Source organism: Lutjanus erythropterus, chromosome 17, assembly GCF_056507025.1.
Source record: "Lutjanus erythropterus isolate fLutEry1 chromosome 17, fLutEry1.hap2, whole genome shotgun sequence".
Taxonomy (NCBI): domain Eukaryota; kingdom Metazoa; phylum Chordata; class Actinopteri; order Lutjaniformes; family Lutjanidae; genus Lutjanus; species Lutjanus erythropterus.
The window spans coordinates 5783566-5927744 of NC_139333.1; the positions used below are offsets into that span (position 1 = coordinate 5783566).

The 144179-nt window shown below is 39.4% G+C and overlaps 2 protein-coding genes across 5 annotated transcripts; both read left to right on the forward strand.

Moving 5' to 3' along the window:
• Positions 1–518: 518 nt before the first annotated feature.
• On the forward strand, positions 519–64379 carry abcc3 (ATP-binding cassette, sub-family C (CFTR/MRP), member 3). 4 transcript variants are annotated; one of them, XM_084740694.1, is made up of 31 exons: positions 519–801; positions 20504–20680; positions 22377–22502; positions 25046–25183; positions 30083–30208; positions 30499–30560; positions 31630–31761; positions 36054–36302; positions 38688–38865; positions 39007–39168; positions 39328–39420; positions 41026–41229; positions 43316–43462; positions 43574–43661; positions 43996–44065; positions 44160–44286; positions 45414–45590; positions 45850–46017; positions 46855–47038; positions 47143–47251; positions 48023–48179; positions 48432–48639; positions 49347–49657; positions 54658–54857; positions 57115–57241; positions 60311–60412; positions 60882–61028; positions 61202–61360; positions 62276–62442; positions 62538–62732; positions 63603–64379. In XM_084740694.1, the coding sequence occupies exons 1-31, from the start codon at positions 766–768 to the stop codon at positions 63712–63714; spliced, it is 4638 nt and encodes a 1545-aa protein (XP_084596820.1). In that variant the 5' UTR covers positions 519–765; the 3' UTR covers positions 63715–64379. The 4 variants fall into 4 exon arrangements, with proteins under 4 accessions (XP_084596820.1, XP_084596819.1, XP_084596822.1 ...); XM_084740693.1 differs by lacking the exon at positions 49347–49657 and adding an exon at positions 50951–51264; XM_084740696.1 differs by having other exon boundaries at positions 43999–44065.
• Positions 64380–73996: 9617 nt separating this feature from the next.
• Positions 73997–78058, forward strand: wfikkn2b (WAP, follistatin/kazal, immunoglobulin, kunitz and netrin domain containing 2b). Its single transcript, XM_084740869.1, has 2 exons — positions 73997–74636; positions 75701–78058. Exons 1-2 carry the CDS (start codon positions 74451–74453, stop codon positions 77249–77251), a joined length of 1737 nt encoding a protein of 578 aa, XP_084596995.1. The 5' UTR covers positions 73997–74450; the 3' UTR covers positions 77252–78058.
• The last annotated feature ends 66121 nt before the right edge of the window (positions 78059–144179 follow it).

The following is a 144179-nucleotide window of genomic DNA, read 5'->3' on the forward strand; positions in this document are numbered from 1 at the left end:
CAGCTTAAACCTTGAATGGGCATTGAAGTTAATTCAAGCCAGGCTTTTTCTCTGAAGCTCAGGTTTATTTATCAGGCTTGATGGAATACCGCTCTGGTCAACCTAAACCAAAACAGTTTAGACGGACAAATAGCACGAATACATGGGAAACTTTTTTGATTTTGGGGTGAACTGTCCCTTTAACCCTAACCCTCTCCTCCTGCCTGCTCTTGACTCTTACCTAAGTTGAGTGGGAGTGAGGCCCACCAAAGTCTCACCTATGGCCTAATTCACCTGATAAACGTAACTTTTCTCACTGACAACATGACTCAGCAACAAACATGACTTCGTGTTGTTGAGTCATGTTGTGTTTGTGTGTACGCGTGCGTGTGTGTGCGTGCGTGTACATGTTACAGAGACATCGAGAGTGAGAGAGAGAGAGAGAGAGAGAGCGAAGGGGCGGGGCTTAGCACGCGGACGCCCCGCCTTGCCATCACGACAGCCTCCCATAGAAATAATCCTCCGCCAGCTCCGCTTGACTTTTCTTTCTGGTTTCTCAGCAGAGCGGAAGAAGCGCCGGTCGGTCCACGCAGTCAGGGAGGGGGAACACAGAGACCTGAGGCGCCCCCGGAAAACACTATACCTGTCTGTGTGGCATGTGACTGTCAGCGAGCATCTTGTTTTTTTTTTTTTTTTGAAACAACAAGAAACAGGAAAGCTGGTCGGCAAGAAGAGGGCTCGACCTGCAGAGGGGATAAAGAGCTCCGGTCTCCCGCCGCGACGGAGATGGAAAGGCTGTGCGGACCAGAGCTTCCCTTCTGGGTGAGTACGTCTGCGTCACCCGGTGTGAGCCCCGGCGGTTTGTCATGACTGCCGCCGTGTGTGTCACAAGATACATTCGCTCTGTGTGTACTTCGAGTACTACCTGACATGCTTGAACAATGTCATGACATTAGCTGCTTTTGTTTTCTTTCCGGGCAACCATTCAGAAGTACAGCACCGGCCGTGGCTAACTAACTATAAATAACCCACTTAATAGCATTTACCGTGTTAACAAGCTGCCAATTAATGCCATGTTGAATTACGTGCTCTAGTTCGCTGAATAGAGAAGTCGGACACTTCTTTACTCGAGGAAGGAGACTCCTGTAATAAACTGTCAAACATATCTTCATATTCATGGTGTTGTAGTATTTATGGTCGCTTACGCTTCGACATGATAAGGTCCGTAAACTTATCTCACAGTCAGTATACAGTAGCTGGGTCCCTACAGCAATATTGAGGAGAAATCATAGTAGAGATAACAATACCAGAGTAGGAAGTACCTAATGGATAGCCTATTAAAGACACACTATAGTCCCACTGGGAGTATTTCTGTATGGTGATAAAATCATACAGGAGCGAAAGTCACTTTGTCTCACCTTGCCATTAAGAGATTGTGACATTAATATCACTAGTTTGCAACACGGATACCATCATAATAAGCGTAAGAACCATGAATATTAAAGAAGATGGGAAATAACAGTAGAGCTGCAACGACTAATTATCATTGATTAATTGATTTGAGTATTTTTTTTTTTAAAGAAAAAAGTCAAACCTCTCTGCTTCGAGTTATTTAAATGTTGAATAATTTTCGGTTTCTTTAGTCCACTATGACAGTAAACTGAATATTTCTTGGTTGTGAATAAAACAAGACATTTGAGCACATCATCTGAGGCATTGGGAAACGCTGATTGACATTTTTCACCATATTCTGACATTTTAAAACAAGCAGCTATAATCGAGAACATAATTGGCCAGTTAATGGACTGTGAAAATAATCGTTAGTTGCAATTAATTGTTGAGTCATTTTTTAAGAAAAAAAAAGTCAAAATTCTCTGATTTCAGCTTCTTAAATGCGAATATTTTTTGGTTTGTTTACTCCTCTCTGACAGTAAACTGAATAATTTGGGTTGTGATAGGGCACATTAGGGCACATTAATCACAATTGTATTACAATCACAGTATGGCCATGTGCAATATCCAAATCACAGAACCAGAACCAAGCACAGTTTTTTGATGAAGTAAAAAAGGAGGGGGAAAACAGCAGTACAATGAAGTACTGCGGTGCTGCAGGTATTAACCTGGCCTAAAAAAATCTTTTGGTTTGGTTTGTACAGACCTCAATAAAAATCACACCGTCAGTATTGTATTAGTTTTTTTCTTTTTTCAGTGAACATGAAAATTTTAATGCAAAACTGACCATTTCCACTAATCATATCACATGTCACAATTTCAGTCAAAATAATGGTAATCTGATTTCTTATCAAATCGTGCAGCCCTAGTTGTGAGCAAAACAAGACATTTGAGGATGTCATCTTCAGCTTTGGGAAACACTGACTGACATTTTTTTTGTAATTTTACAAGCAAACAACTATTAATCATTAGTCGAGAAAATAATTGACCAATTAACGGACTATGAAAATAATGGTCAGTTGCACCCCTATACTGTAATATGATAAGGGCACTTCAGTTGTAGCACAGACACACAGTAAATCCCAGTGGCAAGCTTTCTATTTATTACGCCATTTACGTCTCTACAGAGTCCCACAGCAACACTCACTGCACCTGGTAGACTACCTGGATGATGCCACTGAGTTTGAATTCACTGTTCAGCCTCAGTGTCCTTTTTTTGCTTTGGAAATACTAATGTGGGTTTAATCTTGCAGTGGACCTTTTCCACGGCAGCCACGCTGATCTGAAACAGCAGGGTAAACTCAGGTGTTGCCAGTGATACTTATTAAGGTCTTGTTCCATTTAGTTTACAGATCCTCTCTAGTTTGACCTGAATGGAACATAACCTTAATTAGTATCATTGGTGGCACCGGTGTTTGTCTTCTCGTCTCAGTCAAAATGGGTGCTTTGAAAACGCTCTGTTATACAAACTGTTGTTGAGCTGCTCTGTATTCCTACAGCCACAAACCACAATATGAACTCCTACAGTTCACATACATTGATTTCTTTTACCCTGAACATACCAATTTTGAGAACACAATTGCTGCAAGGTCATCAATAATTCTTTGAATTTCACATTTGTGCCATGTGACTATGGGGAGGTCTGTTTATAGAGCTGTTGCTGTGGTAAATCTGTTCTTCACACAAGTGGTGGGTGATATATAGAAAGTATGTAATGTGTAAATGTTGTGGTTGGGGTGTGAAATGTCACTAAGTGGACATTTTAATGCACAGTTTCTGTGTGCCTCTTATTTTTTTGTGCTGCAAGTCAGCTTCATTATTGTAGCACCAAGTCATAACAGAAGTTATCTCAGGGCACGTTCCATTTACCTTTATAATATTATACCACACTCTTTATAATCTTACTTAACTCTTTATAATTTTCTGTATATTTGTGTTTCTTTGTATTTGTGTGCCATTTGCATCAATATTCAGCGTGTTTAATATACATTAATATCCTGATGTATAAAGACAAGGAGCACACTCAGTCATCAAGTCTGCACTTGTATGTATGCCATATGTCTGGAGCTGCTTCACAGTAAGAGCCTTCCTGGTACTTGCCCTATTGCTTTTGACAGTTTCTTGGAGGGTTGGAAAGCTCATCCCAGACGTTTGCAAATTTTCGGAAATGGGGAGATGTGTTTCTGGCTGCTTAGCTCTGCTTTGGGCTCCACAAACTCTGGCTTTTCAGTGTCTAAATGCACCACTATGTAGACCAGGTAGCTATCAACTTCGCCTCTTACCTGTTAGGTCTTGGGCAGGTAGTAGCCTATACTTTCCAGCTGTCTGCTGCATCTGGAAATGAGCATTAGAGCAGTGATCTTGAGGATGCTGAAACACTCTGTAGAGTGGAGATGAACTGCATAGTTGGATGACAATTTTATGTGGGACACTACTATAAGTGTTCCATGTGTCACTGTAGTCCGTTTTTAAACTCTCTCACCCTTCCTACAACAGACAATTTATTTCGTTAGGGGAGATGGCAGGTCAACAGTATATGACACATACAAGTGGTAACATCATCTGAGACACTAATTTGAGATGCAGCTCACACACACTCAAGCTCACATTTTTCTGTTCATTAGAGTGTAGAACATCATGATTATCATGTCGTATAAGCTGTTGCAGCCATTTTTTGATCAGTACCATTTATTACACAGAATTTGTTCAACATTTAATAATTTTTGACCACTTGAGAATGAATGAAATTGTCAGAAATCCCTCCAAAATACCATAATACGATATCAAGGGCCTGAGGAACCACATAGAAAAAAAAAACATGCTGTGATTTGGAATCAGAAATGTTTGACATTTGGAGTTTGGGGTGATTGGATGGTGAGCACTTCAGTTCTGTGGATTGCTCAGAGACCCCCCCTTATTGTCTACAGACACTGGAAAGCCACACATCCTCTGAATGGCCTGGGTTTGTAGTTTGTGCTTGTGAAGTTTCATGAGGCTGTGGCTACCCTAGAGGTCACTATAGGTCATTTTATATAGCCAAGTCAAGTTATAAAAAATTGTCTTACTGCAGTGAGATGGCTACTGTGTTCACTAACATCTTTACAGATGAATACAATAGATCCTTTTCATAGCAGCCATTTTCACCTAAAATAGCACGATAAACACAGGTGATACCTTAATTAGTGTCACTGGTTACACCTGTGTTTACCCTGATATTTCATACCAGTGTGGTTGCGTGAGAAAGGTCTGTTGGGCTAATTGAATCCACAGAGGACTCAGCTTTCCAGTCATAGCTACATTATGTAATTGCAATGCTGTTCAGGGACCCCAGTGTGCAGAAATATTTAAATAGAATAGGCGAAAATAACACATTTTTACTGCATGCAAAAAACTGTATGGTTTTTGCCCAAAACGGAATAGGATTAGCCTAAAGTGGGCATGTCTGTAAAGAGCTGACTGTTGGGGAGGGTCCAACAATGATTGCCCGATGGCCTGGGCCAGTGAAATGTTATGTGGGGCAATTAAATATAATCAGCCAGTTACCAGATGGGGTCATTGCTCAAAAAAGTTCAAATAATAATAATAATTTAAGTAAATTTCCAGACATTGCTTTACAAGCAACGTTGCACTCCTTGTGCAAATGTGAGTAGAGCCGGCTTGTTTACTTCATAGATGAAATGGCAATCAATCCTGATACGACTCAGGAGCTGAAACGCAAAAGAACATTCAATGCATCCTGGAGAAGAACATACGATCTGGTTGTGAATGATGACTCAGTGTATACAGATGCACCGTTGAGTTTGTTATAAGCATCCAACAAAGTCTGATAAATCAAGAACATTTTTTTTTAAAGAGAGGCATAAGTGCCAGAAACAGTCACTTGAAATCTGAAATCCTACCAGTGGAGCCATTATACACACACACACACACACACACACACACACACACACACACACACACACACACACACACACAGAAACCCAAACTCAAGAGCTTTGAGGCGCTCTTGTTTCAAAAAGTTTTAAGTCCATGTACCTGATTTTCCTCTGGCCGGATATTACAGTAAGGGCTGGCCTGTGAGCGAGGTTATCTGAGCTGACCTAAACTAGTGTCTGCTGTTTACGTCCACTTCAAACAAAGTGGAGGCAGTTGTAATCCCCCAGCACTCAACTGTGTGTGTGTGTGTGTGTGTGTGTGTGTGTGTGTGTGTGTGTGTGTGTGTGTGTGTGTGAGAGGGCATAGGGTGAGTCAGGTTAAAAGCTAAGGCTTCAGCCAAGGACTTTATTTGCAGTGTCATTGTTTGTAAAAGGCGTTCTACACCTTTTATCTCTAGCTGATAGCTCAATCAATCTTAATGCTAGTAAAATCAGCACTCAAGGCATTGTTCGTAGATTTATTAACACGCTTACTAGTGATAGCCTGAGATTTTAACAAAAAGGAGGTGTGAAAGTCCTGCTTCTCTGCTAGCATGGTCATATGATGGTTGCCTTAAATGAAAGGTTTTCACTTTAGTACTTGACCTTCACAAGATCAAGGAAAATGATGTCTGATTCAGATTAATACAAGATTTGCCTAGAGCTAGACAAGAACTTGAAACGCACCGAAAAGTCCTTGAATTTGAATTTGCATCAGTGTGGTGAAGTCTGTTCATGTTGCTTTAAATCAGTGTTTCCCATGTTAGGGTTGTGTGATGAAGAGAAAACACGCAGGATGTAAATATTATGGTGGTGGGGAACAGTTTGTAAATGTTTGTAAAGTATGAGATAGTAAAAAGGAAACTGATTCCTTTGAAGCAAAATAAAAATTTATTCCAACTTAATTTTAAACCTTATGTAATGGCAGATAAGGGTGGCCACTTAAAGTTGTTTTTATTAGTCTATTGATAAAGCTGCCATTTTATTTATAGTGAAAAAAATATCAAGTTTACTGTCTGTCTGTTTGTTGCTGAATAATTTATAGCTGCAACAGTTTGTACTTGATTATTTGATTAGGCAAGTTGTTCAAAAGAAAATTCATTGCCAACTACTGTGACTGATTCACTGTTTCAGTCATTTTTTCAAGCAAAAATGTCAAACATTTGCTGGTTAAAGCTTCTAAAAATGTAATGATCTGTCATCATTGATTAATCTGTTTATTAACCAAACAGTTAATCGATTAATTTATTTATTGTTTGGTCCACAAGATGTCAAAAAATAGTAAAAAATATCAATCCATGTTTCTCAAAGCCCTCGATTACGTCCTAATATGTCTTGCTTTGTCCACTACCTAAAGATATTCATTTTACTGTCATAGAGGAGTAAAAAAACAGAAAATATTAACATTTTTTAAGCTGAAATGAGAGAATTTCTTAAAGAAGTGCTCAAACCAATTAATTGATTATTGATTTAGTTCCAGATTAATTTAATAATCAATTACGCAAATCTTTGCAGCTCTAATCTGCTGCTTTTCTTTGTTATTTATGATACTAACTAAATAGTATTTGGGTTTTGGAAAAAAAAGAAGCAACTTGAAGATGTCACTTTGGGTTCTTAGAAATTGGGATGAGCAGTTTTCACAATTTTCTGACTTTTTTTTTTAGACTAAATGATCAATACTGTCATTTTACTAGTCTATTAATCAACTAATGATTTCAAGATGTTAACACTTTACACAATATTTTGCATAATAAATGCACTATATCACTTTATCTGTTTTGATGTTCCAATAATAAGCAACTTTGTTGTACTTTACTTCCTCGTGGTTCTTTTTGCATCATGTTGTGAAAATCCAGACTACAGTTGTCATGCTGCCCTTTCATCAAGTGTTGATAGTAAATATGTGTATTAATGTGAAATGGTATGATGTTAAAAGTTAAAATATCATATGCACTGGCAGTGCATATGCATTTGCTGTGCAGTGTGAGTTAATGTCTCTCATTAGAGCCACAACTGTAAACTGTATCACGGATACATGCAAATTTTACAGTATGTACCATGTAGCTGGATGCTTTGGCTGGAAAGTGATTTGCATGTTACGCACTCTTTGTTCCCTGTTGGACTGTCCGTTCATGAAGGTCCAAACTATAAAGCTTTAAAGTTAATTCTGGACTTTCCTAACTGAATTTGTGAAAACACTCACCACAACTTTAATTTTTAACCAGTCATCAATCATCCACTGGCAAAAACTGCTGAAAATAACCATTATCATGTTTTATGGATAAATTTTTGATGAATGACAAATGCATTGGGTTCCCAGTGACTGCTTCCCAATAAAACCCAACCCATGTTTTGCCAGTTGAATGCTTTAGTGTGAAGCTGCAGAATTAGGATATTCCATTTGCATTAGCAGTAATGTAATACAGGGAATAGCGTTGCAAATTGTAAGCACTTTCCTTAATCAATCATTGGTAACATTAATGATCACATAACTGATTAATTATAATTAAATGAAAATAAAAATGTTGTCTGACAGCATTACACAGCCTATGAAGCGTATAAAATGCAAAGGTCAACATATTACACATATAATTTGAATATCAAATAACATGTGGAGCATGCTCATAAAAATAGTCTGTCATATTTCAGATCTTGATAGTAGATTAATGAAATTTTACTTGATTGATTAAATTCTCACTCAATGACTCAATAATTTCTCTTAATTTCTCCAGTAAACAGCAAGGCTGATATCAGTGCAGTAAATGGTGCTGGATTACATGCAATTTAGGCAATTTGAAACCCAGTGCAGGAATGGCGGACTCCGCCACCACCATTGATAATAGGGTTGTACCTTATTTTCAGTTTTGGTAACCAAAAGCTGATGCCTGGTTTTCGGCCTGGCAACCACTTTTAAGAGTTATTGTTGAGACTTGAAATAGCCATGATAATTTTGGTCACTATAATCGTGATATGAAATTTTCACACTGTTTCATCTCTACTAGTATGTAGTAATTGTTATGCTGTCGTTACACTGATGTGAACGCTGCCTGGAACAAACACACACACTCACATGAAGAAACAAACTGTACTGACTGTGTGTTCTCCAGTAACAACATTTATGGAGGGTGTGTAAAGATGGCATATCAGAAGCAGACAGAATGTATGACATGTAGTACACATTTTAACTGGCTGATCGAAAGCCTGTTCATCAGCAGCATTATATACCAACAATCCAGCCTGTCAGCAGCAGATTGGATTACAGTGCGTTAAAAGCACAGCCAGACAAGAGGAGCAGAGTCTGCCTTGAATGCATCATGTTGTCACAAACTGTAGACACTATAAGGTGTTGCATACTGCCAGTCTGTAATCGTTTGTGGAGATTTAAGTGAACGGAAACTGAAAAAGTAGAAGTTGTTGTGATTGAAGAAGTCAGAGTCATAATGACGGGGGAAAGTTCAGTGCCTCCCAGTACTAACATTTGTTAACTTTCCACACCGTCAACAATCTGATTATAGGAAAACAGTAATAATGCTGATAATGACTGGATAATATAGTGTTTTTTTTTGCTTCTTTTGGCTTAATAATATGTCTCTTTTTTGGCCTCAATTTTTTTCAATCAAACTGTTAGCTCATGTTAGTTCACAGCAAGTGTGTGCCAATCTTCATGCTCTGCCAAAAATGTTATTTAGGTTATTTTGTAAAATACCACTACTTGTCATATTTAAAAAGCAAACTATGATTTTTTTTAATTAATAAAGGCAAAGAATACAGATACACAACAACACAGTCACATGAAAACATAAAAGAGAAAATGTAAATGAAAATAAAATCAATTGGAATGAATATTTTTGCTGCCTTTGCATGTCATTTGCCAGCCCCTTATAGCTAAAAAGGACTAACACACTGACCAGCTGCTAACGCTAGACAGCTGTCAGAAATTAAAAGTATATCAAATTAATATCTTAATCATTTTAATCAGGATGTTTGGACATTCAGAGCTGAGCAGCAACACATTCTGCCAGTCTGAAGCTATAAAGTGGGCTAATATTACGTTAGCTCAACAGTGTTGACATCGGATATGTTTAGCTATAATTGTCAATGGTGACTGAAACAGCAGTTTGTCAGTATTAAGTGGAAAAATGCAGTGGTAAAAACTGTTTTCTGAAAGTTGTATTATGTAATGATTAGATCATGTAGTTTGAATAACAGTAAAATGGGTTTCTACATAAAAAAAAAAACTTTGAAGTTGACTTGAAAACAAATTGAGTTATATGTATTCTATAATATGTATAATATCAAGTCCAGTATTCATTATTGCTGATTATGCCCCATGAAAGGAGCAGTAGTGACCCTCTGGAAAAGTACTAATCAGTATTTTTGGGTGTGACTTTACAAGAAAGTAGTCAAATCACAGCTTAAGATCATCATAAAAGTAGCTCTGTGTTGTGTCATAATTATATAATTGTTATCCTACAATGTCAGAGGACAGTGTCACATTAAAATTCTAAAATTGAATAATAATTTGAACAGGAGAAAAAATTAACTAGACGATGCTGATGATCTGCTCACAAACATTTTTACCCACCCAGTTAAATAGAAAGTATCCCAGTTGGGTGGAAAACTACCAGTAACAATTGCCCCCCTCCCTCCTAGCCATTACTGGCTCAAACACTGCACCATGGTAACATTTTATATTTTCACAGAAAATCCCCGCGTGTCATCCTGAACAGAAAGTCTGCCAACCCAGCAAAAAATCAGGAATTGAGAGTTGTGAAACCGTCTTGTCTACGTCTTAAAATGAGAAGGATTCTTACAGCCCTGTGACAAAATGCTACTAAAAAACTACTATAAGCACTATATTAGAGCTGCAGCTATTAATTGATTAATCAAGTATTTAATGAATTGCCAAATATTTTAACAATCGATTAATTGGTTTGAGAATTTTTTGAAAATATGTAACAGTAAACTGAGTTGACTATCTTTGCTTTGTTGACAAAAAGACATTTGAGGACGTCATCTTGGGCTTTGGGAAAGACTGATCAACATATTTCAACATTTTATAGGCAAACAACTATTAATTGATTAATCAAGAAAATAATCGCCTGATTTATTGACTGAAAATAATCGTTAGTTGCAGCTCTAAACTACATGGTGCCAAAGTGTCAATATGCCAGCTTGCTGTTTGGATATAATGTATAAATTTGTAGAGTAAGTCAAATTCCTTTCCTTGATGCTGTCCATATCCAACAGGAGGCAGGTCTGTGATTTATTATCCTTATTGTCTGCACAGTCCCAGTCACTTCCTCTGTGTTCTGTAACAGTTTTATTGGTTTTCATCTCCACATGAGACAGCAAATTCCCTCTAAATCATAACCTTTTGGACTCCTATGAATAGGATTGTCTATCCTTTAATCCCAATTGAAGGCATCTGGTGTCCAGTAAACTATGAAGAGCATAGATCCATGAATACCATTTTTAATGTTTCCCATGTCAGAGTGTGAGCGAACATGCCCAGCAGCAATTCCTGTCCTCCTGCAGTCTTTACTGTCGTCGGCCTTCCATTCATACCAGTCGACAGCTTCTCAGTGTTAACACAGAACAGATGGACAGCCTGCTGCAATTTATTTTCTCAAACCTCTAAATATACTAGAAAACATAAGAGAGATCTGTCACCCCCTGCCCTACTTCAGACGTGTGTCGATTGACTGTAACTGATTCATCATCACTGCCATGTTGAGGATTTTGATAACAGCAGCTGGGTAGCTTAGTTCAAATAAATAGTGATCCTTGCTCTGTCTAAAGGCAACAAAATCTAACTACCAGCACATCTAAAGCTCATCAACGAACATGTTATATGCTGTTTATTTTATTCTGCACAAAAAACAAAGTAAAAACTGGCAACCAGCCTAGTTGTGTCTTGCTTTTAGGCTAAGCTAAGCTAACCAGCTACGGGTAATTGAGATTCATAGGGCTGTACGATTTTGAAAAAATGCCTAAAATGATATTGCAGTATTAGAGGAAATGATAATTTTTACATCATTATTTTTATTTTGAGTGAAAAGCATGTTAAGATTATTATTGTGTGATTTCATTTATTTATTTATTTATTTTCAGGAATTTGTACCAAATGAAGATTTTTTTTAGTCTTTAGAATTTGATTTGTAGGACAGGACATCTCTGCCTCATGACATTCAATAATTTAAAAGTTTTTGACACACACAGCCATATTGCAGTTTCAATAAAATTTCAATTAATTGTGCAGCCCTATTTTGTACAGACATGAGACACTTGAAATGACAAGTGGAAACAGGGTGTAAGTGTTTGTTGTTGTGCTCCATTTGGTCTCAATTACTGGCTTCTTGTAAGAAAAACTGCAAAACAAGCTGACAGACACAGAGCCCCAACATGCTGTATTATCACCTTCTAAAGCTGTTATAGCTAACATGTTGCAGACAAACTGCCTTCTCATACATCCAGCAGACGCAATTCACCATTAACATCTAATTAAAGTTGCGTTTCTGATCACAGACCATAATACGTGTGTGTCAAAAACAACACAAAGGGCTGCCTCTATTGGGCATGTTGTTACATGTACTAAATCACTACGCAGGGGTTTATAAAAATTGCACAGGATTTTTTTTTTTAAACTTTATCACATCTGCGATAAATTTATTCTCTATTTACGTGGGTTGCAAGCAAATATTAGACTCACACCACAGACCTTTTTCACAGCAGCCATACTGATATGAAATAGTAAACCAGTGATACTGATGAAGGGTCTGTTCCATTCAGGTCCAGAGGCAGGGTGCTGCTGTTGTGCTTGTTGGCTCACTTGAAAGCCTCTGCAACACTAAATGGAACAGGACATATTTAGTAGGGATGGAATGATGCCAAAACTCAAGGTGTGATAATACCATGATAAAAATGATATATTAATGATATTGATAAACAAACACCACTTGAAAAAATGTCCTTTATTAAACAATAAATCTGATGTGTACAGTAGTTTTTGTTTGTATAAGGTTTGTTTACTCTTTTAAATGAGCTAAAACAGGTTTAAAAGAGCTGCAGAGTGGGGTGATAGTTTTCTGTGGGATTGTCATTAGCAGCTTCCTCTTTCACATTACACATTAATTTGCCATTTGATTCAGTAGTACTTTCACATCGTTATTGAGTAGAGGGAAACAAACACTTGAGAAGTACTACTGCATATGAGAGAAAAAGCTGTAGGCTTTAAAGTTTGTTGTGGCTGTGTGAAGTCTGATAAATAACCTCAAGTGATGTCACTTGAGTCATTATCAATTGAAAACTGCAGCTCAGAAAATGAACAAGTTTACATGAGCAGCTACGAGCATAACACACCTGAATCTCCAAACAAACTGATGGCGGCCGAGTTGCATTGTGGGTAATGATGGCACTGTGGAAGACGAATGTGTGGATTAAAAAGACGGCATCTCTTTTTTTAACTATCAATTTGAGCATTTTTAAAAAGCTGTCCTCTGTGAGTCTTGACAGTGTTATAAGAGCACAAAACTAAATCAGTGGAGGCCTCTTTATGCAGCTTTAAGTGATATTCATATTTTACATTGTTTCACTTTTCAATTTAAAGGTCCAGTGTGTAAGATTTATGTGGATCTATTGGCAAAATATGGCAGAAATGGAACATAATATTCATAAGTATGTTTTAATTAGAGTATAATCACCTGAAAATAAAAATTGTTGTCTTGCCATTACCTTGGAAAGAGTCTCTTCTACAGAGGCTGCTGTGTTTTTACAATACCCAAGACTAAAGAAACCAAACACCGGCTCTAGATTTGTCCTTTTAGTTTTGTTCCCAATGAAGGCTCTCCTCTATGCTTGGAAGGGGAGAGTGAGACAAGATGTTTTTAATCTGCAAACACACTGCAAATTGTCACTAAATCCTACGCACTGGTTCTTTTGTCTGTCTCAGTATAGAATCAGAATCGTTCAAATTAAGTTTTGTCAGTATGTTTTAAATTGCTTTTGACCTGGCGCCAGCTTGCTGTCAATGGCTTTTCCACTAATGTTGTCTCAGTCAATTATTGTCCATAATACCCACTTATAGTATAGCTCTACATCATTCTGTGACATGATTTCCATAGAAAAGGCTCACGGCAGACGAATCACTGCAAGCAATGTGGCAAGGTTATATTGTGGAGCTTGAATACAAGACACATTTGAGTACAACATGGAATTCTTATTCTTAGGGTGGAGAATGAGCATTCACGTCTTTTGTCGAACAGACAAACAGGAGCAGGAAATGAAATGAAGTTGAGCACAGTGTACGGCGTCTAGAAAGGTCTGGCCACGCAAGGTTAGATTAAAGTGTATGTGACACCATGTATAAACAATTTGGAAAGTGTGTCAGAGCTGTCCACACTGATTTTAGTCTGAGTTAAACTGTAATTTGATGGATGACTTGGAGGAAAGTGAGGGGCTATTACATCCCTGCCCTTTGTCTTCAGGGAGGAGCTGTTTTTCGTTAAGCTTAGCTTCTGCAGAGAAATTCAACAAAACTTTCCCTGTATGGTATTGCAGTGGGTGTTTGTCATCTTCCTCCTGCAGCAGGATGCCTATTTCTTGTCTTCTTGTGAAACAAGTTTGTACTTGCATGTGACTAAACAAATCTAAACTTTTTTATCGTAGGGGTTGTTTATCTGCCTGTGTGATTTTTTTTTTTTCATTGGAAACCATCATTTGAAATCTCGAATTACACAGCAAACTATTTCAGTCTTTAAGGAGAAGTCGATTGCTTAACGTCAAAGAGAAGTGATTTTTTTTTGTTAGTATTGCTAATAAATTTGTCACAATATCAAGATTTCTCTTGACAGTTCAGCTTCAATAGAGAGAAGAGACAAGAAAGATGGGAGGAAGAGAGAGAGAAGACATGGTCTCTGGTCTCTGCTGATTTGTAGACAGGGAACAGGGTAAATGGTTGGTCAGTATTGCTGGAGCAGGTTTTTAGATTTTCCAGACACACAGTCTTTTTTTGCATTTTTTTGAGCAGCTCTTTCCCTTGCTAATGGAGTCCTACATAAACGCAACATGTCTGTTTTGATTATTTCATATAAGAGAATTCTGTTTGTGCTCCTCTTAGCGGTTTGAAGAGGGTGGGGCTCATAGAAAAAGCTGATGTCACCTACTTAAACGCACTAATCAAAGTTTACCGATGGTTGACTCAAAGTGTGATGATAGTTGTGTTGTTGTAGGGGTGGGAATCTCTTGGCACCGCACGATTCGATTCAGTTCCGATTCAGACTAAAATAAACTTTTATTTTATTCCCTTCAACTACATAGAGACCAAAATGCTTCCATATGCTAACTTTCAAGCCAGGGGTTGCCCGCTGATTGTATGCATCGGCTGTTGCTCACAATCATCCTCATCAAAACCCAAGAAGTTATCTAGTTTAGAAGAGATATATGATTCATATGTTTATGTCTGTTACATCTCACCATCGAATTGGTTCATCTGTAAGGCAGCACAGCCTGGCCTTGCAGAAATGTTGTAACAAGAACCTCAAGTTGAATTGAGTGATTCATAGGATAAAAATGGGTGAAGGGTAAAGGTAAAGGTTCACGTAGCATTTTTGTGTGATTGATTGTGTAGAACAACAACTGAGGACAAAGTGCTGTAGTGCTTCTCTACTCTTCACTTTACCCTCACTTCACCTGGTTCACTGTCTCTGTTCTGCCGTCTGCTCTGTGTGTGTGTCAGAGCTGACACCCACCCTCAGTCAAACAGGCGGAGGAGAGGACAGACAAGCTAGCGTGGCCATAAATAACAGCAGGACGTGGAAGTGACCTCTCAGCATATTTTTTTTTCTTTTTCATTTGTTCCTTATCTGTCTCGGTTTTGAGTTCCTGTTCTGTAGGCTAATCTTTATCTGCGCAACTGTGCAGAATTACCAGCAGGATGAAGAGACGTGAAAAAAGGTGCACAGCATTTAAATTTAAACATCATGAACAAAGCTTCAAACTTGGGCTACAACTAACAATTATTTTCATTGTCGGTTAATCAGTCGATTTTTTTTAAATTAATTACTTAATTGATAGTTGTTTGTTTTAAAATGTCAGAAAATGGTGAAAAATGTCAATCAATGACTCCCAAAGCCTAAGATGACGTCCTCAAATGTCTTATTTTACCCACAACTGAAAGATATTCAGTTTACTGTCATAGAGGAGTAAAGAAACCAGAAAATTTTCACATTTACAAAGCTGGAGTCAGAGAATTTTTACTTTTTTCCCCTAAAGTATTGCTCAAACCGGTTACTTGATTATCAAAGTAGTGGGTAATTAATTTAATAATTGATTAAACATTGCAGCTCTACTTAAGACTATTCAGTGCAGTTCTAAATCTGACAATTATTATTGCATGTTACCTGATTAGATCTGAATCCGGTCTCTGCACACACTGATTCTGTTCATGCTTATCAAGCATTTGTTATTTTAACAAACTGTTGTGTTTATGAAGTCAGCTGTTCACATTAGAGCCCCATGGCTGTGAAACCATCCTGTGATAATAACAAGCTGCTATGCAACCGTCCCACCGAGTGATGAGACCCACAAGGGAGGAAGATGGCAGACCTGTAGGTTCACTGCTTCATCTTATAGTCGATCTGTTTCAGACTCCCTGTTGTTTCACTGCAAGGCTGAGTGAAGTAATCTGGCTATTCCAGTCTCTGCTGGCTGCCTGTTATCACAAAGCGCCTCACCCTTTTCATCTCACCTTTTGTTGAAGTTTCAGGTTTCAAGTGTTGTGATAACTACCGTGAAAGCTTGTGAAATGGAATAAAGGCCAGACATTCTGCATTTAGTAAGGACTGCAGTGTGTTTAGAGGAGCTTTTCTCTTCTCTTTCACGCTGATTAACTGTTAAAGTCTGTTTTGTTGTGACATGTTGTTGTGAAATCTCATTTAAAGGCTTCTTCGACAGACTCACGGTCACCTCTGGACTGTTAAGGCTTATAAAATGATTTTGTTTGAGTTAAATATATTCCATTATCAGTTTGCGTGTCAATTAATATTTTTCAAGGCTCCACAAGCTCTGATAAATATTCCATTTCAGATTGTATCAGTAAGCACTGGCCTAAACCTTTTTACATCACAGCTTTGATAAGGAGTTAAGGAGCAGGGAGTTTATGCAATAACCACATTCTTCCATAGCAACCACACTTTACACATCATAGCCTTTATCGTCTCTTCATCCATGAAAAATATTTATTCACTTCCCTTTCAGAAGAACAGAAGTCTAAATATCAACAGAGAATTATCTTTTATGCTCACATTGATGTTCCATTTGAAAGGTGAACCACCATAGGAGAAAGTAATTAAACCACATCTTATGTACATTTGGTGCCTTTTGTCGCCATGATAAGAATTAATGTGATGTTTGTGAGCAAAGAAAAACCCCTTGTATGTTATGGTCAGTCATTAAACATGGTATTTGCTCACTGCCTTTTTACCCAGTGTGCAGTGCAGATATCTGAATGCTTTTGATTTTGACATTTGCTTTTCACCGCTGTGCTTCATGCTGATTGAGATTCGGACCTGCGTTACGAAAGTGAGCCAAAGTTATGTGTCGCTGGCATGAGAAAGGTGAAATGTTGGAATGGAGGACATTTAAGTTGTTGTGCTCGGCACATATTTGCAATGCAAACACTGCAGAAGTAATTACTTCTAAAAAAAAAAAATAATAATAATGTAGCGGAGGTAAAAGCCAATAATTACAATGGATCATGACTATGTTGTTTTTAGCTCCAGTGTTATGTCTCAGTTTTGTTATTGCTTTGATGGCTTTTCCTTACGTACTGTGGGCATCATTTTAAGAATAGTTTGACATTTTGAGAAAAATACTTTTTCATTGTAGTGCAGAGTATTGCTACAGCTCATATCTGCCTGAGTTTTTGTTTGTTTCTTTTGTTTTAATTTTTGGGGGTATTTTGTAGGGCTGCCCCTGGCTAAAGATTATCCTAGTCAGCTAGTAGTTGTAAGTTCAAGCCATTAGTTAACTAGTCTTTGCATATTTATGATATTAATTTTATTATTTAAAGCTACTGCAAGGAATCTACAAGGAACTTTCATATTTGTTTTTATATCAGAGGCCCCTAAATAAAAACTCTGCTTCTTTTTACTTGGCCACCATACCACTCTCTGTAACTTTTGTTAGGAAAATATAAAAGAGACTCTGACCCCGTGGCAGACAAGAATAATTAATAGCCAATCTTCTGGCTGATGGCTTTGTTGTTTGTCATTCAGTTGTCTTTTTCTATTATCACAAGCCTGGAGTGTCTTTGCCTCCAAATGAACCAGTGTGTTTGGGCCTGATCTAAAGTGCCAACTTGTCGTTGCACGTTTATGATACTAATTTTTATTAGTTAAATATATATTTTTGGGTCACGAGACAAGCGGCCTGTTACTTGCTAACGGCTTAAGTGTTAATGATTCTTAACCACAAACAAGAAGTCTGAACGTTTTGTTAATTTATAACAATTTTAATAGAAGATAGCCTTGTTATTCAAAACACAGGAATAAATAACTTAACAAAAATAAATATTCACCAACTTAATAACATAATGAATGATGAATACTTACAAATTAACTGTCTGAGTCATAAACATGCCCCCAACTGCTCCATGCCACATTTCTCCCACCTTGTTAGCAGTAGTGCATCGGGTGTGAGTGAGAGTTAGTGATTGAGTGTCTCTTTTTCCATTCATACTTCTCCATTACTTTGAAATGGCATCATTGCTTCATTTAGATGCAAAGACACTCCAAGCTTGCTAAAATGGAAAAAGACAAGTGAATGACAGTGTGTTTAGGTCTGATCTAAAGTGTTCAATTTTCTGTTTAGTTATTATGGGGGGAAAAAGTGGTGGATTACAAAATAACAGTCAGAAGCTTTTTTTTCTCATGGTGTGTTAAACTTTTGCTGTCAAGAAGAGTAATGAAACCACCGGGGATCATGAGCCAAAATCTCCAGAACTTCTGAGGTAGAGAGACATTTTACAGCTGCCCTACACACACACACACACACACACACACACACACACACACACACTCACACACAGGCCAGCACGAGCAATTACCTATGACCTCCTTACTACCACAACACTTTCACACACATTTAGCCGCACATACATGCTTCAGCAGATGGGTGTGGTGATGTATTGAGAGTGGCTGGAGGCTGACAGCTGTGTTTATCTTGGTTCTATCTGTGGGTGGGCCTTCAACTGTGTTTGTCCAGGGGAACATGATAAGCGTTGTGTCAGGGCTGCATCTCACTATGATTCATGTTTACATTACCTTTCTTCTCCGGATGTCCAACGGATCGCTCGCTTATTGTTCCCCAGGAGCAGAACAAATGAATCATAATGTGTTCATACAACGTGGTGGAACCGTTTAACCTTGACATATATCACATGGAGCCTGTTTGAACAACTGATCAATCGTTTGAGTAAGAAAAAGAAGTCACAATTCTTTGATTTCAGCTTCTTATTTATCAGTTTCTTTACTCCTCTCTGACAGTAAATTGAATATTTTTGGGTTGTGGACAAAACAAGACGTCATCTTAGGCTCTGGAAAACACTGACTGACATTTTTCAACATTTTCTGACATTTTTAAACAATTAATTTATCTTATTAATTGAGAAAATAATCAAAGGAGTGTGGAAGCAAGTTTGGAGAAACAGCAGGAGCATCGGTGTAGGAAGCTAAACGATGTACTGCTGTGGACAGGAACAGCAGCAAAACCTATTTTAGCCACCTAATAATCGTCTTTTCTGACAGGAAAAGCCTAATATCGTTCCCTCCAAAGCAAGCAGACTCCTTTGGCAAAAACAGATTTTTACCTCACAGAACACAGGAGTTGCTGGTCTACTACTGACTCAATCAGTTAGTTTGTTTTTGTTTTTGTGCGACTTCGGTGAATCTGATCTAACCCACTCTGAGCCAACAGAGCCTGAGCCAACTGGACAGTGGGAAACTGAAGATAACAATTTGACAATTTGACATTTTAACTCACATTAGATAAGAGTTGCTGGACTACCACTGCCTCAATCCATAGTGAGTAATGGTAATTCGGATCTGAAGTTACCTTTAAAACACCAGTCTCCTAATAACACTTACAAACTGATCAAGGCAGTGGTAGACCAGCAAATCCCTTGTTCTGTGAGTTAAAATGACTGATTTTGCTTATGGAGTTTTGGTTTCAGAGCGAGCGATATTTGGCTTATATTATGGTGATTAACCGTTGGAAAAGGCTGTCAAACAGCAAGGTAAAATGGTGAAAATAGTTCAAATGAAGCGTACACTTAAACTGATTAAATACATGTTGCTGCTGACCCTGTTCACAGCAGTACGTTGTGTTGCTTCCTACACTGGTACACCTGGTGCCATCTACTGTAGGTAATACACTGACTATGGATAAGTACTTCATATAACTCTACTTCAAAAAATCCACTCTATCCCTTTAACCTGCTATGGAAGATTTACCTGCAATAAATCTTGCGTCTTCACTTTTTAGGACATGAAGACACAAGCTTCACTTTGCTACTGTGTGGGCCTCTGAAGCTCACACGGTAGCATGGCGAAGCCTGTGTCTTCATGCCCTAAAAAGTGAAAGGGAATTTGACATTTGTGTGTGCATGTCTGGTATTTTGGTCCAAACACTACTGCTGCGGCCTTTGAATCTGATTTATAAAAATACACTCACATATTTTACAGTGAGAGGAATGTTGTCAGGCTGCTGTGGCTCTGACCTTTTACTTACCTCTCAGAGGTTGCTTATAAAGCTGATAATTTAAGGTTATTGTGTTCGAGCATGTAGGCTGTCAGCCAAGTTTCAAAAATGTGAAGAACTGGATTTTACATCATCTTTCCCCACCCCCGACCCTAGAGACGTACAAATATTCTCAAAATGTTTACAGATTTCAGTTCAAGGAAAACATCTGTCTGTATGTTTGCGTGGGTGGTGGAGGTGTGGTGATGCATGTGTGCACTGTTTACAGTGTGTGTCAGAGTCTTGTCTTCTGCTGGTCAGTGGGAGGGTTGTGATAGTAGTGTTTGGCCTTATTTGATGAGAGATGCAGGACTGCAGGCTAAAGTTCTATTCTGCTCTGCATTTGCTGTGTGTCTCTGCAGGTAGCCAATCAGACGCTCCACACAGACCGGCCCGACCTACCAGAGTGTTTCCAGCTCTCTGTCCTGTCATGGCTGCCGTGCATCTACCTATGGGCCGTCTGCCCCATCTACCTCTTCTATCTCAAGAGGAACAACAAAGGCTACATCATGATGTCCATCGTCAACAGATTCAAGACGGTGAGAGAGGCCTTCGCTGTTCTATATTTTATCACAGTGTCCTCCAAAGAAAGGTCACACTGAAGAATCTGGTCCACTTCTCTTGGTTAATCAGTTCTTCATTGTAATGGAAATGGGTAGTTACACTTTAAAAGTGAACTGAAATTAAGATTCTGCTCACGTTATGTGGGAGGAAATAATAATGCTGATTCCAAAGAAGATCAAAAACAGAGTCTAGGCCTCTGGTTTGGCAGCTGACAGACATTTGAGGGCTTGAGTCATCTCAAGGCACTTTTCATGTGGAAGACCGTTTTCTTCATAAACCCAAGTGTTCCCACTAAGAGGAAGCACTAAAGAAACTGCGAGGAAAAACCTCAGGTGGATTCTGACTCAGTAGCAGTTTAAGACATTTGTCTCTTTAAAATATTTAACAACATGCTGTTATGTTTGTTTTTCAACTGGAAAGTGTAAGCCAAAATGCTAGGCTAATTAACTTTCACTTAACATAGATATATTAAGGACAAGTGAAAATCGTTGGCACAGTCTTGACAGGCTTCCTCCCACTTCTGTTTCTGCCGTCTGCTGCTACGAAACTGTATTGACAAACTATCGCTAGCTACCTCACTAACATAATGAACAGTCAGGGACAGGGTTATTAGAGTTAATATTTAGATAATTAATATTTTAATTTAGTTAATATTTAAAAGCTAAAATGATTTGGTTGTTGTCGATTAACTTTCCAGTTATGTATTTTTCACCACAGTCTGCTGAGCTGTGATGCGTACTCTGCTACATGCGCGGTAGAAGCTGCCCACATTTTCTCATCAGACCTTCGAGACGGCCTTTAAAGTTTGCTGCTTTGTGTTGCAGATGTTCCTTTTTGTTTGTGTTTGTAATGTGTACGTTCAGAACGTTGTGGTTTATGGTAACTGTCGTTTTTGAGTTTTGTTACGTCAGGAGTGAGGCAGCTGTTACATTTCATGAGCTCAGCTGTAATTCATACAAGTGTTTCTGGATTCCTGGCTCCTGGGTTGACATTCGCTAAAGGGTTGCCGTCAATGGGAGGTGTTTTTCGCCTCTTTTTAACTCGCCAGAATGTCTCATAATGATAAATGCCTGTTCAATTGATTAGCATCAATCAAACTGGCTTTAAGTCTGTGTGAAGGAAAAAGGGAGTCTTTCCTTTAAACATGTCAGAAAATAGTTGCTGATAGCATGTGAAAAGACTGAGAACTATTTAATACTGAATTGTGGAGTTAGACTGTTCAGGATTTTTTGGGTGGACCTGAAACATGGCTCGGTGATGATCAATCAAGACGTAATTAACTAACGTACAAAGTCACAGAGTGATGTCAAGCATTCAGATCTCAGATGAAGCAGCTCGGTATCATCCTCCCAGCTTGTTAACTGCCTGCGTGGTGCTTGGAGTTAAAGTGACTAACTGAGGGCCGTATCACCACAGGAACATGAACAAAACTTCTGCTTACACGAAGGATAGGCTACGTTTACTTACTTAGCAAAAAAAAAAAAGTATTTTAATGAAAATGTTATTCCTACACTGAACAATGGCTGTAGAACTGGCCAAAAACACTCCCCCTCCCTCAAATGTTTCGATGGGTTACCTGCCAGTTAACCGTATCTTTTACTTCCCTGTTTTTACAGTATTTAATATCTGTTTTTTCACCGTTGCTCCTTTCTCTCTTCTGTCTGCTTTCAGGTGTTTGGCTTGTTTTTATGGATTGTGTGTTGGACAGATCTCTTCTACACATTCCACGAGCTGCGGCAGGGTCACACTCAGCCGCCCATCTACTTTGTCACCCCGCTGGTCCTGGGCATGACTATGGTGAGGAAATGTCCATCTAAAAGCAGCTGCACAAGAATTCAACTCCTGGGATTAAGATTATTTGTGATTGTTTAGGGACAACATGTTCAACATTTCATACCTTGTAAAAATCATTTTTGAATTTATCATGGCTTGGAGGCAACATTGGTACAGAGACAAACAATTTTACATAAACAAATACAGGCGAGATGCTATCAGAGCACAGTCTGATAAGAGAGAGGCTCACTGAGGCTGCATGGTAGTTTAATTTCTGTCAAGAAACTGAGTAAAGGGAAACTAATGTAGAAGCCATTTTAACAAGAATATATCATACTGAAGCCACTACTGGTGTAAATTAGCTGTTTAGCTAACCCTAGCACATTTATTTATATAAAGTAAAATAACAAATGGAAAGCTATGCAGCTGAGGGAGCTGAGGGTGAATTGGGTGCAGCCTGTAGTAGAATCATCTAGGGCTACAACTAATGATTATTTTGAAAATTTTATTATTTTCTCAATGAATTGATTAATAGATGTAAAATAAGAAAATGTTAAAAAATGTCAGTGTTGGAATTTATTTTTTTTTTTTCATATTTAAGAGGCTGAAATCAGAGACTAAGGGCTTTTTTCCCTTAAAAAAATAGTCAAACCAATTAATTGACTATCAAAAAAGTTGGTGATTAACTTTTAATGATAACTATTAATCACACTAGGGCTGCAGCTAATAGCTATTTTATTTGATTTAAAGCCATTTATTTCTCAATAGCATGTCAGAAAATAGTAGAAAATATGCCCATCAGTACATCAGTTCTGAGAGGTCAAGGTGACTGAAATATCTTGACAAATATTGGATGATTTGCCGTAACATTTTGTTTATGATGCCCAGAGGAGTAATCAAAATGACTTATTTTGTCAGACAACTATGGTTGCTGTTGAAATTTAGCACATCGTCTGACTGTTCATCTAGTGCCACCATCAGGTCAAAATTTTACTTTGGTTGGTGACGAAATACCTGCAATGAAGTTGAAGTTTGCAGCCATAGACAATAGAATAACTAGTGGGCAGAGCCATCATGATGCCACCCATTGGTTTGTGGACTACTGTTTTGAAGCCTCAAGTTTGGCATTATGGCTCAGAAGGAAATAATGGCGGTCTGCTGGATGGCAATTTCATGTTACAGCTAAACAGCACAGTAATATATTTCTGAAAGCATTTTAAGCGAGAAATGTAGTAACAGAATCTTGATGCATATTTGATCAGCACTGCCTAGTTTGACAGTTTGATCTGGGTTTCGTGAACTCTGTGTCTTCCACTGTACGGATTCACTGAGAATGACTTGTCAATCACATGGTAGCTCCACCCTGAAGCATACCCTACTGTATCATCTATTTTACTCTAAATGGAACATCGTGCTGTATAGAAGAAGATTTAAAACTAGTGATTGAGACCATAAAGTTATTACAAAACTGTTCTAGGTAATAAATCTAGTCCGAAGTAGAGTAATTTTCCTCGTAAGACTCCATACAGTTGGACTGCATTGGCTTCACTTATTAGACCTGGAAGGTCCATCCACTTATTCTGCTGTCTGTGATTGAAACCAACCAAATACCACTCACCTCACCCTCCCCTTTCAAGTGTGTAGGATATGGTGGACACACAAATTGTTTCTATAGATAGTGTTTGGTTTGTCACATTCATTTGTCTGTCACATTCTAAGATAATTGAAACACAAGTATTCTTATTTCCGTTTGATTAAACAGTAATGAAAACATACTGATGAATTTTCTATTCCATTTCTGTCATATTCAGCCAAGAAATCCCCCTAAATCTTACATGCTGGACCTTTAAAGCACTGCTGTGCCTGCCTAAGCAAGCCGCAGCTTCTTATGGTGTGTCCCAAATCCATGCTAATTCCATACAGTATGTACTGCATACTAGTCGTCATAGTTTACTGTCTGATTTAGCAGTTAGTATACAAAAAAAATCCACATGCTTTGTCAGTTTACTTTGGAATGTCACCCCCATTTTACTTTACAAAGAGATCTTCTGTGATTTCTTTTTCTGTGATTTTTCTGGTGCCGCCTCACCAGCACCCACATGTGTCAATATGAGTGTCTCCTCCATTTCCTCTGTACATTGGATTATGGAGTGTCCATTAACAGCACATAAAAAACAAGTGTAATTTGAAGGCATTTTGTCTGGTGTGTGTCACTATTTCAGTTTGGACACACTACTCAAAAACTGCATTAGCTAGCATCATAGCAGTACCTAAAATCTAGGCTAAAATCATTCAGAGCAGCATGTTTGATGTCCATTGTTCCCCTGAGGGCCACATTGGGTTACAAAAAAGCCAGAAAACTACTGCTAAACCCGTCTAACCCAGCATTTTATATCAACAGTCAGCATGAAAGACTGACCCAGTCAGACTGTGGTTCACCTCACATGCCCTCTGTGATTCTGTCTTGGCTAATCTAACTCAGTCTTGCCCTCCACCACCCTCCCTCCCCACCCCCCATTCCTTTTTCCTCTCTCCATGTAATATCCCCACTTCCTCCTCTCTCTCAGCTGTTGGCCACGTTTCTGATCCAGTTTGAGAGGTTACGTGGGGTTCAGTCCTCAGGGGTCCTCTTCATCTTCTGGTTCCTGTCTGTGCTGTGTGCCATCGTGCCTTTCCGCTCCAAGATCCTGCAGGCCTCCAGCCAGGTGAGAACATCATACATTTTTTTTATCGTCTGGTGCTCTTTCGTCTCCTGCTCAACATTTCCCTCGGATATCCCTAATTTTCTTGCCTCAACTTGTACTTCACGCTATCTTTGCTCTTGTTTTTCTTTCCCATTTTCTTCGCTCCTTTGCCTCTTATCCTCCTCTTGACGTTTGAGAATACTTCATCAGTCAGCTCTGCCTCCACTCCCACCCCCCTCTTGTTGTCTCAGGAGTTGGTTTAGAGCTTACAGTGAGTGGATGTTTTGAAGGGGTCAATCCAGGGCGCCACTAAAGCGGAGAGGGAATAGTAGGCCTGTTGTTCTAGCACACTTATCTCACGTCTAGTGCTGCACAACTCACTAACGGAGGTGCTGCAAACAGCAAAGAAAGCCTGCAGGCAGCAAGATAAGAATATGCATTATAATGTAAGAGATGGAGACAATGTAGAAAATGTAAAATATGTATCAGAAGTAGCCCTATAGCACAAATTGATGTTAAATACCACTGACGCAGGTGACAACTTGGCTAGGTGCTCAGAATTCTGGCCTCCTGGACAGGACTCTAATCTACTGGAATTACAAGGCTCCTAAATAAGTCCCCTTCTTTTTGGAGCAAAGTGATTAGTGACCTCTTAAACATTTCTACTACAAAGGCTGGGAAGTGTTGTTTTCATGCAAACAAGGTTACCTTAAAACTGCTATAATCAAGTCTTTATGTTAACACTGGATCGCATCACTATTTGTATGTGAATGGGGTTACTTATGGGGCTTTTCCACTGACACTTTTTGCCATGATTTTCATTTCCATTACCACTTTTAATGTGCCAAGTTGTACAGAGTCCTGTCCAAACTGCACTTTCTCTGGAGTAGGGCCAAAGCGTCCCCGATCTGTCCAGCGGCTTTTGGTGACGTGTCGTCAACTGTGGTCAACCTGTGACCGCCTGTGGAATCTTTGTGGTTTGAAGTTTCTCTCCTGCGTCGCTGTTTCTACTTTCAGATACCTGCTTTATTTTACTGTTTCATGTTCACTTTGAGTCATACAGGAGTTGATTAAGTCACTGCTGATGAAAACGCAACATTTCCTGATTTTGCTGTTTACTTTTACTTTTATGTTTATCCACCATTTTACAACTGCTTGACTCCAGCTAAGCTCATCTCTAGTTAAAAAGACACTTTCAAGTGGGTAGCCATTTTGTCATGTAAAATACTTGCCGTGCTGTGCTGATGAGCTGAGTCAAAGCAGGTAAAGCCAAGCCAGCATATATGTTTGGAAAAGGCTAATTATAGTGATGAAGCAACAGAGAATTGAATACAAAGTGTTTTAGCATCTTTTATCATTTTCCAGGTGACAGCTTTACTGTTTTGTTTCACTCTCTGATGCTAATGTTGTTCTGTGTCTGCTGAATGTGTAAGTAGGCAACAATTAGCTAAAAAATTTGCTTGTGAATAGCCGTTTTAACGTATGAACTCCAAAGAAAATCCTGAAAATCAGGTCAGGATATTGTCAGAATTTGCCCTTTCACATTACGTCACGTGTTTGAAATATTTTGTATGGTTTAGGTGAGGGGTGGTGCTTGTAGAGCGTGCAGGTGTAGGAAGAGAAGTCAACTGTAATTATGACTTATCGGAGCATTTATATCAGAGATTTTAGATGCAGTCCGATAAAATCCGATACTCGTTTTTTGGCTGATATCTGACCGATATCCGATATCAATATCGGATCGGGACACCACTAATTTTAACTGGCTGCACCCTTTTACATTGTAAAAGGGTTTGTCCTGTAAAACATGAGGTTGAAAAATACTACTAATGTAGGCTGATATTGATTGGCATCTATATGAAAATGAAAACGATCAATGAAAGAGGGGAAAGTGATACACAGGCAAGCAGAAAAAAAGCATGAAACAGCTGCACACCGTGAAACATCAGAACACACTCACTTGCTCCCTCTGGACAATGAGCTGCACATGTGGCTCACCCGGACTTTGGACCAGGAATCTGGCAAGGTTAAAGGGAAACTTCTGCCCTTTTCTTGTGGACATCCAGTCAGTGCTGATGGCAAATGTAGTTATAGTAATAACAGCAATAAATTTGTCAGTGTTACTATACTGACTGAGAAAACTGAATTTTCCTGCTCACGGATCCATGTCCATGTTGCCGTAATATCATAGCCTCCTTGGAGTTGGACACTAGAAATCCAAGCTGAAATTGCCTGTAGTTCTTCCTTACATCATCGTGACATCATTGGATTCAGGAAGAACAACAGATTTTGCAACAAAATAACTAAGTTTTCTATCAGTATAGCACACACAGAGGAATTTATTCCTTCATTTGACTACATTTACCATCAACCTTGACTGGACATCCACATAAAAAGTGGTTAATTCTCCCTTTAAGTCTGGAGCAACCGATGCGGGCATTTGTGTTCACACATAAAACTCACATTGCTGTTTTGATCTCTGCTTTATATAGCACTTGCTTGTCTCTATTATATTGTTAGTGGCTGTGCTAACATGCATGTAATGATTGGATTATGGTCAATAATCAAAGTATTGTATTGAAGTCTGTTATGTTCTATCCGATTAACGTATTTACATAGGTCCATAATCATGTTTCTACAGTATGTGTGAAGGATAATCTGATTTATGGCTAAAGCCCCTCAGAGGGTTCTTTTGGACCTTTCCTTCGTGGCGCTAATGTGGTTCGCCTTTGTCGTGGTTTTTATGGTGGCCTTAATGTAGAGGAGCATGTAAAAAAGTGGCAAATAAATCTCCATTTGACATGAAAAATGTTCTATATGTACAACGCTGTGAGGCTAAAATACCACATATTTGTTCATCAAATCCATGTGCGGGTGGAACTGGTGGAACAGACTACGCCTATCGAGCCTGCAGGTGTATGTCAATGAATGCAAAAGGTGTGTCTAAATGGTGCCACAGGTAAGTCACTGTTGAATTACAGTTTCTCTGTGACACATGACTGATAGCGTTTGGTATTTTTCCTCAAAGCTTTTAGCTCTTGAGCATACCTCAAACCAAAACGCACCTTCAAGAATTCACATATAAAAGTCTTATTGATTAGTTTTTGTGGCAGCTTTGTTAATTAAAGGAAGGCTGACCCCAGACAGTCATGCAGGCGGCAGACAGGCGTGTAGACAGAGCCTCAGCCAGGCAGGCAGACAGTCAGTCAGAGTGTAAGGGAGGAAGGCCGGCGGTCAACCAAGCAGCCATGTGTGGAGGTCAGCCAGGGTACTGCAGACCTGTGCTGCTGTAATCACGTTGATCCAGAAAATTAGCCCATGCACAAATATGATGTTTGGGTGCAGAGGAAGGAAGAAATGTGTGTGACTTCCCAGTGTGTGTGTGTGTTGTTGTTGTTGGATGAAATGAATGGATGGAAGTTGACTTTTAGCAGATTTGCGTGCATGAAAACATCTAAACTATTATGAATGTGCAGAATAAGCTGATATAGTTTGATTAAGGTGTTTACACAGTAAGCTCATTTCCCCAATAAACCTGAATTGATAGAACAACATGGATCAAGCTCTGTTCCTTGTTGCTTGTGCTTTTAGTCACTGGTGCAGCGCTTTGCCATGAAATTTAGGTAAAATTTAGTGCAGAAATTCAGGTTTGCCACAGTTGATAATACAGCATTGCAGTATTATGTTTTGTGATATTGTATCTGTTCTCATGATATTGTAATGCATGTGAAGACTTGTGGCAGTGGTTCTTTTGTGTTCTGTCCAAACACTAAATAGCAGTGTTGTTGTATGTTTTCATTGTTCCATTTCGGATCACAGATTCTTGCTAAAACACAGCCTTACTATCATGATACTGACCATATTTAACATTACCTGTTCAACATCAGCATTGACATTGTATGAGCATGTTAGCATGCTGATGTTATTTCTTTTTCGGTCTTAATATCTTTTTTTAGGCAGTCCTAGCTGCATGGATGTAGAGAGGGCAATGTTGGTCTTTGGGCCGATCCACCACTTTAGTCCAGACTGTGTGTAAAGATGGCCAACATGATTTTTGCTAAAATACAAATTTTTCTCCCTCAGAAGAGAGATCACGATTCTCTCACACAATTTTTATGTTTTCAAAGAAAATATTTATTGCACTTTTAGGTGCTTAAGTAAAAAAAATGTTCAAGTGTTGTTGAAATATGTCAACAACTGTTGGATGTAATGGCTCGAAAGTCTGGACCACCATGGTTCTCCAAGAGGGGACCAAAAATTTTAGACTATATGCCTGCAAAACTAAGAACATTCCCGCCAACCTCAGCTGTACTTTGTGTTTTTGTGTATGCAAATGTTAGCATGCTAATCTAAGATGATGAACATAGTTAACATTGCCTTTTAAATATCAGCTGTTAATGTTTTGTTGTTGGCATACAGAGTGTTGAATTTGGCACAGTGCACTGCTATGACACAACCTCAGGGCTCAAAATGAACTATTTTGTCCACCTGCCAAATGGCTAGTAGTGATTGTTTAAATTGTACCAGCCACCTAATAGATTACCATTGTTTTTTTTGGCTGGTGAGTGAAGCAAATCCACCAGTCACTTGCATATTTTACCAGCATTTGGCTGGTGGCTGGTGCTAACCTTGGACCCTGCTCTACACTCTTAGAATACTACAATTCCTGCTATTTTTTTCAGTCTTAATGTTGTTTTTTGTTCTGTTGATGTCATGATCTTCCCTCCACTTAAAAAGAATGCCATTCAGACATGAGTATCATTTAAAAAGAATACATTTCAGCACTGGGCTTTGGGGAAAACTGTTATAAAGTTAATGACGAATTTGCCTGTATATAAAACACACTGCTTAGCTGTGGATGCTTGCAGCTGTTTGTCTGAACTCACCTCTTTGTTTGTGTGTCCTTGTTTGACATTTCAGAGTGAAGTGAGCGACAAGCTGCGATTCACCACGTTCTACTTCTACTTCGGCCTGGTGGTCTGTGAGCTCATCCTCTGCTGCTTCAATGAGAAACCTCCTCTATTCTCCAACGTTGTCACAGACCCTGTGAGTCACACATCCTGCTGCAGTGTAGTGCACAATCCATGAAGCATGTGTGTGTGTGTGTGTGTGTGTTGTATGCTACATATCTTATATTCCTGCTGACATTGTATGTTCACTGTTCTGAGCGGTTGGAAGTCTGAGTGTGTGCTCTGTGCTGGTTAAAGCAAGTCACACACTCATTCACACACACGCACACACAGAACACGGTTGTTAGTGGCTGCTCACACGAGTATCCTTATCCTTGTTTAACCTCTCTGGCCTATTTTTCTGCACATTTTTCAATTTCGTCTCAGAATCCCTGCCCTGAAAGCACAGCAGGTTTTCTCTCCACCCTGACGTTTTGGTGGTTCACGAGGTGGGTTCACTCTGCTCTCTGCCACTGCACCCAACATCCATAAAAACACACTCTTTGTTGTGTGTGTGTGGTGATTAGAGCCGCAGTGATTAGTTGATTAATTGATCAGTTGATCGAAAGGTGCCAGCCTTCTTAAAAGTGAGGATTTGCAATTTGAAGATGTCGCTTTGGCCTCTGGGAAAATGTGATGAGCATTTTTCACATGTTTTGACATTCTATAGACTAAAAGATTAATTCTCATAAGCAGATTTATTGATAATGAAAATAATTGCAGCCCTAATGGTGATTTTCTTTCATAGTAAATGCAAAGTAATTACAGTTCTTTTGTGCATGGATCTTCTGTTCAGTATTAAATTCCTAAAAAAAAAAAAAAAAACATGCAACAATTAATCGGTTAATGAATTATTAATTTATCATTAAATTAATCACCACCGGTTCTGATCATTGATTAATTGGTTCGAGTAATTTTTAAAGAAAAAAAACGTCAAATACTCTGACTACAGCTTCTTCAATGTGAATATTTTCTGGCTTATTTATGCTTTGATGGCAGTAAAGTTTGACAGTTTGGGGCTTTCCACAGTATTTGTGAGTATAAATCACATTATTGTTTTCCCTACTGATGGGATGATTAAGTTTTCCAACACCAACATACAGAATAATCGTGGAATTCAGCCTTGATAATTACTGTAAACATGTGAGATCGTGTTTGAGTTGATGGTAACCTCTGTCTCACATGAGATGCTCTGTTATTTTCCATTCTGGCAACAAACAGGGCATTGCTCTTTTTCTAATGGAAGAGAGCGTCTTCTTTTTGTTTTCTTCTGTAAGCCAATCTCCCCTTGTGCTGGAAAATACATTGAAGCAATTTCCGGTGAAATCCGATCCACTAGTACATAATGACAATTGGCAAATACAGGAAACTCAATTAAGTGTCTTTGTGGAGACCATTTTTACTGAGTTGTCTCTGACTTTAGTTTCTAATGTCTCATTTGTTTTCAGTAATTACACTTGTTAGTGTTGAATTGCTTAATGTACCAGATTGAATTAAGCTGCCATTTCTCTCTCTCAGTATGGCCATTAAAGGCTACAAAATGCCCCTGGAGGCCAAAGACCTGTGGTCTCTGAACAAGCGGGACAGCTCCAAGGTGATGGTGCCCAAACTCCTCAAAGAGTGGGAGAAGGAGCAGAACAAAGCCAAGAGGTAGGTCTGTAAAAGACGAGGCAGGAGGAACGGATGACATTTCTGAAATATAAAACACAAACTGAATGTTTGTCCAGTATGTTTGTATCTCTTATATGATAACTGTAGTTTGTGTCACAGTGTATTAAAACAGACGTTGACATACAAAGACAGCAGGTTATCAGGAGTGATCAGGTTAAAGCAGGAAACTGGAGACCTGCTGTAACCTGGATACTGTAAAATGCACAGCTGGTATATAATCAGATTTATCTGATAGCAAATTTTGGAACCATGGCTTATTGTGTAAGGGTTTATTGCTGACATATGATGCTGAAGCTTCACAAAGTTTTCATTTTGTTTTGTTTTTCCTGGTTGGAGCTTCTGTACTAAAGCACTGCTGTGAGTCGGTCTGTAGAAAGATATTAGTTCTTATTTATTTCAGTTTGAGTTGTAGTCTGATTTTGAATTAAATTATCTTTGATAAGGAATATTTTTTGAGCGGCCTATAGGTTAAGTTGCATACAAACACACAGAGTGCTAAATATGGAGGTGGATAATGCTGATTATTGACCTGTTGTGCATTTTGAACAAAGCTACCCTGCTAATGGCTTCACTAGCTCACAGTCTGAGGTAAAAAAATGAGCTTTGTGTGGGTACATTTGCTCCAGAAAGACAACAAAATGAAGTGTAAATTGTGTGATGCTGCTCTTCACTTTAGTAGCAGTGTTAACACTATGGTGTACCACATTAGAACAAGCACCCGGGCTCGTTGGCACCTCAACATCAAGAGCTACCCTGACTAAATACGTTGAAAAACACTTTGAAAAAAAGAAGGATGAGCTAAAAGTCAAGCTAGCCAGGGCAGACAAGCCAGCTCTGAACACCGACAGCTCTCACAAACGAAAGCTACATCACAATTAAACACTATCTAATCTAGATGCTCACATTCTCAGTCACTTACTTATGACTGTAGCCTTTAGCCATGAGAAGATGTCGTCAGGTGGTGTCCAGCTTTCCTCAGGTAACTACCTGTCGCTTCATCAGTGCTGACAGGAAGATGCAGTCTGCTGTGCTCCTCAAGCAGAGCTGTCCAGCACATGTCAGACAGACTCTTATTTTTCATATTTTTAGGCTTTTTTTTTTGTTTTTTTTCCTCAAAAATTACCTGATCAGTTGGGTGTCATTGGGCTCAAAATTAGCACCAGCCACCAGCTAAATGTTGGTGAAATAGGCAGGTGACTGGAAGATTTCCTTCACCCACCAGCAAACAATGGTAATTTATTAAGTGGCTGGAAAAATCTAAACATTTACTAACCAGTTGGCAGGTGGACAAGCCAAATTAACCAAAACTGACTTTCCTATCTTGAATACAGTTAACAGTAATGATGTTTCGTTTCATCTTTCTCTTTTCTCACTCCTGCCACAGCTCACTGGATCCTACTGAAGATGCAAAACTTTAAAAACGGGTCATAATTATATAGTTTAATTGTCCCAGAGGGGCTCATTATCTTTGTAAAAGCCCTTCACTGTAGTTTTTAGCAAATCTCGCCCAAACAGGAAATACTGCATTTGCTGGTGACTACTTTCAGGCGCGGAGTAATATACATTTGGTGCTTTAGCAAGCATTTATGGTAGCAGAACAGTGTATTAGAGTTTGGTGATATGTTAAAATTTTCCTACTGGCTGCCATCAGTGCATCCAGCAGTTTCCAATATACTCCACAGTGTGTGTGTTCATGGTAGTGAAGGAACATGTCATCCAGTGCAGCAGTGTGGCTCACTGATGAGTTTTTAATAGTTTTTGGAAAACAATGCAGCTCCATGGCATAGAGGAATAAAATATATCATGCTCTAATACACACACATACACTTTAATACTGTTACACAGTACTGCTAGTACAGTAGGATGAGTTCGTTGTTGGCAAAAATCTGGTTTCTAAAGTAGAATTCAAGCTGTGTTAATCGTGTTTCTCCTTAAAATCATGTTTAGATATCTGGTTAATGGAGAAAGTGGACACTAATCAGGTTACTTGAGTGCATGTAAAGTTACTGAATGAGACTACAGATTTGTGGTCTCAAATAAGCAACTGTAAGCTAATTCTAAAGTCCAAATCTTGTCATAGTCAGCTGCCCCACCTTCTACTTCCTTGTCAGAACGGAGAGGGGAGAGGATGTTGTCTTAACAAGCAGGGCTCTGTGTGTGTGCTGACTTATGTTCACCCCTTGTTGCACAAGAGTAACCATGAGCGTTTTTGTAACGTTTGCAGCAGGATAGCTACCTGTTTGCAGACACAAAAGAGAATCTACAGTATAATGAATTGCTTTCTTTTGTGACATTGTTGTTCTCATGTGTTCTGCATGTTTGTGGAGTAACTTTATGTTTTTTACTGTTGGAGCCTTAAAGGATTAAATCCATCTCCCACTGCTCTGTATAATATGCTGCAATATTGCATTCCACTGTTCAAGTGTGTTCAGCTACATCCTAGAGAAAAGAGTTTACTTACCTTGGTCACTAAGAACACAAGTGCAGTAGTGAAAAGGAAATTTCAGGCACAAACACACTCGACAAGCCTGGTGAACTCTGACCTCCCGGCTGCTTCCTCTCTGTGCCGCAGTTTCCCCATCAGAGTTTCATTGTACTTACTCACTGAGAACGACACGTAAAATGATATGGCAAAGCTTGTTTAGGCCTTTTCACTTGTGCTCTGGAAACCTGTTTGGTGTTAAGCTGAATTCCATCACAGTGGTCCTGTTGAACTGTACTTGCCAATTAGTTCACTGCTGGAATCCGACTCCTGCACTTTAAGCTGGTATTAGAATAGATTTTGTGTAGTTTGCAAACATTCCTTTCACTGAAAACTTGGAGCATGAACATTCTTCTGAACAGATTTAACAAATGCAGCCACACCCACAATCAGTCAGGTCTAACATAATCTGTAGATATCTGCATATGAATGCAGAATCTGTGGACAGAGGACAAGACTTTGGTGTTGGACGTGCTCTTTTTTGTTTGTAGTCTGATTGTTGTCCAAGTTTACCATCACATTTGAGCAAGCTGTGGTTGCATTCAGGTAAACAGTGTGTGTAGACAGCAAAAAAAACATTGGCCTAAATGCAGTTTTGGAGCATAATATTTTAGTTTTTATTAGCTTTTTTAAAATGAATCTGCATTCATATGCATCTGAAGTTGCTAATCGGTCTGTAAACAATGGTGGCGCCCAGAAGAGGAAGTCTTGGTCCTGATACATGTTATCAAGTTATCTGGATATCCGCTGGGCATACCAGAAGCCACAAAACATTGGCTGTTTAGCCCAGAGGTTAAATCGTCATCAGATAATAGCCGATGGGTTCTGCAGTGTTTGTATTACTATTTCCTCATGCAGTGGTTTACATTTTGCCAAAGGGGTTCATAACTGATGAAGTATAAAAAGTATGTGCTATAATGTGGAGCTAAAAAAGATTATAGCCCTTTACCACCAACATGGCACATTGTGGTTCATTCACCTCATTTTGAACCGGTTGGAGCATTTCGACCAAAAGAGAACTGGTTTGGAATCCGAAAAGCTGGTTCCCTGCTGGAACTAAAAAATAGCGGCTTTTCCTTGCCAACCAAAGTAGCCATGCGCATTGTGTTAATCACACTCCTTGATTATAATGGTTCCACTCCAAACTGTATAAATGGATGAATCAAGGAAAACAGATAACTAGTTGCAGCTCTAGTGTAAACCGTGACAGATCATTAAAAGTTTTGAGTTAGCTGTTGAGCTGTTCCTCTCCTTTCAGTCAGATGAATTAAATAGATTAGCTGTCTTAACTGACTGCCTATCTGCTGCTGATTTTTTGGGTGAATATGTTTGGTAGAATTACTCAGCACAACATGCTAGCAAAGTGTTGTGTATTTACACATCCAGCAGTTATGTAGCGAAATTAATATTCATTTGAAGTCATATTTTCAGTCTCCTGGTACAGTGTTCTGTCTGATTTTAGCTTTGTTTAGGTCTGCACCATGTCCAGCAAATATTTGTCTTTTTAGCCGCTGGCCATAAGCTAGTTGCTAAATTCGCCTGCCTGCTGTTTTGTGTTGGGCAGGCTGAATACAGTTGATTTTTTTTTTTTATTGAAAACAGCTGCTAATAGTTTTGTAGGAAATTAATAGTGATTTTTCAAATCAAGATAGGATTTTTTCCTGCCCAGAAATATTTTTAAAAAATGGTTGGTTGTCTTACTTACTTACAATGAGAGTTCACTTTACTCATGTGATTCCCTCTGTCTCTTTTCTGTCCCAAACAACCTCCCACATTTCTACTTCTCCAGTGAACAGAATCTGTCCAGTCAGGCTGTGTACTCCAAGCCCCCGCCGTCAACCACCAACCACATCGTAGGAGGAGGAGATGAAAGCAGCCCAGAAGAGGTAGAAGTGCTGCTGTCCAATCAGAAAGCTGCTCCTCACCAGCCGTCTTTCCTGCGAGCCCTCATCAGAGCCTTTGGACCCTACTTTCTGATTGGCTCGGGCTTCAAGCTCATGCAGGACGTCATCACCTTCGTTAACCCTCAGCTCCTCAGGTAAGAGGAAAGGCCACATGTTGCTACTGCCTGCTTTCTGTGCTACGCCGTATTTGCAAGTCTCCAACACCAACAAACTACTATTGTTCCAGTGTTCTAAAATACTATTTTATTTTTGCATATTGTGTTTTGGTTTTTGCATGCAGGCTTTCTTTATCCAAGTATAGTAGCTGTCTTTATTTAAAATGAATACTGTCCTTGTTGAGGATGCAAAGTCACTATGTAAATACAGAATGTTTCCTTTAATATTCTAGTAAAATGTAGTGGTAGCAGATGATCTTTGAAAGCCTTATCTCCATGTATAGATAAGGCATCAGAAATGTCTGACCACATAGTTTTCCTGTATGTATTTTGTTACGTTGATATCTGTTGTGTTACTGGTGCCGAAGGGAAAATGGATGAATTTAGCATAAATGTAATTCTACTTTGTCTGATGTTACAGCTGTCTGTCAGATAATTTTCTTAAGCCAACCCTGATCTACGATGATATTAAACCCATGTTATATTAATAGACTACAAATGTAGATCTAACTTGTCTCCTTTCTTTGGAAAGACGTTGTGAAAGCTCTGACTAATGTAGTACTGCTCCTGCTCTGTTCAAAAAATGAGTGCATGATTAGCGCTCTGCTAGATGCTTTGTATGTGATTAAATCGAGCCATTTTAACCAATTTGACACAACGGAGACAAACATAAGGAAGAATTAAATGCAATATTCCTGCTACTTCTTCCAGATGTAATAGTGTCATCATTGTTTGCAGTAGAAGCAATCCTTTTGTCTCATTTTCTGGTAAAGATCCTCACTTTATTTGTCAGGAAAAAAAACATCATAAATCTATCCATTGCAATGATAATCCATCATTTAAGATTCTAAATTATATTATTTTTGCAGCCAGTAGAGTCTTACAGAGATACTTCCACATATGGGACAAAAAAAGTTTACCTTTAAGCTGGCTTTAAATCCTACACTCCCCCAAGCTTGACCTGGCCTTATATCTACATTGTATCTACTTAGGCTAAACTACACGGACTGGCTTAACTGGCTTAATTAAGCAACTTCATCTGAATGCCCTGACCTTATGACTGTTTTCTGTCGGCAGTCTGTTGTCTTGCTGAATGCAGATATTTCTGAAACAAAGTTTGTCTCCTTGCTGTGACAAACAACCACGTACAGAGTCAAGAACACCATCCCCTCGATGTCCTTCATTTCTCCGCTGTTTGTGTGTTTGAAAAGAAGGGTACAGTCTGCAATGAAAAAACTAAATCAATAAAGGTCCCTGGTACTAAAAGGAGCCATATCATGCAGTGGAAACCAGGCTCAAAGTAGCCACAGATGACATTTTGTCAGAAAACATTCCCTGACTGTAATTTCTGTGTAGTCAGAAGTATCAACAACATGTTGCTGCACACTAGCAAAGGCTGATAAAAATATTGCTGCCTATTTGAATCTGATAAGAATCAGCATGTTTGAAACAAGCCACAGATGAAATCTTGATCTTGGGAGGGCATACAAATGATGTGTGCTGACCTTACTGCACGGGGACAACAAGACTGTTAATGTGTCTGCCGATGTGAGAAATTCTAAATAATTCATCTGGGAAGAGTTGCTTTGTCTACTGCATGCTTGGTTTTAAAGTGGTATTAGGGGGTCAAAAGTTCTTGTGAGTGCAGAGAGGCCAGACTGTGTCTCATAAACCAGTGCTATTTTCAGACTTCACTGAAAGTTTATATGGAAGCCATGAAAAGAGACTGGAAAAGGTGTCCTCTGCTTCTAGTCCCTGTGTAAAGCTTTACTGCAGTCTTCTGCAGGTTAATGCCAGGTCATTGCAGGCTGTCTACAGCAGGTGTATAAGGTGTTAGTAGTTGAGTTGTTGAGCCATAATTTAGTAGAAGCATGGAAGAACTTCTCCATGTCAAATATTAAGTGACTAATTGTTTTTTAGCTAAGTTATTTAAAGCTTTGAATACACTTCAACCCTGTTGTTGTTCTACATCCAAATAAGATGGTTTTACAATATCATCACTATAACTACATAGCCTGATTTTCTCTGTACAGTACAGTGTAAAAGCTGGAGCTAAAACAGTAAAGAAGTTAAAATGCCATAATCTCATGATTTCATGTTTTTGCTAACTTGTGCTGTTTTGTAATAAGCATTAGTTAATAGGTAATAAGGCCCTCACAAAATGCTAATTAACATTGCGTTGAGACTGTATAAGTGTTAGTAATAGCATCATAAAGACATTTATTGTGAGATTATAAGACATTTATAACCACCTGTATGAAACTTAACAATTTAGAGTCACAATCTCAACACAGTTGTTTTCAGATTGGTCTAGTGTTGTGTGTTTAATCTAAAGGAACTGTTCCCTTTTCATCGCTCTTCTAGGATGCTGATTTCGTTCACAAAACAGAAAGGTGTTCCTGATTGGTGGGGTTACTCGCTAGCCTTCCTGATGTTCTTCACAGCCGTCCTGCAGACTCTCATCCTCCACCATCACTTTCAATACTGTTTTGTAACTGGCATGAATGTCCGCACAGCTGTCATAGGAGCTATCTACAGGAAGGTATGCACAAAATTCTCAGTTCTTAGTTTCCCGACTGTGGTGTTAACATGCACAAATGAACTAACTCTAAAAAAGACCAGTATGCTTTACAGAAAAGAAATTCACAACGGTGTTTAGTAGAATTTCATCATTGTTCTACAGGCACTTGTGATAACTAACGCTGCCAAGCGCTCATCCACGGTGGGAGAAGTAGTCAACCTGATGTCTGTGGACGCACAGAGGTTCATGGACCTCACCACCTTCCTCAACATGTTGTGGTCTGCTCCTCTTCAGATTGTTTTGGCACTTTATTTCCTTTGGCAGGTAAGTGCACAAATGAATAAACTGACGGTTTTGACAAGGTGTTTCCCTCCATGTTTTGTTTATATGTATACATTTACTGAACACGGGTGACTTTTACCCAATCCTTGTATTTATGTTGAGTTTTATTTGCACTGATTGACTGACTGCTGTATTTTACAGAACCTCGGTCCATCTGTGCTGGCTGGGGTGGCTGTCATGGTCATGCTGATCCCTTTTAATGCTGTCATTGCCATGAAGACGCGAGCATACCAGGTGTGAACAGTGAAACCACAACTTTTTTTGATGTTTCATGTTCATATTTTTGTTTTACACATAAGTGCATAAAAACAGACGTTCATTGCATTAACCATCATTTTGAACTTTTTATGTGATTTTGCATACATTCGCAGTGTAGCATCCAGTATATCTGTATTTAATAAACTAGTTTTGCGTGTTATAATTATTCTGTCTTTTCATGTTCACCATGGAGAGATTCCTTCATAATGCAATTTCAACATAAACTCAAAAATGTATTGTACAAGTCATCTGAAGTGAATATGAAGCTTCAGCAGTCCAATTCAAAAAATGAAGTGGATATCTTCCAAAGCTACAGTCTTTTTATATGAAATTCCCTTGTCTTGGCTACAAGTAAATTAAACTGTTGTGAAGGTTGTCATGTTGCTGATATAATGTTGATATTAGAGCTGCAATAATTACTTGATTATTTAATTAATCATCAGCTATTTTGATAATTAAGCAATTCTTTTAAGAAAAAAAAGGTGAAAATTCTCTGATTTCAGCTCTTTAAATGTGAATATTTTTTGGTTCTTTTACTCTTCTCTGACAGTAATCTGAATATCTTGAATATTTTTCCCCATTTTCTGACACTTAAAAACAAACTACTATTAATCGATAAATAGAGAAAATAATCAACCAATTAATTGACTATGAAAATAAAGTTGCAGCCCAGGTTGATATGACTGTCAACCGATCACTTTGATCTCTTCTAGATGAAATGTGACTGCAGGCTGTGTGGCTGCTCTAAACGGTCAATATGGCCACCAAAATAAAAGCCTACCGGTAATGACACAGGCGGGCTGCTAATGCATGTCGTATGAACCAGCTGTAATTCTTGATGCAAAAATACACAGTGACGTCACTTCTAGTGTGCAGACACCTTTGTGCTCGCTGGGCACACTGTGTCGAGCATAAACAAAGCTTTGTTAATACTCATGCAGGACATTTTGGTACGGACCTCACAGATGGTTCACGAGCTACAGTACAAGCATTCAAAGAGGTATTTATACTCAACACATCGTTTAAAGCACCTTCAATGCGGATCATGGATATGTCCACGCCACCTGTATCTATTTTAATTTAAAAGACCTTCTTGCAAATTAAAAACTCTCTAGCATATCATACTGTACATGATACATCCATATACCAGGGTTTGACCTAGTTTTGTTGTTATTACCCACTTCAGCTTAAGCAGGAAACAGTATTCGGGGAAAACAGAGAGGGAAATTCATAGTAAAAAACACTGTAACTTAAGCCTCTTGATTTGACTAAAGTCAGTCTGCTGAAACTTAATGAAGTTGAGGTTTTGAATACATTTTTGTATGGAACAGTTTTGTTCCTCATCCTTTACATTGGAAGCAGATCAGAAGATATTTTAATGACCAGTATGAACAAGAGGAATGACCAAGCAAAACCGGTTTGACTGTTGTAAGACAAAATTGGATACCAACAGCAGGTCGAGTTGTATCCATGCAGTCCTTCAAAAGAAGTTACTTTGGTCCACTTTTCTCTGTTTTTGGTGCATGATTAGTGTATCAATTCACAGAGAAAGGTCAAGGTTCTTGTCTTCCTGTCTCCCAGGTGGAGCAGATGCAGTACAAGGACTCTCGCATCAAGCTGATGAACGAGATCCTGAACGGCATCAAAGTCCTGAAGCTGTACGCCTGGGAGAACTCCTTCAAAGAAAAGGTCCTGGCCATTCGGCAGAAGGAGCTCAACACGCTGCGCAAGACGGCCTACCTGGGATCACTGTCCACCATGGCCTGGACCAGTGCCCCCTTCCTGGTAGGTAGCTGGCTTTCTTTCAGTTTGTTATATGAAACTGAATGTCACGACCAGCTGTAGCCTTTTTTTTATTCTGTTTTGTTGTATGAAGTTGAATTAGACCCAGCAAATCCAAACAGGCTGCGTGAACGTCTGCAAAATGTCTCCATATTGTGTTGTTTCTGAAGATGACAACATCAGCACTGTTCTTTGCCACTGTCTCCAGGCAGCCTGCATAAGCTAATAAATCATGTTTTACAGCTGTTAATACAATTCAACAAGTGTTCAGAAAGCCCAGCTGGTAGTCCAAAAATACAAAGGAGCTTTATTAGAAACTATTTAGAAACCTGATGATAAAGAGCCCCTTTGTTTAGAAACTATAGATGGAAGACAATATTCAGGTTAATTTTGTATTTGATTTGTTAATAACCTCTAATGTCTAAAAGTTTCTGTTTATGAACAATACTTAAATATTAAGCAAATATGACAGCATCTTGGCATCATGGCCATTAAGAATCTTCCAGTCCCTAATTCTTACTGATGTTCCACTGTGGCTCGTGGTACGTCACTGCTGTTCTACTGACGTATGATGATTCTCACTGACATGTGCCGCTGCTGTCACACTGTTAAGGTTTACTTGCTTATGGTGTATCACTGCTGCTCCTCCTGAATATATCATTCACATTAAATCTGCAATAACTAATTTTTTTAAACAAACAAAAAAAGTTTAAACACAGCACTGACATATCAAGTTCAACATTCACTCTCTTTTACCTGTTTTTAACTCCTGATTGAAGTATCTGTCTTTAGCTGCTAAATGCTCCACTATGATCATCAGCGAACTGCTAAATGTCTGTCTACTGAATACAACATTGTGAGAATGAATGATAAAAGTAAAGTTGCCGCACTGAGCTGAAACTCACCATAAAGTTCCATAAAGCTGAGAGTAGCTGCAGATTTAATAATTCTCTAGAGGTTCATCACCATTAATTACTAAAGCTTATATAATATCAGTATTATATAATACAGTGATATGAAACTAGATGTTATAGATTTTGGGTGTTGTTATGTCATGATATGGTTTTAAAGACTGCATTACAATAAAGTGATTTAATTTTCTGAACTAACCAGACTGTTCTAGATATAATTTGTCTTTACCCACTGTAGTGATTCTATTAAAAATCTCATTGTGTTAATAGTTTGTGAAATCACTAATAGTCACCCATACAGTATTGTTGCTGTATCAATTTTGAGGTATTTGGTCAAAAATATACTGATACCAATATAAAACTTCACTATCTATATTAATAGGTGTTTCAGCTGTATCGTCCAGGCCTAGTTTTTAGTGTATAGGGCAAGTTAACGGTAATATGTTCTTTTTTTTTTCCTTTCTGGAACTTGGAGCAACCTTTACACAAGAGGATTTGGCAACATAACACAGCACTTTTCATCTGCTGACTGCCTGTTTACTGAACCAAATCATAAACTTAGAGAAAAGCATGAGCTGATCCAGGAGGTCTGTTGGAGAAATGTCTGTGTGAGCGAACAACTGCTCCTTTTTCATTTTGGCTGCATCAGGTTTTATAGGTCACACAGTCTCACTTTAATGAAGCTATTGGTTGATTGATTTTGTGATCATATATGTTTTATTGTTGCCACTTTACAGTAGGACTACCCTGATTTACAAATAGTTCGTAATTAGGTTATTAATTATGTTGTAAACACTTAATAAACAAGTTATAATGCAGCTTTCATACATCAGTGTGGGCTCCCTATTTGGCAAAATCCGGTTACTGCCCTCTACTAATTAATCTTATTAATGAGTTACTCCTGGCAAAAGGGAGCCTTTGTTATTATTTTATAAATAATTTATAAGGCAAGTCTTATTGTAAAGTGGGACTGTTTTATTTGTCAGATAATTGCACACTTTCCCAGCCCACAGCCAGTGTATATCAGTGATTATAAACACCATGAATATCACCAGCTGTTGAAAATGAAGTCATTGTTGCTGAGTCACTGGTTGACTCAGATGAATGTGCAAGAGTGTGTAGCATCACAGCTCCGACTGCTGTACATCTGAGCGGCCCGTTTGCCAATGTGTTTCCAGGTTGCCTTGACAACGTTTGCCGTGTATGTGACTGTGGATGAGAACAACGTCCTGGATGCTGAGAAGGCCTTTGTGTCGCTGTCGCTCTTCAACATCCTGAGGTTTCCTCTCAACATGCTTCCCCAAGTCATCAGCAGTATCGTACAGGTCTGAACTTGTTCTTCTTTTCTTTTCTTTTTTTTCCTGCTTCCTTTTCCTGCATGTGTTTGTTTACAGGTTTCATTGAGTGCCTGACTGTGTGTTTATTCTGCGTGGCAGGCGAGCGTCTCACTGAAGCGAATCCAAGGTTTCCTGAGTCATGATGAGCTGGATCCAAATTCTGTAGACAGAAAAAACACAGCCACAGGTAAAATCAAACGCAGCTCTTCCTTTGATTAAGGTTAAAACAACATGCTGTTACTTTTTTTTCCCACCTTGCCCAGCTTCAGTCATTTCCTGATGTTATTGCACATGCTTTAAACAGACCTCAGTGGCTGCAGTACTGTGAGAAAATGTGCATCGTCATTACTGTGTAAACTCAGCAGGCTCTTTTAAATTCAAGGCTTTAGGGCAAAGTCACTGCCTCCTACTTGTAGCTTTCACACAGTGACTCAGTCTGAGAAGCTTTTGGATGACTAATAGTTTAGAAATGCCTTTGAGGTTTTTGTCCAGTGGAATTCACCTGCCATTGTGTTGCTCAGCAGACTTTGCAGTGACCGTCATCAACGGAAAATTCACCTGGGCTAAAGAAGATCCTCCTGTTCTGCATAAGTATGTCACGAAAAGCTGCATCCTGTTTGCACTTGTCATGTATTATACCCGAGGCCGATCTGAAAACATGTTAATGTTGACTGTGTGTTTCTAGTATTAACGTGATGGTGCCCCAGGGCTCCCTGCTGGCAGTGGTGGGCCATGTTGGCTGTGGGAAGTCTTCCCTAATATCTGCGCTCCTGGGTGAAATGGAGAAAGTGGAGGGCGAGGTCTCTATTCGGGTAGGACTTCACTTTGTTGTGTAACAAACCAGCAAGTAGCAGATTATTTTATTCTCCCTTTTCCTTCTTAAAAAGCTACATTAATGCCTAGTCTTCTCATGTTACCAGTGAATCACATGATCATGCGATTTTACTGTATTGGTTCAGTCTTACTACTCTCACAGAACTGTATCCAGGAGCAGCAGGTAGCTGCTTTCATCAAAAATAAAAAGCTGTGATAAAGCCACTGAATCCGACCTGCTCAGCACCAAACAGCAGACAGTCACAGTTAGTCAATAGGTTATAAGGACTTAGCAGCTTAAGAGCCAAATATTTCCCTCCAGAATTAACAGAGCCAAATGGAGAGCTGGATGTATAAACAGCCAACATGATCACCATGACAACTTAAAGGGATAGTTCACACAAAAATGAAAATTCAGTCATTATCTATTCACTCTCATGCTGACTTAAGGTTGGGTTTAGTTTTTTAGTCCACAAAACACTACTTGAGTTTCACAGGAAAACAGTATTGCAGAATCTCCCAGACTCCATACCGCTCATCTGATATAATCCATGTCTCCTAAAGCCCCGACATGCCATTCGCTTGTGCGCGCACAAAGCTAAGGATCTACTGTGAATATTTAGGGGTAGATGTACCTGGAGGCATTAATTATTAGATCATTCACCCCACCTCCATGTATTGCCTACGTTCATATTTAAACATTGCTTTTTACTGACTTTTATATATGTGTGAGATTATATGTGATTACTAGCTCTGTTATGCACTGGCACTGTGTGTACACAATTTCACAAAAGACAGAAAAACAGAAGGGAATTAGTCAGTTGGACTTTCTTTATATAGTACTGTATGCACTGTTATTAGAAATGACTGCAGTCTGTCGAATATCTCTAAGGCACAAAACAACAGGACGGACAATGTCAAATCAACCATATTCCAGCAGGAACTACTTTAAAAACATAAGAAACATTGGCACTAACTATATGAATGTCATGAGAAAGGAGAATCTGACATAATTTTGTAGGATATACATGTAGATATATTCCAGGGACGTAACACTCTTTAAGGGTTGCTAATTACCAGAACTGTCATCAGAGGAAGTGGTGTAAAGAGAAGTTTCTGTCCTCAGGGCTCAGTGGCATACGTACCTCAGCAGGCGTGGATACAGAATGCCACCCTGCGGGACAACATCTTGTTTGGAAAAGCTTACAATGAGCAGAAGTACCGCTGCGTTTTGGATGCCTGTGCCTTAACTCCTGACCTGGAAGTGCTGCCCGGAGGAGACATGACTGAGATTGGAGAGAAGGTACAACTGAGAAGAACTTTCATTTTCCTTTCTCTTCACTGAATCACCACTTTCTGTTTCTGTTTCCAGGTGTCAGCTCTGTCTCTGGTTTCGCTTCTGCAGTTCTTGGTGTCTGTTAATTCTTAGTTTAATTTCATTTGAGTCGTGTCTTGAGAAACACCCTTTTGAACTTGATATGTTACTGAAATAAGTCACATGGTGCACTAGCCAATAGCAACAGTGATTGGAGCAGTTCTGATGACACGTCTCGATCCTGCAGGGCATCAACCTCTCTGGTGGACAGAGACAGAGGGTGAGTCTGGCCCGAGCTCTGTACAGTGACGCTGAGGTCTACCTGCTGGATGACCCGCTGTCAGCTGTGGACGCCCATGTGTCCAAACACATCTTTGACAACCTCATCGGTCCAGAGGGGGTGCTGAAGGGAAAGGTGAGGAGATTGTAAATCCAGGTTTTCTTTTCTGTCTTTCAACCTTTGACATAAATATCCCCTGTAAACCACACTGCAGAGGTAAATTAACAACAAAGTATGTTTAAGTAACATATGACCTTCAGTTCTTGTGGTGATCTGTTGTGCTCATAAATTTAAATTTGAACAACACTCTGTTTCGGGCTTGTGTTGCACTGAAACAGGATATGAAATCAGCTGGAAATGTCACTTGGGTGTTTTGCCCACAACTGAAATACATTCAACCTACTGTCATAAAGGAGTAAAGAAACCAGAAAATATTTTTTTTAGATTTTTTTTTACTTTTTCTCTTAAGAAATTACTCAAATCAATTCACTGATTATCTAAATAGTTGTTGTAACAAATGTCATGTCCATCAGCCTCAGCTGTACTTTGTGTTTAGCACTAACTAGCAAACGAATGTACAATACCTATTAAACTACCCGCTTAACTTTTTTGTTAGCGTGTTGACATTAGTATTTAGCTCAAAGCACTGTTAAGTGCAGCCTCGCAGAGCTGCTTGCATGGTTGTTGATTCCCTTGTGAAGGAAGTTGTATCTTATCTTTTTACCAGAGAGGAAGCTGCGTCTTTTTATCAGTTTATTGCTTGTTTGCTTTTCATATTTATGACACATTTCTGATAAGAGCTGTTTGAGTTCCTGTGTGACTAGAGTCTGCTGGGAAAGCTCACATATCATGATACTTGAATACTCTGAAGCTGTAAAAAAATGTGTGCTTGTGTTAAACTGTGGGTTTTTTATGTATTGTTATGTGTGTAGTTTATCAGGTGACAAGGTTTCTTTTGTTGTTTGGCTCCAGACACGTATTCTAGTGACACATGGCATCAGCTTCCTGCCTCAGGTGGATAACATCATGGTGATAGTGGATGGCAGGGTGTCAGAGATGGGCTCCTACCAGGAGCTGCTCAACCAGAACGGAGCCTTTGCAGAGTTTCTCAGGAACTACGCCCTGGATGACATCATAGAGGAGGACGAGGGCGCTGGTAGAGCATCACTTCCTCGTCTTTTTTATCACCCTGTAAATCAGGAAAATGCGGGAAAAATTCTGAACAACATAACATAATATTACATATCAATGCTTTTACAGACGAGTTAATGGAAGATGAGGAGTTGTACCCTGAAGACGCCCTTAGCAACCACATAGACATGGTGGACAATGAGCCAGTGGTCAATGAAGCAAAGAGAAATTTCATAAGGTAGAGAACATTTTTAAGATTTGAGTTTCTTTCTAACTGCCTATAGACCTCTTGCTTTCTTTCAGTTGAGTGTTTTCACTAATCAGTCAAACTTTCTTTACATAGCACTTTTCATACAAACAGAATGCAACACAGAGTGCTTCATACAATAAAAACAATAAAACAATACACCCCCCCAACACACACACACATACATACATAAGACTAAAATAAGAACAGCACTTATTAAAAAATAGGAACTGAGGAAACACTATCATCGGTGCGCTGTCATACAGACCAATTGTTTGTTTACAATAACTTCCAGGTAGAAGAATTTTGTGTCACGTAAATAGAATTTAGTGGCAGAAACATGGTGAATGTTTTAGTTTTTCATTACAAAGTGTGTATATCTCATTCATCCAAAACACGTTTTATGCTTTCATTAACATTAGATTGGAGATCTAATTTACCTGCTTGGAGTTCAGTAGCAGGTTGTTCAAACTGTGGTAAGATGATGCTGCTGGGTAGATTTGGTTTATCAAAGACACTGGCAAAGCAACACAGTAAATAAAAAAATAAATAAAAAAACATAAAATAAGCACTACAAGAACGTCTGATTGGTCAGACCAGTGTGATCAACTATATATTTAAATGTTACAGTTAACAACTTAAATGACAACAGATTTGACACAAATTTGCCAGTTTTACAAATATCCACAATCCAGGGCAGTTGTCTATCAGGAAGTGACATGTAAGTGTCAAACACTAACAGTATTTTTTCTCTAATCACAGGCAGATCAGCATCATTTCAGCAGACGGAGACAACACCAGATCTCGCTCAGTGAGGAGACATGGCTGCAGCCAGAGGAGACACTCCGAGCCACAAGAGAAGAAGAAACCACATGATAAGGAAAAGCTCATCCAGGCAGAGACGACAGAAACGGGCAAGGTCAGTCCATCAAATCTCTGTTCACTTATACAAATATCTTCACAAATGAATTATTAACAATATTCTAATAGATTGTCATCATTTATTATTACTTTATTCATTCTTCAGGAGGCATTACACCCAACAAGATGGATAAGATATAGCATGGAAACAGAAATGTTGTTTAGATATAATGTAGTATAAGATATATTTGTGTCACTGAGGCTTTCTGAACTGATATCATCTGATCTCGGCCTGTTAACTGTTAACCAGGTGAAAGCGAAGGTGTACCTGGAGTACGTCAAGGCGGTGGGACCTCTGCTCTCAGTGTTCATCTGCTTCCTGTACGGCTGCCAGAGCGCCGCCGCCATCGGAGCAAACATCTGGCTCAGCCAGTGGACCAATGACGCCTCAAAAAATCAGACTCAAGAAAAAGTTCATTTGAGGGTGGGGGTGTACGCAGCACTGGGCATTGCACAAGGTAAGAAACACTGAGTGTCACAATAAGCACTGAATGAGGCACTAGGTCATTTTAAACAGATAGTTCAGTACAACCCTGACTTCCAAACATCTCAGATATCTCTTGAAAGTTATACCTTATTCATTTCTGTGCATTTATTGTTGTATATACACAATTTAGTAGAAACTGATGTTTTTTCAAAGGATGACTTTGTTGTGGAGTTGAAAGTGGTGCCGCATCATGGCGCTTGAATTATTTTTTAACCCGAACAGATACTTAAACTGCATGGTGCCAAATGTCTTCCACCCACACAGCTTCTTGTTGCAGAGTTTGTTGAAATTAACTGAATGTATTTGCTTTGCAGCCAGTTGAAAGGTTTCTTTTTATACAATAAGCTCACTGGAGAGAAGCTTTGGGCAAAAATAGCTTCAGTGTACAAAACCTAAAGGACCAGCATCCCATCTACACATAACAATTAGTATGCACTCTTACTGTTTGGTGGATTTTGTTGGTTGATTGCATGGTGGTGTGCATGTTTGTTAATGTGTGGCATAATGTTTTACTACTGTTCCTTTTACAGTGAACCGTTGCCTTTACATCTTCACATTCAGGACAGACGCTGTACGTGTCTACTAGTTAATCCATTGTCTTCTCGTTCCACATTAAAACCCTCCTCTCCAATATCTTTCCCCTCCATTCCTCCTCCTCTTGGTTCAACCCCACCTCAGGTATCCTGGTCATGATATCTTCCTTCACACTAGCCATGGGGAACATCGGCGCAGCCAAGAAGCTGCACCATAACCTGCTCACCAACAAACTTCACACGCCCCAGTCTTTCTTTGATACCACGCCTATAGGACGCATCATCAACCGCTTCTCCAAGGACATCTACGTCATAGACGAGGCCCTCCCCTCCACCGTGCTCATGTTGCTGAGCACCATCTTCACTTCTCTCTCCACCATGATAGTTATCATTTCCAGCACTCCCATCTTTGCCGTTGTCATACCGCCCCTGGCATTCATATACGTCTTTGTCCAGGTACTCGGGAAAATGTTGCTCCCGTCCCAGATGATCTTCCTCTTCCTCTTTTCTTTGCAAATGTGCGACTCTTCCTCTTCCTGGAATGGCATGCAGTATGCACGTGGGCGCAGCAGCTTTTTTTTTTTAACCTTCCAGTTTTGGCTTTTGTTTCTCTGTAGCTGTGATGTTGTCCGTGATGAGCGTCCACAGTTCTGACTGTCTCCTTTTCAATCATAAATTCACTTTGCTCTCTCTCCGCAGCCCAAAACACTTCCTGTCCTGCCCGCAGCCTGCTTCCACACATGCCACACATACACACACACACACTCATAAAGATATGCACACTGTCATGTTGAGCAATACAGCTGGCCCCGATATAAACACAATATTCTAAGATTACTTGCATGTCAAGCCTGACCTGAGAGGGTGTCAGGAACCAAAGGTAATGAGTGATCTGTAACCTCCCCCTAGTGGTGAATCATCGTTAAAACAGCAGGATCTGCTTCATTTAAAGGGTTTTTACTGTAGGCTAGCGTGACTGACTGCAGGGATTTGTTTTAGGGATTACAAAGTAGCATATGGAGGTGTTAATGTCACTATTGTGAAGTGAAGCCTTTTTTGTTGTCATGGAAACATGAAGCAGATGTTGAAATAGTAAAAGAGTAGTGGGCTGGTTTGATAATAAGGAATTTGTGTGTGTGGCAGAATGAGAATTCCTCGCAATTTTCTCAGTTTAAGCCCATTAAAGATATGTCTTAAATAAGGCTTGTCTATAATGCATTATAAACACATTCATAATGATTTGTAATAACTTTGAGGCTTTATGTAACTCTTAATTGATCTTTATAATCATGCACAACAACTTACAACAAGGTCTAGAAAATGGTGACACTGTAGAGGGAGGATTGATATCAAAGTTATGTTGTACCACTTGATTTGCACTGACGCCCCGCTCTACTTCTAGGGAACTGTGCTGGCACACAAGATGTGATGCATCATACATTTTCTGTTTGTCTTGGACACACACACATTGTAAATATTAGACCTGGTAGTTAGCCTGAGCGGTAATAACCACCATGGCAGGACACCCAGAGAGGAAGACGCAGCATCATCAAGAAAGAACTGATGATTTAAAAAAAAAAAAAAGAACTTGAACTTTGTCTTATTTTAAGTCTCATAAAGTGTTAAAAAGCCACTTTGACTTTGTGGAAGCTGCCATTTCATTAGACATTAGGAACGGGTCTTAATCTATTTAACACAGGTGTTGTTGTGTTGTCACGTTTGACCCCTCCCCTCCCCCCCTTCTCGCAGGTGTGCTGTTGTTGGCTAACTGCCTGTTGTGCCGGGCCTACAGTATGCTGCGGGCAGCCAAGTTCATGCACCGCAACATGCTCCAGGGGGTCCTGCGAGCTCCGCAGGCCTTCTTCGAGAGCACCCCCACTGGGCGGTTACTAAACCGCTTCAGCAAAGACGTGGATGCTATAGACTCCCACATCCCAGACAATATTGACATATGGATGCGCACTTTCTGGTACACACTGAATGTGCTGCTCATATGCTCTGCCCTCACCCCAATGTTCCTCATAGTCATAGCCCCATTAATGGTGTTCTATTGGTGGGTTCAGGTAAATAGGAAACGAGTCTGCTAACTCATTAATATGACATGCATGTCTGCGAGTGTTGTGGAGTGTGTGTGCTGGTAGACTGCTGCATGTGGTTGAAGTGTTGATCACTACTGTTCTAGTGCTACAGGTGCAGTGTAGTTTGGTCTCTGCTAGTCCAGTAGTCATAGCAGGCAGTGGCTCAGTGTTTAGTCTGTAGTTTTAGACTGTGGAAGCTCTAATCAGCAGCTCACCGAAAGCTTAACTCTTAAATTTGAGTATTTTGGAAAATTAAAAGTTTAGCTATATGACATCACCAGGGTTCCTACACAGTAGAGAAAAGTATGGAATTTGATTATAGTAATTTCCTTGAGTATGTAAGAAGAGAGTATGGAAAAAATACTTTCCAGATTATTGACCCAGTTCTGTTCACCTAAGTGAAAAATGCTGAATTTCTAAAAATAAATTCAAATCTTACAGTGTTTTTATGGCGTTTGTAGCAGGGCGCCGTCACGGGCAAAAGGTTTACCACTGTGTAAAGAACAAGGGCCAGGCCAGAGCAAGCCTGATGTTGTTGAAAGAAAGGCGAGAAGTATTAGTATTATTAGTACTTTGCAGAGCTGTGCCTATATGCCACAGCCCACAAATCAGCTCTGCCCTCAGTGCTTCATAACTGTCCCAAATCCAGACATCCGCAGCCAAATTCACTTGAAAAGAAAATGCAGCTTTATCTTTGAATTTTATATACACAGCATCACATGTAACCAAATATTAAGCTTCTCTGAACATTAACTGTTTGTGCTTAATATGATCTCTGCAGAGAAGTCTGGGAATGCCTGGAATTTTGAAATGGAAAATGTGTAGGAACCCTGCATTAATCCTTAGAGGCAGGGCTGCTCTGGGGGCAGAAATAATCTCACTAGTTATACTGTATTAGTACATTCATCTTATTCGTGCAGGAAACTGAGCTCAACTGTTGTTTTTCCACTAAGCTGTCTACTAACTGAAGGGGGCTATCTATAGTATTTCAACCGATTTCTCTGTGAGTGTCTTTTTCTAACCATACTTGCTGATTTGTTGAGATCTTCAGTGCCAGGAGGAACATCTTGCATGTTATTCCTGCCGCAGGAGCAGCTCTGTCTCACAGCAGTAGTTAGTGGTTGTGTGTAGTGTTCATCCCTGCAGTGTTGATTTTTTTTTAACTCATACCAATAAGGAAAATTAATTCAATAATTCAACATTAATTTTTGCTAAATGAATGCTAGTGCTTGTCATTATTCGTAATATTTAATTCTAACAAGTTTAAAGGCAAATGGATCGTAGCTCTTCTTTGTATCATGTTGAGATTAAGACTTTATGAGTCATTTTAGATTTGATAATTCACACTCCTGTGTGTGACCTCAAGATGGCATGGTTTGGCATATTTCTGCTGTTTTATCTGGTTAAAGGGACACTCCATCAATTTTACACATGAGGTTCACAATACTCGTCACAAGGACTAATCAGCCAATGAAAACAGCAGTATAATGTCCTCTGTGGATCCTGGAGTGGACTTTCCAAATTTTTAAAAAAAAAAGTAACCCAGATGATGTTACCAGGGTTATTTCTTCTAGGTTTTAACAGAAAGCCTGTTTTACAAATAGGGGTGTTGGGGAGAAAAACAACATTGTATCACAGTATTTTGAGTGAATATCGATCTTTTAATATATAAATTATTAATATTGCAAATGCAAATTAAACTTTTTGGCACTGACACACCAGATGGTTTGTGACACAGAACCATCTGGGAAATCGTCCTTAGAAACTGTTTGGAAAAGGGCAGGCACTTTTAAAAACCACTTGGAAGGTAATTGAATGAATCATCTGTCTGTCAAGTCTAACACAGGCTTTAATTAATCAGATCAACAAACCATATGACGTGGTAGAAAAGCACCGAGGGGGAAACGCAACAATAAACCGCAGCCTGAAGTATGCAGCTATAGCACGCCAGTTTAAGATTTATGTCGTTTTTTTTTAAGAAAATTGGCGCACTCTTTCGAAATACCGAAATGAACAACTAATAGATGTCTCGCTATCGTGAAACACCTAAGACCACGGCCATAGCGTGGACGCTGATTGGCTGAACCACTTTTGGCGCAGACACAAACAGATAACTTGAAGCCTGGCAAGATGGATTCCCACATGATCTCATGAATGCAGCTGCCTCACAAGGTAAGCAGAGGTCAGGATCAGCGGGATTTCTAGCTTTTTATGACAATGTTGACAAGGTTTTTTCTTTGGGGACATAATATGAACTTGAAAGAAGGTAATAAATAAAAGATATTGCAATATATTGTATATTATTGCAGTACTCAGCATGTTACACAAGGTTTAAAATCGCAATATTATTGTGCAGTGGCTTAGTACCATAATAAAATTGTATTGCGGGGCCTTTAGGGCCTTTGATTCCCACCTCTGGTTTTGACGTTTTTAGTCCTGTGAGTCCCTCAACTTTATGGAAGTGACATATTGAATTGTTGGAGTAGCCCTTTAACCTGCTGAGTAGAGATCATACAATGTTAGCTGCTCAATCTATCAGTCAGTCTATCTTGCACTTCCACCATACTTGCACATCTCTGTTATTTGTTTTTTTAATTATTTGTTTAATTTTAGAATCTTGACTTGAATTCATCAGTCACAAATAAATTAGATTAAATTCTACAGGTAGTCATTAAAGTAAATTATAGAGCAGAGAATCATGGGGCGTTACAGATCTGTGTGCTCACCTTTAACATTCATCTAACTGGACATCTCGATGACTTAAACCAGCCGTACTGACACAAGCTCATATTAATCCTCTGGCTTTGTCATGGCTTCCATCCTGCATGGCCTGTGTCTCTGCTGCATCATTTCTCTATAATCTTACTGTGAGAGGGCCTTCTGTCTGAATGGTACAAGTTGAAATTCTGCAAATGAAAGCCAAACCGCTCACTTCATCAATATGATGGCACATATAGATGCTATGGGAAACTAAGCTTTTAACATTTTCAAAGTAACTGCATTTTTAATTAGGCTATAAATGTGATTTTAATGCAGAAATATGTGTGATGGAAACAAAACACCTGCAGTTAAACATCAGTGGATCACACACATTTTATTTAGAGAGTAAGACATTCCTGATTTGCATGTAGACTTTGAACTCGCCTCCTCTGAGGATCTTATGAAACATTAGCTGGCATCCCATCAAAAATGTCTAAATTGGAATATTAAATGAGAACTGCAGGTGTTCTGTTCTCACAGGCTTTCTTTATTACTCTGTGTGCGTGTGAATGTGTGTGTGTGGGCTCATGTTTGTGCATCATAATTCTTTCTGAATATCTGAGCAGCTGTGACCTCTTGTTCAGTTGTAATGTTGTGTTTGTTTCTCAACCCCTGTAGAGATTTTACGTTGCGACGTCTCGGCAGCTAAAGCGTCTGGAGTCAGTCAGCCGCTCTCCCATATACTCCCATTTCTCTGAGACCGTCACAGGCTGTAGTGTAATCCGAGCCTATGGCAGACACTCTGCCTTTGTTCTGATGAGTGATATGAGAGTGGATGACAACCAAAAGAGTTACTACCCTGGTATAGTGTCCAACAGGTAAGTGCTCTGTTTCAGCTCAACACAACAGCAGCTGTGTTCCAGTGTTGTTGAAAAGACTTTGTCTCATAATTTATTCTTCTGTACACAGTCACTGAGGTGATGGATAATAGAACGAGCTTATCACTTTCTGACTGTGAAATATTCCAATTTCATACCTGTACAGTATGAAACATGAAACTTCATTTATGTAGCACTTTTCAAAAACGAGTTACAGAGTGCTTTACAAATACTAGAAAACTACAAAAATTCAGAATCAGAAATACTTTATTGATCTCCGGAGGGGGGGGGGGATTGTTCACGTTAAAGAATAAAACAATTTATCACAGAGTGATTAGAAGAAAACGTATATAAAGGTGTGTAAAATATGTATGAAAATATGTACAATCTACTAACAAATACACACAGAGACAAAATGGCAATAGTAGATAATAAAACAATATATACTGTAAAGATATGTGCCCCACTTTCCCAAACAGTAAAGAATGAGCCTGGCTCTATCCAAAAATAACAAAATCAACCTACAAAATCCAAAGTGTGTCTGTGGATTCACTTGTGTTTACTTACAGGACTATTTCTCATGCACTTGATGTCTTGTTCTGATGTCTCCGCTGGTTGTATAGCAGTCTGATGGTGATCAAGAAACAGTGTGGCACATCTCTGTAAAACCACAACTTTACATTTTTTTACACTTTGGAGTTTGAGAGGATTTTATATGACATAACACACAAGATGTAACATCACTTAAAGTGTGCACTATCTTTAGAGTAATTTCACTTTTTTACTCTCCTGTCAGATGCCCTTTGCAACAGGGGACATCTATGATGTCTCTAGGCTTCCAGACTCCTGGGAGTCAACAGGGGTTGATGGTCTACCGCTGCCTTGATCAGTTAGTTTGTTTGTGTTGTTGTGTGACTTTGGTGTTGTAAAGGTTAGTTCAGATCCAAATTAACGTTACTCACTGGATTGAGGCAGTGGGAGTCCAGCAACTCTTGTTTGATGTGTTTTTTGTTAAAGGAGTCTGGCTCGAATAATGTCTTCAGTTCCCTGTTGTCCCGTCGGCTCAGACTCATAGACGCAGATGAAGTGGGAGCACCCGTTTGAGTGGGACAACAGACATGCACTTTTAAAAATGAACTAATTTAGGAAATAAATTGTGTAATTTTTGTCGCAACCACATCCAATTCAAACCCAGTTATTGCCATTAACAACTGATAATAATGATTGCGTTTCCAATAAATACCATAAGTAATAAAGCAAACTCTGCAGCTTCCAGTCCTAGTCAAGTAGTGACTGTGTTCAGAAGGTGAGAGACACAAAACAAAATGAAGAAATTCCAACACTGGAATATATCTGCTGCCAGATGTTTCACTACATAAACATACAGAGGACTCACTGCAGATGGATGAGTTCACTCAGCTGTGCAGCAGACAGTCTATCATCTCACATACAGCAGCTGAAGATGATCTCACTTGCCACAGCGTTCACGTATCATATGTTATACTTAGTGTACAGAACGTGATTCATCATAGCAGGTGTTACTAAAACCAGTGGAGATGGCTCTGTTCCATGTTGACCCAGTAAGCCTGCCAGTGAATCAGCTGGCACAATATCAGAGCCTAGAACTGGAACATCTAAATATAATACAAGCATCACACACCTGTGCTTTTTCTGCTCGTGTTCAGATAACTGATGTGAAAGGACAGCATGCCTGAAAATATATATGACTCAGTACTCATTTATCCTATAGTTGGTAACGCTTCAGTTTCTACGTCCCATGATTTCATGGTAAATAGATAGTAATTAATTCTTAAGTAATATATTCTTAGAAATTACCAAAAAATGTTCATGTTAAATTCAGGTTCAATTATGTTATGATTAGCAAGTACCATTTTCATGTAGTTGGTGGTAATTACAAGGCAACACATTTGGAAAATGTTCTGAATTTACCCACAAATTTCATGGTTTTTCACATGAAAATTATGCGAATTATCGCATACTTAATATGAAATTTGTTGGTAATTAGCAGGTGAATTCAGAGAAATTTCAAATATGTTGCTTTGTCACCACCATCTGCATGAAGATGATACTTGACCGTGAAACTATTTACCATGAAATTATGGGACCTGGAAATTGAAGCATGGTTTGCAGTTACATACACACAGTATTGATACCAGAGGCTGAGCTCCTCACTTCTCCATCAGGTCTGACTTTTCATGTCTGTAACGCTCTACTGTGACAAACTGTTGTCATCCAGGTGGCTCGGAGTCCGTATCGAGTTCATTGGAAACTGCATCGTGTTGTTTGCCGCTCTGTTTGCTGTGACCGGAAAAGAGAATCTGAACCCCGGCCTCGTGGGTCTGTCAGTGTCCTACGCTCTACAGGTAACTACAGTAATATGATCCATCTGAAGCATTTAACTGTTTACATGAGACACAGGATGTAAATCAGCAGCTGAGGTGTTTGTTTTGTTTTTATGGCACAGCAGTGTTAAGTTACTGTCATTATACTGTATATGTTACAAGTAAGCATTGGTAGCATTGAGTTGTGTTGATGTTACAAATACCTTAAATAGTTTTTCAGTTAAAGCTGCATAAATCATTATTTTTGTTTCACCAGTGTTTCACTGTCTCTAATGTCAAGGAGTCACTCGTTAAGACTAAGTCACAGAGAATTAGGACATTCAGAGTGGAAGGCAAGGAAGAATGTCATAGTACAGGGACCTTTCTTTTTAACTGTGCGTATGACTATAAATGCTTTGAATTGATTTTAATTATCACCAGTTTTGTGGTTAAACTCAATAAGGATTCTTTCAGCCTATTTTACACTACCTCATTGTTTTGGGTTTATGGCTCTTATCAACTTATTTAACAGCAGACATCTGTTTCCATTAAAAATTAAAGCTCTGATAAATCTGTTGTGCACAAGAAGCCAGCATCAAACAGCAGAGAGACGAGCTGGTGAACACTGGAGTATTTATCAGTTAAAGATCCAGATATTTTTCTCGGGATTTGAAGACCAAACAAGTTAAAGGAGGGTACATTCGGAGTAACAGTCATCAGATCTTTAGAAACATGACTCCAAATCAATGCTAGTTTTGCTCTGCACTGCTCCATGTGTAAATATTAGCTGCTTGCTAACATTTCCACTATAGCTAATATTAATATGTCAGTGTTGTGTTCCGCTGCTCCAAGTGGCTAAAAAAATCAATAAATACAGGTACTAACTGGCACATATTAACCTTTATCAGCAGCTCTTTTCATTGCATTTTCTTACATTGTAGTAAATTATGTATCTCAAAGTTTTGGACTGACTTTGAATGCATCAAACTGGCCACTGGAAAAATGCAGTTGTGATTTCTTCACTATTTTAATTTTTTAGATTTATGTTTATTATATTTATAGACCAAACCGCCATCATTTGAAAGAGAAAGTCAATTCCTGCACACTTTTATCTACTCTGCATTTATAAGAAAAAAGTTTGACATTTCCGTCACAAGGACCTTTGTCCTTTGTCTATCAATAATAAGGAGACCAAATAACTCGTGAAGAAAATAATCAACACATTAATTGCCAATGAAAATAATGGTTAGTTGCAGTTAGTTATTGAACCATTAGAGGAGGAGGAGGAGGAGGAGGAGGAGGAGGAGGAGGAGGAGGAGGAGAATCGTATTTATAGAGCTTTACATAAGGCAGCAACTTCAATAGCAGGAACAAGCAGTTCATAAAAACAGTTTAATCATAAAAAATATTTCCAAGCAAGTAAATAAAATCCAAGCAAATAAAACAGATAAAACCAGCAAACCGGGACTGTTAGTAAAGAATCAAAGCAAATGAAACCAATATGCAACTGATTTACATTTCTGGTAATGACCGATCCAAAATGCTGCTGAAGTTCTCTGTCTGTGAAATAGTCTAAAAATAACCAGCAGTATTGCATAACATGTTGTGGGCTGTGTTTTTCTTTCATTTATGGGAGAAGAATATTTGTTAAGTTTGAGCATGATGTTTTTTAGGTGGCTCGGTTCAGCAAAGTGCTTCCATATGTTTTATTAACAGCTCAGTTGTCTAAGGGTGTTTTCACCTACCTCGTTTGGTCCAGACTTTTCAGTTTGATTCAGACCAAAATTACAGATATGAAACCTCCCCCAGACCAGTGGTCTGAAAAGAGATGATCCAGGATCAAACTGCACCATAGTTCAGGTTGTTTCTGCTGTGAAAACATTTTATGGATGTCTTGGGCTTTCGGACCAATTAAGGAAATTACAACAGGATATCATCAGAGGCTGAAAAAGGAAAGACAAAACACCAAAACAAAATGAGCCGTGGGAGCACACAGGGAGAGGATCATGATTAATTGACATCTGGTCTGATGATGTAAAAACGAACACTGAAGTCAGGCTACGTGCAGAATCATAAACGTCAGACGCACGCCATCTACAAACCAATCAGTGTCAAATGTAGGGAGACGCAGCTCATGCAGGTGATGACAACAGGACGTAGGTATGATGTTAAGTTCTTTAGTCCACTTCGGTAATTGCAATGTGAAGCCAAACTAACCAGATCAAATATAAACAGTGTCTCAAAAAAATAAACCTTGGTCCAGATTTTTAGTTGTGCTAACATCTTAAAAAAGGAGAAAAGACACTCTGTATCTGTATCAGCAGATAATCAAAGTTTTGGTATCAAACTTAAAAAGTGCTTAAACACAGCCCTTCATATTTCAGATGTGTTCAGTTGAACAAACTTTCAAACTGGATGTTATTTAACACTATAAATCATGTAAAAGGGGATATTGTTAATTTTGTTTCTCATATACTTAAATTGTTTTGATCAGTTTGCTCATATTTGTATTTGTATTAATATTAGTTGGAGTGGTATAAGTTGGCATTTTAAGCTACTGACCACTGACGAGTGACCACTTTTAGCTTTTCACCATTTATCTACCTTTATCTAACCAACTGTTCATCTTTTATGTTCAGTTAACTATTTCATTATATTTTTGTCTCATTTATGAAGTAGGCTAAAATGTCCTGTGTTGTTTTCCCGATTATAGGAAATAAAAACAATGAGATGAACTCAGACTAAACCTATTTATTTCTCATTCATAAAGTGTTTTACATGTGTTTGCATTCAATCACGTGTCAGGATAATATAAGGTGATGCAGAAATGACTAAAAATGATAAGCAATGTTCATGTCTGCTCAAATTAACACAAGATTTATTGATATGGCCTTTTGTGAACTGGGTTGCAATGGTTTGTCACTTTTAAAAAGTGGGTCCCCAGAAAAAAACAAAAGTTTGGCAGACGCTGCTTAAGACTCCTTTTGGTAATGTTTGACATGCTCCACGGCTGATTTAATGGTCTTTCCATGTATCCAGCAGCAGGGGAACACTGAAATACATGACATGGCATTGAGAGAGCTTTTAAACAAGCCTGTGTTGTTTTTGCAGGTGACCATGTCTCTGAACTGGATGGTGCGAATGTCTTCAGATCTGGAGAACAACATCGTGGCGGTGGAGAGAGTGAAGGAGTACTCCGAGACCAAGACAGAGGTAGGTGTGTGTGTGTGTGAAGTAAAATAGTGTTGGCTTTGTGCTGCAGTTAAAAGCAGGAATTTATCCACATTCCAAAAAACTGTTCTGCTGCCAGGTCATGTTCTCAACACACAGGAGCTATAAACTCTAACTAGATCCAGAAATGTGAGATTACCTGGTGCCAACAGGGGCCCCTCTGATACATCTGTACTGTACACAGTGTTCTCCTTCAGCACTGTGTGCCCCTTCTATAGCTGGTATAGCTGTTAGTGAAGCCTTTGTTTGGAGCATCCAGCGTGTCCCAGAGGTGACATAAATGTTTGGCAGCTCTAAGTGACTCTGCACACACACACACACACACACTCACGCGCGTCCAACTCTCCGAGCTTTTAGAGCGATAAACAAATCAGTTGTGCTGAGAGCCAAGCAGGCTAATGAGTTGTTCAGAAAGTTTTCCTAGTCAGAAGTGCTGCGTTTGTGTTCACAGGCCCCCTGGGAGGTGGAGGACAAGAAGCCCCCACCCGAATGGCCCATGGAGGGGAACGTGGAGTTCCACGACTACAGCGTCCGCTACAGAGAGGGACTGGACCTCGTCCTAAAGAAACTCACACTGAGCGTCAGAGGAGGAGAGAAGGTGGGGAGGGTGTGATCAGTAACGATAATGACTCAACAGGGCAGCTTCACTGATCATAGCTGTGTGTGTGTGTGTGTGTGTGTGTGTGTGTGTGTGTGTGTGTGTGTGTGCGCGTGTGTGTGTGTGCGCGTGTGTGTGTGTGCGCGCGTGTGTGTGTGTGTGTGCGCGTGCAGATTGGTATCGTGGGGCGTACTGGGGCAGGAAAGTCCTCCATGACGCTGTGCCTCTTCAGACTGCTGGAGGCTGCAGCAGGAGAGATCACCATCGACGAGGTGAAGATAGCTGAGATAGGCCTGCACGACCTCAGGTCCAAACTCACCATCATTCCACAGGTACACAACACACACGTCCACACACACATTTCTCACAAGACCAGTGAGAGGAAGACTTCAGTTTGATAGATATGAAATCTTGAAGTGCTTTTTATCAATCTAGATTTTTTTTGACGAGAGTTTTGCAGATATCAGGCGTAGAGATGTCTGCCTGTGATGCTCCAAAATACATTTGAAAAATTCTAAAGCAATGTCTCTTTCCAAAAATCATGACCCGGTTACTCAAGATAATTTACAGACCTTGTTGCGAGCAGTTTCATGTAGGAACTATTTTCTTTCTATTAGACAGAAAGTAGCTCCAGTATACACAGGATTTGTGCCATTTAGTCCCATTATATTTGAGGGAAGGCAGAAAACTCTACATGCAAAAAAAACAAAACCAAAAAAATCTAGATGGATAAATTGCTCTATAGACCAGGAGAAAAACGTGTTTTTGATTTTGGGGCAAACTTTTCCTTTAAAACCTTGTGCTTCTGATATCAATATTTTATGGTATTAATCTTTCCAAACTGTGTTCAGACACTAACAATCTGAGTTCGTCACAAGGACATCACAGTTTTCTGGCCTCCTTGGCAGAGGACCTGCGCCCTCATTACATATAAAGAGCTCATTCTAAAGTAAACATGATTACTATTTTCAGCTTATTATACACTAAGGAAAACACACTTATGAATTTTATCTTCCATTTCTTCTATTTTGTCAGGAAAATCCCTGTGGACCTTTAAAGATTAAATGTAAATATTTTATATCATCAGCTTAAATTGGGAACAAAAAATGAACAAAGAGTGGAACGTGAATTCTGTTGGCGTCTATTAAAACTGCTACCAAGCCACCAGAACCAAATAAATGCAGACTCGCTCTAGTCGGCGGTATCTGCTTGTCTGTTATCTTCAAAATCTTTTTTTTCTGCCACAGGAGCCGGTGCTGTTCTCAGGCACACTGAGGATGAACCTGGACCCCTTTGAGAAGTACAATGATGAGGAGGTGTGGAAAGCTCTGGAACATTCTCACCTCCACAAGTTTGTCAGCAACCAGCCGGCAAAACTGGATCTGGAGTGTTCAGAGGGAGGAGAGAACCTCAGGTGGGCTCCGAGGAACAGAGACGCGGTAAACCAGCAGTTTGAATGAGTTAACTGCAGTTGACAGACACACTAAAGGTTCTCTCTTGTGTGTACAGTGTGGGTCAGAGGCAGCTGGTGTGTTTGGCTCGAGCCCTCCTGAGGAAGACCAGGATCCTGGTCCTGGATGAAGCTACAGCTGCTATCGACCTGGAGACAGATGACCTCATCCAGTCCACAATCAGGACTCAGTTTGAGGACTGCACCGTCTTTACCATCGCTCACAGACTCAACACAATCATGGACTACACAAGGTGCAGTATATATGAACACTTGCTTTAAAGAGAAAGAAACGCAGCAAAACTTCATGCAGCACTGTTTAAGTCAAGTAATAAACTGGACATCTTATCTTTGACAATATAATAGTCTGTAGAATTATCTGTAAATCATTAAATTAATGATTAAATGTGTGAAGAAATTTACAGCGAGAAGAGCAGGTGAGCTTCAACATTCATTTATTAGAGAACCGTCTCAAACACCAGGCGCCAAATATTGTGCAACCATCGCGTCCTTTTCCAGTCCTGTCATGCCTGACTGAAGTCATGACGAATGTTCCTATAAGCATCTCCTGCAGTATGTCTGAATGCTAAAAAGACAGGACTATAACAGACAGATGAAAGGACTTCAGACATGTGTTAAAACTGTTCTGTATACTTAATGTCTGCACGTATACAAACATTTGTGTCCCGTCAGTTTCCAGCCTCATTGGTTTCCAAAGTTACTGACTGCAGCTCTAAAGCTAATGCTAGCTAAGCATTAGCTCCCTATATCAATATTAACCTCGACTCAGTTCTTTGTGTAACTTCAAATGTTGGACAAAGTTGTTCTGGTGCATCAAGTATTTTCCAGTCACAAGGCTCTCTCATTTTGTTGGAAGTGCAGCAGCTAAAACTCCTCATGCATCTGCATTTCTCTTTACAATAAAGATTCAAGATTATTTCACCTTGTGAACTTTGTACAGTCTGTGTTGGCAATGGTGTGCTTATGGTCAGGCCAGTCATACAAACTGAATTTGATGATATGCATTTAAAGGTCAATTCCTTATCATTTCTTATTGCAATATTGCATATGTAGATGAAAAATCTGACTTTGAGTGAATCCTTGTCTCTCCTCTCCTGCTGCAGAGTGCTGGTGCTGGACAAGGGACAGATAGCAGAGTTTGACACGCCTACAAACCTCATATCACAGAGAGGAATCTTCTACGGCATGGCTAAAGATGCAGGACTGGCCCAGTAGAACCGCCTTTTTGTCCCCATGTTCCAAACCAGAGTTCAGAGGATCAGTTCAGCTTCGTTCAGTCTGACTGTGAAGTTCAGAGCTGGCAGTGGAACTGAAGAGTCTTCAGGACACTTACTGCTGGTTTTGAATGAAGCCTGAACTTTTTGCAGATTTGGATCAATTAGCAGTTGCAAACAGTTTGTCTGAACCCACATCAGGACAGTTACATCCTCTTCTTTGATTGTCTTAAGTTTCTGGCACTGACTGTATCGTCCTGAGTGGGGCAACACCGTCTCTTTGAGGTCTAAACAGGAAAAAAAAACAAAAAAACAAGCCATATGTGCAAGTTCTAGTTGATCCAAGTCTGCTCTTTAGTGCCTTCTGCCAGTGGGATGAAGAAAGCCAGTGAATGTATCGTTTTCTAATCGGCTGTCTGCTGCAAAACAACAAGAAAAAAAAGAAGAAAAAAAGGAGGAACTTTTTTATTTTATTTTTTCTACAAAGAAAAATGCTGTGCCACTGTACTTTCCTCGTAAGAAAAAAACGTACACTTTTGTGATACACCCACTTATTTTTGTACTGTACCATTATTTAAGCTACTTTTTAAAGAATTGTTTCGTCTAGGGAAATTTGCTCAGTTAAATATGTGATTCTTTTGTGAACCAAATCTATAAAAACTTGAATTCTGTACCACCAAAATATGAAATATGAAAATGCCTTTATTAAAAAAAAAGGAAGATGAATGTTTGTGTGCTGTCTTGAAAATTAGGCACAGACACCAAATTCTTCAAACAAAGGCTGTGAAAGATGCGAGCGTTTACGCTGCGTTCATGCAGTGTTGGCAGAATCTAAAGAACCAGAAAACCAAAGTCTCCCTCTCGAGTGTTTGGTTTGTCCATTCTGGGCTACTGTAGAAACATGGTGGTGCAACATGGCGGCCTCCATGAAGGAGGACCCACACCCTCTGTAGATATAAAGCTCACTCTATAGTAATGAAAACTCAAATCTTATTTTTAAGAGGTTATACATGAATTAAAATATACATATAAATATTATATTACATTTCTGCCATATTTTGCCAACAAATCGTGTAAATCTTACACACTGGACCGTACAGTTATATATTTGGATTTCATTTGTTAACAATGAAACTAGATACAAATAAACAGTGCTGGAAGAAATATGCAGTCTTTACTGGAGTAAAAGTGATAATACCACACTGAAGAAATACTTAAAGGGACAGTTCACCCCAAAATCAAATAGACACGTTCCATCTTACCTGTAGTGCTGTTTATTCATCTAGACAGTTTTGGTGTGAGTTCTGGAGATATCAGCCGCAAAGTTATCTGCTCTCTCTTCAGTATAATGGGATTAGATGTCACTCAGCTTGTGGCGCTCAAAACACCAAAAAAGTACATTTGAAGAACCCAGCAACAGGTTCTCTTTCCAGAAATCATGACCCGGTTACTCAAGATCATCCACAGACCTCGTTGTGAGCGGTTTCACGTTTCACTGCCCCCACCAACCGAATCACAGCACAGAAAGAAGTGTGCATCTACTCATGGACGAGAGGCTTGTGCTTGAGACGGTGCAGGATGTAAACATTAATGGCCTCGACTGAGCCACTTAGCACGGTGTACGGTTGGCGGGTGTAGTTAGGTAGACAGAAAATAGTTCCTACATGAAACTGCTCACAGCACGGGCTGTGGATTATCTTGAGTAACCAGGTTATGATTTATATAAAGAGACACTGGTGTTGAGTTTTTCAATTTTTTTTGGTGCTTTGAACACCACATCTAGTCCCATTATACTGGAGAGAAGGCCAACATCTTTACAGCTGATATCTCCACACTCTGCCACTCACACCAAAACTTTTGAATAAACAATTAGATGGATAAATAGCACTATTTTTAATTTAGGGGTGACCTTTTCCTTTAAGGAGTCAGCTAAGGACTTAAATGACTCCATGAGCATTGAGATTGTTAGTATGCAAAATAACTGTTAACTTCAGGTTTTAAATATTTCCCTCTGATATGTAGAGTAGCAGAGGTATTTCCTCTTGGTTGGAGGCGTACATCAGCATTTATTCCTACAGTATGACATGAGTGCAGCCTTCAGCAGGAGCAGTCTAGCAGAGAGGAGCTGTCAACTTGTAATGTAGGATCCAACGTTTTTGGAAGTGAACTCATTTTAATTACTTTTTTTGATATATTTTTTTTTAATTATTTGTCTCATAAGTTCATTAACATTGTGGAGGTCTAATTCTAACAGAACTTGTAACGGTACTCCTTTAAATAGAGAAAATCATTGTCCATGTGATATTTTAACTTCATTTAGGAGGACGGAAATATACACAGTTCATTACATATACCTACCAAATGCAGAGCTGTTATATCTGATTATTACATGGCTTTGTTAAATCTCTCTCTATTCTGATTGATCAATTACAGCATTTTAACGTCTGATATTTTTGTATAGCAGACCAACACAGTTCTGATCATAGCAGGCCACTCCTGCAAAACCAGTTGTAAAACTAAAGTGAAATTGTAACCGTCATAAACATAGAAGTCATCTGCGTACCCAATAAACTGAATGCATATTTAACACTGGACAGAATAAACAGAAAGAGCTGAGCAGACATGGTGAAATTAATTTTTAAAACATGTAAATGAGTATGTAATTACGGGAAATATCCACTAGAGTGCGCTCACAGTCAACCAGGGGTCTCAGTATCACTATGACTCAATCTAAGCTTGACTAATCAAGATGTTACAGAGGGTTTTTACCCCTAATTTCTCATTTGGGCTGATGCCAGGTCACATTTAAGCAGTCGTGAACATTTTCCAGCAGAAGTGCTGTAATACCACTGTAATACCACCATAACTACTACTGTATTACTATTGTAATACTACTCTATTACCACTGTAAGATAACTGTGGTGTCAGTGCAGTAGTAACCACACAGATGTGACGTTGCTGGACAATGATAAGGACAAATATGATTCAAAATCAGACAAACAGATGGACAAGGTTTCAGTAGTTGGTTGTGTGTTGACCGTTTGCGTCTTTTAACACTGAGACAGTGAATGGATTTTGTGAACAATGTGTTTTATCAGTCTGAGGTGAGAAGTTGGATGTTCTCAGGATGGATTTAGGATTAAGAGAAAGTAATCTGATCCAATAGAAACACACCATGACAGAACTAAGAAGATGAGTTCACCTCAGATCCCTCTGCAGCAAGATGTCTCTTGCCCCTCACACACACACACACACAGAGACGCACACTGTGGCCTGATGTTTTACAGAGAAGCTGCGGTTTGCATTTCTCAATGTTTTCTTCCAATTACTAATGCCATACACACACTGTCTCTGTTTGTCTCTCCGACATGCCAAAACTGACAGATGCTGATGGCCCAGGATGAATGAGCGCTCGGCTGCCAGCTCGCTCAGTAATGTCCCTGCCTATGGGCAAAGCCACATGAAATGGCAGCGAGGTTTGGCTCTGGCCAGCTGCTGACTTGCCCCGTCAGTCTGTGCTGCAGGCGCAGGAAGCAGAAGTGAGAGCGAGATCGAAAACAACTTGAGCAAAGTGGTGACAAAGCTCCTTTTTTTTTTCTTATCTCACACTATTCACGATTTGTCAGAGTGTTGCTCAATGTTGCATCGATGAATTCCACGTCTGGATGTTCTTTTGCTATATTTGGACCCCCGATACTTATAAAAAAGAGAGCAGTGTGTAGGATTTAGTGGCATCTAGTGATGAGCTTGCAGATTGCAAATGCCTCGTCTCACCCTCCACTTCTAAACATGAAGGCGCCAATGAGCCAGTGTTTGCTTTGTCCGTTTTGACCATTCTGTGTTACTGTAGTAACATGCTGGTATAACATGGCTTGGAAAACATGTTTTTAAAGCTCAAACTAGTGGCTATTAAACCTTGAAACGAGAAAGAAAGAAGAAAAGGAGTTCCGTTTTGCCATCATCTTCCACCGTGCACGCACACAGCGGCCTGTTCCAGTTTCTATTATAATATTATATAATATGAAGAAGCTTGACGTGTTTGGAAATTTGCTTATTCACTGTCTTGTCAAGAGTTAGATTGAAACCACTGGAATTAATCTTCTTATCTAACTCTCAGCACCTCTAAAGCTTGCTGATTAACATGTTATATCTTGTTAGTTTAATCCTATAAAACTAAAGTGTAACAGGGCTATGAGCCAGACTATTTCTTGGGTGGGAGAAGCTGCTGCCTGAAGTTGAATTCTAGCTGTGCTACGCTAACTGGCTGCTGGCTGTGGCTCATGGGAATCCCTAAAAACTTAGTACACATGACTGTTTCGTGAAAAAAAAGTTGATCTGAGTGTCAAAGTATAAGATAGGTGTATTTCTAAATCTGGAAAAATTAGGCAAAGTAGACTGAACAATACATGCATACAATAGGAAATAAGTTTATTCATCGTTTTAGGCAGGTGTTTGAGGAGTACTTTTAAATGTGCATTGTTTTCTTATGTTTTTATCCTTTTTTACAAAGTTAAGTTACTTAATAATAATAATAATAAATCATAAAAAGAGAAGTATTTCTCACGATGGAGGGTGGAGGATGAATTTAGGAGACTGAGTCAGTTTGAGGAAAGAGGCACAATGGAGGTACGATCTCTCTTTTTTTTTTTGTTATTGACATAATTTAGTCCATCTTGTCAACATGTTTTAGCACTATTTCATTCAGGGATGTAGTGTACCCAAGGAAACTCAGTTTAACCCACCGGATCAATTAATGAGGGGAAACATGGGTAAAGTTTACCAACGTCTGCACCCACGTCACCCTTTATTTACTAAAACATTGCAGTCTAACATTATGATCAATGGTCAGTGTGAGTATTCCTCAACAGTTGGGTTGAAAATCTGCAGGAAAGTCTAATGTTAGTTGTGGTGCCGTGAAGCAAGGAGCCAAAATCTAAGTTTGGAGTCACAGTTGGTTTAAAGGTACAATCAAGAATATGCATTTTTTTCTCTAGCCTGTTGTGCTAATTATCCATCTATACTGTTTTGCTGTGAGTTGCAGGGTTTTGGAGATATCAGCTGCTGATATCTCTGCCTTCTCTCTAATATAATGGAACTAAATGCCACTTGGCTTGTGGTGCTCAAAGCACCAAAAAAATACATTTGAAAAACTCAACAGCAATGTCTCTCTCTGTTCTGTAGGAACTACTCTCTTTCTAAGACAGAGACAGTAGTTCCTACATGAAACTGCTCACAACGAGGTCTGTGGACTATTTTGAGTAACTGGGTCATGATTTCTGGAAACAGACACTGGTTTTGAATTTTTCAAGTCTATTTTTTTGGTGGTTTGAGCACCACAAGCCGAGTGCTATTTAGTCCCATTAGATTGGAGAGAAGGCAGACATCTCTACAGCAGACAACAACCAAAACAGTCCAGATGGATAAACAGCATCACAGGCCAGGGGAAAAATGATCCATTTATCGTTCCAAATTATCATTTATCCAGAAAGTGACAAGACGACCCAAAGCAGGCTGACAAGAACACGCATCAGACACAACATTCAGTGTGACACAGGATGTTAGGCTCCGCCACCATGTGAAATATACCAAGTTTTGTTTTGTTTAATTCTCATCTAACTCATGGCTAGAAACTAAATAAGTGTATTTGCCCAAAATGTTGTACTATTCCTTTAACTTTTAGTTTTTTTGTTTTGTGTCATGCTTCAGTGTCTGGCATTTTATTTATACTTGATATTTGTGTGTGTGTGTGTGTGTGTGTGTGTGTGTGTGTGTGTGTGTGTGTGTGTGTGTGTGTGTGTGTGTGTGTGTGCTGTACATGTACAGGTTGTTAATGACTGTTAATAAACACTAAAGCAGTGATTGTAGTGCAGATGCTCACTACCTGGTACAGTAAGCTCATTATCAGCTGATGTCAGCCAGGCTGAGCTCGTGGAGCTGCTGTGTTTGACGCTGGACTGAAAGTGACCAAAGGCCAGAAACTCTGACAATTTATCTCCACTCTCTGCTGTGGGGTTTCACTCTCCAAAATTACACACACGTTTCTAGTAGCTGTTACTTTTTTTGAAGCTTGAATCCTCAAATAACCTCTCGCCTGAGGGCGTGCCATTGGATGATTTTGTGCTTTTCAGGGTATAATATTATTTTATTTATCCTGTGTTGATGTTTTCCTGAGTTAAAAAAGGATTGAGCCTATCATTTCCTACATGTTTTTTAGCCTCGAGATGTATCCGTCCTCACTGGCTTTGACAGGAGTTTATTAATTCCACCCCCGTACGAAACATGTCATTTGTACATGACAGGTTCAGACTGTGTGAGGGCTGTGTAAGGTGAGCCGACTTCTTCTTCCAGTTCTGGAGACGTGACAGGATATATTTTGTCTTTATTCATGCCAGCAATATTGAGCTCCCCAAATTTAGTATCTAATGAAAAGTTTAAGGATTTTTGCAGTTGCACTGTAGGGTAGACTGGGGATGATTGCAACAGGGAATGGTTGCAACAAGTCTTATTCATCTGATCAGAAACACAAAGTTTGTTGCCTTGAAAATTGTTTGTCTCACACTGGAACATAGAGACTGAATAGCATCTGTAACATCTGTACATTAACTCAAGATAGACCTGTGGTCCACAGCGCATAAACAAAATTCAATTAACTTATATTATTATTGTTGTATAAATATGTAAAACATATTATCGTGAAGCAATGCCTCTTTTCAGAATATTATTGAGGCAAAAAGCAAAAGTTAATTTGTGAAACTAAAAGTATTTTGAACACGTTGCAACAATCCCTATTTTGTTGCAGCTGATCCCATGTTTGGGGTCAGTTGCAACATCTGACTTCTTCTATTCAAACAAATATTGTGAATGATGTGTCAAATGCAATCCTCTTTAAATTCGGTTGGGTAGTAAGTTTAGTGTTTAGACTGGTTTGCACCAACAAAGATTAATTAAATCTAAGATTAGTTTTAATCAGAGTAAATTAGATTAAATTTAATCTAGCTTTGGAAAACCAAAACTGAGGTTTAAATTTAATCTTTATTAACTTAAAACTAGTTTAAAAGTTTGATGCAACAAAATTTAAAGTTAAACCATGATTTAATCAGGTTTAAAAATGAATCCTTTTTGCAGCAGCCCAGCCATCAACGTTTGATCGTTCTGGTCCAAATCATTTTTTTTGAATAACTGAAAGAAATGTGTTGTGTTGCAACCATCCCCAGTCTCCCCTACACAAAGTCAGCTCATAAATCACAGACACAATAAATGGTTGTTAAAATAAGCTGATAGACTTAATCATACATGCAGAATGTTGTTTGTCATTGGCAGTGAAATGGAGCAAGTATAATCCTTCTTACAGGATTGAGACCCGCAGCTCTGGAAGCTCGGCAAACTCCAGATAAACAGGTTTTATTTATTTGCTTGTCATGCACACACACACACACATATACACAAAAAATCAGCACGTCTGCTTCAGGAACAAACAATCTCCCGCACCGACACTTTGACACAGCAGGAGACCACTGTTATAGCACTGGAAGGCGCTCTAATAGCTCCCCTGTCCTCAGCTGAACTGTGGAGGAGACCAGTGGAAGTAGTTTACACAGGAAAGGAATGAGCAGAGCAAATTATAATAACACCTTCATTCATTAAAAGCTCTGCCAACACACACACACCCACTGAGGAGCACATCACCTGATCTTTTTTTTTTTTTTTTTTTTAAGTTGTATTGTCCTCATCTCACCTCTGCTGGAGTCAGATGTGAAAAGTGGTGTAATCAAAGCTCAATCAGAAAGTTGTGTTTGCTATTTTAAGTCCTGGGTTAGGTGTGGAGCCAGACTCTTAAATGAAAACTTGTGGGTTTTGGGAGACGACCTATATTGTGTTGCAATTAAGCTTTTCTTGTCAATAGGAGGTCCTACTTACTGCCTGTGTTTGCAACAGTTTGTCTGGAATGTGTGCGTCTTGAGAATGAGTCTGTACATTTCCATAAATCCACACAAAGTGTTTGTATGACACAGCTAATCCTGTGTACAAAGACACGCTTTGTAGAATGTGGAGCATGTATAATGTTGAGTTTAAGTCCACTGATGAATGAGGCTGAAAGAATGGAAATTGCTGTGCAGCAGCAGTCACGTCTCACCAGTCACATGTACAGTAGCTAAAATATTACATTTACTGTACATGCATTATTATTGAATTAGTAGCAATTCAGTTATTAGGAGATGTTTTTTAAACAGTTGATATCAGACTTTTAATTAATAGTAATTCATAACTTTAACACAATGCAACAATTTTACTAAGGTTAAAGAAAAAATATATCATTTGTAGTGAATCTGTGTTGCAGAAATGTGTTCAAGGACCAACACAAATGATGCAATAATTGAGTCTTCCACAGTGAGATTAGTCAGACAGCACTAAATTCAACTTGTTTTTTTTGTCCCAGTACACAATTTTTAATGCAGCAAGTGTAAAAGAAAAGACACAATATAATATAGAAACATACAGCAGTTGACATTAGGGCCAAACTGATACTGGATTTTTGGAGCCAAAACTAATATCAGGGAGTAAAATATTAGATACTGATATATCAGCTGATATTCTTTATTTATCTATGTGAAATCAAAAATGACATCAGGGCAGTGAAACACAAATTTCCACTGGTATTTTTAATAATTATAAATGACTAGAAATTAAAAAGAAAACACACAAGGAACTTGAATTAATAAAAAATATAAAATATATCTAAAATACTGCCTATAAAACTAAAACAATCTGCATTATGTTCTGCAAAAAAATATCAGACAACATATACACTGATACTGATATCAACCAATATAACTGATAGGACATTATCAGGTTGATAATATCAGCTGTCTGGCTCTAGTTGACATAAACACATACGTGCAGGTGACTTAATCTAAAACCTTTGCACAGTGAGTCTTGCAGGCTCCTCGGGAGCAGGTCAATATCCTGTGCATCCGACCCCACAGGACCTATAATAATATAATGAACATGAAATATTGTCAACATTACTTAGCAGCACAGCATTTAGCGGTGTAACAGACATCAACACAAGCAGAACATATCTCATCTCCATGATTCTGGACATCGGCATCATGGAGGTTGACATATTTTAATAAACTGCACCTCAGTTTTAAAAAAGCATAACTGTCACTGCACTTTTTAAGATTGCAAGCCACATCAGTTTGTTCTTTAAAAAGCATGCAAACTATTTAAGCCAATGCACCAACCTGAGGGGACTAAATATTACTGTTTATTTATTTTAACATATGTCACTTTATATTACCATGTCATTTGTTTTGCCTTCATTATTGTTAATCACAATTCTAAATACTAAGAGAATAACTCTTCCACTTTATGTCTTTATGAATGATCAGTTTGTTAGATGTATGATGAATGTATAAAATGAACAAGTGTAATGTCAGGAGAAAATATGAATCCTCAACCTAATGTGTTAAGAACATCCTCACACATTTCTACTGGGATTCAACCTACATGTATCCAAAAATAAAGGCTGATTTTGTGTGATAGCAATGGTTATTTTATTTGCATGGCACATTTCTTCACACATTAAATAAATGTGCTTTATACTGAGAGACAAAATATAAATTATAGGCATAAACATGAGAAAATAGTTAACATGAGAAACTTAAATATAAGAATGTAAGTATGAGCAAAGTGTGGATGTTGAATCAAAATGAAGCATACACCCAAAGTACATAAAACATAAATACCATGCAGCAATAAACCCCCCAAACATCAACACAATCAAAGAGAAAACCTGCCCTATCACATAGCCAGGTAATAAAAGTGGTAAAAACTCCTACTGACTCCTAAACCCTCTTTAGTGTTTAATAGAAGTGATGTTGTTGCAGCAAAAACAAATGTGTCTCATAATGAGAATAATGAGAATTACCAATATTAAGGAAATCCAGGAATAATCATTTATTAAATATGATTTAAAACAGCATTTATGTTCTGAAGAGTTTCTTTTTTTCCATCAGGTAAATAAAAATATATTGACTCAGATATATTTACATATAAAATATAATTATTATATTTCAAAACCAAAGTACAATTTTAAATGTAATTAATATGTGTGCACGTGCAGCGGCTCATTTAGAATTATTACAAAAATTCGAACATTTTCGGTTTGTATTAACGGAACATGAGGTTTCATTTCATTCAGTCGTTTAATAATGTTTATATATAGTTTTTTAAAGCAACAAATTGCCTCTGAGCGTCTCCTCCCCGTGCGTCTTTACGCGCAGCAGTGCGCTGCGCTCTGGCGCCACTGGAGCCCGCAAAGGGTTAAACGGGGTTATAGCAGCAATCCTTTTAACAGGCAGGTGTCCCGCCAGTCCAACCCAAAGCTCACCGCTGACTTCTGAAAAAGCTTCTTCCAGCAGCATCTCCGGAACAGCTCAGCTGTCATGTTATCAGAAACCTGGCGAGTCATGTTCACGGTGATGGCTGCAGACCGGTGGTATAAATAGAGCATCATATCTGCAGGAGTGAGACATCACACCGGATCAATCAGCTGACACACACCGTCCTGACCAGCGGACTCACACACGTGTGATGCGCTTTTGAGTTTTGTCGTCAACTATTTTTCATATTCAGAGAAGTGGAGTTTGCTCACTGCTGCTGGGGCACGTAAATCTACAACTTCTGCAAAACCTCAAAACTTCATCACTTGTTGAGTTGCGTTCCGCTCTGGAGATGTGGTGGATGCTGTTTCCACGCTGGATCTGGTTCCTCGCGTGTGTGTCAGTGTGGATGGAGCACCAGGTCGGAGTTCTGCCCCAGATCACCTACTCACACGCGGGGATCTGCCCCAACGACATGAACCCCAACCTGTGGGTGGATGCCATGAGCACCTGCACACGAGAGTGTGAATCTGATCAGGTAAAGTCATGAGAAGAACTTTTTACAATTAAGTTTTCTTAACCACAAGGGATCTGACAATATACTGAATATCTGGACTGTGACCACCATGACCAGACAGGGTTAATTATTTTATTTTACTATCTTTATCTGATAAAAGGAGTTCCGCTGACCTTGGTTTTGTTGTGCAATTGTACATATATTCAAAATTCAAAATTAATTTCCAAAGACAGTTCATGCCAACTTTTTGCACATGCTTAGGTCATGGCTGCTACTTTTAATTTTAGTTTATTTAACAAGGAAAGCAGGAGCCTCTTAAGTTAAAAGGGAAAAACAATTTTGTTTGAACAAAGATGCTGTACACATCAGACATTTTTTCAAGTCGTCACTTTTCTTTGTTTTTTAATATCACGATGAATATACCTATTTGGTACACTATTAAAAAAGTTAGTGTCTGTGCTATCTAAAATTTTTAAGTTCACTGAATTTGAAAAGACAAGCTGAGGTAATCTTACAGTGATTCAAAACAGACAAACTTTCTATGTTTTCTTAAACCAAAAAAGGAAGGTTCTCAGGGGAGTTTTAGCTCTAAAACAATGCATGCTGGGAAGTCTGCTACTTTGCTGATCATAGACCTTTAGAAACTTAATTTGATGAGTTGACTGAACTCTGTACTGTACATTCATTGAACTCATCATTTCAAGTCAAAAGACCTCAAGTTAGAAGAAAAGTTAGGTTAAGTTAAGTTGTAAAGTAGGCTGAATATAAATACTAGAAAGTTTAGGTTTAATTAACTTGAACAAATAAAATTAGTTTATTTAAGTCAATAAGAAAACATCAGTTCATTCCACTAAATTCCTGTTTGATTATAATTATAATTTGCAGCATATTATTTTACCTTGAGATTTTGGTATTGCTAACATCCCTATTAACAACATTTATAACTTTACAATCATTTTACATGCAGTGTCTGAATTTTAAATTAATCTCTATTCTGTTTTCTAATTTTATCATTATTGACTGTATGTAAATGTCTTCCAGATGCATGCAGCTGTATCCATCATGTCTCTCTTCTTCTCTTACAGGAGTGTGAGTCCTTTGAGAAGTGTTGCCAAAATGTGTGCGGGAATCGGAGCTGTGTGGCGGCCCGTTACATGGACGGGAAGAAAGGCCCCATGGGAATGCCCAAGGAAGCCACCTGTGCCAGTTTCATGTGCACCCAGCAGGGTTCCGAGTGTGACATCTGGGACGGCCAGCCGGTGTGTAAGTGTCGGGACCGCTGCGAGAGGGAGCCGCACTTCACCTGCGCCTCCGATGGCATGACCTACTACAACAAGTGCTACATGGACGCGGAGGCGTGCTCCAAGGGCATCACCCTGTCTGTCGTCACCTGCCGCTTCCATCTCACCTGGCCCAACACCAGCCCCTCGCTGCCCCAGGCCACCACTCTCCGTCCTACCACTGCTCCTCTGCAGGCGACCATCCCACCTCCCACTGAGCCTCAGCCTCCTGTCGTGGTCAACAGCCCCACTCAGCAGACTGTAAACGTGGGTGACACGGCCAGCTTCCTGTGTGACGTGGCGGGTCGCCCCCGGCCTGAGATCACCTGGGAGAAGCAACTGCCAGACGGGGTGGAGAGGGTCGTGATGAGGCCAAATCATGTGCGAGGAAATATGGTGGTCACTAACATCGGTCAGCTGGTCATCTACAACGCACAGCCGCATGATTCAGGCGTCTACACCTGCACGGCTCAGAACCCATCTGGCTCAGTGCAGGCCGACCACCCGCTCACTGTGCTCCCCACAGAGCCACCCAAGACCCCTGCACCCAAGAATGTGACCCGCTGCCTGCCTGAAGAGTGTCAGAAACCACCTGATAACCCTGAGGATTGTGGGAGCGAGCTGGAGAAAGTCAGCTGGTACTATGAGCCCAAGACCAACAACTGCTTCTCCTTCACGCACTGCCATAGCAACAGCAACAGCCAACAGCCCAGAAAGGTGTTTGATACATACGAGGACTGTATGCAGTGCTGCGGTCCAGAGCTGTCAGGCCCCTGCGGGCTCCCCAGCCTGCAGGGCCCCTGTAAGGCATACGAGCCCCGCTGGGCCTACAGCAGCTCCCTGCGGCAGTGTCAGTCCTTCATCTACGGAGGGTGTGAGGGCAATGACAACAATTTTGAATCTAAAGAGGCCTGCGAGGAGATGTGCCCCTACCCCAAAAACCACCACTGCAAGGCCTGCAAGCCCAGAGGCAAGATGGTGACGAGCTTCTGCCGGAGCGACTTCGTCATCCTGGGTCGCATGACGGAGCTCACAGAGGAGAAGGACTCGGGCCACGCCCTCGTGACTGTCGAAGAGATCCTCAAGGACGAGAAGATGGGTTTACGCTTCTTTGGCAAGGAGCCCCTCGAGGTCACCTTCCTCAACATGGACTGGAACTGCCCGTGCCCGAACATCACGGGCGCCGCCGCTGAGGGACAGGTCATCATTATGGGCAATGCCAATGACGGCATGGCTGTCCTTCAGCCGGAGAGCTACGTGGGCGCGTCCAGCCCTCGTCGTGTACGGAAGCTGAGGGAGGTCATCTCTAAGAACACGTGTGACATTCTCAAAGCGATCACCAACAGCCCGCAGTAGGGTTAGGGTTAGGGAGGTAATCTGTACATAAAGTTTAGAGATACAAAACCTGACTCGACTGCATCTGTTGAACATTAACTGCAGTGATGTTTTCTTGCTACATTTAATGGGTTTCTTTCTGTTGTTGAAAGTTTCCAAAAGTTCCCGATGAGGAACCCTGTCATTCGACATGTTGTATGTCTTTTCGTGTGGTCTGTTCGCAGCGGAGCTTTTCTGTTATGGCTCGGTCATTGGTGTTGTTGATTGAGATACCATGAGACATCCATCATGATCCTCTTGTTACCTTAATCCCCCAGACTCCGTCGTCCCTCGTGCCCCTCTCTTGCCTCCAGCAGAAATGGAGGTTGCAGACTTGCACTGAAGCACAAAACAGACACAATTGAGTTTTTAATGTACATAATTTAACGGTCACAAATCTTCTGATTCTTTTCATATGCCAGTCATATTTTCACCTGGCACTTTTGATATGTGAACAAACACTTACTTAACACATGTAGTCCATATGTCTCAGTTTTCATGTTGTATGAATACACCCGTAAACGTGTGCAGGGTATTGCAATACAGTACAAGATAGCTCTGGTTCATCCAAATGAATAAGTTGTAATATATTTTATTAACCATTACATTTTCTCACAATCAGTCATTGATTTTTTTTTTTTTTTTTATCTATTTGGTCTTACTTTTTTGGCTATTTATTATCATGTAAGCATTTTTGTTGTTTTTGTACTTTACATTCTCTCTGAAATTTAATGGCATTTTGTATGATTTTGTGTCATGTGAGACGAAAATAAAGATTTGGGATTTTTATTCAGTCTCCTTTTGTTGATCTTTGTTCATATCTATGTGAAAATTTAAATTATATTTAGATTTCAGTGATAAAATTTTAGGACCATTTTTGTTGCATATCATAGGTTTCTTTCTGCTTTTGACAGTCTTTCAAAGTTCCTGATGAGGAACCCTGTCATGTGGCATTTTGTGTGTCTTTTCATGTGGTGTGTTAGCAGACTGAATTAAAGCGCAGACTGAATGGTTTTATCTTTTGAAGGACAGGTTACACACTTATGGAAGGACACTGCTGTCGGTGTGATGAAAAGATCCTGTAAGTCATTATAAGATCTTGAAATAATCACTCCGTCTTATTGTTTTAGTGGCAAATGGAAAAAGAAGTTACCTCAGGGCACTTTTCTTTTGCAGCAGGTCTAGACATCTCAAATGAATAACTCAGCATCTTAACTGATGATGTAGCATCTCAAACTAGTGACTTAGAATCTTTAAGTAATGACAGCATCTCAAAAGAATGACTTACCATTTTAAACTACTGACTTAGAGTCTTAAAATAATGACTTAAATTTTCAAAATAATGACTAAGCATTTTAAACTAATGTATCTTAAACTAATGACTTAAAATCTTAAAATGATGACTTAGCATCTCAAACGAATGACTCAGTATCTCAAACTAATGACTTAGCATCTTAACTAATGACTTAGTCTTAAAATAGTGACTTAAATTTTCAAAATAATGACTAAGCATTTTAAACTAATGACAGTATCTTAAACTAATGACTTAAAAATAATGACTCAGCATCTAAGACTAATGACTTAAAATCTTAAAATAATGACATAGCATCTCAAAAGAATGACTTACCATCTCAAACTACTGACTTAGAGTCTTAAAATAATGAATTAAATGTTCAAAATAATAACTAAGCATTTTAAACTAATGACTTTGTATCTTAAACTTATGACTTAAAATCTTTAAATGATGACTTAGAATCTCAAAGTAATGACTTAGCATCTCAAACAAGTCGACTTAGTTTTAAAATAACGACTTAAAATTTCAAAATAATGACTAAGCATTTTAAACTAATGACTTAAAAAAAATGACTCAGCATCTCAAACTAATGACTTAAAATCTTTAAATAATGACTTAGAATATCAAACGAATGACTCAGTATTTCAAACTAATTACTTAGCTTCTCAAATTAATGACTAAGAATCTTGAAATAATGACTATCTTTTTTAAAAATAATGATTCATGTATCTCATTAATGACGTCTTGCAACATATTTTTTAATCACATTGGTGGAAATGCGCGTCCGTGTGTGATACCTTTGTGCTACCACATGAAGTTAGAGTTTAGCCTGGTGTTTGGTCCCTCTGTACCTGTTGGAGGACAGAGAGCAGCTGCTCCTTGTACCTGTGTGGTTACTCTGACAGGCAGTGATAAAAGAGATTTGGGAATAGCATATCCCCAGCCCCCCCTTCTCCCCACCATCCCCCAAACAGAGCCCATCCATTCTAAAGACCCCTGTGGCATTGTAAAAACTTCACCCTATTTTGTTTTGCCTCCATGATCCAGTCTAATTGGGTAAGGAGCCCAAGCTGTAAACCTCAGATCCACTCCCATACAAGAGTTATGTGTTTCATGCCGTGCCAGCAGGCGTCTCTGGGTTACTAGGAACAGGCCTTGGTGGGCTTCGACGAGGGTGTTCTCCTTCCCAGATGAGATTCTGTTTCTCCCATCCAGAGCGGCGAGGGAGGCGGGAGATCAGCCCATGTACGGTGTTCCTTTACTGGCAAAACCACCAGGGAGCTCAGACCTGCACTTCAGCAGCTGTTGAGGCCCTGGAGCAGAGAAATATTAGATCTGCAGCATCTTGGATCACATCAGAAAGCAATATAAACAAAGTTCATATCAACAACACCCCTACCAACAGTTCTTTTGTGTGCCAACCATTCTATCACTTTTTGATACAAAGTAAGAACAAAGTTTATTCATTTCAAAATCACACACTTGTCTATCCCTATTAAAACTTGTGCTGTATCTACAGTAGAATTTACTCACAGACAGCTCTTCCGCACATTCTGAGGTCAATGGGTTGAACTGGTTCATTCGCGTAGCTACTTTTTAATTAGATTAAAGTTGACCATTTTACAACCTCACGTTCATAAAAGTTGGGACATCGTGTAAAATGTAAATAAAAAGAGAATGCAGTGATTTTCAAAAACTTTTAGACCCATTTTCAATTGAATAAAGTACAATTCATTCATTCTGAATTTGACGCCAACAACTTGTGCCAAAAAAGTTGGGACTGGAGCATGTTTACCACTGTGATACACCAGCTTTTCTTTTAACAACATTCAGTAAGCATTTGGGAACTGAGGACACTTCCTGTTTAAGGTTTTAAAGTTAAAGTCTTTCTCATTCTTGCTTGATATACGACTTCAGGTGCTCAACGGTCCGGGGTCTCCAATTTTGTATTTTTTGCTTCATATTGCGTCGCACATTTTCACTGGAAGTCTGGTATCCACACTCTTACTACGAAGCCACGCTAATGGAACACACCTTGGGCTTCCATATTCCACGCATGCATATGAACATGCATTAAGTGCAAAAAGTTATTTTTTTAAACATCTGTAAATATATAAATGTACATGTGGGATACATGTAAAGATTGCTATTGTATACTGGTGCATGCTTGTCTGCATGCATAAACCCAGTATCTGTGTAAGAGCCCAACTTTGTTGTCTTTCAGCATAATTAAAGTAGACATTTTGGTGTCAAAATCAAACATTGCACATTATAAAGTATTGTGAGGATGCAGCTATAATATCTGTATTAAGCAACACAAAGAATCAGAATAATTTTTATTTGGTTCACCATCTGATTGTCATAAGGTTCTTATTCTTATCCATAATGAAAAAATCAAGCAGGTATTTTCATACAAATCCTTGGGTGTAAGGATTGACCATCTGTTATTCTGGAAAGACCACACTGAATTTGTCTGTAAAAAAAAAAACAAAACCGAGTTATTTTCTCCACCTTCTTAGGTCTTGTGGGGAAGTAGACAAATTATTCTTTTGTTTTTATTATCCCCACCAGGGGAACATGGAATAGTGTGTGTGTGTGTGTGTGTGTGTGTGTGTGTGTGTGTGTGTGTGTGTGTGTGTGTGTGTGTGTGTGATCAACAGACCTGCATCTTGTCTGGAGCTGATCTCAATTACTACTGGACCGATCAGCTTGGTTTTTTAGTGTGCATTCATGACTGTATGCTGAAGGACCTCTGTGATTCACAATTTTGAAGCCTTGGAAAGCCTTGAAAAACATTTTTATGGCTCTCTGCCAGTGACAGCTGTGGCCATTAGCAATCTGTTTTCAGGATCCATTCTTGTGAAGGCAATATCTCAACAACGCCTGGAGGGAATTTCTTCAGACTTGGCACAAATAACCACTTGGACTCAAAGATGTAGAATTCATATGCTAATGACATGACAAAATTGCACACAAATATCTAATCAGGTAAAATGATGAGGTGATGACTTTTTATATCCAAAAAGTCAAAGGTCAGTTTCACTGTGACATCATAATGTCCAGCTCTCTATCAGTCCTCTGTACTCCCCTGCCAAAAAAAAATACACTTAATACCATTTATTAAATCTTAGGCTTGACTACATTAATTCGAGCCTGGAAAGACATGAATGTAAACTGTAACTTGGCAGTAATTCTATTTTTTGTCAGCTCTGTTTTATACGACCATTGACAGCTGACTTGTCACTCTTCTTGACCAGCCACGAGGGGTCGCAAGCGATCAACAACTGGTTCCATGTGAAATCTTGTTTCTGCTCAGGGAAACATATGTAGGAATCATGCTAATGTTGGCAGAAATTTGCAAATCTCAGCTAGCTGCATCTGGCAGTTGTGCTGGCATTGCAGTAGGTGCTTCACCATTTGTTGCCTGGCAAGAATCTAGTTTAATCTAGTTTACTTCTGTGATTATGAGTGTTTTACAGTATTGTAATAGTACATAGTACAAGTGTCTGTCCACTACTGTAAAGGGATAGTTCCAATTATTTGATGTGGAGTTGTATGAGGTACTTAGTCTACTGGACGTCAGTACATTAAGTCCAGTAGACGCCAGCTGGCATGTACCCAGTTTGGAGAGGCAGAATGGGGCATCTGTATGGTAGCTAGGCTTTGTACAGCTGTGGATGGGGTCAGCAACAAAAGCTATTTTAGCCAAGGTCCACCTACATAATCAATATCCGTTTAAGAGTACACTATATTTAGAATATTTTCACAACTTTACCTGGTTGTCTTACAGCCTTATCTGATGAGAAACCGTCATTATATGAGCCAAATATCCAAAGCAACCGGACTCCATGGGGGAAACCAGTAATTTTGTCTTGCAGAACATGGGATTTGCTGGTCTACTGCAACCTCAATGTGTTAGTTTGTGTTATTGTGTGACCACAGTATCAGTCAACCACCTCAAATAATCCAAACCATCCCTTTAAAGTCAAAACTGCTCCTCCAAATTAATCTGCTCAAAGGCGGAAGGCCAACCTCTATAGAAATTAATGCATCAACTTGTCATAATAACGCATTAAGGCTGGCCAACAGCCTGGCAACAGCCTAACTGATGGCTCTTGCTCAGGAACAGGTGACAACTGCCGCTCAGGCTCAATGGCTTACTGCCACACAGGAACCGTTGGGACCCTTGCTTTCAAGTGGGGGCTATCTTGAGAGTTAGCATGGAGAGTAGTGGAAAGAAGACTGGGAATTGTCAGAGGTGGAATTAGGCAGGAAGCTAGCCAACTTGGGAACAGGAACTGGCTGGAGACTACAAGGCAGTGGCTAGTTGAGTCAAGAACTGGGGCTAGCAGGAAGCTCAGGCTCAGGACAGGAAGGTCGCTGGCTCTCAAACCTGAGCATGACTGACTGGAGTGCAGGCTGAGTTGAAGGTTGGTTGCAGGCTAGCAGGCTCAAACTGAAAACTGATAACCTTGGGCAGAGGCTTGGGCTGATAGATGGGTACCTGGGAACTAGCTGACTGTGAAGCAGGTGGAAGGATACCATGCTAGATGCTCACTGGCTGGGAAACTGACTGGCTGGCAGAGAGTCCAGGATGTTCAAGAAGTCTGTTAGCCATACACATGGAGTTCCTTAGCTGAGCCATAACTGCACTTCTTCTGTACACCAGTCATATTTATGTTCTGTTTTCAACATTGTTCTTCACCGTTTGAAGTTTGACTGGTTGCACTTACGGTACATATAGTACTATTGTCTATCTAATGTAGCTTGGATTGAGTCCAACTAACATTCATAGGTGCAATCTACAGTTCAGCTGAAGGACTAGCTCAACTATCAAACAAAAACCCCTCAAAACAACCTCAAATACCATTAATTATTTCTCTTCTCTGATTTTACAGCCTATGTCCATTAAAAAAACACCTTTAACGACTTCAATGCGAAGTCTGGGGTCTGCAAAAACACAAGTTATTATCAATTAAAATTCAGTACATTCGAAACATGTGTGATCCTTATTTTTCAAGCACTTTTATGCTTTTCTAATTTGACTTGGGCCAAGTGAAAGGGGTACAAGAGTTATGCTTTGATATGCTGTGCAGAATTTTCGCTCGCATATTTTTTTCCTCTCCTTCCTCTCAGGCTTTGTTGATGTGATGGGGTCATTGCGTTCACGAGCTCAGTTCACACGAGGCAGGAGTAGTCGGTGTGGTCCATGCGAGGCTAAGATGTAGACCTGCAGCAGGTAGAAAAGACGCAGTAGGCAGCAGAAAGCGGGACGACAGAGCCGCTTCCACCCTGTGTGTATTTCTATGTGGTGCCTCCGTGTTGTGTATCCAGAGGAGATTGGACAGTAGCACCTGTTGAATAGATCAGCAAGCCGGGTGGTTTAAGACCTTTGATTCATAACCTGCATCTGTTATGGCCATATCATTTGGAACATCTATTGAAAAGATACAGTAGCCACTCACACGCATTGACTGGAGATGAACGTGGTCCCATGACTGTATATCATCCTGGGGCAGCAGCAGCTAAAAGGTTTGAAGCTGGTAGGTGGTAGCTGCTCTGAGGCCGGGAGGTTCAGATCCTCGGTTCTGGATGGAGAAATGATTGAGAGGTGCTGTTACTTCCCCGAATCACACTCAGAGGTGGCATTGAGCAATGCACTTCACCCCTGAATGCTGCTTGGACAACAGTAAAAACCTCTCTCATGCTCTTATTCTGAAAAGATAATCAGCGTATGTCATATAAAAGTATTATAAATCATGTAAAATATAAAATATATTACGCACAAATACAAGAAAATTGTTTCACTTTACATACATTCTCGCTCCTCTGGCAGACTTTTCAACAATTCAGTCCTAAACTACATCTTTTATATTGTTTTTGACTGATTTGATAAAACAGTTGAAAGTTGATAAAACCTGAGTTGCAGCTGCCTGCTAATCAAACCTGGTTCCTTTTGTTTGGTTTTCCACAAATGTGCAAAAGCAGAAATGTATAAATCAGGCACATTTTAGTGTTCTTTCCAATTTGTCCAAAGCCTGATGTCATGCAGAGCAGTGTGTTTGCAGTGCAGATAGCGTGGCTCTGTACTTGTAGACGTTGTGAACCACAGCAGCCTCTGGTGTTGACTGAAGCTCGTCTACATGAAGCTGTGTGGGCTGATACAAGTATTCAGCACAATCTGAACTAGATTGACTAGATTATTAATAAGCAGTTGGAAATATTTAGAAAGCCCTGAAGTCTAGCTAGGTAGTGTTATGTATTGTTGTGAAGTGTAATGTGATTAGAAATCTGATCAGGGCTGGTGCTACCTGCAAACACAGCGGGATATATCAATCCCAAAACCCTTCTGGGAATGTAGGAGATATCAGATTCAAATGTATTTTATTGTTAGCTTTAGCTTTTATCCATTTTGTTTATTGCTTAAATGTTGAATACATACCTACTAGAAAAATTTTTCTTAATTCTACCACTGCCAATCAGTAGATCATGCTCTTTAAAAACTATAAACAATCAGTTTGAGAAAAACTACTTTGTCCACTCTGCAATCATTTCTGGCCATAGAGCAGCTAATCAGTATTTTTCTATAAACAATAGACAAGGCGCTTGCAGAGCGCAGACCTCCTCTTCACAATCTTTCTTGCAATGTTAATGAAAAGGAAAAATATGTGTATACGCCCTGTGATTCATATCTGCTCCAAAAGTTAATGTGCTTGTCTTTAGCCCATGCTCCACCCTTCCAAGTTTCATGAAATTTGGGTCAGTGCATTTTTCCATAATCCCTCTGTCAGACAGATGTAAGATGTATGAGGTGAAATGTGTCACTTGTAGTGAGAAAATAACACAATTATCACAAACTTAGGTTAAAGCTTTTTAGCCTCTTTTAGTTCACTGTTTGAGCTTTACAGCCCACAAACTCATGGCAGCTGTTAAAGGGATAGTTCAGCCAAAAACGAAAATTGTGTCATTATCTACTCAACCTCATGTCAATTGAAAGTCAGGTTTAGTTTTTTTGTTCACAAATGTAAAAAAAAAAAACAGGTGGTTATCCAAGTCTCCTAAAGTCCAAACATGCCAAATTGAATAAAAATGTTATCTACACCATGTTTTTAGCCTGAATCTTCACTGTACACATTCATGTGTTCATGTACACTGTCTGAACTGGGTGTGTGTGGTGTGAGTGTGCAAATGGTATGTCAGGACTTTAGGAGACTTGGATCACACCAGATGAGCAGTATGGAGGCATTTTATGGCTTTTTCTTTTTTTTTTTCCAGTTGTTTGTCATGTTTGAAAACTGGTCACCATTTACTTCAATTGTTTGGGAGATTCTGCAACATTGTTTTATTGTGAAACTCCAGCAGTGTTTTGCAGATGAACAAAATAAACCTGACCCTAAATCGCCATTAGAGTTAGTAGATAAAGACTGAATTTTCATATTTGGGTGAACTATCCCTTTAAAGCAACAAAAACTAAGAGTGACAAATATTGATGCAAGTGAATGAATCACTCTCTTTGAACAACATGTGTTAACTCAATTCACAAGAAAGAGTGAATCCAAAATCCTGCCTCTGCATAGCGCATGTGCAGTTGTGCATAACAACCAGGTTAACTTCTGATGTTAAAGGGATAGTTCAGCAAAAAATGAAATTTCAGTCATTATCTGCTCACCCTGACAAATGAAGGTCAGGTTCACAAAACACTGCTGGAGTTTCAGAGGAAAAAAACATGGTGTAAATGACGTCTTTCAAATCAACTTGCCATGTAAGGTCTTCAGAATACTTGGATTACACCAAGTCACCGTTTACTTAAATTGTTTGGGAGATTTTGCAACGCAGAAAAACTGAACCAGACCTTCAGCTGGCCTGAGGGTGAGTATAATGATTGACTTTTCATTTTTGGGTGATCTATCCCTTTAATACAAATCTGTAATGACCACTTCATAACTCATAGGTAACTCTGACTTCACCCTCATTCCAATATGCAAGTAAAGGTTACTGACACAGCCTGTGTCTCAGCTTCCAGGTGACGCAGTGAACCTTTAGCTCCACTAGAGGGCAGCACAAGCTCACTCAAGCTGTCTGACAGCCACACTGAAGCACAGAGGCACAGGAGTTTGTGCTTGCAACATAATTTCTCTCCACTCCCTATCTGCTAATGTATTTTCCCACAGACTCATGAAGCATTCAGACAACTTTAGAGCCCAATGGTGCGTTGTCGGAACCTTATTACCCGCAATGCAGGAACACGTTCAGGAGAAGTAGTTCTGGTGCTGCTCGAGTTTTACTGTCCCCTGGTGGAACAGGGCTGTTATCTAAGGCCCAGATAATTGACCATGTAATGAAGACACTAAAGGGAGCTATTCAAATGGGCTGCAGGCTTCTGTCTCCCATCCAGCAGCAAGATTAAGCTTTTTACAACCTCACGCTGTAAACCAGTTACTGAGCCCGCGGTCACTTCCGTTCCACTGCTGCTGCTTCTGTCCTTATGTAATGAAACGGCTGGGACAACATATAACCAAACACACACACCCATACACACACAATGCACACTCAGCAGGTTTCACTGCTCGGAGCAAAACGGTGACTGACTGGTGGAAAATGAGGGGAGAAAGTGCATCTTCCCTTCATTTATTTTCATGTCATGTGTTGAAGAGATAACCGAGTGACACCTTCAGGAGCAGTATATCATCCTTGATCGACTGCTCCTGAATATTTGATTTATTTGGTGTCGCGAGCGTTTTTCATGCGTATGGAGATCTCATGGTGGTTGTGTGGCGTGGACATCTTCAAAACAGTAAACATCAGCAAAGATTGCATAACAGGGGGGTGAATTTCACATTAAACATTTAAATCATGTGCTTGATTACTGATGGTATAAGGAGATTTGTCTGCGAGGTGGTGTATTCGTTACACAGACGTCATAGACAGAGGAAGGTGCATGTCTGTGCAAATTAGTGCTTCATTACTGTAAATACCCATACCAAGCTGTCAACTGTCAAGTAAAGAAACCTTTAGCTTGATTTGAATTGATTTGATTTGATTTAGCACATATAATAACAAGAACATGCAAGGCAGACTCAAAGTCTTATCATGGGTCTCCAATGGTTATAAGTTGAAGCAAATCAAATTGCAATTACTGATTACGATTTTGAGTTTAAATATTTAGATTCAGAACCTTAAGTCCCTTTTTTTTTATAGCAGACGTCTCACACAGATGGTAAAAAGAAAAGAAGGAAAAAAGTAATAGAAGAAAAAGGGACTGACTTGGGAGCTGATTTGCATCATTCCACAATATAGTTCTTATATATTTTACAGAAAACTGTCTGAGACGTGTTTTCACAGGGTGAAGATGACTGGACTGACAATGTGACTCTTATGTGTGCACTCTTATTAAAAAAGCTTTGTAAACAAGCTCACATAATTGAAGTCTATTAATGTAAAATATGGACACAATATTCACCTTGTGAAACAGCAGGACTAAGTTTGTCCTGGAATTACCTGTGATTACAATTTCCTTATTTCTGTTGTTAAAGTAACAGTAGAGCACTCAACACCTAAAACCACAGTTTCGCCCTTAAGTTCCACATGAGAACCTTTAAAGAACTTGGTCAACATTTTTGGAAAAAGGTGTGTTAACTTTCTTTTAGAGAGTTTATTTGCATTAAATGCACAGTAAGTTATTTCTGCCGCTGAACAATAACAAAAGACAGACTTTGAATATGTCATGTCATCATGTTAAACATTGTTAAATAGCCACCAATGCTGATGAAAATGTCTGAGGTTACTCAGGTAGAGATCATTTTTATGGACAAGGAAATATTTTAAAGATCCTTAATCATTTTTAGAGATTTTAAAGTGGAAATGTCACATAATATCCTTTTAAGTATGCTGGTTGAGTCAAGATATTTTTAGCCTGATGTTAGCTAAGAATAAGGACAGAAACGGGGCAAACAGCTGACTTAACTCTGACTAAAATCAAGAAGTTCTCTGGGTTTGAACATTGACTAACATGACTAGTTTCACTTGACATAGCCATTTTATTTATTTATTTATTTATTGTTCTTGTTGTTGTTGTTGTCCATGGTGGAGTGACTGCCCTAAAGCAAAATTAAGGAGAGGACCATCACATCCAAACAGTGCAAAGGCAGAAGGAGCAGAATGGAGTTATTTTGAAAGACAAGCATTTTGTCTATGATCTGATGTTTTAATCTTCTTATTGACTCTTTATTTCAATTACATTCGTGTTGAGAGAGGCAAAGGACTTTGAGATTGATACATAAAAAGCAAAAACTGGTGCACAACAATTCACCTGGAGAAAATGAAGTGTCTGAAACAAAATCCCATGGGGGGGAGGACCCCAAGACCCCAGCTTGATTTGTGTCCCCAGGCATGGGGCCGCTGTCAGGGTGTCCCTTATTTTCCCACTGTAAGGCGACTATACTTTCCAGTATGTTGCACTATTTGTTTATGATTGGAAAAACTCATTTCATTCCATACTGTGACAGCAGTAAAAACTATAGAGCAATCAGCTACCCTGAGGGAAATATACAAGCCCAAGATTTTTATGGCTGAGCCACGTCTTGTGCATCATTTTATATCAGTTTTCTCAAAATTCAGTCTCACATATCGTTAAAACTTTGGTATCTTTGAGAACTTTAAAACCTAAACTAGAATTTAGAAACTTTTGGTAGACTGCTGTTGCACTGTCCAAGTTTGTAAAGACTGACCCGCTGGTGAAACTATGAAGGAAAAACAAAATCCAGCATCAATATAGATATTTATGGTGTAGAACAATGTTGCTAGAGAAAATAGTTCTTTAACCAGATTTTTGCAAAATATGCAATGAACATAAATAAAACCAAAGAAATCATGTGAAAAAAGGTGTAAATGTGATCAGAATGTGGGAAAACTAACTGTGAGAAAAGGTCTGTTGTACCTTTTAATGTGTTAATTTTGCTCTTTTCACATTTTTTCTTGTCAAATAGGCCCCTTAGATGAACATTTGGAAATGCATTTGTTATCTTTTATTTACGTGTTTTCAACCTTTACATCTTATTGGAGACAGAATAATTAAGAGATGTTTTTCGTCTGTTCTAAATGTTTGTAGTGTGTGTGTGTGTGTGTGTGTGTGTGTGTGTGTGTGTGTGTGTGTATGGGTATTTTTAGGGGAGGAGGGGGAGTGTTGCTGCATATGCAAGTGCTCGCCCACTCCTTCATAGTGTTTTATTTTTGGAACAGCACACAGGCTGGTCAGGAATAGAACAGCAGTCAAGTGGAATGGGTTGACAGGCTGGAAGGCCGGCCTCTGCTCTGTCTCCGTCTCTCCTTTACTTTACTTTACCCTCCATCCCTCCTCTCCAGACAAGGAGCGAGCTCGAGTTGCCTGAGTGTGTCTGGTCTAATCACTCACACTGGCTCCCAGAGCCACCATGACCTGAATCCATCCCTTCTCCTTTCTTATGCAATCCCTTCATCAGAGAGGGAGAGGCTGCTGTTCTAAATCTCCACTGCCCCGCTTCTGTTGTATGTATTATGCAATCTGCTTTAGAAGTTTAATCAGGGTGCTGGCACACAAGAAAGGCACAGAGTGTATGTGTGTGCGTGAGAGGGAGAGATCAATACACGATCTATCGGGGATGTTACACATTCATGGTTAGCAGCGGTGTAAACATCAGAGTCATAAGGAATAAGCCTGATTTAGCTTCAGATTAGAGCTGTATGGAGGGTAAACTCCACTAAACTCAAACAAAACATCTATTTTTGGCACGGCGGAGTTGATCCATCTCTGTCTAAATCTGCGTGACATAATTTCTGATGTAAGTTGGTGCTAATTGCATAAAGAAAAGGTTGTGTAAGGGCAGGAAGATCCCAATTAAAGCTCATTTGAAGCTAAAATTATTGCTGGAATTAGATTTTTGAGGTGCTTCAGGCAACCGTGACAATAAAACAAGAGCACAGTTTACATAATAATGTTACAGTATGAAAAGGGAAATAGTGCATAACAAGTAATTTTACTTTTAATTAATTTGTGTTGATTAATTAATCAATGAAAAGCAAATAAATTGCCATTTAATAATGTATTAATTTGCTCCCCCTGTTTTTTATCATTGTGTGTTTGGGTTGAGTCCTATCTGTCCTAATGATCAGACCAAATATGAAATTTAAAATATCACATTTGGCTGTGGAAGAATGCTGTCATCCATATCAGACTGTAGTCTAGTCGTCTCTGGTAAATAAATTATCCCCCCAAAAAACAAACTTAAATCTGAAAAATTAAATTAGATGATGATTCACAATGCGTTTAATTCCTAATTGGGATGTAAACGTGATCAAACATGTGAACATCTGTAAAGCCTGACCCCCCCTTTGACTTGGCAGCACATGGTTTGTTCTGATGAGCTGACTTTAGGATTTAAGAGGCCCCACCCCTAAGATACACCTTTTGCTCAACCAGGAAGTGAACCGCCCCCAACAATCACAGTAAGTCAAAGACAAAGAAACACCTGGTGAATGTAACAGTAAAGAGTTAGCATGTTAGCATGTGTGGCTGTTAGCATGGCTGTTAGCATATGTGGCTGTTAGCATATGTGGCTGTTAGCATGTGAGGCTGTTAGCATATGTGGCTGTTAGCATATGTGGCTGTTAGCATGTGAGGCTGTTAGCATATGTGGCTGTTAGCATGTGTGGCTGTGGTCATCAAACATTAAGCACTCTTTTTAAAGACACCACTCGTACAGAGCAGCAAAATATTCTCTGCAGTACAGAAATGTACCAAAACTGGTAAAACTACTGGTGTTAAAATGTTTAAAGGAACATTAATCCCTAAATCCAGTTTTTTCCTCTCATCTGTTTATCCATCTAGACAGTTTTGGTGAGTTGCAGAGTTTTGAAAATGTCAGTCTTCTCTTGAATATAATGGAACTAAATGGCATTCGACTTGTGGTTTTAAAAAAAAAAAGTTTAATAGCACTGTCTCTTTCTCCACTTTCATGTAAGAATCAGTATTACAGTATCAAAGTCAATCAATTTGATTGACGATACGATATAATCTTCACAATACAGCATTACCAAGGTTGTAGGGCCTTTCTGACCAGATTTGAGTTGGATATGGTCACTCTGGTAGGGGAAGCATGTCCAAAAGATGTCATTTCCTGTTGCCACTAAGTGGCACTATGACCATGACTGAATATTGTCATGTAGATGTGTTCAGGGCAGGACTCGTATCAAACGTGTAGTTTCGATCATTTATAATAAAGTTAAGTCTATTTCATGGTGAGATATCAAAATTCACCACCATGCCATTGCCATGCCTTTCAACAATAGCTGCATATTTTTAGAACTACATATTTATATATATATATATATATATATATATATATATATATATATATATATATATATATATATATATATACATATAAAAAAAAAAAACAGACCTATTATTATGATTCTGTGATGCTCCTGCCTGCCTTCTCATCCTAGTCACATGATTAATAGTGAAATTGGGCTTGTTTGAGATGAAGTGATGAACTGTTTGATTACATATATACAGTATATCTTTAATTATTATCAGCAATAATTATTACAATTACGCAGAAAATTAGGATTTCATACAAGAAGTGGTGTTTGTTGAGAAAATTAAGAGCCAATCAGAACCAGGTGCACTGCTGGTGCCTGGTCCTAAATACCGTGACCACCTTGATCTCGTGAGGTTATCGTTCCCCACATGTGCCTGACGTCAGAACTCGGGATCAAGTCGGACACAAATCTAACCGGCACGCATTGTATGTCAGTCGCCGATGATCTAATCTGCTCAGGCCTGACTCATCTGGAGCGCACCTATTGACTCACTGGATTCCTGAAAATATGTCAGCCTCAGCCTCTGATTGGCTTACCCTGATATTCTTGCCCTAACCCTTCACAATGACAATCTTCCTCATGTCTAAACTTAACCGACCCACCAGCGACAACAAGCCAATCAGGGGTGGAGCAGGGTGGGTTGTGCCAAAAAAAAGCATGGGACCCTTTGTAACAAGTTTTGCAGAAAAAAAAAAAAAAAATTATTGTGGCGATTTTCATTTTGGTTAAGGATCTGAGTTCTTATTTCAGCACCATTTGAATGCTATCAGTGGTTGATGTTATCGCTGGTGATGGTTTAGTTCCCTTCATCTGTTCATGATGATGACATATTTAGGCACAGTTGTTGTACACGGTCTCCCTCACTGGAGGAATATTTATTTCCAACATTTTATTGAGTTCAACCTTCAATACGTACAGCTGTCCAATTTCAATGGTCATTCAGCATAAATTAATGTAAATCGGGGTCTCTACAAACAAAAGTTTTTACTCAACTTTTGTTAATTGCGTGACAAATGACCAAAACAGACAAAAATCACCCTGTCTAAATCAGTGCAGCAGTTATAATTGGAAAATGAAGTATGAGACATTTCTGTTTTATCAAAACACAATTAGGAGAGTGTCTCCAGCCTCCAGACTGTCAAATCTCTCTGCTGCGTGTTGGCGGAGAACTTCATTAATTCCTACATGGTGTTGATCTCAGCTGAGTCCTCTTCCTCTCTTGGCTCCATTGTTTGCAGGCTCTGAATAATTTGCTCGTGTTAAAGCGGAGCAAAGCTCTTAAACCCAGATTTCCCTCGCTCATCCCGTCGCTTCCCTCATTCCCTCGTTCATCTCCCTCTCTGGCTCTTTCCGCCCATTCCTGCCTCCGTATCAGTGTTTCTGTATCTTGTCGGACCCGCCCCCCTCCTCCCTGAGAGTGTTATCCCGAAGAGCCTGTACAACAGAGCAGAAATCCATCTCAACAAGTCATTTAATCTTGTTTCTAGGCTTCAGATGTCCCTTTCAAACTCAATGCTATAAATTTTCTTTCATCAGCTTTGATTTTCTTGACACTTTTAGAGAGATCTGCCTTGCAGCTTGTTCCGAAATATGTTTCTTGGGCTGTCATTGCGGAATCAGCTCTGAACTGACACAGTTTACACTTGGGTGATATTGTTTTTTCTTTCTTTTGCTGGTTGATCTCACGGAATCGTGTTTAAATCCAGCTGTGTGCAGCTGTCTCATGGGCAAGCACCTCCACTTTAACCACTGTTAAAGGTCCAGTGTGTAAGGTTTAAGGGGATTTGTGGTAAAATATGGCAGACATTGAATAAAACCGGAAAACAATCAGTCACGTCAGTAGAACTCCTCATGTAATGAAACCTAGTTTACTATTCCAGCAAGTAGGCCATCCCTTAGTAACAACCTAGCAACAGAGACGATTTCTAGCCCCAGATGAGTCAGCAGGTAGCTTTAGTTATGCTTTCTGCAAAACTGTTTTTTTAAAAGCTCAATCTTGTTGTAACTAAGACGTGCTTAAAAAAATTTTTTTTACTTGTACAGATTTATCAACTATGGTCACAAACTTCACATGTATTTTTAAACTAGTAGCACCACATCACAGATGCACCGGCGCAGCTGATGGAGGATGCTGAGCTGAGTTTCTCTCCAAACATTTCCACATCTTCACAGCGATGTGAAGTCCAAAAGTCAAAATTTATTGAAAAAAGGTTTGAAAAATTTCCATATTCCATATTTGTTGGCATTTGTCCCCTCAAAAGCAACACGTTCACTGTGGTTTGCTCTCCAGCAGGGAGGCAGCACCTGTATTAAAGGGGCGACCTGCAGCAATCTAACAGCAAAAAAAGTTGATTTAATCATTCTGTAAAAGTTACTGAAACAGCCACAAGACATGTCCCCACAGGAGGTCATAGTCTGTGGGCCAACTGTGGTTTGTGATTTATTTTCATGAATAAAATCATTTTAAAAACATCACCTCTCTCTGTGGAGTAACATTTTAGTGATCAGCTGATGTGAGCATCTTCTAAATGTTTTGTTAACCAATCAGATTGTTTGGTCAGAGTAACCTTTTTATATAATCATGTTTAATCACCTGAAAATAAGAAGTGTTGTGTATTTGTTACCTTAGATGGAAGTCGCCATGTTGTCCAGATCAGACAAACCAAACACTGGTTCTAAAGAGGGATTCCGTGTTTTTTTTGTTTCACGGCCATCATTGTTTCTCCTCCGCTTGGAGAAGGAAGGTCAGGGAAGTGAGTGGTGTTCAGTTAGCTGCTATCTACTACCTCACTGTGAGATGCCATTCTTTAAGGGTTCAGTTTGGTTGTTGACTGCACATCATGTTTGTCTGCAGTCATGTGTGCACTGATGTGTGACATGAGTCAGCAAAAACAATCCCTTCTTCTGTTGCTGATTATGTGACGGTGATAAAAGAGACTAACTTCAGTTCACTTAAGGTTTTCTCTTTTTTTCACTTTGAAGTGTAGGCTAAACATTTTGTGACAGTACGGCATTCCTGGATATGAGACAAAGTCAAAAGTTGATCAACACACGGAATATGTTAATATTTATTTCGCAATTTTTCTATAGCGGACTTTAATTGTCACCCTGTCATTTTCAGTCAACACAGAAGCCGTGGTTGCCGCTGAAAGAAAAGGCTATCTTAACCTTTGTTACGCTGATTAAGGACATGTTCATTTAAAGTGGCAATCTTGAAGATTTTCATTAAAATAAATGTCTATTAAGTCACTGTCTGCCACTAAATGGGGTAAAAGAGTGCTGATTTGAGTCTGTTGCTCACTTATGAAAGTACTGCAATATTTATATATTTGCAGTACTTTGAACTGGATGTCTCCAGAAATTTCGGAAAAAAATACTGTAGCAGTTACCGCTGATGCAAACCAAACCATTCCTACTGCTGTAGCTTCACTGGAAGAAGTCATGCCATTGGCCACAGTATCGCGGCGTCCACAATCTGCATTTTCTAAGTCTCTGGGAAACAAGAACAACCTCTGAGCTGCAACCGACACGCTGAGAATGGTAAATTAGTGCCTGGGATGCTAATGGTACGAACGTAAACAAGCTAAAAGCTGTTTCCTTTTCTTTTGCAGTGATGCAGCTGTTTAAATGTCAGAGCTCACTTCCTGACATGCAAACGTTCCATCAAACAAATTCCCCCTCAACACTATTTTGCAGCAGCACCGTCACTGCATCCTGGGCTTAGCACCGCCCAAGACGTTTGTGATTGGTTTAAAGAAATGCAAACAAGGCAGGGAGATTTTTTTTTCTCCTATAGCAGAATGTATGTGTCCAGCCTGACCTTTTTCCAGCACGCTGCCGAGAGTACATTACATTACACTGGTACATTAAATTAAAGCATAAATGGTAAAACAGGAGTGGACTTTTATTCAGAAATAAAAAAAAAAACAGCTTAGCATTTACAACTATTGTGTGTCTCATAATGTATCTACAAATTAAAATACTGTACAGTTGAAAGTAATCTTAAATTTTCAAATAAAATAAATACAGAAGCATCAATATTGTGCATCATTTCATATGACGCCATTATGAAGACTCCAGTGTCCCTCGCAGGAGGAAGTTGTATTTCAAATTAAATGAAAATAAATACATAAACCGACAAAATGAACGTGAACTAGGTTATTTTAATTTCTGTGAACTGAACTTTGAGGGAGCTCTTTAAGTGTGAACTTGCACAACACTGTTCTTGAGTGTATTTTAGATCATTAAACCTTTACTTCACACCTTGCGTAACATTTGAGGTGTCCTGTCAGCAGTTTCACGGATGTCTTTTATAATGCTGCTCTATAATGCTTGTCCATGGGGAAAAAATGCTTTCAGAGTCAGTTTAGTTGTAGTACCTCGTTCGACCACTGGCACACATTGTCTGCAGGGCTGACACGCCATAGCCACTGGTCTTGCCTGGGAAAAATACCCTGGCACAGACGAGTGTTTTCTCTTGAACGAATAGATGAAGAACGGTGTAATTTCATAAACAGAAAGGTGCGGGCCACAGGGCCAAAACAGCACCGTGATGACCGCTCAGCACTGAACGTGTTGCCAAAATAAAAACAAGAGGATCTCAAGGATTACCACTTTAAATTCTCAGTGCACGTGTTGGTGTAGCACTCAAGAGTGAGTGTGTGTTTATCAGTGTGTATTTTAGGGGACCTGTTTTGTCTTTATGCCACTGGCGCCAGCCTGCAGGCTTGGCACGGGACACAGCATTCACCTCACATGACCAAACCCTCTACTCCACTAAGCTTCCAGAGGACAAGTGAAAGGTAGGGAGGGAGGAAAGACGAGGAGAGAGAGAAAGAGAGAGCCTGTATTTGTGGATGGGAAGTGGAGGTGGTGTGGGGCGGGTGGGGGGTTGTACAGAAACCATTAAGGGGCTGAAAACCATGAAAAGACTCAGGTCAGGTTCAGAGTACAAGGGCGTAAGGAGAGGAATGAGAAGGGAGAAGTGAATAGATAGTGGGACAAGAGGGGACGTCAAGGGCATTGGAGGGGTATCAGTGGCGGTGTGTGTGTGAGAGGGGTGGGGGTAAGGGGAGGTCACAGGGGTAGATCAGATTAGAGCGAGGGCAGAGAGTAGTGGGCGACGTGATTGGAGGTGTCCCCAAAGTGCATAGCTGCAAGCAGACTCCCACAGTTGGACGCGGCCCAGGAAAACTGTGCCTGGGTACATCGTGTTCACTTTCACTCCCTCACACACACACACACACACACACACATACACACACACACACAGAACACACGGGCCAGCACACCAACACTCCCACGCTAAAATTTGTTCAGAATTGCTGAGACATATTGACACAAATAACAGCCTAAACACAGAAAACAATCTGTTAAGCCACACATTACAGCACTGACACACACACACACACACACACACACACGCATGCATGCATGCATGCATACACACACACAGACCAGTTACTGTTTCTCTCATGTAAACTGTAATCAGGAACAAAATCTGAAGAAGTATTCCTGCAGCTAATCCTCTAATTGGTCATAAAGGGACAGTCCCTGACTGAAATGTAAACACAATTATTATTGCACTGTAAAAGTTTTTCCCCATCCATGGACAAGCATTGCAAATTAAAATTACAGTCTTCCATGTGCCACAACTTTGCCTGTGGCATAAGGAAGATCATTTCTGTTATTTAGCCTGTCCCCTTTGATTTGTCCACCCCATATGAATGAGATGAATAACAAACACCTGATAATGATCATGCACTTGTGTCAAGACCTTTCAAAGATACAAACCCCATTTCCAAAAAAAGTTGGGACATTGTGTTAAATGTAAATAAAAACCGAATGCAATGATTTGTGAAAAGCATTTGACCTATATTCAATTGAATACAGTACAAAGACAAGATATTTAATGTTCAAACTGATTAACTTTATTGTTTTGTGTAAATATGCATTTATTCTGAATTTGATGCCTGCATCATGTTGCAAAATGTTTGGACAGGGGCATGTTTACCACTGGGATTCTTGTCTTGGTGTTGTCTTGCTGAAATAAGCGGGAATGTCTCTGAAAAAGACGTCTGGATGGCAGCATATGTCGCTCCAAAACCTGTATGTACCTTTCAGCATTAGTGGAGCCTTCACAGATATGACAGTTACCCATGATGCCATGGGCACTAACACGCCCCCATACGGTCATAGATGCTGGCTTTTGAAATTACAATCTGAATGGTCCTCTTCCTCCTTAGCCCATAATTTTTGAAAACATTTTGAAACGTCCACTTTGTGTCGGTCCATCTCAGATGAGCTCGAGCCCCAGAGAAGTCAGCTGTGTTTCTGGCTGTTGTTCATATATGGCTTTCACTTTGCACTGACATGTGTCGATAAAGATTTGTTTGAAATCTCTGAAAGGCAGGTAGAAGTTTGTTTACTAGTAATAATGCTAACAAAGCAGAAATGCTGATCATCCTATGTTCTGAAACATCATTATATATGGACTCACATAAGGCTCACATAAATGCCAACAAAGACATTGGAGCTTGTTTGAAGATTAAGTTAACTATGCTTTACTGTCCACATTTTCTGTCCACATGATGTGGTGTGTCACCATGGCAATTTCAGATACTCTGTTTGCCACTTGCCACAGGTGCAGCGACAAAAAAGCCACTGACGTCGGCTCCTGGCTCTGCTTCAACTGTGCGAGAGGCTGACAACAATGTCAAAGATTCATCTGAACATCTGACAACTGTTCAGGAGCAGTTGATTAGTCTTTGCCCCCCCCCCTCCTTGCATGGGAAATTGCTCCTGATGAAGCTGAAATTTGGCCAGACTATAAAATGAGTCATGCGGCTCAAAAATCTGGTCAAGTTGTACAGTGTGTGCCCTGCTTAACCCTAACCTGATCGCTAACGGCATGAACACAAACAAGCTAGCAGCTGTTGCCTTTGCTGTTACAGGGATTTAGCAAATTTAATGCTCTGACAGTATTTTGCGCTGTTTTTCCCTACAGCAGAATGATAATATGTAGAGCCAGAGCTTTTGCCAGAGCTAAGAGACTACGGGCCCACTGGTTGCTTTAGCCCCGACTTCCCCCTAGGAGATTCATGTAGCTCTACTGTGTGATTGTTGCTGTTCTGCTGGACACCACACTACAAACCCTCTCTACTCTGGTACTGATGTGATGAAGAGGAGTGCAGGAGGAGGGTAGATGAAGAGAGGCTCCAGTCTGTTAGATTTGGTCATCAGCCATGGTCTGAGCTGCTGCCACGGCAGCTCCTCTCCCCTCCTCTCCGCCGGCTGGAGTCGACTCCCCTCCCCTCCCCTCCACACTCGGCCCCTCAGGAGCAGCCTGATGAAACTTAAATGAGTCTGTCTTAAAAAAAAACACACTCGGCTCCATTAGAGATTTGCAGTGACGCAGCACATCCACTTGACTGGGAAAGCCTCGGCAACGACACTTCTGTGTGAACTCACCGAGGAGTGGCATAGTGGATCCACAGACAGACTCGCTTCAGGACGGCTGCTCTGCATGAATACAGATTGAGACAGTGTTAAAACGAGATGAGATGACTCACTGCCTTTTCATGCTTCTCATCTCGTCTTCTCAAGGTTTAAGGTTCGTCTCCAGGGAAGCTGCCAATATGAATCTCTTCTTTTTCTATCAAGCTAACCTCGGGCCAAACTCTTGTTCACAAGTCTTCTTACTCTATATGCAATTCTCCTGTGCATTCATTCCAGCTGCACTACAGCTGATGCTAATAGCTCAGTAATCATACAGGCTTTGGTACATTATGTTCCTGTGTGTGTCTGTGCATGTTTTGAGGTTGAATAATGTTATTCCTGATCACTATCGTGCGTCATCTGCTCAGTCCTTTAAGGGTCGCCTCACCCAAATGTACAGAAAACATATTCCCCTGCACTGGAGATGGATGAAATTCTGTTTGTGGAGCTCAGAGCTTTGAAAAATGAAAATTCAGCAGCACAATGTTTTCCCAGAAACAATGTCCTGGTTGCTTTGAATTAATCACAGACTTCTCTGTGTTCATTGGAACCACTTTCTACAAAAGCAATTGAGAAGACAAAAGGGATATTTGTAGACTTCAGGGGCACAGACACACAGCTCTGTGCACACCAGCAGAGATGGAGACTTGAGTAGCACTTAAGTCAGGACTAAAAGACTTCACACTTGACTCAAAATTTGGAACTAGTGAGCAAACTTTATTTTTTTAGGCGCATTAACATCAAAGAAATGTCTGATGAGCTGAATGTCATTCACTCCTTTTATTATCATGCATAAAAGCATCTGGTGCGCGGGCACAGATGACTGTACGCAGCAGCAGCACCGTGGAGAGCACACCTGCCGCTGCTGTGCCATTTGTCACAACCTTGAGCTGTAATAACTTCCCACAAGCAGGAGTACAGGCCACTCCTGAAATCTGATTGGCTGTTTTCTCTCGAACGTTGTCTGCTTTAATTTTTTTTACAAGGTTCATTTACTTGATGGATCATTTTGCAACACAGGGCCGTGTAATGAGATGTTAGTTGTAGTTCCGTTTTGCTACTCTTAAATATAAAAAACATGCTAACAAACCTGCACAGCAAATGAATAAATAATAATTAGAAATAATAAACAAATCATCGAAATGAAACTATTTTTCATGGTGGAATGCTGAGGAGTCTCAGCCTGAGGATAGATTTACTGTGGAGGTATAATTATTTTTTGAGGAACTAATGAATAAAGCTTTATCTTATATTTGTATGGTTGTGTTGTGAAACTTTAAACACAGGGATGTAAGTAAGTAATCAAAGAAGATATGAGAAATGGTAAACAGCATTAAAGACGTAAGACGAAAATAATACAACGAGACAAAAAAAGACAGAAAGATGAAAACAATGTTAACGATGTAACATGACAAAAAGACGTAACAAGATGAAAATGATTTAACAAGACGACAACAACATAAAAGACAATAAGAAAATTAAAATGACGTAACTCAATGAAAAATACGGAATTTGGCAAAAACAAGGTAACAGATGTAAAAGGACAAAAACGATGGGACAAGACAAAAACATAAAAGACATAATGAGACAAAAATGACGTAACAAGACAAAAACGATGTAACAAGATGATTTCAACATAACAAGACATAAGAAGACGAAAAAGGTGTAAGAGACGTAACGAGACCAAACGGATGAGGGGGAGACTCAACCGAAGAGACGAGGTGAGGTTCAGTTCGCTTCACACAGAAACAGTCGGTAGAAATGTCCTTCAGAGGTCAACTTTTTACTTTTATACTGTGAGTACATTTCAGAGCCTGTACTTTTTCAATTTTACTTGAGTAGTTGAATCAGTACTTCTACTTTTACCAGATTTTTTTTTTTACACAAGTATCTGTTCTTCTGCTCTTGAGTAAAATTATATGTGTACTTTTACCACCTCCGCTGGATAGCATGCAGCATACGATAGACTGTTTATTACAAGAGACTTGAGACTAGGCTTAAACTTGAGTGCCTGGAGTGCCCATCACCGGTGATCTCTCCTGGTCCCTGAACACCACAGGTCGGGCTGAAAAAGCTCAGCCGAGGATAGACCTTGTGAAAAGACTGAAGCGAGCGAAGCAGAAGTATTTATACCTGTTCCAGCTGGTTGCACTGAAAAGGAAGGGCGAAGAGACGTCCTGACTGCACCGCACCGCCTTATACCGGTCCTTTTTCCAAAATGTCAGTGTATTTTGTGTGTCTTTTGTGATTGTGACTTGAAGAGTCTTGTGGGGATAAAAGCTCACGCAGACAGTCTCTCCTCAAAGGCATTCATGTTGTCGCACTCAGTTGTACACGCGGAAAGTGACAGAAGTAGCTGTGTAAAGATGAAAAAAAGAGAGAGCTTAAGAGAAAAGTACAAGCCCTATCTTCTTTCACACCTCCGCACACCTGGCCAGCTGCTGCGATAAGTGGGTGTGAATGTTGTTGGAAGTTACAAAACTCATTAGAAACCCCCCCCCCCCCCCCGATTCTAACACTGGAAAAGAGGTTTTTGGCAGAGTTAGACTGTCCTCTGTCCTCTTCAACACTGCGAGCACCGCTTACCTTCATTTTACTGAGGTGGAGACAGAAGTCTCAGAGATTTATGTCTCCAGATCTGGACACATAAAACCAAAACTACCTGCATGTAAGCGGGGTATTTTATTATTAATGTGATGTCTGACAGCACCTGGAGTTAGCTGAGGACTCGATGATTTGGTTCTTTTTACAGAGAGGAGAATTAGGATTTACACAAAAAAGACAGACTCACAGAAAAGGTTAAATAATTTATTACAGATATTTGAAAATGTAAAATTCAGTAAACATGAATGTAAAAACAAGGCCCTGTATGAAAAAGGGTTAAAAGATAAAAACCTAATATACAATAGAATTAAGAAGTCCATTAAAATAAGATAAATTAAGTCTGAATGAAAAAGGTGAGACAGCAACTGGACAGCTTCTTTTAGCCGCCCAGACTAGTAGTACGCCATAGGTGGGTACTAAATATGTAAAAATATGTTAAAAAAATATATACTTTATACTGCTATATCTAACAATACAGAAGAAACACAATAAGAGATGTGTAAAAATATGTAAACAGCAATATATGAAACAATACATACAACAGTGGTACACATAAATAGTGTGAAACAACAATAATGCTGAAGATGTGAGATAAGTGTGTTATAATGCAAGCATTATAAATAAGATCATAGGCTGGTGTAAATGCACAGTATAAATGAGCAGGAGCAACAGGCTGCACGGTCAGCACATGCACACAATTCTGGATACATGCAGTTATTAAAGCAAAACACAATGTAAATCATCATAAATTTTGTGCTAAACAAAATAAGCAAACATACAAATCAAAGTAAAATGTACGCAGTTCAAAACATAACAAGCAAAAATATAACTGCAAAAAACAAACAGTAAAAAAGAAACCTAAAGGCCAAAGCCACACATGTGCCTCTAGAAGCAGTGGTGGAAAATAATCTCAAGTATTGTACTTACATATAAATGTGAGGTACTAATACTTTGGTCGAGTATTTCCATTGTTTGCTGCATTAGACCCACACTGCATCACAGTTCAGAGGAAGACATTGAACTTTTTAATCCAGTATATTTATTTGACTGCTTTTCAGATTAGGATTTTACATTAACCCACAGAAACAACACATTATTAAGGATTATAACGGTTTCTAAACCTTTTCACTTGAGATTCTTTACAAAGAAAATCATGTCCATGAGTTCAGACAGTTTTTAAACAAGCTGTATTAAAATTATCTCCACTTCAACCAGCTGCAACAGTAAAACTTGTGCATTGATGCTTTAGCAACCCAAAGATGTAATAGTTTAAGTGTACAATGAATCAAAAAGTGCCTTACTCATATAGACTATAACCAACACTTTATTGAATGGCCACATTCAGGGTGACAGCGCCGTTCATGTAATATATTAGACAAGGTGTTACTCTGAGGTAACGTGTGTGTAAGTTCCACCAATCACAGCAGTCCCCCACACTAACTTCACAGATGCATCTCAATGAACCGACTCAGTGTTTTGTTTTGTTATTCACTATATTTTTGTATTTACATTTTTTTCATTTTGTCATGGGTACTGAAAAAAACACACTGTTATTGAGATCTATCGATGCCCTTTGCACTTTTATTCTATAATTTTGTTTGTATTAGTTTGAGCGCCAATAATATTTTGGTTCTTTGTGGAATACCCCCCCAGGTAAACAACTTCATTTACAAATAAAGCAGATATTGTTAGAATTATTGTCATCCTGGGGTTATTTGGTAAGATTACTGAGAACACACAGTGTGTGTGTGTGTGTGTGTGTGTGTGTGTGTGTGTGTGTGTGTGTGTGTGTGTGTATGTGTGGTTTTATTCTCCCTGCAACAAGTTGCTTTTGATTTTTAAGGAATTATACAAACAAAATTTGCAACTTTCTTTTGCTTTTTTTTTTTTCTTTCAGTAAAATCAGGCATTTTAGGCTGTAACAATCCCAAAACAGGGCTGTGAAATCCTGGAGGGCATGCCTTCTAAGCAGAAGGTGACGTTACCTCGGAGCCTTACCAGGCAGCTGCCTCTATCTCAGACCTAATACACATCTGTGGTGTCCACAACCGGCCATGTACCCATCCGTTTGGGAGTATAATCCAGGCTTCACTCAGACACACCCTTGATCCGGCCGGGTCTGCAGCTGCCTGTACCCATCACAGACATCTTCACCAAGCATACGGAACAACTTGACATACTCAAATGATTACACCCCCCGAGAGCAGAGCGAAAGCGAGGAGCTGTCACTCTGCAGCTACAGTGCACACACTGTCTGGAAAAACAAAACTAAACAAAAAATACTTGCTTGACTTGAAGAATCTCAGTCAACCAAGGGGTCTCTGACTGATGATTTCAATCTCTGACTTTCCTCCTACCTTCACCTTTAACTACATATAATTTGATGAACTCACCCTGAACATTTAGTTTACTCTGAGACCAAAATCATACAATTACCTTCAATATCAGAATTATACTATAATACATGTGTGGATCAGTTGATTCACAGACTGAACATGCTCATGATTCTCTGATCACCTGTGTTTATACTGAACATGGAAACTTACACACACGTATATATACACACACACACACACACACACACACACACACACACACACACACACACACATCTGTTCAGTTGATCCTGATGACTCACTCATCCCCCTCTCCCTCCTCTGCTATATTTGGACTTATCTCTAGGCTTCAGCTAAACATAAAAAAGTGAAGAGAGGCATGTGGAGGAAGACGAGGAACACATCTCATGTGTGTGTGTGTGTGTGTGTGTGTGTGTGTGTGTGTGTGTGTGTGTGTGTATGGGGGCAGCCAGGACATGATTACTTTCACAACTGGGAACAATTCCCGCTGTGCACGACGTGTAAACTGCGTGACGTCAATGCGTACACGTCAGAGCTGGGGGAGACACTGCTTATTTGCACAGTGGTGCTCTCCCCTGCTGCTTCCAGTCCTACATGCAACGCAGTATTTATTTGTACGATCTATCATGTCGCTTTAGGTTTGGACTCCAGCTGCAGCGTGGCAACAGCGCTCTGCCAGTGCCAGGTCCCGATATGGGCCTGCTGTCTGGCTCTATTGGAAGCAATAAAAAGGATTACGCTGATTGCACCACAAGGGGGATTTCAAGTGAACAAACACATTTTATTCTCTAACACCAAACTAGATAGGTGTTAGGATAAGCTGATTAGATTTTGGGGGTCAAAGGTCAAGGTCACTGCGACCTCATGTCCATCCCATTCTTGTGAAAGTGATATCTCAGGAAAGCCTTGATGGATTTTCTTCAAATTTGGCTCGAACGTTCTCTTGGACTCAAAAATAAACTGGTAGAATTTGGAAGTTATAAGTCACTCTGGTCTCCTGCTGTCCCTTTCTTGTGAACACAATATCTCAATAAAGTCCTGCTAGAATTTCTTCAAATTTGGTACAAATGTCCGCTTGGGCTCAAGGATGAACTGATTCGATTTTGGAGGTTAAAGGTCACTGTGACCTCACGTCTGTCCCATTCTTCTGAATGTGATAACTCGAGGACATCTTGACGGAATTTCTCCCAATTTGGTACAAATGTCCACTTGGACTCAAGGAAGACCTGATTAGAATTTGGGGGTCAAAGATCAAAACTCAAAACATTTTTTTGGCCTTATGTTCAATATGCTTATTATGACAAAATTATGCACAAATATCTTATAGGATAAAATGATAAAGTGATTATATTTTATATGCAAGGGGGCAAACTGTGACATCATTATGTTAAGCTTTCTATCAGTCCTCTGTCAACATGTTTGTCAAGTATTCACTGGAATCATACCTATCAATACAGTGATACAAATACACTTGATAATTTATTTTAAATTTCTTTAAAATCTCAGTACATATATTATTTGAGTCTGGACAGACATGGTGTTAACTGCAACTTGACTGGTTTGCAGAGGCGTACAACCGTGAGGCGGTAATTCTAGTTTTGTCATCATATGAAACAGTAGAATGGATCTGAGGTTGACTTATGAAAGCACACAGGGAGAAAATACATTCCAATGTTTCATTTTAAACACCTTCTTCTCCAGCTTATTAGACTGTTGCTTAACTCAGACTCTCCACAGCTCTGAACAATAGAGGCCTCGCCATCTACTTCCCCCTCCTGCTGCGTTCCAGCGCTTACACTCATTATTTCTCCGATCCTACGCGGTAATTAGATGGCTATTTCTCCAAATCAGCACGCTCGCTCCGTTTTAATGTGACCAAAATACATTGATGTTGCCACCCTTGATCTCTCTCGCAGCACGATGATTGTATGAGGGCTCGGCAGCACAGCAGGAGGGAATGCACTGTGTGTACGCGTGTGGGGGCTTTTTTGCTTAAAGACCTGTTTATGAGTTTATTTTTCAGCTTTAAACCTGTTGACTGAGAAACTGAGGTTGTCTTGAGAGGCAGTTACTGTATCAACACAATGTGATCTGCACTGCCTTGTGACTTTTACTGCACTGTGATTTCATTACTGCTGCACTTATCACTCTATCAAGTAAAAGGCCAATGCAGAGAGATAAAGTTACACTACTGCAGCAGCAGCAGCACTGTCTGTAGGTGGGTATGTGGATTCACAGCATTTTAATGGAACAAAGGTCTAAATATGCTGAGCTCAAGAATATAATTGCCTTTGTAATACTACTAACTTTCATCATCCACGACTCCTTGTCAGTTTATTTCAAAGGATCAGACTAAACTATGTTTTTCATCTCAAATGGATAAATGGCCTGTGGATAAAAGAGAAGCTTTGTGTCTTTGGGAAAATCCCTCTGTCAACAGCCTAATAGAGAGGTGTGGACTTGAGTCCAAGTCATGTGACTCAGGTAACAAATCTGAAGACTTTAGTTTTCACTTGACAAAATCTAAAAGGTGGGGAAGTCGACAGACTTTAACACCAGTGACTCGGAACTTAAGCCTTTTGACTTGAAAGTAACTTCGTCCAAGCCTGAACATTAAGAAGTCTGTTATTTAAAAAGTGTGAATCCACAAAGCATTTAATTTCCCTCTATTTCCTGAATCAGTTAACACTGCAGTCATAAAACCCAGAAATAAGTTAGCATATTAGCCTCAAAGTCAATGGCTTTTTTAAAATATATTTTGTTATTTGCCTGAAATAAGGTTTTTAGTTTACGCAAACTTATGAGATTCTCGCATTTAAACTACATCAGTAATTACCCCATTTGTGAATTTTGAAGCTTTACTGTCCAAGAAAGGGCGGTTAACAGTAACTGTCATGGACATTATGCTGAACGCCAGTCACTTAGTGGGAGTGACGCTGAGTCATACAATTGTGGTGTAGTTTATTTATAGCCTAACGTTAGCTTTTTCAAAAATCATAAACTTGTGTGGTGTGAAGATTATCTTGCTGAACAAAATATGCGTAAACTTTTGTTTGCCACAGAGCTGATTTCCTGCACTAATCCAAAATCAGACTTTTGTAGAGGGAACCAGAGTGACGTTAACTTCTGGGCTGGCCTTTAAAATATGTCAGCCTTCAGTACACTAGCCATTTCCAGCAAGTCGACCCTTAATTCCCCACAGTTCCCACATCCAAATAGTTTCGAACCAATCTGACAGGAGAGTACCATGAAGAGCTAATACTACGTTAGCTGCAAGGCGATAAACAATGAAATGAATTTGATTATGCAAAATGTGTGGGTGGAAAGTTACGGATGGAGATGCAAACAACTTCCAACTTAATCTGACATTTGAAGCTGCACAATGAACAGTAACTCGAGGCTAATTTTAACATGGTTAGTGAGCTAACGCTTAGCTAACTTTAGCTAAACAGCTAAGCAACTCTGTAAATCAATTATCCCACTTTTGTTAATTGGTAACTCTAATCAACTAGTCAAAGCTGGGACATAATTTCCTCCTACTGCTACACTCAAGACACAGCTAAATTGTTGTATAACTGCACCATAAAAAACAGTAAAAAGGAATCAAAAGCTCATCACACAGAGACTCATATACCAGCTATGTTTCTGTGCAACTGTCAAGTGAATCTTGTTGAAATGCTGCAAAAAAACAAAATTCAAATTAGCTGTGTTTCCATCAGCTGAGCTGAAGGAAATAATAGGCTTCCTGAAGGCACATCCATTAGAAAAATGGAAAGAATCCTTCAGGAATTGATTAGCAACAGACCAGATGTTATTGTTCTTTTCTGTCAAGATAATGTTGGCTATATTTCATACTGTCTGTCAGTGGAACAAAGCAATGTTTTCATGCATCAGCCATGCATCATCAACCATGGGCTGTACAGTCACGATAGGCTTCTTATATGGTTTAAACAGCCGTCGTGACATCCGTGGGAGGAAGGACAAACATCCAGTGTCATTTTTCAGCTGTATATGTGTATAGATTTTCTTTTATATTCACTTTTCATGTTTTTCTCATCTCTCTGTCTCTGCATAATATCATTACTGTTGATTAAATATAATAGTTTTATATATGTACATATTCTATTATTATTCTGTTCATTGCACGTTTGTCGAGAAACACATTATCTGCTCCAAATGATTAGGCACATATGCTATTTCAAGGATATTCTGCTGAAGGTTTCTGAAGATGAAACATTGTAATTAAAGCTGCATTAATCAATATTTTGTACATTAACACGGGATCAAATAACTACGTATCGTGTCTTGACTGTCAACTGAAGGTAGAGAAGAAATCATATTAACCACAATGTCGTTGTAGAGTTTGATGTTAGCTTCAATTTGCTGTTTTTAAATGCACATTAGGTAATTTCTGCTGCCAGTGGTCCCTCAGCAAAAGACAGTGTTTGATGTCATGATATTACAAAGTACTGTGGGATCATGGGAGTTGTTGTCTTCATTGTTAAACAACCACCACTGCCAATGAAAATCTATATGACTTGACTCAGGCAGAAATCGTGTTCACAGACGAGGTCATTTTAACATTCTGTTAATGTTTGGTGATGCTGACCTCCTGTCTCCTGGTGTTTCCTATGTTTCCCTGGAAGTTATAGTATTTAACAACCAAATGAAATGCATTGTTTTCTTTAATACAATTAAGCATTTTTCTGGTTTGCTGGACATTTGCAACAATGTAAGTATACAACTCAACAAAAAAAGCAGACATTTTTATGTATATTTTGATGTGGAGGTTAAAGTTTCACTAATCTAATCTAATATTTTTGCATGAAAAATTAATCAAATGACACATGCATCATGAAATGTGTGATTTATAGCAATGAATCCACTCTGCAATCTCCTTTAGCTCCTTTAGCTTCTTTTAGCTCGTTGTTTTGGCTGTACGCTGCCTGCCCAGCACAAACTGGTAGAGAGATGAATTTAACAACTAACTAGTGAACATAGTGGAGGGTTTAGCAGCTAAAGACCCAAATATTTTTGTCAGGATTTGTGAAGAAAACAGAGCTGAAACCAGAGTGAATATTGGATTTACAGTCATCTGGTGGATAGAAACACAGAAAGCTTTTGATGCTCTGTGTCTACTGGATGTGTTTTGCTAATATGTTTGCCAAAACAGATGTTGTTTTTAGCTTGTTCTGCTGTCCATTAGTACCAAAAAATAATTAAATGCAGCTTGAAAAGTGTTTTGATTAATAAAAGAACAAATCTGGATGTGTAAACCTACATAAACAGGACAAACCTCTTATTCAGGCCCCCCTAAACAGGGGCCTAGCCTTTTTTTTTTTTTGACTGGGGTCACCCAGTCACCCACTCACATGCGCACATTAATGTACCATTTCAGTTTCATACATTCCTGTTTAAATGTTTAATGTTTTTTTTTATTTAAATGATAGATTGACCCACCAATCAGAACACAACAGAGTGGCACCAAACAAATATAATATAAAACTTCTATACTTTATTCTTGAAGTCCTGAAAAAGATATTATCGCACCTCTTTCCTCAGGCTGTGAAGAAAGACTCAATTATAAAAATATTTTTATTTTTATGATTTATATTTTCACGAACCATATAAAAGAGTTCAAACTAAGGTCCTGCCTCGCACTGAATGGATAACCAATTACTTGAGGATAATGGTGTGGCATTTGGGATGCACCCCGACCCCTCCAGCCCCGGATCCTCAGGAGGATCAGATGTGCGTGCTTGGAACATGACCGTGTTTATGTAGGAGGCAGAGAAGGGACTGACATTTAGATGTAAACATAAGAAAGCAGCCCACCATCAGACAGGTACACCACTTAACCATGTTAAAGCATGTTTTTGCTTTTTTCCAGGGCAACCGCTTACATGCACAAGTACACAGACTAGTATTCCCTAGTAACGGGGGGGGTGAGAAACATACCAGGGGGACATGTGTTTATGAACACCATGGCGGTGAAGAGCCGAGCAAGTGAGCGACCATTTGAGATTAATGAGTGAGAATGAGCTCAGCTAACAGCAGATATACTAACGCAGCAAGGATGTGGCAAAGCAGAAAATCAACACTATCATTCAGCTGTGAAAGTGGTACAGACCACCATGTTCACAGTGATTGTGCTGTATGCTACTTTGTACTTGTGCTCCACTGCATTTCATGGGGAAATATTTTGCAAAGTAAATTGCTGAAGGATGCTTTAGAGGTGTGATATGAATATGAAGAATTTAAGTTTAAAACATTCAAAATTTATCAACCGAATGTGAAGAAATTAGAGTTTGATGTCAAAGTCGTGTATGTATTGTGAAGCATAGATACGTCCTAAAGTTAGCATGCTAAGCAGCTAGCCCCAGTCTGTCCTGACTCGTAACACCTCTTTACCTCACTATCAAACAAATGCACATTTAGTCACATTCAAAGTAGTTGCATACAGTTAACTTGGGGCCTTTGGGTCCCATTTGGGTTTAGTGGCAGTTGTCCTCTACACAATCAATAATCCATGTCAACAGTGTATAAATTATTTAAAATCATTTTGTCTTCAACCAAGCCACAACATAAACCACTGTCTTCTACATTCAGTTTTGATCATTTTAATACATTGATAATATATAATTATGCACATTTAAGTAACATTTTGAAAGGATAACTTTTACCCAGCACAGTAAACACACCGTAGTATTCTACTTTAAATGTGACTTTATGTGGATGTATTGGCAGGATATGGCAGAAATGCAATGTAATATTCATAATTATGTTTTCATTAGTATATTATCACCTGAAAATAGGCATTGTTGTATTTTTGTTACCTTAGAATAGGCGTTTCTACAGTAGCCCAGAATGGACAAACACTGCCTCTATAGAGGACCATTTGTGCAAGTTTCACAGCCACCGCAGGTTTTCTTGCATGCCTTGAAGGAGAGAGTGAAATGAGGTGTTTGCAGTCTGCAAGCTGACCGCTAGATGTGACTAAATCCTACACGCTGGTCATTTAAGTACAGGATGTGACTTGCAGTGAAGTGCACGCACGCACCGTGCTCATGTTTATGCTTGGCCAGTGACACTTTATACCAGCAGATACCACGGCAATGAAAGAGGTCAAATATTTAACAACGAGTTCAGCTTTCACAAACTCGCTGCAGTTGTAAGATACATTTCATGTTTAATTCTGAGCCATCATTTCACGTGGGAGGAAAAGTGTCCAAACGCAGCAGCAGAATGTAATTTGGGTAAACAGAATGTACAGTCAGTGCTAATGGGATGCTCCTCTCTGTTGCGCTGTCACTTTGTGATTCAAGCTGATGAGCGTGTTGTGACATAAAATTCTCACTCACTGCAGCTTTGACTTTCTCTCCTTTATGTTCTTGCCACTCTCTGCTTTTCCTCTCCTCTGCATCTACCTCAATCACCCTGCCGATCCCCGCCTCCGTTGCCCGTCAGCGTCACTTGTTACCGTGGGAAGAACAATGCTGACATCACACTCATTATGCAATTCCATCAACTCGGTGAACGGAGAGCTGCTTTTTTTAGCAACCGCTCAGAAACAACGGGTCATTCAAGCCTGCACATCTGCCCTGAGAGGGTGTGTGTGTTGAGTGTGTTGTGTGTGTGTGTGTGTGTGTGTGTGTGTGTGTGACCGCAGTGGCGTGTGCATATGCTAGTAAGCACGTCTGCATGTTTATGTCTGATACAATTACCCAGAAGATCGTGAGAGAGAGTAATAAAGGGCCACAGAGTGTGAGGCAGAAATACTGCAGTAACCCAAGGGCAGGTTGCTGCTCAAGTGAAGGGATGATGTACCTCCTCCTAACACACACACGCACAGAAGATTGCCCAAAACAAACCGCTCCTCTGACTAGCCAAGGTTAGCTGTGGCGCATAAAAACATATGTTTCTCATAAGGGACTTTGACTCCCTCGGCTATAATACTACAGGCTCGCAGTTGCCGTGTCACTTTGCTATATTGCACCAGCATTCACTTTCCCTAAAAGCACAGCAAAGCTAATATAAATTCTCAAATATCAGCTGGGTTTGAATGTGTGCATACAGAGGAGAAAGCCTTCCATGCGATGGAGAAACTGTTGGCAACTTGCGTCTGCCTGCCATGCATCCCCTGGAGTGCTGATACAGAGAACAGTCTATCTCTCCTGCTCTCCCTGCTTCACACAGACAGAATAGAAAACAGAGGAAGACGACTGGAGCTGAATCCCAATATTCCTCCTGAGCTGCCTCCTTCATGTGCTGAGGTACAGGCCCTCAGCGCTACAGACGAAACAAAAAACAGAATTTTTTAGTTTCCATTAGCTCTGTCTGCTCAGTTATTGTTTCAGGGGTTTCCCCTGTTGCATCTTCATCTTTGCTGCTTTTTAGTCATGTCTGCAGTGTGGCTCTATTGATGGCAGTGTTGTTCAGGCCATCACTTTGGTCTAGACTGAAATATTTGCACAACTGTTGGATGGATTGTCCTGCAGCTTGGTTCAAACATGCATGTCCCCCCCAGAATTAATCTGAATGGCTGTGATGATCCCCTGACTTTTCCTCTAGCACCATCATCAAGTCAATATTTCAGTTTGTAGCAAATATTAGCATGCTAACACACTAAACTAAGATGGTGAACACTGTAGTGATTATCTCTGCTAAACATCAGCATTGTCACTGTAAGCATATTAACATGCAAACATTTTTAGCCCATAGAACCACTGTGCCTAATCACAGCCTCATAGAGCTGCTGTAAACTCTTGGTCCATGTTGCCTTATATTGTGCATCTCAGTTTTTCAATCGCTTTGAATGGTTGATAATGCGCCCTCTCATCTTAAAACTATCTTGTGGTGTGGCTTGTACTCCCTAGGTTAGACAATATAAGTAGCTTCAAGGTATCTCCTATAATTGCTATGCAGATGATATTCAATTATACATCTGTATTTAGCATTAAAATGGCAATAAAAGGTCCTATTTTACATAACAGCTTGAACTGTATTAAAAGAGGATAGTAGATGATTTCTCACAGCTCCACGCTGACAAAACATTCTGATTTCTGCTTCCATCAGCTATGTCTCTAAGGGCCTTTTCAGACCAGAAAGTCTGAATTCATAGTTTACATTTTTGTTACGGTTAGTTTTGTTTGGCCCATTTGGTTCAGTCTGTTTTGTTGCATTGTTTTTCCTTATCATGATTCTGACGATAGCTTGCCCGAACTTCCTATAATGGTCCAAAAGTCTGAACAATCCAAATAAATGTTTTCACACTAGAAACAAACTGACCAATGGTTTAATTTGATCTGGACTGAGACCACCTCTTTTGGCTGTTTGGTCTGGACCGTGATCTGGGTGAGGGTTCAAATCTGTAATTTTGGTTCAGATCAAACTGAAAAGTCTCCAAATCTGGACCAGACAAGAAATGAGTCAAAGATGATGCAAAGTCTTGGTTCTATATTGTTCAACTCCATTGTGTTTCACACCTTTTTCATTTTATGTCATCCTGTCTAGACATGTTTGGAAATGAAAGCCTGTGGCCATTCATCACTGGTTGCTTATATCTAGTTCAACCAAAGGGTGTTTTTCTTTTTCCTCAGATTTATTTTACAACTTTTTAGAGTTCTACACATGTAAAATCATCCAGTAATTCGCAGCAAGGCAAGAATTAAAAGCACATGAAACAGTATATAACATTTTGTGCAGCAGAAACTTGTTTCTTCCACTTTCCCATTCTGTTAAACATCTTGTGATCCCTCAGTATCACCCTAAGAACCCTTGGGGCATCCTAAACTCAAGGATGGTAACCACTGATCTAAACAATTCTGACTCCATCTTGACCTACTGTAGAAATTTGTCCCTGGATACGATTAGTTTTGTTTGACCCAGTTAGTTTCAATTTGTTTTGCTGTGTTGCTTTTTTTGTGGTTCTGACAATAGCCTGCCAGAACTTCCTGTAATTGGTCCAAAAGTCTGAGTAATCAAACAAAATGTGCCCACATCCGAAACCACACACAAGATAGATGTGAAAGGGGTCTAAGATGATTGAAAGTCTTGGTTCTACATTGTTGAGCTCCATTGTGTCTCAAAGTCATACATCATCATGCTTTTATTTCATCCCATCTAGGCCAGTGGCTCCCAACATTTTTGGCTTGCGACCCCTTAAAATAAAAGCCTGTGACCATTCATCACTAGATACTTGTGCTGAAAACAACCAAAGGATGATTTTTTTTTCCTTCTTAGATTTTTTCACAACTTAGTGGTCTAATCATGTAAAGTCATCCAGTAATTCACAGCAAAGAAAGCATCAGAAATACATGAAAAAGTAAAGATCATTGTTGTCATCATGTGATCAGAAACTAAACTAAGAACACTTTGGGCCTCCCAACCCAAGGATGGTAACCACTGAGCCTCCATCTTCACGTGTCTTAGAAAGATGTCTCCAGATTGCTTACAAGTGGTCCAGAATGTTGCTGCTAGTTCTCTAAGAGTTCTTTGTTGACACCGTCCTTGATTTCTTCACACTGGCTCCAATTAACAAGTCTTGTGACCACTTTTAGAGCTCTGTGGGCTCAGGTACCTGCCGACATTAGAGAGATATGGAACCCTGACGTCTCTGAGATCCTCTGATCGACAACTTAGACAAAGACAGCAGATACAGTACGTGACGCCGATTCAGTAAAAGTTGACATCTTTTGTCCAGCTGCTCAAATCAATTATTTCCTCATCGAATAGATCCACTCTGACATATTTGGACACCAACAAGACAGCACACACGCATGTCCTTGGGGTGAAATGACATGTAGGAGACTGCTCTGTTTTTCAGTCTGTGTTAATGAAAGCTATAATTATCACACAGCAAAATCAATACACTCAGTTCCTTTTAGGGAGAGGGGCGGGGGTTTGCCTTGTTTGAGGTAAGACTCGAATGAGCCGTGGGACTCTGCGCAGCACAGCTCGAAAATAAGATTTATGGAAAGGCTGTGTTCATAGCTGATTGGTTCTAATTGTCTCCGAGCTAAGCAAGAATCCCATTCCGCTAAATGAGCCAGCGATCAAATTCAAATTCATTTATTGGTTGGCAAGCACACAGAATCTCTTCACTGTTCAGCAGAGATAGTTTCGAGCATTTTTGTGTGTTTTTAGGGGGATAAATAAAAACAGTCATTCTAGCAGCTGTGTGGCTGAAGATTAAGGAAGAGCAATTAACAAAGTGCGTGGTCAGGGCTTCGAAATACTCCTGAAACTGAAGGAAAACATCTGTGTCTCTAAATGAATGATATTTTTATAAGAATTTTGATGATAATTTCTAATACTTAAGTCGCCGTTTATGAAGGGTTTATACCAGTAAATAAATAATCAGTAAGGCTTTATCTATCACTTATAAGCCATTAATAATTATTCGGTTGTCAGATTGTAAGAAATTAATTTGACTGATAGGACCGTTGGACCAAAATCCATTCATTCATAATTTACTGGTATAAATATTTCAACATATTAGGTGTGGTGTTTTTGATATGGGTGTGTTATGAACATTAAATTGGTGAGCTTTGACCAGTGTCCTTGTGAACACCTAAATGACAAACAAATCGCTCCCTTCTTATTTGGTCAAACTATGTACAAGAGACACAAACTGCTATAAAAGTCAGCTGGATATGCGATAGCACTTAAACTGTATGTATAATATTATAGCCCACTGGTTTCACAGGACAAATATATCAGAAATGTCCTGTTAGTCCAGAGTCAGTCCTGCTTAGTTCTACTATTAAACCATGACATGGAAAATGTAAGATCAGACAGTCATTCTGTGCCAACATAATTTGACTACTTAGCTTTCAAAGAGAAAAGGCTTTTAGAATAAAGACCAACAAATGTGTTTGGGAAAGGTAATCTCGGGTCACATTAGCTGGATTCGCTGGAGCGTAACACCAAATTCAACAAAGAGCAACCGCTAACGTTAATCTCTCTGATAGCTTCCAGGATTGACTTCTAGATGGGAATTGCCCATTGTCCTGACAGTCCAAATCCCCAGCAGTTCGAAACGTCTCCCGCTGGACCGAAAGCCCATTTGTCTGACAGCCCGTTATTCCGAAAACAAAAGCCCACTGCTTCTAAGGTCCACTGTTTTTCTGAAAATACGCAATGGCTCTCCCTGGAGTTTTTTGCCCTGAATAACTCAGTGTATTGTAACATACAAACATCAGGTGACCTTTGTCAGGTGATGTAACAGTGTGAAATGGTCGCAGTTTGGTTAGGTTTCAGCAACAAATCTTGGTTAGGTTTAGAAAAAGATCCTGGTTTGGGTTAAAATTGACTTCACTAAAATTCACTATGCCAGTTAAATTAGGTATGTAATTTTGAGCAATGGGCCCTCAGTTATTTTTGGGATAACAGGCTGTCTGACAAATGGACTACGGGACATTTCTCAGAATACTGGGGTTCAGGTTGTTGGAACAATGGCATTGACCTTACACAGTGGGATGCTGCACAGTGGATATGCTAATTGTGGTTGGGGAATTTTTTTTTTACATAGCCCATTACCATACAAGCTTATGTAGTTGGTCAACAATACACCCACTGGCCTTGGAAGTAACTGTCAGCTACGTCTGTAATGCCTGACAGGCCTGCTGTAACTAGTTTTGGTTGCTTCAGCAATCACTCAAGTTTGGGGGAGTAGCTTACGGTAAATTGCCATTTCATTTTCCTTATTTGCTCTTAACAGTGAAGCTGAGGGAAGAAACTTAGAGGTCTTGGGGCTTTTACAGAAGGTTTCAAAGATAGGAAAAATCCTATCTTCCTATTACAGAAGCAATTCCTAAACCGGTGACTGTGTCCTATCTATCTCAGACATCATATCTTATCTTAAGAAATCCTAACTAGAGCTGTAAAGTGACCAGGGTTTAGCTGAAGGTATGCCTTTTACAAAAAGGTTTATAAATTGGCTTCTTTTCCCAGGATAGAAAAAGGGTCATTTTTGGGAAAAAATATTAATCCCTAGTCAACACCATCCTAGTTTAGGAAATTCTTCAGTTTGAACAGTTCTGTTTTAGCTAAATTCCTATCCTAAGATAAAATAGGATTTCTTTTCCTAAATGAAATTGAGAAACATGTTTCTGTAATACCAGAAATCCTAAATATCAATAATAATAGTGGATGATGGTACGCACAGGGTTACAGGTATTTCGCAGACATCACTATTTTTAAGGTGTTTGAGGCTCATTGCAGCAGCTCTTGTCCATGTTAGGTATCATGTTAACTTGTAATCTTTTTTTAACCACAACATGAGACACATTCTCTTCATTTTCTTTTCCTTCCTTTGGACTTCTGAGGCTTTAAAAACCACACACGGCTCAAAAATTAAAATCAGGTTGAACTTCAAGAACAAAGTGCAGCTGATATTTGCTCACTTGCAGCACAAACCTTTGGGAATAATTATTTCTCAGGCCACAGGAGTGGAGTTATCATACCCTACGTGAAGTCCCAATTACAGGGCGGTGTCCGGCCTGTGTGTGTGCGCGGCGTGTGGGCGTACGTCTGAGTGCCCTCTGCCAGTGCGAGAGAGCACTCAGGATTTATGACCTTTACAGTTGCTGCGTGTGGAGATAAAGCCAACCAAAGGGTAGAATGGAGACGCAGGCGCAGGTCGGGATGTCATATTGGATATTAGAGGACGGCGGCTGGTGCATGAGGTGGACAGTCCTCCACTTTCTCCTCTAGCCTGGTGATAAGCTCCAAACACAACCCTGAACTGTGGAAACAGCAACACGTCCTCATACCCACCCAACAGAATAGGTTGGTTGCCAAATACTTCCAAAACAATATAGTGGAGAGAACCAGCAGTGATTGCTTACTGGACCTTAACTATGCTATGTAAGTCACATGACACTCATGTTTACATTGTAAAACGGTTGCAGTTTGGTCAGGTTTACCCGTAAAAATTTCTTGGTTAGTGTAGCTCATTTGGCCAGATGTTTGTTCTGTTTGTCCTCTATGAGCCACCATACTTGTAGTTCTGTTCACGGCCATCCAATCAGAATGCCTGTTGTTCAGTCAGCCCAGTCATGCAGGAAGTCGCGGGATGATGGTTGCATTCACCTGGCCTGCTTTGCATCTTTTAAATAAATCCTGCAGTTTGTCCTCAGCCGGTGTGATCTTTCATTCACATGCAGACTATTTTCTACAGTTAGGTTTAGGAAATAAAACTGTTTGGTTAGTGTTAGGTATAATATTATAGTTTGGGTTAAAATAACTACATTGTGTGTATCACATAACGGAAGTGACGCCACTGGCACTATGATATAACTCAAGTGACATTACACGTGTGGTTTATGTTGGAAAATGGTTGCAGTTTGATCAGTCTTAAGCACAAAAACAACTTGTTGTGGTTTAGTCCATAAAACTACTTGTTTAGGGTTAGGAAAAGATTTTGATTCGGGGTCAAACATCTATGTTTTGTGTCATTCAAGTGACACCCCTTATGCAGCAACATAATTTATGTGGCACACATGGTTTATGTTGTAATTCTGTCGCAGTGTAGTTAGGTTTAGGCAGAAATACTACTCAAACCTTTAAACAACTCTACGCTTACAGTTCGTTTCACACAAACCCTCTGGGTCTCCTGGGTAAAATGCCTGTGCTTGTTTGAGCCATCCAACCACCCATCCTCCTCCAGTGGGAATTTTCTCGCTCCTTACATTTTTCCTGTCATACTTACTACATCCACAAGGGGCGCCGCCTAGCAGTGAATGGACATACAAGTCGGAATCAGCTGCTTTCACTTTCAACAACAAGCATGTTTTTCTGCTGAGGATGGGCTGGGAAAAGTACTACTTCTCTTTGTTAGTACAAAAGCTAAATAGCTGTGCTGGGAAATTCACTTTTATTTCAACATGTCGACTTCTGAGATTAGAGGATTTTCCTTATAAACAAGGCTTAATTAAAATGGGACTGAATTTCTCTTTTTATGGGACATTTGAGCATTAGGAAGCTCCCTGCGTAACTTGTGAACACTCATAAATCTGCTGATACAAACATCCACACCTATAGAAGCAGCCTGTAGGTGTATGTGCCAATCTAAGTGCTGTATGGGTGAATATGAGCTTGAGAGGACACATACATTTAGATAAGTTTTCACACATTCACATGTCTGTGCAGTGTTGCTGAGAGTAACTGGGGTTGTGTTCCTGTCATCAACGCCCACTCAGGGACGACCAAATTAGCTCCTCAGTCGGTGACATACATCAGCAGCGTCACACTCCTGCATGCCACACACATGCAGTGTGGGCACGCATATCTGGGGCCTGTCGCTCAGCAGGTGTGCTTCTTTGCGTGTCTGTTTTTGTTTGTGCAAAGGTGTTATGCAGATCAAGTTAACATCGATAAAATATTACAGCTTATATTCATTTTTATGTCTGTAAACAAATAAGACTATTACACTGACACCCTGTAGCTGCAGGACAGGCTGCTTAGTAGGGTGTTTACTCCACTTTAAAGTACTTGAATGCATCGTTTGACATTTTGGGAAATACGCTTCTGTGCTTTCTTGCTGAGAGTCAGAGGAGATGAATGATACCAGACTCATATCTGTCTATTAAATATGATGTTACAGCCACCCAGTGCTGTATCACAGCAGTTTGAGAATTAAATCAATAGATTTGTGTACACGGACACAAATTCTCAATATTTTTTTGACAGCACGACTTTCAAAGTAATAGGGACGAACATAGAATAAAGAGGGAGAAAATTCTCATAAAAAGGACGACAGTGTAGATGGGTGAGCCAAACAAAGGACTTTCACACAGGAGACTTTTGGTTTCTTGTGTGATCAGCGTTGATTGTTTTAAGGCAGGAGCTATTTTAACCCAAAACACATTTTCTTAAACCTAATTGAGTAGTTTTGGAAGTGTGACAGGGTGTTGCATATTTATTGTTTTAAGGAAGCAGTTACTTTAACTCCATGATATAAAACCAGGATTTTTTCCTAAACTTTCCCAAGACCTTTACTTTGAAAGTGTAACAGGACGTTGTATAGCTACTGTTTTAAGGGAGTAATTATTTTAACCCAAACATGATCTTTTTCTAAGCCTAACCAAGTAGTTTTAATGTCTAAACCTACCCAAGATCTTTACTTTGAAAGTGTAACAGGACATTGTGTATCTATTGTGTTACAGATGTAGTTATTTTAATCCAAACCATGATTTTTTCCCCCCCAAACCTAACCAAGTAGTTATGGTGCCTAAACCTACCCAACACCTTTACTTTGAAAGTGTAACAGGTAGTTGCATGTCTATTGTTTTAAAGAAGTAGTACTTTCAACCCAAACCATGATTTTTTCCCCCTAAACCAAACCAACTAGTTTCGGTGCCTAAACCTACCCAAGACCTTTATTTTGAAAGTGTAACAGAATGTTCCATACATATTATTTTAAGGAAGTAGTTATTTTAGCCTACTCAAGATCTTTACTTTGAAAGTTGCACATTTATTGTTGTTAGCTTGACCATGGAATGAGAACAATGGTGAGTAATTAGTTTGAAAGTCATGCTGAGTGTCACAAAAAAAAAAAAACAAATGTTGCAGATTAAATTTCGTCACAAACTGTCTCGAGACTGTGTTGAACCAGTGGACCGTTAGCTTAGCATAATTGCGGAAAACAGGGAAACGGCTAACCTGGCTCTGGGTTTTTGTACAGATTAAACAAACAACTGCTTCCAGTTTGTAACTAAGCTGTGTATGCTCTGTTATAATTGCCTGTGTTTGTATGTTTAGGCTGGAATATCAGTTCAATTTCACAGTAAAATGTTGATAACTAACTGTTTTCCATGAAGATATTTTGACAGACCAAATTAGGAAAAACATGGGTGTAAACAACAAATGATTATGATGGCAGAATCCATTTGACTGCTTCAGTTTCATGGTGTTGTGCAGTAATGAGCCGTTGTTATTGTTCGTAGTAATTGTCTTAGTCAACATGTCAGCTGTTAAAAAAAAGGCCTATTAAAATCACAGCTTGAAAAATCTTTGTTTTTCTAAACCCCCACTCGCACAGATCTCCTGCTGCTTAATGACTGGTGATCTTCTCAACGTCTGTTTTATGAAATACTTTTGCAGAGAATAATTAAATTCATTGGCACTCCAGAAAAAGAGAAGAACGCAAGATTTTACTTAACTTTGTAAAGATTTTATGTTCAGGATAAGCATTAGCCAGAACTGAAGGTTTTCCTCTCACCACTTTCCTTAATAGAACCCACCACTGTCTCTGTTGTTCGAAAGGCTAAAAATAAATAGAAATCATGTTCCAGGAAAAAGAAAAGGAAGTTAAAACATCACATTTCCCAGAATTTCACTCAGTTAGTTAGAGTTAATTTTATCAGGAGACCACTGTCTTCTCAAAGTTCTGTTGAGCATACTTTTAGAAATTTCACAGATGATGTCAGCAGTTCTTCACTGTAATAAAGTTTAAAGTTTTGAAACAACCTAAAAAATGTAATTTATTTTTCTTGGTTAGATAACCTTGAATCTTGACTGGGTTGCACCAACAAAGATTATTTTCATCTAAGTGCTCTGTTGCACAGATAAAAACTAATCTGAGTTTAGTAAATCCAAGTTTAGTGATGTAAAGGGATGTTTTTTTTTTTTTTAAAATGCATTTTTTTACCAGCAAAAAGTTTTTTAAAAATGTTATGCAGTTCGCCAGCAAGATACAAAGTTAACAAATTTGCATTATTTTCTAGCTCGCTAAAAGGTTATGAAAGTGTTACATTGTTTGCTAGCCAACTAAAAAGTTTTTAAGAATATTATATTGTTTGCTAGCTTCCTAAAAAGTTAACGAAATATTCTGTTCTTTGCTAGAGAACTAAAACAATAGTTAGCCCAGTCTACTCAGGCTCAGCAGAGAACCTCTAATTTCTCCTCACCTATTGGCCGAACTTTCAACTGGAATAAAGAAAAAAGAGACGAATCATAAAACTCAGTCTGTCCCTTCACTTTCTTCAAACTACTTGTTCATTTTGCTCTCAAAAAGGCAGCTATTTTAAAAGTTAAACCTCCTCAAATGTAAGTTTAGAGGTAATACTGGACCACATTTTAAATTGAAGTTTAAAGTTTTGCTGCAACGGAATTAAATTTAATCTAGGATTAGAGCAAAAACTAAACAGAGTTTTTAATTTAATCTTTATTAATTGTAAAACAATTTAAAACTTTGGCACTTTAGTAATTTAATGTTAAACCATGATTTGATGATTTCACGGTTGAAATGTAATCCTTGTTGGTGCAACCCAACCTTTAAGTTCTAGAAACCTAAAAAAAATTAATTAAGTAAGTAAATTGTCTCAACAAAAGATTTTAGATCGGTAAAACTTGTCTTGTATTTCAAACCTTAAATGTTTGACTTTGATTCAAAACTCAAAAACAACTCAAAGATAGTTGCCTCGAAAAACTGAGTTTTCTCACTGGACATTCTCAGGTCCATCTTCAGAGATCCTGACACTTTTTGTCCTTACAGAGATCTATATTTCATTTTACCTTCAGTACCCTTTTGTTCTCCTTAATCTCACCATCGCCTCCATACAGTTTTAACCACAAGCCTTGCCAGAACATCTCCTTTCCTGGCTGATGGCGTCTGTGCCCTGCGTGAGTCCTGGTTATTTTTTCCAGCGGGTCAGGTGATAGGGGCAGCTGGATTGTTGGCTATTTCCTCTCATCATGTGATAAGTTAGTGGTGCCATGGGTGCTGTTTCCAAGGAGCAGACTTAACTGACAAGTGGAGTGACGTTAGAGAGGCAGTGGACCTAGCCGGCTCTATTTATAGGTGAGTGCTAAAAGTGAGCGTGTGTGTGTGTGTGTGTGTGTGTGTGTGTGTGTGTGTGTGTGTGTGTGTTTAGGAAAGAGTTTGTCCATTTGTGAGTCTTCCTGCAGTGAGCCTTTTAGAAGCTAAATTGAGATAAGCAGAGACAGAGAACAACTGAAGGAAAGAAAAAAAGATGTGTTTCCACAGCAAAGTCTGAGTGACAGATGTGCATAAATGCTAAAACATGAGATAAGAGGAGAAATTGGAAATTATCATAACTCACCCATTCTTGACCATAACAGTCCAATCAAAAAAAGCTCACAATTATTAATACCAACAGTCTGATTCCTTTTTTTTTTTTTTGGTGAAAATATAAAGATATGAAATATATGTAATTTATGAAATATTTTGGTTTTGCTTTAATTTTTTTAATTTCTACACTTGCTCTGTGCCAGAAGACAGCGTTGTCCAAGAGAAGAATTCATAATTTCACACAATTTAAAAATGTCTTAAAAGCCTTTAAAATCTAAAACTAACAATACCTACTGATAATATAGTGATGCTATAATCATCTTTGTTCTAAAATAAAATTTTCAGCATTCGATGATGGCCCAGATTAAAAAGTAAAAACGACTCACGTCTTTTATGTGATTTTTATTTTGTTACAGAATTTTTTTGTCTTGTTACATCTTCATGTCTCACATCTTCTACGTTATTTTACGTCTTGTCATCTTGTCATCTTCTTTCATCTTTTTTGTCTTTCATGTCATTTTCATCATGTCAAATTTTTGGTCTCAGTATGTCTTTTACGCTTTTTTCATCTCATTACATCTTTTATGGGGTTTTTTTTTTTGTCTTGTTGCGTCTTTTATGTTTTGTTAAGTCTTTTTTTCATTACATCTTTTGCATCTTGTTAGGTCTTTACGTCTTGTTAGGTCTTTGACACTGTTACATCTTTTTTGTCTGTTACATCATTTTCATCTTGTTACATCATTTTTTGTCTTATCATGTCTTTTAACGCTATTTTTTTTTGTCTTCTTACGTCATTTTCATCTTGTCACGTCTTTTTATTATGTCTTTTACGTTTTGTCACGTCGTTTTTTGTTCTGTAACATCTTTTGCATTTTGTTAGGTCTTTTACATCTTGTTCAGTCTGTCTTGTTACATCGTTTTGTCTTATTATGTTGTTTTTGTCTTGTTATGTCTTATGTCTTACATCTTGTTCCGTTTTTATATCTTATTACCTCTTTTACATTGATTTTCGGCATCTTATATCTTTTGTGTCTTGTTACATCTGTCATGCGTAATATTCACTGATGAATAGTGAATCAACTTTCCTATGTTTATTGGGTATAATAGGTTAACACCAGTCTTGATGTTTGATTTGGTGCACTATGATGCAAAATACAGATAATCAATGATTCGCCTTAAATGCATTAAAACTAAAGTAACAAAGCTGTTTTGAAAATGTAAGTATAATGTACATATATGTGTGTTAAAATGTTGGGATTAAAAGTAAAAAGTTGCCAGAAAAAATAAATACTAATGTACAAATACCTGAAAATTCTGCTTAAGTACAGTAACAAAGTATCAATACATTGTTACTTTCCATGTCTGATTAACATTAAAAAGAATCTTTTCAAAATAAAAGGGCCTCTATGCTGTGAAGTGAAAGAATGTAACATTTTGTCAACTCTGTGAGACATCAGCTCTCTCAGATTTTCTGATGAGTCAACATCTACACTTAATAAAAAAAAAATGTAATCAATGGGAGGTTGGACTGTTACAAGGTTTAATAGCCAAGAGTTTAGTCTTTTAACATATTTATAATTGAAGAGTAAAAATCAAAATCCCCTTAAAATCTGGTTTCGTCCCAGTTTTCAAGAATTAAGTGTCAGTGTCAGTTTTTAACTGCATCAGAGGAGCTGCAGACAAACAAGGAGGTGAGGCTCATCAGTAGATCCAGTAAACAGCTGAGTCTATTCTTGTCTTCTTTTCTCAGATTAACACACAAACACACACTAAACACACATGTACCTGCACACCTGCATGTGGCAGTCACACATTTCCAGGCGCTGTTGGTGCTGAAAGGTAATTTTAGGTAACTTCCGGAACCATTGTGTGCTTCTTTTCTCCCTTCCCACTCTGTTCGTGCACATGCATGACTGCACACACACACACACTGGACGGCGCAGACACACTCAGTCACCTCTTCCCACCCACTTCAGACTCTATTAAGAGTTCACATGGACTCCAATGTGAGGGTCCTCCAAAGGGGAGCTGCAGTGTGTTGTGTCTACAAAAGCAGGACGGAGGAGGCAGCGGCGGAGAGGCGTCAACGCCTAAAACGCTCACCAAGTAACTTTAACTGAGCTGTTACCTATTCATAAGACCACATCTCCTCTGCTGAAATCAGACTGAGATTCTTCTACTGAAAATACAGCCGATTGTAAACCAGGATAATTATAAAAACAGCATGTTATGAAAAGTGGTATTTTTTGATCCGTAACGGACTATTCCAGCTAAATGACAACAGCAGGAGCCAACAATTCAGCCAGAGGAGCAATGTTAAAACCAATGTTCTGGCGAGCCCACGCTGTTGAAAACTTAATATAAGGGCACTGTATACTGTTAATGCTCATAGAAGGCCTCTTCACAGAGATGGATATCTAAAACCATAGACAGAACTAAAACGATCTGCATGGCTGGAGGGAAAACTCTGGATGAACTCTACTTTAACTCGATATACTGCGGTTGATGTAGCCGTTTTAAAGGATAGTTTGATGCTAATTCACTTTCCTGACGAGAGTTAGATGAGAAGATTGATACCGCTGTCAAGTCTCTACAGTAAACACGGAGCTACCGCCAGCAGCCAGTTGGCTTAGCTTAGCGTAGAGACTGGAAGCCACTAGCCCCCGTCCAAAGGTAATATAACCTGCCTACAAGCATTATAAGTCTGTTTTATTTTGATAGGCTTTATGAGAACTGATGTTGCTTGCTGGCTGAGTGTGCCCTCTGCTGGTGGCCTCAGAGCAAATACTTCTAATAATTTAATTAATATGTTTATTAATACATCCATCTTTCAAATAGGTGGCAAGCATGGATGTATGTATAAGAGAACTGGATACAGTATTGGATGTGGGCCTCCTCCATCTTGACAGGCTTCAAGTCAACTGTTTGCATCCACATGAAAAGTGGTGCAGCCAATCAGTGTCCTAGGAGAGACCACTGGCAGCTACAGGCGTGGTTTTAGGTATGACGACAGCAAGAAGCTTCCAGGGAAGCGACTTGTCTCAAACAAACAATGGCGACTGCTGAAGAGGTTAGCATAGATACTGTGATAGCATCAGAACTGGAGAGTATTTCTTCATTGAAAGAAGAGCAAAGAACAGCACTGAAGGCTTTTCTCCATGGACAAGATGTTTCCGCTCTTCTCCCAGCCGGCTTCAGCAAGAGTTTGATCTGACTGGTTGAAATTAGTCTGTGTTAGAGGTGATAGACAGATGGTTCATCCAATCATCTGCCAAGTTGTGTTTTTTGTTAAAGTGCTTGCCCTTTTCCAAACAGTTTCTAAGGACGACTTTCCAGATGGTTCTGTGTTAACAAACCAGAATAGCTCTGTGGTGCTTAAAGCAAAAAAAAAGTTAGACTTCCAGGTATAAAATTACACAGATCCTCTCAGTAAGCTTCACTGTACCAGAGACTTCCGTAAAAGCAAAACACTAGGTCACATCTTAAGTCGGCTAATGTTAGCAGATTACTAGCTAACTAGCTAGATAACATAAGCAAAATGCAAGCCAACTAGTTAGCTAATGATAGCTAGTTAGTTAGCTAGCATTTTGCTAACAGTAGCTTACTTAAGATGTGAATATATGTCACTTTTACAGACCCCAGCAATGTCTTTTAACCATCCTCCAAATTTGGTTTTCTTTTGAATGTAGATGACCCTGACACACAGCATAAGTACAAAAAACAGGAAAGATAGCCAAGCTCAACTGTCATTGGACACACTGCTAAAAGGGGTGGGACTTAAAGGGTAAATTCTTTGCTGTGCAATGTAGCTTTCCACTCTTCGCTGAAGTAACATAGCTAGCAAAAGACCTTTCTCACAGCAGCCATTTTGACATCAAATACAGTGAACACAGCTGTTACCAACGATACTGCGGGATCTGTTTCATTCAAGTCAAACACAGTCAGCTGCTATTGTGCATGTTGGCTCACTGGAAAATCTCTGCTACACTAAATGGAACAGGACCTTGATTAGTATTATTGGTATCACCTGTGTTTACCCTTCTATTTCATATCCATTTGGCTGCTGTGAAAAGGGTATTCTAGCAAATAGCAAGCTTTATGGCTGCTAACATCAGTCACACGACCCTCACAGCGGGTATTGTAATGGCTCCTCGTGAGCCACTTTTGTCGCGAGGACACGTGTCTGCCTGCTGATGGACAGTAGCTCTACATCTGCTGTGTGTTGTGTTGTTGTGACCTGCCCTGTTTGAAATAGGATGCTGAGACTGAAGCGTACATTTAGGACTATGACTCAGCAGCAGCATGTTGGGCATCCTGGTCAACGCGTATGTGGTAACAGTATGGCACTGGCAAAAATACATTACTGTGCATCGCTCACATGTCTGTGTGTATTCAGTTTATAGTCACATGCTTGCAGCCTGTCAGTGGAAACACAAACACACAACAGAGGAAAGACAACTGTATTTGTGTATTAACCCTGGGCTTTCTAGCACCTGCCGTGTTTCATATTCAGTGAGTATTCTAATCAGCTGCGTGGTCTCCTAACCGGGGAAAACAACCATGAGAATAGAACATCTATTTACAACCTGAGCCCCACCGTCCAATTAATCACCAGGCAGCCAACAGGCCTACTAAAATTAAAAAGAGCAACAGCTGTCACAGCAAATCCAGAGCGAGAGGGAGAGGAGGAAGATGAGAGAGGAAATGTGAAGAGAGAACTGTGAGTGTATTAAAATTAACGTAAGACTGAACAGGAGAAGGAGGGACACAAGCAGACAAACGTGATATGCGCCGCTTACACATCCGTGACCTTTACCCTCTGATGAATTCATCAACAAGAGGTCAACGCGAGTGCCCGTTTATTTTTGGACACTGGCACAGGCACAAGGGGACATGTGTGATGTGTCCTCCACCCCCGGTAAACTCACATACACACTGTTTTGCAGGCACAGCTCTGCACAGAGACACGCACACATGCATTCGCACACAGAGGCCCCGAGGCTGGCATCGACTTAGCCCTCAGGGTCCAAACTAATTTGCTCACAATCTACCACAGTAACTCCCTGCAAACTCCTCTGGACAACTGTCTAAACACTCACCCTGCTGCAGGGCACAACTCAGATATAATGAGATACTATTTGTTTCTGAGGATGTGAGTGTGTGTGTGCATGCACTTTTAAACATGTTTGCAAAAATGCATATGTGTATTTGCTTATGCAATATGTATCACCTTAACAGGCTCTCATGCATCCCCCAGAGTGTGAAATGTTTTTTTATGGCAGGCTTAGGACTGAAACAATGTCAACAAAATTTTAACGGGAGTTACTTTCTCATTATTTAGGGTCCCACAGACCATATATGTGTAAAAAATACTAATAATTTAAGAATAAAACACATTTTTCTCTTTATTCTGACCTTATAATAACATGATTTAGAGAGACATTGATAATCCTTCCCTTCATGGAGGAGCAAAATGAATTATTCATTAATGAATAAATCAATGGCTAAATAAATACTGAAATAAATACATATCCTAATGAATGGATGAAAGGATAAGAGGTAACTAAATTAATAAGTAAACACCTGAAATGAATACATACATAGCCTAAATAATAAATGCACAATTAAAAGAAAAATGTTGGTAATTTATCATAAAATAAATAAATGTCTTTAATATATTTCTATATTTCTACAAATCTGCATGTATTAATTAATATATATGCTTTTCTACTCATATTTATTTCTTTATTTCTACATGACCCCCCCACACACAATTTATCCTCTATTTACTGATTTATTCATTGACCATTAAGTCTTTTTCTTCTTTTTCTTCTCCTCTCTGGTCCTTTATGTCTATGTTTTATTGACATTGACATTCTAGTCCCCCTTTTCTATCCTGCAACCATCTTTCATTTACCTTCTATTTTTTTTTTTACTGTGTTACTATTGTTATTATCATTATTTTGATTAATTTATTTTTTTTATTTTAAATATTGTCATTATAGATATTAGTAGTTTTTTCTCACTTAAAGATACTGGTGTTGCATTTATATTTGATGCTTGATGTTTTTTGTCTTGTTTTATGGATAATATATAATTATATGGGATTGATGAGGATAGTTCCTGTGAAAGATGGCGACAGAATACTCAAAGCATTGTTATTAATACAAATGAGGAAATAATTCACTGTTTGAAACCTTGTATCTCCATATTTTGTCATTGTCTCTCTCTCTTTTTTTTTTCATAAATCAATGTCATTAGTCACCCCGCCCTTTACATCTATTGATGGATTTTACAAACATATAACCATTGAAAATTATCAAAAAGAGCTAACAACTACTAATTTTTAATTAATTAATTAATTATACAATTTCCTGAAAAGTAACAGTGTTGGACATGCAAGGTTTCCACCCTAGAGAGACAATATATAGTTATAGAGGTAATAGGTGTATACATGTACACAGGGGTAGGACTGCATTTAACCTTCTACCAAACAGCTCAACTCAACACCAACAACACGAGTATCACTGTTCTCAGAAAACTGTCTTCAGAATATCAACTTTTCATGAGCCAAGAATAACAGACTTGTTTTAAGCTTTCTGATAAGGATTTTTCCAGCTTTGGACAGCAACGAAATTCATAGTATTTAACCATGTTTACAAGACAGCAGGAGTAAGGCATAATGTTTCAGACGCAAAATACAAAATCCTCTCCATATATTAGTCTCCTAAACTTTTTAAAGTCATGAAGTGTCAAGCTGATACAATAATATTTAGTAAGTATTTTGAGCTGTTAAAGAGGCCCTGAGGTCTCCAGGAATGCAAACAGAACATTATAGTCTGAGGCGTGGGAAAAGGTAAGAATAAGCAAAGAAAAGAGAGGAGAAGGAGGAAAAAAACAGAGCTGGTGACAGATATGACCTGTGGCTGTCTCTCGGTGTGTCTAACTGTCACGTTTCACTTTGTTTACCGCTGCTGCCCTGGGCTTTTTGTCCCAGCTAAAGTAACGTCCTCCCCAGGATCCTGTATCCTCATCCTCTGCCGCTGAGCAGGAGTGCATTAGCATAATCCTTGTGAATGCATCCCTGTAAAGATCCCTCGTAATCATCGCAGCGTGCAGGTATCAGTTTCTATACGAATTCTTTCAGTTAATCCGAGCATCATGGGATAATGGCTGAAAGAGGTAAACAAACCCTCTATGAAGCCTATAGGCTGTAGGCACTGTAAAATGTCTATATTATGACATTTGGCTGTATTTTACCTGCATGAAATTAATATATGAACTGAAAAAAACCCTTAACAGTAAACCACTGGCTCTCAACCTGTGGGCTGGGGCCCCCACGGGGGTCGCAAGATCATTTCTGAGGGTCGCCAGAAGACTGTGGAGAAAAAAAAGTAAAAGAAATTGTGGCAGGCAGCACGGAATGAGAGCCAGGAAGCAGCTCTCAGTGATATCAGCTGTTTAAAGACATTCAACATAAGAAACAAGCACTTAATAATATGCTAAATAAAACTTGAAATGTAACAGCCACCTCGCGAATACATAAAACTATTAACCAGCACAAATTACAAACATAAACCACCATGCTGGAGCAACGTTTGAGGCTATACAGGTGATGTCTCTTTACAAGATATTCCCGTTTATTTCAACAAGACAATGCAAGACTAGGCATAATGGGAAATGAGGGCCACACTGGCCATATAATTTAAAGCTTCTTGTTGTCTTTTATTGTTTGTTTCTGCAGTAATCACTGTACTGTTTGTACTGGTGAAGGACAACAAAAAGCAAAAATGTAACAAAATTTGTGTCAGAATGGTTAAACAAATGGCATCAATGATGCGTACACTTTAAAGTATATTTAAAAGCTTATATGAGGAGTCAAAGCAATGGTCTTCATATCTGAGTTTCTCAGGCAGACAGGAGTGGTGGTCATGATCACTAGCAGCTCAAAAAGGCTGAGAATCACTGCATTGAACAGCCTGTTCAGATGGTTGTTTTTCTGCAGCGAGGTCGGTCGAGGGATGGTGAGGTGTGAGTGGAAACACTGACCCAATCAACCTGAGCCAGCGTGCCCAGTGTCTGTTGACCTCCTCGTCTCTGGTTTCCCTCCCGTTCACTTGAAACCGGCTGTCAGTCACCGCACAACGAGAGCGCACACATGTCCCGCTGGTGAGAGGAGGCCGCTCTCATTCATTCCACCCGGACTGTAACCTCTACCTCCGTCACATCCTCCTTCCTCCAAAACAAGAGATCAGCTTACTTTTTGTTTCTCTGGCCCATATTATTCCTTATCGCTGCTGTGTGTGACCTCCACGGGCTGGATAAGCACGGAGAGAAATTGAAATATGAGCTCACAGACATGGTAAAAAAAAAAAAAAAGCAATATTTACATCTCAGTGCGTTAAGCTGGCAATCTTCCTGAGAGCAGCTTACGACAAGTAAGTGCTTCTGTTCAAGGTCACTTTTACAGGATTCATGACTGTTGATGGATACATTGGTTGTTGCTGCAAGTGCTGGACCTCTGACCTTCCACTGCAGGGTGGTCTCCCTGACAACAAGCCCAGCAGGCAGTCCATTTCATTCACTGTTCATACATGCTCTTATCCAGACTTCTAATAAGTAAGCAGAGCGGTTCAATATCTTGCTTATTGACAGTTTGACAAGACACACTGCCTTTCGATGGATGCATTTTGGGTTTGGATGGCTTTTGACTAGCCTTGGAGCCAAATGAATCTGCAAGCTCATCATTCATTTGCTGTCGCAGATGCACCTCTTTGGGCCAATCACAACCGTTTATTTAATATGGAGTGGGTTTGATATGGTGACTGACAGAGCATCACCAGTCTAGATTAGAAAAGTCAAATTTTTCAAACTCAACGTACCAGGCTCACAAAACGGACCAACCACTGTCCCAATTTGCATGTGTTGCTCAGCTGTAGGTCTGTCCAACGACATCCAGAGGCATTTTTAGTCTGCACCCTTTGGATATCAAAAGCAAACTGAAAGATTCCAGACTAACTCAGATTTGTCAATTAGACTGATGATGCCAGTTTTGACCCACAAAATCTCAGTTTCTGTTTCTCTCACATCTTTAAAAGCTGTTTCGCTGACATTTGTAGTTTGAAAGTACAGTAAAATGGTGTCTATCATTATTACAAACTCATGCTGTGAAGCCAAATCCACAGAACATCATGTGGAGGTTCCAAAGTAGGCAGAAAGATCAAATATGTCAAACTGTATTCTGGTACTTTGTGTAAATTATGCACAATACTTCTAGAACTTCTCTGTTTAATAGAATCATGGACGAAGTTTGTACAGTTTCTGCCAGTCTCTGTATTTTACATGTAGGTTTTCAAAAAGGAGGAAGTTTTCATAGTTCTAAGAACAATTGAAGTCATATCAACATTCCTATTGGTGGTACGAATGCAAACAGTAAAAAGCCCAGTGTAGTACTCACCCATCGGCAGTTCCAGGCCCACCAGGGCAAGGTAGTGTCCAGAACTGTTTGGGTCTAGCCAGCTACAGGACCCACTATCCATCCCAGCATGTGACAGTTCACAAGTATACAATTTTAGTAGCTTAAAACAAAAAGAACTTGAGAATAACCTCATCAAATGAAATGATTTGATACTCAAATGAAACAAAATCTGAGAAACACAGTCACAGGGAGTTTAGAAGGGGTTGATAATGTGCCAGTGGCTATGTCCTGAGATCTTAGCAGTGATGTGATTAGATCATTTATGGCAGATCCAGGGTCAGTTTTCCATAAACATTGCTGACAATGAATAATCAGGCTGGCCAGCTCTGTACCTTTGAACTACTGTGGGAAAGAACACCCTTAAAGGAGCTTTTATGTAAGAATAGTTCACCTCTGGAACTCACACCAGAAAGCTGGGGCATCTACTTCTATCGTAAAAAACAAGGGAATGCACAGTCCCTCCAATATCTTTATTTCACCCAACAAACAGCTAACTTAGCAGCCATAAACAGTCAGTAACATTATACAATTAGCTACATTTATAAGCTATTGCTAGATAGCTAACAATAGATGGTAAATAGCTGTTTAAATCAGCTGTTTACTCACCAATCCAGGAGAACTTTTGCCAGTTCAGCATCTAACTTCATTCCTTTACTTGCCAACAGTGGTCTTAAGTGGTGGGACGCAATGCCAGTGTTCATTCTTGTTGTGCTTCTATTTCTATCACTTCTTTCTTTGTTACTAAACACGGTTTCTTTACCTCAGGGCAGCGCTACTTATTCATCCTTTCCTGTTGGACTGAGACCAGACTGGACGCTACACTGACGCCTCTTGAGGTACAAAGTGGAAGGATGGATGGAACAAGGTGAGCTGTTTAGTATTCTACCTTAAGCAGATATCTCTACAACACAATACGCATACTCCTTTTCCGTACACATGTGCTGGCTTGGCTTGGTTTTGGCGTGTCAGAACAGCACTGCGGGGATTTGCATCTCCATTACAACAGGGCTACCCACTTGAAGGTGCATCTTTTAACTGAAGATGAGTATAGCTCGCATCGGGCAGCTGTAAAATGGCAAATAAACACTTTATTTCCTATAACTTCATAATTAAAGTCCACTGTTGTTTTGTTATTTAAATGCTTTTATTACAAAGCAGCAAAATCAGAAAATCTTGGGTTGTCAAGAGATCAACAGTAACTTAACACGACTCCCATACAGCTGAAAGTGAAAATGAAACAGTAAAATAAAGCAGATACCTGAAAGTACAAACAGCAACGCAAAAGTGCAAATGCAAAAGCCCCACTAGATGTCTTTAAAACTGTTTTTTGTTCAAATTCTGTTGATATTTGTAGTAATTTTTGAATATTTCAAAGTAAGATTCTCACAAACAGCTAATTTTAAGTATGTCATGTCACAATCAGTGTACATTTAGTTTTTTTTTTTTATTACTGATTATATGCCATACAAAAAGCCAGATTATTGTCGAAACAAGATATTTGTTAATGATGTGTCATTGTTTGAACAGACTGGAAATCCACCGGATTAGCAACCAGAGACTGTTAAATGGCACAAAACTGGTTTGGAAGCTTTTCTTATAAAGCACACAAAACAAAAGCTTTTTCTAGCAACAGCCAGTGTGGAGAGGAGTGTCTGGTCAATGAGAAAAATCACAAACATGTTAATTGTCCTCCACATTACATAAGGTTCATTTTGTAACACTGGGATGTGACCATGCTGAATCCACAACCACAAAACAATCAATTCCATTCTTACATAACGCACCTCAAAGATAAACAAACACAGTTGGAGTAAGGACAGATAAATTTAGAAGTCTTGGTTATTTTGAGTAGTATGTTAATGTTGCTAAGTGACAGTGGACAAGCACAGTGGACACACCTCCTGACAGTGGGTTAGCAGTAAGTAGTGAAGTGTGTGAGTAGTTTACTTGAGGCTGAGCTCAGCAGAAGGATTGAATTAGGAGCCGTGAGAGGCTGAGTGCAGCTAATTGGGAGCGACAGGGCCTGTTCAGTGTCTTAGGGTCCAGCTGACTGGAGCGGCACAGTTCACCTTACTTACTGTATAATACATTTCACTGCAGCAGGGGTTACCATGTTCTACTTAGTCTGCTCACCTTTGTTTCTTTCTTTGTCCATCACATCTACTTCTGCATACATTTACATAGACTCACCATTCAATTTCAATTTTCATACTTCTTAAAATATTCATTTTCAGCATTTTTCTCATTCAAATTACTGGATGTAATGTTCAAACATCCTTTGACTAAGAAATTTCATTCAAACTTTAAATCATTTACACCGCTTGTACTTTATCATATATGTATTTGTTTCTTGTCTTTCATGCCAGTTTTTCTGTAATCAGAGTTAAATTTTCCAGCATCACCTCCTCAGTTTCAAAGGCAATTCAATTGTCTTATTGACAATTAAATTAAATTTAAAGTGCTTAAAGGCGCACTATGCAGAATTTGTTGTTTGTAAACACACCATTTGAAGTTGGCCCATCTACCGCTGCCCATTGAGAAAGCAATCAAGAGTGGTGTTCGAACAAGCTAAAGAAAGAATGAATGAAGAGAGTTAGCTGTGTTAGCAACAACAATGCAATTAATTTCAGATTTTTTTCAGAGCGTTGAGTGTTTGTGTGCAGCACAGCCCTGCTCTTGGTCAAACAGACACACAGACCTGCAGCTATTTATACATGCATGACACAGAGAGAGAGCAGAGGAGAAAAACAGAGACAGCAATGCAAGCTGGTTGCCACAGTTTTATAGAGTCCCTACCTCACACCCTGCACACTGTTATTGGCTGAAGGCCACACACCACCGCCCAGAGGTTGACATCCAGAAATGTCCCGAATACAGCAAAATATGAGAAAATACAGGTAGGGCAGGGTCTCTGCAGATACAGACACCATCACACACCTCTAGTGGGTCGTAAGTGATGATTAAGAGGGATTATTTTGTATCAATCTATACAATGAAACTTCACTGTCTTTCCGTACTTCTATTTTAACTGCTATTTCAACTACTTTCAGTGTTTGTATGGTGACTGCCACTTTACTTAAATTAACATACTTAAAGTGTTACAGTGTTTTAATCATTTTAAGTGTTTCAATTATTTTTTTTTTTCAGTGCAAGCACATGTAAGTCTTTGAAAAATGTAGCCTTTTCTAGATGTTAAACAGGTTTGTCTGATTTCAGCCACAGAAAACCTGACAAAATGACAGTCCACGTGTGCAGAATAAAGGATGATCAGCATGGCATTGAGCTAAAACACAAAGAAGGCAGCTATTGATTGATGCTGAAAATGCTTTTTGGCTGCAGGCACTTATGAAGCAGAGTATTCTGTGTTTCCATACAGGGCATTTGGTCCATTAAGTGAGTCATATATCTGTTTAGGGTCGGGCTGCTGAACTGACCAAACAGGACCTATGCAGACCTTGTTAATTCACTCCATAAAACTTCATCTGTTAATTGAGCTAAGAATAACCACAGGAAGACGGAGACATTTAACTGCACCTTATCAGCATAATGGTTTGTTACTATATCTGTTATTTTTCTACATGTCACCCTACTGACTACCTGTAAACCCTCTCCTCCACTGGTTACACGTTGGAGCAGAATGCTAATGTGTTGCTGTTCAGTGTGAGAAAGCGGAAGTTGGAGTTGAATGTGATCATTAACCGCGGGCCACAATGGCGTCCATATGGAGAGGGCATGGCCGTGCATAAAGAACCCCGGTGCACAATGGGGCTAAACGTCTCTCACAGTCAAAGGCTGTCAGGAGGGAGCACTATACTGTAATGTGCTACATGAAAGATTAGGCAACAAATCACACATTAACAAAATCACATTGTGTGGAAAAAGAAGGAGAGGAAGAGGGGGGAGGGGGGATACTTTGACATGGAGAGGGAACGGAGGGGGGTAGTCCAGTTTAGTGAGTAAATCATCCAGGTTGAATGGATGCCAGGCATTGGTGGACTCAGGGGGGGTGGGGGCAAGGCGATTGCTGTGCTAGAAATTAGTTGGCCTCTACATTACTTTAAATGGTTAGTCAGTTCACTGTTTCGTTTTTGTTTGTTTGTTTGCTTGTTTTTACGGAAATGTAGCAGTTGCTGTACTTTAAGTCACGTTATAAAATAATTTCAGTCTCAACCAGGGATTGGAACTATTTCACCATAAATGCATCATGAGTTTCAGCAAGCTGGTGCCCTTTTTTTTTTTTTTTTGCCCCTGTCCTGCAGAAAGCATTAGTCTGCCACTGCTGCCAGATGGGAAGGCAGCTCCTTGCACACTGAAAGACACGAGGACAGAGACAGACACAAGCCGAAAAGGTTTTAAATCCTCAAGCAAGAGGGCACGGTGATGCAAACGTCCACCTTCTTACCAGAAACAGGATTGAAACAGTGACCCCGGCCCTTTATGTGATCTGGAGCAGCTCTCCTCGGTGAGAGGCAGCCCTCAGAGGATCAGAGTTTGGAGTCAGCATGGAAACAAATCATTCCCTGGCTAACGGGTAGAGGTTCAATTAGATGCACTGCCTCGAACGGACTAGAATTCAATTATGTAAAGAACGAGTTACGGTTGAAGGATGGAAATAAACAAGGTGCTCTGATGTTTTATTCATCCCACACCCCAAAATACCTCCTGCATTAAACAACAGCAGCAGCCAGCTTTAGCTTCGGAGTCTGAAGCCGTTTTTTTTTTCCCATCGCTGTTTGCCTTTAAGTCTTCAAATTAGAGGAGTAGCGATTTACATATTTGCAAAGATTGGTGTGATTTTAATTATTTTACTGCAAGAAGCTAATATAGCTACACAGCAACTGCACTGTTCTGATAAGTGAACATGCTCTTTAGAAGATTACCCCAGACAATAATTCAATACAGTGACAGCTTTGAGTAAAGTGATGCTCTCTAAATATTTATCAAGCCTAGCAACAAAGGTAGACATCAAAAATAGTACTCATGAGTTGTGTAGGGCAACACTTATACACTTAAAGAATTTATAAATAAAGATAAACAATCAGTAAAGGCTTTATAATACACTATAATCACACAATAATTTACGGTACTTGTAAGCTGATATAAGAACATTTTGAGTGTTTATTAAAGGCATACTATGCAGGATTTTCTTAATAATAAAAATAGAAGTGACTGGTGGAGACCCCGCAATCTGTTTGTATTTTCTTTATTGTGCTGTTTTCAGAGCACTTTACTGACAAGCCAACTGCAAGGAATGGCAAGCAAACGCAAAACCCGCTAAGATTGTGTTTTTTTCTTTTTTCCTGTCTTGTTTTATACTATGCTGCAACAAGCAACATGAAGACCTGTAGTAGTTCAAGCTCAAGGATGGATCAATTTTGTCCGTCCGTGACCCGACTTCAAACCTGGAAATTTGAAGTTTTGCCATGTTTGATGCTATTTTAGTGTTGATTTTGCAGGTTAGCCTTTTGAACTCACTGTTAGCATGTTAAGCGGCTAATGTGGCTACTACAACAGTCTGGGACAATGCTGGGCTAATGTTGTAATATTGACAGTCAAGAGAAACTGTGTGAACGTCAAGCCTCATTTGAAGCCAAATAAATAATGCTAGCAGTAGGTCAGATGCTGGTAACAGTTTTTACATGTTTCTTTTTGTGAAAGTTTACAGTACAACGTGAACTGTGTTAGCTTTGTTGTTGTACGGAAGCCACCCCAGTTTGCTCTGTGTCTTGAAGGTAACGATATAATGTAGCTAAGTGTGAATAAGAAATGCAAGAATTCATTTGCAGCGTTGTGTAACTATGACTAGAATCCAGCAGCTAGATTGCTCAGACCATAACATTTACGTAACGTTTATATTTATCACAAATGAAGTAATTTACAAAAACAATCAAAGAAGTTGCACTAAAACTGCACACCACATGGGAAATTCTGTCACCTAAACAGCCCTATTTACCATCTAAAAGTGTTGTTGGCGACCAGGGAATGAGCCTCAGTTATCTTTCTGGTGTGTTTAGAAACCACAACTGACAAATCCTGCATATTCTTACTCTAAAATTATTGTCCAATTTCAGTCTCGGTTGTGACAAAAATGCTGCGTTTCCTATGACTGCTTCATAATAAAAGCCACCTCATGTTGTTTAATGCTTTTCGTGCAGTAGGAGGAAAGCGAGGCAGATATCAACAAGATAAAATTACAAACAATAACAAATGATTATATGCTGCATTACATCCCCCCTGTTTGAATGAGGGTAATTTCAAATCAGCGTGGGAATGGCGGACTCCGCCACTGACAGAATGAAAATTACTATAAAGGGAGGTAATAACAGAATAAACAGTACATTTGAATGGTTTGCGGAAAAAATGCTGACAATCACAAATATAAAAATACATTTATATTATTATTATTATTTATTAGTAGTAGTAATAGTAAAAGTATTATAGGATTATAACTTAAATGTAAGTGTAGTTTGTTTGTCAGCCAATGCAATAAAATATTAAGTATCTATTTGTAATATTTATTAAAGATAGTTGATTGTTCAGTCTCAGTCCCTTGTCAAGTTATGATGTTTAGGGAATTTTACCGGCTGTGATTGGTCAAAGTCTCACGTCCTGGGCTTACAGTTTATTACGGAAGTTTTGCCCAGTGACGCCAAAAAATAAACCGCATATCCCAGGTTTTAATGTGCTTATTACATTTATTATGTTAACATAAATGATGCTTCTTCTTCACTCTCCGCAATAATGGAGGCAGTTAGATACAACTTGAAGGCTCTAGTAGAAATCCAGGAAAAGAGGATGGGGGCGGGGGTCTCGGCTCATGTCTTGGAGTGTTACTGTGGACCAGAGGGACAGTAATCCAGCTTCTCCTCCCAACTGTGGTGTCCTTTTCCTGCGCTGCGAGCGTGCTGACCCTCGCAGCCTGTGGCGTCAGTTTAGCATGCAGAGCAGCAGCTCTCTCAACGCCCACCATCAATGAATCATGCACACTCTTACACACACACACACGCACACGCAAGCTCACACACACATAACATTTAATCTCATCCGCATAGCCGACAGCTCGTTAATTTTACACTCCATAAAGGCGTGAAGAGCATTGCATCAATATTGAACACAATCACTTTGCTGAGACCAGCAGATAAAAACACACACACACAGAAGTAAATACAATAGTTAATCATCATAAATGGTGTGCACCGCGTGATATAAATTGTCACGTGTGTAAGTGCGTACAGTTTGTACCCCTGCAGTCTGGTTAGGCTGGAATGTTAATAACTTAGAGGAACTAAATGTAGCTTTCCTCTTTGTAAAGATGCTGCAGCTGAAGTGATTTCCAGAGCAACTGGAGCAAACAAACAATAAGAAGAAAACACTTCCTGCTCAGAAAAGTCAGCAGGTTGATCAGGTCCTGACAGAGAGCACAACCTGTAAAAGTAAAGAAACGCTTCTGCTATGAGGAAATGAAAAGACGCCCACACCTTTCTACAGCACTACCGTGAGATCTTTTGTCATCTGTGACATTTCGCACAAATAAATCTATTTCCTACTCTAAAAAGAAACAACACAACAGTGGTATATTTGGTGTTTGGTGACTGTGTATAAATCTCATCAGCATGCACATGGCTGACAAATGTGACAAAAGTGTCTTGAGGTTGTTCCACTGTGAGCCTCCACAACAGTCTGAGTGCTCCTTGACAAAGATTAGCCAAGTTTCTGAACTCTACTGGAGGAATAAACAGTGTTCCTCTGATAGATATTCCCTCATTTTGTGTTTTGGTAATGGTGATGTCGAGAGCTATCAAACACGTCGCTTCAGAGTCTCTCAGTGGTGTTCGTCTTGGCTGAGATATGGTAACTGTGAAAGCTAAAGTGCGCTGTATGATTAACATAATTTTCATTGCCATCAAATCATTCAGTGAGCCCAGAGGAAAGGACAAGTTCAAAATAAGATCTAGGTCTTTGTTTAGCCTAGACACAAGCTCAATTTAAGACCAGTTTGAGACTTTGAACAATTTCTCATACTTCTAAAATTCGGCTCTTGAGAAATAGTCTTTGTCTCGTCTCAGCTTGAGACTAATTTGAGCCTGATTGAAAATCTTAAACTGTCGTCTCACTGCACTGATCTTAAATTTGTCTTAAATAATCAGCTCTTGAGATATAAGTGGGATCTAAAAGTAAACTCCATTGTCTTAAATGAGATCTTAAATTTGTCTCAGTGGTCAATTTAAAGTCACCATACAGTCATAAAGCAGAAAACTCTGAGACAGCTGTGAGCTCAGTCAAAGATCTTCCTGCTTTTCTTTTTCCCCCCTCCTCTTTGTCTTAAGGGGGGTTTATGAGAAACAGATGAGACTTAAGCGAGCTCAAAATAAGAATTTCATTTACTTCTCTTACAGCAAAGAAATTTTTCTCTGGAAGAGCCTGCTTTCTTTTTGCTTCTCTGTTCATTAGATTTTTCCTTCATCTTGCCATCTGTCTGTTGATATTGATACCATCCAGACATGTAGGACAAATGTCCTACCACCCCGTCCCATTCCCAACTCGTCAGATAAAAAGTTTTTGTCACCAACCCTTGGCAACCCATATAGACGCACACGCGCCTGTTAGTGCTTTCAAGTGACTTCGATGTAAAACCTATGTGTGACTGTATAAGACTGAGGTCACACTCCAAACATGCACAGTAGATCGGTGTCTGTAGCGCCCACGTGAAAAGGTCCATCGATGTAACGTAACTTATTGTAACCCCAAATCCACATAAATAGCTTTTGTGGCTAAACCTGCCAACCTTCACAATGATAACCACCTGTTGAAAGAACCTTTCTGCCAGTGTCTGAGGCAGAACGAGACGGTGAGTTGACAAAACAGTGACAGAATTGCTGGCACCCCTCAAACCCAACTCTCAGAGCTGTATATTGCGCAGTGAAAAAAAAAAGGCAGATATCAACCCTACACTATTCATTTCAGCTACTCCCACAGGCAGCCGCTCCAGGGCTCCTCTGGCCAAAAAGAACTTACAAAAACTCTTTCATTCCCGCTGAAATATTCATTTTAAACAAGGCCAAACAGTCTGTCACTGCTTTTTAATGCAGGTTTGCACACCTGCTCATATTTATTTATTGAATCGTTTGTGTTCTAATGCATATTCAATGTTATGAGTCTTTCATGGGTATGTTTTTATGTTGTTTGTGAGCCCCTTACCCAAGACAATTTTCTATCACTATGTGACAGAAAGTAAAGTTTACTGAATCTTGAATATCAGAGGACAAAGGAATAAGTCACAAAGAAAAGAGGTGGTTAGATGAGACTAGCAATAAAAGTATTAGACGTATAAAAAAAAAAAATCAAGGACAAAGAATCTGAGAATCAAATCAAGCGAGTCACTAGATGGTGTCATTATATAAAAGGCCTGCATAAATATATAAATAGATTTTAAAAATGTGCTTATTTGGGAGTTAAGATCAATATTTATCTCATATATATATATATATTTAGCTCAGCACAAAGCTGGAGTCAGGATGAGTTTAGCTTAGCATATTGACTGGAGTTGGAGGAAAAAGCTAGCTTTCTTGTTTTAGCTAGTATTCTTTTTTCTTGTTTGCATGACAGAGGAACAGCAGAAATCTTAAACTTGAAAATCTTAAATATTAAGATTAGTTACTGCCCAGAAAAAAAAGCAAATAGCAAACTTCCAAAAGGGTTTATAGTTTTTTAGGTTTTTGGCTAAAAGTGATCTCTGGTAGGTAGTTGGTTCCATTAAGTGCAAAACCAGAAATAGTGACACTGTGACAATCCAACTATGCATTTAAGGAAGGTGACTTTTAAAGGCATAATATGCAGGATTTTCCTAAATTAAAAAAATACAGAATATATAAAAATAATCCCTCTCAATCATCACTTATGACCGACTATAATTGTGTGGAGGCGTCTGTATCTGTAGAGACCACACCCTCTGTCTGGATTTTAAACCTGTCCTAATTTCCACCCCTGAAAATACTAATGTTTTGTCAACACCCCTTTGGCGACTCATATCAATGCCCACAGTAATATACCGGAGGGAAATTTAGTTTCTGATGATTATTTCTATGAGAAATAAATGAGATTCTTATTTTGTGCTCAATGACATCTTGTCTCTTTCTCCTAAACCGCCCTTAGGAGAGACAGTAGCGAAACAAAAGGAAAAGCAGGATGATCTTTTGTTGAGCTCATAGGTGTCTCAGAGGTCTCTCCTTGACGACTGTGTGGAGCAGCAAGACTTTAATTTGACCACTGAGACAAATTTAAGATCTCATTTAAGACAATGGAGTTTTCTTTTGGATCTCACTGTTATCTCAAGAGCTGATTATTTAAGACAAATTTAAGATCTTCAGCTGGGCTCAAATTAGTCTCGGGCTGAGACGAGACAAAGGTTATTACTCAGGAGCTGAATTTAAGAAGTATGAGAAAATGTTCAAAGTCTCATATTGGTCTTAAATTGAGCTCATTTATGTCTCTGAGACACAGGCCAGACAAAGACGAGATCTTATTTTGAGCTTTTCCTTTTCTCCGGGAGGCTTTCCACGCAGTATAAAGAGGGAGGAAGTCCACATCTGAAGGAGGTGGGGTGGATGGATGGCTCCAAGGAACACAGGGCTTTCACCCAGGAGATGGGGGTCTATAACCCATGTGAAAACCAAAATGTTATTAAAAGTTGATGAATTGTAACTTTGGTATTGGGAGTTGCTGCAATGAAGTATGTTAGTGGTTCACAAACTTTTTCTGACATGCCCCTCTTTCAGTGGCTGAAAAAAGTTCCCCCATCCCACAATTTTTATCAATCATCAACAACAATGGGGATAGAAATGATAAAAAAGGATTCAATAGTTGAATTTTAGTGAAATAATGATTCTTTTGAATTTGTTTCATTCTTTATTTCTTCCCTGCTCTTTCACATCCCCCCTGCAGTGGCTCCGTGGCCTCCCATTGACATATACAGCCGCTAAAGGGTAGTGCATGAGATGATGAGGGAAAGCGACAAAATGTTACGGTATGTGACAAGAATGAGACTCAGCTCTTTTTCTTACAAACAACAGCTAAAGTATCCTGCGTATTCTGTCTTTGATCTTTAATTTTTAGATCTACACCTTTGGTTTTGTCTTCCTGTAAGAATGGGGGTTTGAGAGCTGGGTGGGCCTTGGATCTTGATTGAAAACCTACAGTTGACAGAATCATGAGAGAATTGACCTTCTCTTGCTGCTTCCTGCACCTCAAAGGCATCTTAGCTGCCGTCACCACAAATGATTCATTGG

Coding starts and splice junctions, on each gene's coding strand:
- abcc3 (XM_084740693.1), top strand. CDS start 766: ATGGAAAGGCTGTGCGGACCAGAGCTTCCCTTCTGG. Junction 25,184..30,082: donor TCCTGCAGGCCTCCAGCCAG/GTGAGAACATCA, acceptor TTGACATTTCAG/AGTGAAGTGAGCGACAAGCT. Junction 36,303..38,687: donor GTTAACCCTCAGCTCCTCAG/GTAAGAGGAAAG, acceptor TCGCTCTTCTAG/GATGCTGATTTCGTTCACAA.
- wfikkn2b (XM_084740869.1), top strand. CDS start 74,451: ATGTGGTGGATGCTGTTTCCACGCTGGATCTGGTTCCTCGCGTGTGTG. Junction 74,637..75,700: donor GAGAGTGTGAATCTGATCAG/GTAAAGTCATGA, acceptor CTTCTCTTACAG/GAGTGTGAGTCCTTTGAGAA.